The sequence below is a fragment of the Coregonus lavaretus genome (assembly GCF_964263955.1).
Source record: "Coregonus lavaretus genome assembly, contig: SUPER_35_unloc_4, whole genome shotgun sequence".
Classification (NCBI taxonomy): Eukaryota; Metazoa; Chordata; class Actinopteri; order Salmoniformes; family Salmonidae; genus Coregonus; species Coregonus lavaretus.
In genome coordinates, this window is record NW_028167178.1 from 4194 (window position 1) to 137102 (window position 132909).

General features: G+C 43.0%; 1 protein-coding gene across 1 annotated transcript; it reads left to right on the top strand.

Moving 5' to 3' along the window:
• Positions 1-5476: 5476 nt before the first annotated feature.
• Positions 5477-54244, top strand: LOC311110363 (NALCN channel auxiliary factor 1-like; the record flags this gene model as incomplete). The annotated part of the gene is made up of 3 exons (XM_084188909.1): positions 5477-5533; positions 52482-52653; positions 53916-54244. 3 exons carry the CDS (start codon positions 5477-5479, stop codon positions 54242-54244), a joined length of 558 nt encoding a protein of 185 aa, XP_084045035.1.
• Between the last annotated feature and the right edge of the window lie 78665 nt (positions 54245-132909).

The following is a 132909-nucleotide window of genomic DNA, read 5'->3' on the forward strand; positions in this document are numbered from 1 at the left end:
GCATATGCACTCGTTCTCTCACATTGTTTCTTCTTTCCATTCTCAGACTTTCTCCTTCCCACCTTCAACAACCTGTTTGCTCTCTGAACTGGCTTATATTGGTTGTGTCGCATCATTTGAAACAGGTTAAATCAATTTTGAGTGGTTGTGTTCAATCAATGACATGTGTTCTCTATTTGTATTTGACTGTTGCCACTTGTGTTTACCAGTATGGATGACATGTGCATTAGAGTGCAGAATGTGTTTTGAGAATGAGAATGTGTTTAGAGTTTTGCTGAAAAGTCTAAGTGAGATCTGCAAATTGTGTTTTACCATGTGAAATGGTTTAAGGTATTGACAACAGACTGCATAATTAGCTAAATGAGTCCAGGCAACTGAGAACTTTGTTCAGCCAATGGGTTTTAGTGTTTAAGCAATTGAGAAAAACTGTAATGGAATGGCATCAGCCATTACTATGAGCCGTCCTTCCCTCACCATAAGTGAGTGCGTGATCCCTCTGGGTCATTGACCCCCCCCCCCCCCATCACTTACAATCAATATAATGAGTCACTATTAACCCATCAAAGAATGTGAGTATGTGTGTGTGTGTGTGTTGATTGAGCGGGGCAGAACTGGTGCTGAGAGGTGAAGGGTGACGTGGAACTTCTCATTCAGTCAAACACACACACACAGATGTTGTTACACCGCATGTCAAACTGTGCTACCTTGACATTTTGAAAAGCACCACCATAGGTAGGTTGTTTAGCAACAAAAGCAATGCGTGCTCAACCGTGGAGCAAAACAGGTGGGCTTGGCTTAGAATCAAAGGATTGTTGACAACATTTCCTCTCAAAATCTTTATTGAAAACATAAATACATTTGCACAGTAGGCACTTGTTGTCTCTCAAATACATCGTTACAATTATTGGTTAGCTCGCTAGCTTAAGTTTCATCGCTATCGGGAAACCCGACCCTGGTCTTTAGTACCACTTTGTAGAAGGTGGTTTTTCTGAGATATTTTCTACTGCAAAGAAACTGTGGCAGAGGGTTTATGAGTGGCATTTATGTGTGTCAAATGTCTGTTTGTGTGTGTGTGTTTGTGTGTGTGTCTATGTACTGTTTGTTTATTAATAACACTTACACACTTACTTAGCATCTCAATCTGAAAGTCTATGCCTATGCCGTGGTTTATCATCTACAATAAATATTTCATAATATGAACTTGTTAGTGTCATGATTACAGTAACATACTAAGATCAAAACCTGTGCTGTGTTTTAGCATCTACACCAATTCTACTGTTGAGTTTTCTCATGTCTATTGCCCCATACACACTCAAGTTTTACAACTGATCTACAACTCATTCGACACAAAGGTTGTGATACAATGGATATTTCCGTGATACAAATCAAATCAAATCACATTTTATTGGTCACATACACATATTTAGCAGATGTTATTGCGGGTGTAGCGAAATGCTTGATACAATGGAGAGTTTGGCTGCACAAAAATATTTACAAAACCATTGGCGGTTTCTTCACAATGCTTGTGTAACTAGTTTTGTGCAGAGAAGATCTTTGTTCACAACCATTTTGTAAAATGTGTTGTACATCAGTTGTACAACTTGAGTGTGAACGGGGCCTATAAGAGGCAACTTGATCTCATAGTTTCACTTCGGGATTTGACGTAATTTGATGAACGTAGATTTTTGAACCATTAATTCCGCGTGATTACAGGGTTCATTCCGTGTGGTTACAGGGTTAAAACAGACACAACTCAAAGGGTTAAGTTTAGGTATTAATTCCAAGTGGTTAAGGTTAGGGCTATGGTTTGGGGAAAGCATAAAATTAAATAAAAAATAAATGTAGTATCATCAAGTGCTCTCCCTGCTTGCTAGACAATTGTGAACTGCCGTGGCGCAGTGGTTTATGCAGCGTGCTCTGGCTCTGTGAGTTTGAGCCCAGTGCTGTGCCTTCATCATTTTGTTTTTATGGTGAGCGCCGAGGACGGCATATATTGAAGTCCTCAGGACCTTTTCAAATGACCAGCCTGCAATAGGAGCCATATAGCTACAGTTCGGTTCCCAGGGCTGAGGGCTGGCTCGACTGGCCGCTGATTGAGTTAGCATGTCAGCACCGCCACCGGTCACCGGTCACCGTGAGTCTGGCCTTTCCGTACCGCCCCTCCCTCTCTCCCTCCTTCACTGCCGTGGGAGTTTGACCTTGTAACCTAGGAAATAACGATTTAAATAATTTACATCATTTACATTTACATCATTTAGCAGACGCTCTTATCCAGAGCGACTTACAAATTGGTGCATTCAACTTATGATAGCCAGTGGGACAACCACTTTTTCTTTTTTTTTATGGGGGGGTATGATTACTTTATACTATTCCAGGTATTCCTTATAGAGGTAGGGTTTCAAGTGTCTCCGGAAGGTGGTCAGTGACTCCGCTGTCCTGGCGTCGTGGGGGAGCTCGTTCCACCATTGGGGCGCCAGAGCAGCAAACAGCCTTGACTAGGCTGAGCGGGAACTGTGCTTCCATAGAGGTAGGGGAGCTAGCAGGCCAGAGGTGGATGAACGTAGTGGCCTCGTTTGGGTGTAGGATCAGAGCCTGAAGGTAAGGAGGTGCCGTTCCCCTCACAGCTCTGTAGGCAAGCACCATGGTCTTGTAGTAGATGCGAGCCTCAACTGGAAGCCAGTGGAGTGTGCGGAGGAGCGGGGTGACATGAGAGAACTTGGGAAGGTCGAACACCAGACGGGCTGCAGCGTTCTGGATAAGTTGTAGGGGTTTAATGGCACAGGCAGGGAGCCCAGCCAACAGCGAGTTGCAGTAATCCAGACGGGAGATGACAAGTGCCTGGATTAGGACCTGTGCCGCTTTCTGTGTAAGGTAGGGTCGTACTCTGCGAATGTTGTAGAGCATGAACCTGCAGGATCGGGTCTACAACGGCAGGTAGCTTAGTGGTTAAGAGCGTTGTGCCAGTAACCGAAAGGTCGCTGGTTCTAATCCCCGAGCCGACTAGGTGAAAAATCTGTCGATGTGCCCTTGAGCAAGGCACTTAACCCCAATTGCTCCTGTAAGTCGCTCTGGATAAGAGCGTCTGCTAAATGACTAAAATGTAAAAAAATGATGTTAGCGGAGAACGACAGGGTGTTGTCCAGGGTCACGCCAAGGTTCTTTGCACTCTGGGAGGGGGACAAATCCCCCAGGGTCTCTCTCTCCCCCCTCTCTCTCGCTCTGTTTCTTGACCTGACTGCTGAGAGGGAGGGCCGTTAGAGCAGCAGCGAGACAAAAGTTTGGCACCTACTGACTTGAGTTTCCTCTTGAATGATTGTTTGTCGTTGCTTCATGCTTTACGGCTCCAGTAAAGTTCTCTCCACTAGTGAGAGTGGGTGAGAGATTGAAACCTTCTGATACCTTTACAGAATTCACCTCACTATGTGTGTATGCCTCCCAGAATCTTCTCTCCAGTGTGTGCGCTCTGTTGTGTGTGACCCCAAACCCAACCCCATCCTTAGGAAATGTAATGGGTAGAACTCCTGAGTGGCGCAGTGGTCTAAGGCACTGCATCGCAGTGCTAACTGTGTCACTAGAGATCCTGGTTCGAATCCAGGCTCTGTCGCAGCCGGCCGCGACCGGGAGACTCATGGGCGGCGCACAATTGACCCAGCGTCGTCCAGGGTAGGGGAGGGAATGGCCGGCAGGGATGTAGCTCAGTTGATAGAGCATGGCGTTTGCAACGCCAGGGTTGTGGGTTCGATTCCCACAGGGGGCCAGTATAAAAATAAAAATAAAAATATTCACTAACTGTAAGTCGCTCTGGATAAGAGCGTCTGCTAAATGACTAAAATGTAAATGTATGTAATGTAAATGTAGAACTGACATAGTCTAACGTTCATTGTCTTGTTCTATATCCCTAAGCGTGGTAATCTCAATGAAGGGAGCTTGGCGATGGAACAGCATTGTGGCTGTGTGTGTCTCCTTGGAGGATAAGGCTCTCCTTTCTTCTCCTCTCCTGTGTGTCTGTCTGTGTGTGTGTGTGTTTGTGTGTGTGTATGTGTGTGTGTGTTGTGCTATACTACCTGCTGTGGGTACACCCTGCCAGACTCTCCTCTCATGTGTGTGTGCTCTGTTGTGTGTGTGTGCTGTGGGTACACCCTGCCAGACACCCTTGACAGTGGCCTGGCAGCTCCCCATTCATCACCCACCCGCACTGTGGTGGGCACCATCAGTCCCTCACTCCTTTCCTCCCACCATCCCTGAATAAGATACAACCCAATTCAATCACAGCTACAGCTACAGTTTGTTTTCCTGAACGAGGGAGGAAAGAGGGAGAGAGAGAGAGGGGGAGAGATTCTGTATGCGTTTCTGTGTATGTGTGAGTAAAGAGAGGGAGAGGCAGGGAGAGAGAGAAAGAGAATGAGGGAGCGAGGGAAAAAAATCGATTATGAATGTGTTTGTGTGTGAGATATATTATTATATTATAGAGAGGGAGAGATAAAAAATATTCTGTGTGTGTGGGGGAGAGAGAGAGAGAGAGAGAGAGAGAACAACAACAGCCACAGGAAACTGTGATGAGTGAGAGGGAAACTCAGGAGGATAAGGAGGAGGAGGAGGAGGAGGAGGAGGAGGACTTGACAGGTGTCTCCCACGAGGGGGGCGGATAAAGATACTGTGACTAAGTGAAAGGCAATGAATGATGTCTCAGGATATGTGTGTGTGTGCTTGTGTAGGATTACAACAGGAAATACATATGACTAAGGGAAGTTGTGTGTAGGGAAGTTGTCATCCGTGTCTTCACTGTCAGCGTGGTGTACTGTATAAGGTGTATATACAGTACATACATCACATACTGTATGTTGTGTAAGTAATTTGTGAGCTTTTGACATATTTTCCTCTTGAAAGATAATAAACATAATTAATCGATCAATTACCATTTATCAGTCAGCCCGTCCATCCAGCCACCCACCCATCCATCCATCAATCCTTTAAAATATCTTTGCTCTAAAGGTTTATTATAGATTTACTTTAAGCATGCTTAAAGTAAAGCTATAATAAGCTACAATAAGTAATGCCGAAATTCAAGTTACTCAGTGGACTTGAAAGGTGAATCATAAAGATGAAAGAACTGAGTGAATGTATTTCAGGGTTTCACTGTTAATATCGTCTTTCGATGGATCTGTGTGTCAATCTAAGTGACATAATAAAAACATCCCCATCAAAATATGTCAGTTTAAGATAGAGATCAGGTTTTTTGCAGGGGCTGCGTCTCAATCCACTGCATCCGCCTATGTCGGCCTTCCGCATCTGCAGTGGAAGGTGGCCGAGCTACAACGGTGTTTGTCAGACCATGAGACATCCCAAAAATCGGTATTCTCACCAAAACGACTGTAGCGTCCGAAAAAATGCATTATGTCATTAATGTAATTTTATTTGAACGATTTGGCCTACAAATATGACCACTCTATGTAAATATCAGAATCTCACGACCACAATGGTGTTCTCTGTTTTGCTCTACGGCCCCCACAATGGTCACGGGACTCGTCTGAAGGTAACCCGTACAAATGAATGGAAGTATGGAGGTAGTTTTGTGGCACCAAAAATAAGGGGTTAAATATGTGTCCAAAAAGACCTAAAGATTTCCTGAGCTTTCTTGTATCTCCTAGACATAGGACAGACACTTCAAAACCTTCATTATGATTTATTTTTTTTACTGTCTTTTTTGCCATATATAAATGTGTTATTCAATGCGTTTCTATGGGCTATAGTAGTAAAGGACAAATTCAATATTTTATAAAAAATACAAATAAAATACAAAATAAGATACCTAAAGAGGTCCTACAATTCTAAATCAAATAGCTAAATGATCCATGGTATGACCATCTTAAAACAATTCCGTACATTAGCTTAGTAGAACCCCTCCTTTTAGAGGTTTTTAACAGCCTTGCTTTCCAGGCTTGTAAGACATATGACGAGTAATTTACCTTTTTATGTTTAATGAAAACATGAACCACATTGGCATCATGAATGGACATAAATGGAACATTATGTCATATTACTATCAACCATTAGCTTACCTTGTAACAGTGAAGTGAATGTTACTACACCGGCTCTGACGCTTGTCGGATGTGGCAGGGCTTGAAAACTATTACAGACTACAAAGGGAAGCACAGCCGTGAGCTGCCCAGTGACACAAGCCTACCAGACGAGCTAAACCACTTCTATGCTCGCTTCGAGGCAAGCAATACTGAAGCATGCATGAGAGCACCAGCCGTTCTGGATGACTATGTGATCACGCTCGCCGTAGCCGATGTGAGTAAGACTTTTAAGCAGGTCAACATTCACAAGGCCGCAGGGCCAGACGGATTACCAGGACATGTACTCCGAGCATGTGCTGACCAACTGGCAAGTGTCTTCACTGACATTTTCAACATGTCCCTGACTGAGTCTGTAATACCAACATGTTTCAAGCAGACCACCATAGTCCCCATGCCCAAGGACACTAAGATAACCTGCCTATAGTCTCCCGAGTGGCGCAGTGGTCTAAGAGATCCTGGTTTGAATCCAGGCTCTGTCGTAGCCGGCTGCGACCGGGAGACCCATGGGGCAGCGCACAATTGGCCCAGCGTCGTCCAGGGTAGGGGAGGGAATGGCCGGCAGGGATGTAGCTCAGTTGGTAGAGCATGGCGTTTGCAATGCCAGGGTTGTGGGTTCGATTCCCACGGGGGGCCAGTATGAAAAATAAATAAAAATAATGCACTAACTGTAAGTTGCTCTGGATAAGAGCGTCTGCTAAATGACTAAAATGTAAATGACTACCGACCCGTAGCACTGACGTCTGGTCTGAAAGGCTGGTCATGGCTCACATCAACACCAGAAACCCTAGACCCACTCCAATTTGCATACCACAGATGATGCAATCTATATTGCACTCCACACTGCCCTTTCCCACCTGGACAAGAGGAACACCTACGTGAGAATGCTATTCATTGACAATAGCTCAGCGTTCAACACCATAGTGCCCTCAAAGTTCATCACTAAGCTAAGGATCCTGGGACTAAACACATCCCTTTGCAACTGGATCCTGGACTTCCTGACGGGCCGCCCCCAGGTGGTAAAGGTAGGTAACAACACATCTGCCACGCTGATCCTCAACACGGGGGCCCCTCAGGGGTGCATGCTCAGTCCCCTCCTGTACTCCCTGTTCACCCATGACTGCATGGCCAGGCACGACTCCAACACCATCATTAAGTTTGCCGACGACACAACAGTGGTAGCCTAATCACTGACAACGATGAGACAGCCTATAGGGCTGTGTGGTGCCAGGATAACAACCTCTCCCTCAACGTGACCAAGACAAAGGAGATGATTGTGGACTACAGGAAAAAAAAGAGGACTGAGCACGCCCCCATTCTCATCGACGGGGCTGTAGTGAAACAGGTTGAGAGCTTTAAGTTCCTTCGTGTCCACATCACCAACGAACTATCATGGTCCAAACACACCAAGACAGTCGTGAAGAGGGTACGACAAAGCCTATTAACCCTCAGGAGACTGAAAAGATTTGGCATAGATCCTCAGAAAGTTCTACAGCTGCACCATCGAGAGCATCCTGACTGGTTGCATCACCTCCTGGTATGGCAACTGCTCAGCCTCCGACTGCAAGGCACTACAGAGGGTAGTGCGTACGGCCCAGTACATCACTGGGGCCAAGCTTCCTGCCATCCAGGCCCTCTATACCAGGCGGTGTCTGAGGAAGGCCCTCAAAATTGTCAAAGACTCCAGCCACCCTAGTCATAGACTGTTCTCTCTGCTACCGCACGGCAAGCGGTACCGGAGGCTAGGTCCAAAAGGCTTCTCAACAGCTTCTACCCCCAAGCCATAAGACTCCTGAACAGCTAATCATGGCTACCCGGATTACTTGCACTGCCCCCCCCCCCCACCCCCACCCCATCTTTTTACGCTGCTGCTACTCTGTTAATTATTTATGCATAGTCACTTTAACTCTACCCACATGTACATATTACCTCAACTATCTCAACTAGCCGGTGTCCCCGCACATTGACTCTGCACCGGTACCCCCCTGTATATAGCCTCCCTACTGTTATTTTATTTTACTTCTGCTCTTTTTTTCCTCAACACTTTTTAGTTGTTGTTGTTTTATTTTACTTTTTTATAAAAAATAAATGAATGCATTGTTGGTTAAGGGTTGTAAGTTAGCATTTCACGGTAATGTCTACACCTGTTGTATTCGGCGCATTTGGCAAATAACATTTGATTTGATTTGATTTGTGTGGGCATGACTGTGTGTTCATGATTGTGTATGTGTGTGCATGTTCATGACTGTGTGTGTGCATGTTCATAATGACTGTGTGTGTGTGTGTGTGTGTGTGTGGGGGGGGGCTCTGCCCCCTCTTGAAATCGTATCTCCATGTTGGAGGGCCTGGACATTACAATTGAGTATTAGCAGTGAGAGGGGGAGCGAGAGACAGAGAGAGAGAAAATGCAAATGCTATTTAGCGTTGCGCGACATTTCTAATTATGTTCATGAATGGAGGGGTCTCTGTTTCAAAGGTGCGCACAGGGGCCTTTGTGTCTCTCATTAGCACCAATGCTATCGTCTTATAGGGCCTGGCAGGAGGAGCACGGGCACTGAGCTTTCTCTCTCAGTCTCTCTCTCTGGTTAACAAAAAAAAAATGCTGGGTTAAAAACAACCCAGTTTGGGTAAATATTGGACACAACACACGTTGGGTTATTTTGACCCAGCCAGTTGGGTCACTTAGTTGGGTTGTTGTTATTGAGCAATGACACACAAGAGGGGTATCCTACGAAACAGGTTTGAGGAGGTAGCGAGGTAAACCTTTTAGCCAGGTAACGAATCCTTCAGAACTAACCTGCTCCGGGGCAGGCTAACTGACAGCTAACTCCACTTACCCTGAATGAAATTTGACGTGTATTCATTGATGCCAAGGGAAGCCAGGCTTCCCCAAAAAAATTACCAAGAAAAAAAGAAACACAATGCTACATAATTTATCTTTTGTCTCTCTGTGTTTCATAACTTTCTTTCAATTCGCAAGAGGCTGAATGTATCTCGCCGGAGAAAGCATCTGAGCAAACGAAACAGTGCCCCTCTGTCTCAGTATATGTAGTGTAACTAGCTGATGCTGTCTGGTGGGAAAGAGTATGCCATTCTTGCCGCCCGTACCATTGAATGCAAGGGAAGCCAGCGAGCATTTGGCCTCCCTCAATAGAAAAAATATGAAATAATAGCCAATCAGCTTTTTGAAGCTAATCTGAGCAAGCTCAGCTGTGAATGGTCCTGGTGCACATAAACAAAGTGTCAAGGGAAGCCAGTTTGAATTTGGCTTCAGACCAATCACATCACAAGCCAAACGTCATTATTGACAGAAAAAAACTTGAATTGTTGCCTAGGACAACAAAACTAAAAGCGTTTAGGCAACATGAGAGAGGAGGAAGGCATTGGTGTTTCACTACAACTAGGGTGAGTCAACATGTTTTTTTTTTCTACTTGCACGCACACACACACACACACACACACACACACACACACACACACACACACACACACACACACACACACACACACACACACACACACACACACACACATTGCACACACAGCCACATCATATTTAGCTTACGTTTATTGGACTAAATCGTTTTTGGTATATTTTAGTTGTCACTGTATTAGACTAAGCATATGTGATCAGATGCTGTTGAAATGTTGAAGTTGAAATGGTACTGGAATAGTGGAGGCAGCTCCTGTTTTCTTTGCAACTTGCGGTAACTCTCCGTGGTTCTAAATCAATAGTTGTTTAGTAGTCCAAAAATGTCGGAAACATTACCTTGCTTAAACAATGTAACTGTTTATTACATGCAATATGTTTTGTGGACTTCTTCACCGGACAGATGTTGTTCTCCGGGATTGTAATGAAACAAATGTGTGGTTTAATTTATTCTGCCACTGTGTCTTCTTATTGTCTCGGCCTTAGGCCTATATAAGGCATATAAACTAAAAGGTAATAAAGCAAACAACGCAATTATCAAAACACACAGGTTGTAATATGGCTTTCTTTCTGGTTTGGCTCCCTCAGTGATTTTACCTACGCACTGCTACTGCTGAGCCTCGAGTTGAGGACTAATGAAATCAGATTCCCAAAGATTGCATCGTCATCCCCTTCATTTGAGGAAGACAACTGATTCAATATTTTATTAATCAAATGTTTATTTGTGTGTTAAATGTTTTTTATGTTAAAATATATCACATTACATATTTAGTAATGACATAATGAATTTTAAACTTCACACACAGTAAAACTTTTGTACGACTTAATACAATTATTTTATCGACAGGAGTGGGAAAAAAGGCGCTTGTGGTTGTCCATTGATACAGTGAGGGAAAAAAGTATTTGATCCCCTGCTGATTTTGTACGTTTGCCCACTGACAAAGACATGATGAGTCTATAATTTTAATGGTAGATTTATTTGAACAGTGATAGACAGAATAACAACAAAAAAATCCAGAAGAACGCATGTCAAAAATGTTGTAAATTGATTTGCATTTTAATGAGGGAAATAAGTATTTGACCCCTCTGCAAAACATGACTTAGTACTTGGTGGCAAAACCCTTGTTGGCAATCACAGAGGTCAGACGTTTCTTGGAGTTGGCCACCAGGTTTGCACACATCTCAGGAGGGATCTTATCCAAGTCATTAAGGTTTCGAGCCTCACGTTTGGCAACTCGAACCTTCAGCTCCCTCCACAGATTTTCTATGAGATTAAGGTCTGGAGACTGGTTAGGCCACTCCAGGACCTTAATGTGCTTCTTCTTGAGCCACTCCTTTGTTGACTTGGCCGTGTGTTTTGGGTCATTGTCATGCTGGAATACCCATCCACAACCCATTTTCAATGCCCTGGCTGAGGGAAGGAGGTTCTCACCCAAGATTTGACGGTACATGGCCCCGTCCATCGTCCCATTGATGCGGTGAAGTTGTCCTGTCCCCTTAGCAGAAAAACACCCCCAAAGCATAATGTTTCCACCTCCATGTTTGACGGTGGGGATCGTGTTCTTGGGATCATAGGCAGCATTCCTCCTCCTCCAAACACGGCGAGTTGAGTTGATGCCAAAGAGCTCGATTTTGGTCTCATCTGACCACATCACTTTCACCCATTCTCCTCTGAATCATTCAGATGTTCATTGGCAAACTTCAGACGGCCCTGTATATGTGCTTTCTTGAGCAGGGGGACCTTGCGGGCGCTGCAGGATTTCAGTCCTTCACGGCTTAGTGTGTTACCAATTGTTTTCTTGGTGACTATGGTCCCAGCTGCCTTGAGATCATTGACAAGATCCTTCCGTGTAGTTCTGGGCTGATTCCTCACCGTTCTCATGATCATTGCAACTCCACGAGGTGAGATCTTGCATGGAGCCCCAGGCCGAGGGAGATTGACAGTTCTTTAGTGTTTCTTCCATTTGCGAATAATCGCACCAACTGTTGTCACCTTCTCACCAAGCTGCTTGGCGATGGTCTTGTAGCCCATTCCAGCCTTGTGTAGGTCTACAATCTTGTCCCTGACATCCTTAGAGAGCTCTTTGGTCTTGGTCATGGTGGAGAGTTTGGAATAATAATAATAATAATAATAAAAATAATAATAATATGCCACTTAGCAGACGCTTTTATCCAAAGCGACTTACAGTCATGCGTGCATACATTTTTGTGTATGGGTGGTCCCGGGGATCGAACCCACTACCTTGGCGTTACAAGCGCCGTGCTCTACCAGCTGAGCTACAGAGGACACTCTTAAAGGGAGTGCTCCTAATCTCAGCTTGTTACCTGTATAAAAGACACCTGTCCACAGAAGCAATCTGATTGATTGATTGCTTCTGTGGACAGGTGTCTTTTATACAGGTAACAAGCTGAGATTAGGAGCACTCCCTTTAAGAGTGTGCTCCTAATCTCAGCTCGTTACCTGTATAGAAGACACCTGGGAGCCAGAAATCTTTCTGATTGAGAGGGGGTCAAATACAAATTTCCCTCATTACATTTTTTTGTTGTTATTCTGTCTCTCACAGTTAAAATAAACCTACCATTAAAATTATAGACTGATCATTTCTTTGTCAGTGGGCAAACGTACAAAATCAGCAGGGGATCAAATACTTTTTTCCGTCACTGTAGGCACACCAAAACACACTAAAGTCGGCATTAACGATAAGTAATACAATAAAGACAGCACTTCTAAAAGCCTATTTCACACCATAGCCTGCTTAATTTGCTAAATAACTTTTCTTTCATTTAGATTTCGGCACAAATGAAAAAGTGGCACTGACTTGCCTATAGATTGATGTTCGAAGCATTGTCTCAATGAACAGTGGCTTGCGAAAGTATTCACCCCCCTTGGCATTTTTCCTATTGTTGCCTTACAACCTGGAATTAAAATTGATTTTGTATCATTTGATTTACACAACATGCCTACCACTTTGAAGATGCACTTTTTTTGTGTGTGTGAAACAAACAAGAAATAAGACAAAAAAACTGAAAACTTGAGTGAGTATAACTATTCACCCCTCCAAAGTCAATACTTTGTAGAGCCACCTTTTGTAGCAATTACAGCTGCAAGTCTCTTGGCGTATGTCTCTATAAGCTTGGCACATCTAGCCACTGGGATTAATGCCCATTCTTCAAGGCAAAACTGCTCCAGCTCCTTCAAGTTGGATGGGTTCCGCTGGTGTACAGCTAGACTAGTTTAATATGTACCACATCTCTGGTGAGCACAAGAGACTAATGTAATGTTGTTTAGAAGAGAAATGCGTGTCAGCTAAGCTAACAGCAGCTAAATTCTTTATGATGGCAGCCATGTTCGTTTATGTTTGACTTGGCGAAAACTCCCTAATCCCAGAATACCATTCACTGTAAGACGCAAGTCAAAGATGGCTGCGCTCATTGCCTGAAAAACTTAGTTTAGCCTCTTTTCAGCATATTACATATCATTGATGTACTTGTTACAGTGTATACAAGAACCAGAGCACATGACTTGACAAATCGTTTATTGTTTTTGACAAATCACAAAGCAAATAAAATGTTTTCACCTCATAGATCATCACACCAAGTACAATCGTACTGCCTAGCCTAACCGTAGCGCGAAAGCTAAACAGGGATGAAACCATTTCGGGAGGTTTGTGAGGGGGTTCATTTCATTTTTGGGAGGTTTTCAAGTCCATGGGGGGTAGAAATGGGGGAAGGTATCGTGGGGGGATATGATGCAGGAAATATTACTATGATGGGATTTATCAATTAATGGGGGGCAAACACAAGAGAAGTTTATACGCAAAAAAACTACAAAGAAAACTTGGAAAGGGGGGTCTGAGCTGGCAACACTGAGGTACCAAAGTTACAATCTGATGGCGCGTTCAAAACAACTGGAAACTGGGAAATCTCCGACTTCCGACTTCAGTGCGTTCAAGACAACTGGGAACTGGGAAATCTCAGACTTCCGACTTCAGTGTGTTCAAGACAACTGGCAACTCGGGGAAAAAACTAGCTCCGACTGTGAAAAATCGTTTTGAATGGTCATCCCACTCGGAATTCCAACTCAGGAACTCTGGCTTCTTTCTAGAGCTCCGACATTCCGACCTGAAGATCATTGACGTCATGATTTTACCTAGTATTTTTCAGAGTTCACAGTAGTCTTGAAAATAACATAAGTCAGTCGAGTGAACTATCCCTTGTTATAACATCTTTGGTCTGACAGACGCTTACGTGACAACCAGAATGCATTGTATAATGTCAACAAACATGGCGCCACACATAGCCAACAAATAGCTTAGCATTAGCTAATCATAATATGTACAACATTTAAAAAAGTATTTTACACACATCATATGTGTCCATTACAATCTATGCAAGAATCAGAATGCATGATTTGTCACCAGTAATGATCCATACATTCATACGGTGTGCTACAGCAGAAACAACAACACGATATACAGAAAATAAGCAACTTACTTTGATAGGAACGCACACATGTCCAAAGTCCAATTTGTAAGGAAAATAACCATGAAGGCAATGCGTGAGCCAGCCAGAAAATGTGCTGTTAGAAAATAATTTGAAATTGACAAGTTGAAACATAGCCTATAGATAATTAGCAGGCAGCATGCCTTGGTTTGAGGGCAGCGCGGGTAACTGTCTTGTTGCGTAACAATCACATTTTGGAACAGTGAGAGCATTCTGACATCACGCGCATTAAAAAACTCACGCAGGGGCAACGGTTAGAGATATTTGGAACTCACGTGTGAAAAGGTTAAAACTACAATAGTGTCCGTGCTAATTCTTTTTTAAATTTTTTGGGGGGGTTCAACCTTAACATGTGATGACAATACAACAGAACAGATGAACCGGAATGACATTTAGTCTTACGGGTGGCCAAAAAGAACAATCTGAAAGCCACACTTCCAGTATTCAAAGAAAACAACCCAACTAAGTGACCCAACTTAGCCTGGGTATCAGTCGCTTTAGCTAAAATTCCACTCCTTGCATCGGACTCTTAGCTATAGAAACTGGTACTTAGGATCGACCCAAATGGCTGGGTAAAAAAACTACAACGTGTGTTCTGTCCACTATTTACAGAGCGCTGGTTTGGTTTTAACCCAGCATGTTTTTGTGTGTTCTCACTCTCCTCTCTTTCTATGTCAGTGTCTCCCTCTCACTTTTTTCATGAGGCACTGAGCTCTTTCTCTGTTTCTCTCTCCCTCATCCCTCTCTTCCCTCTCTGTCTCCCTGCCTCCCCCTCACCATTTCCTCTTTATTTTTTATTTTCTTTCTTTCTTTCTTTCTTTCTTTCTTTCTTTCTTTCTTTCTTTCTTTCTTTCTTTCTTTCTTTCTTTCTTTCTTTCTTTCTTTCTTTCTTTCTTTCTTTCTTTCTTTCTTTCTTTCTTTCTTTCTTTCTTTCTTTCTTTCTTTCTTTCTTTCTTTCACTCTCCCTCCCTCCCTCCCTTTTTCCCCAATTCAAATAGAATTAGGCAGACCAACAGGACGAGATCCCTATCAATGCCTGGCAAAGCTCCAAAGAGAGAGAGAGAGAGAGAGAGAGAGAGAGAGAGAGAGGGAGAGAGAGTGACGAAACACAAAATATTATAAAAAGTGCCCAAACACCCGTGCCAAGTCCTATTCAAGTACTAGTGCTTGTGCACTAAAGGACACCAATAAGAAGAAGAGACTTGCTTGGACAATGACCCAACACACCTCCAGGCTGTGTAAGGGCTATTTGACCAAGAAGAAGAGTGATGGAGTGCTGCCTCCACAATCACCCGACCTCAACCCAATTGAGATGGTTTGGGATGAGTTGGACCGCAGAGTGAAGGAAAAGCAGCCAACAAGTGCTCAGCATATGTGGGAACTCCTTCAATACTGTTGGAAAAGCATTCCAGGTGAAGCTGGTTGAGAGAATGCCAAGAGTGTGCAAAGCTGTCATGAAGGCAAATGGTGGCTACTTTGAAGAATCTAAAATCTAAAATATATTTAGATTTGTTTAACACTTTTTTGGTTACTACATGATTCCATATGTGTTATTTCATAGTGTTGATGTCTTCACTATTATTCTACAATGTAGAAAATAGTAAAAATAAAGAAAAACCCTTGAATGGGTAGGTGTGTCCAAACTTTTGACTGGTACTGTGTAAGTGTCTGTATGTGTGTGTATGTGTGTAAATGTACAGTAAGTGTACAGTAAGTGTACAGTAAGTCTGTATGTGTGTGTGTGTTGATGATGAAAGTCTCCCTTCCCTCCACTTGCATCTTGATATCCACTATGCCTCTATCTCTCTATCCACAGTCAAGTCCCTCACTCCACTGACATATTCAATTCATTTAGGAGGCTGGCTTGGCCATGTCATCATCCTGGCCATTTTAATCATCCTGATGGGATGCATGCAGCTTAGCCAAGAGTGCACTAAGGCTACGTCCCAAATAGCACCCTATTCCCTATATAGTGGACTATTAGGACTATTAAAGACCAAAAGTAGTGCACTATGTAAAGAATTGGGTGCCATTTGGGACGCAACCTAACTCATCCCTACCAGAGAGCAGATACTAACCTACACTGAGGTGTTCAATGCAATTCTGCATAATGGGTGCATACGCTACAGATTTCTATAGTTGGAGCTTAGCTTCCAAATAAATGGAATACAATTCTATTGGTTGAGTACAAATATCTATATATATATGTTATCACGGTTGTAGCAAAATGCATGTCATTGCTCGTCCATATATCTACAGTATATTTTCTTAATTCAATTCCTTACTTGGATTTGTGTGTATTGGGTATATGTTGTGAAATTGTTAGATATTACTTGTTAGATATTACTGCACTGTTGTAGCTAGAAGCACAAGCATTTCGCTACACCCGCAATAACATCTGCTAAACACGTGTATGTGACAAATACAATTTGATTTGATTTGATTTGCTTATGTTCCTAGCTCCAACAGTGCAGTTATATCTAACAATACAAAATAATATACGCAAATCCAAAAAATTAAAAGAAAGGAATTAAGAAATATAGAAATATTAGAAATAGCAATGTCAGAATCCGGAATATAAATATACACTGAGTATACCAAACATTAGGAACATCCTCCTATATTGAGTTGCACCCCCACTCCCCTTTTGCGCTAAGAACAGCCTCAATTCATCAGGGCATGGACTCTACAAGGTGTCAAAAGCATTCCACAGGGATTCTGGCCCATGTTGACTCCAATGCTACCCACAGTTATGTCAAGTTGACTGGATGTCCTTTTGGTGGTGGACCATTCTTGACACAAACCGTGTTGCAGTTCTTGACACAAACCGGTGTCCCTGGTACCTACTACCATACTCCGTTCAAAGGCACTTAAATATTTTGTCTTGCCCGTTCACCCTCTGAATGGCACACATACACAATCCATGTATCAATTGTCTTAAGGCATAAAAATCCTTCTTTGACCTTTCTCCTCCCCACTTACTCTACACTGATTAAAGTGGATTTAACAAGTGAAATCAATATAGGATCATAGCTTTCACCTGGATTCACCTGGTCAGTCTATGTAATTGAAAAATTGTTGTATAATAAGCCTTCCAAAAGTATTAATTCCCCTTGGCGTTTTTCCTATTTGTTGCATTACAACCTGTAATTTAATTAGATTTTTATTTGGATTTTATGTAATGGACCTACACAAAATAGTCCAAATTAGTGAAGTGAAATGAAAAAAATAGCTTGTTCCAAAAAATTCAAAAAAATAAATAACAGAAAAGTGGTGCGTGCATATGTATTCACCCCCTTTGCTATGAAGCCCTTAAATAAGATCTGGTGCAACCAATTACCTTCAGAAGTCAAATAATTAGTTAAATAAAGTTAACCTGTGTGCAATCTAAGTGTCACATTATCTGTCACATGATCTCAGTATAAATACACCTGTTCTGAAAGGCCCCAGAGTCTGCAACACCACTAAGCAAGGGGAACCACCAAAAATGGATGAAATTAAATTTTTTTCATCATCAATCTACACACAAAGCCCCATAATGACAAAGAGAAAACAGCTTTTTAGAAATGTTTGCTAATTTATAAAAAACAAAAACAGAAATGCCTTGTTTACATAAGTATTCAGACCCTTTGCTATGAGACTCGAAATTGAGCATCCTGTTTCCATTGATCATCCTTGAGATGTTTCTACAACTTAATTGGAGTCCCACTGTGGTCAATTCAATTGATTGGACATTTCTGCAGCATTGAAGGTCCCCAAGAACACAGTGGCATCCATTATTCTTAAATGGAAGAAGTTTGGAACCACCAAAACACCAAACTGAGCAATCGGGGGAGAAGGGCCTTGGTCAGGGAGGTGACCAAGAACCTGATGGTCACTCTGACAGAGCTCCAGACTTCCTCTGTGGAGATGGGAGAACCTTCCAGAAGGACAACCATTTCTGCAACACTCCACCAATCAGGCCAGACGGAAGCCACTCTTCAGTAAAAGGCACAAGTTTCTCTGGTCTGATGAAACCAAGATTGAACCAAGATTGAACTCTTTGGCTTGAATGCCAACCGCCACGTCTGGAGGAAACATGGCACCATCCCTACGGTGAAGCATGGTGGTGGCAGCATCATGCTGTGGGGATGTTTTTCAGTCGCATGGACTGGGAGACTAGTCAGGATCGAGGGAAAGATGAAGGGAGCAAAGTACAGAGAGATCCTTGATGAAAACCTGCTCCCCAGTGCTCAGGACCTCAGACTGGGGCGAAGGTTCACCTTCCAACAGGACAACGAACCTAAGCACACAGCCAAGACAACGCAGGAGTGGCTTCGGGAAAAGTCTCTGAATGTCTTTGAGTGGCCCAGCCAGAGCCCTATCGAACATCTCTGGAGAGACCTGAAAATAGCTGTGCAGTGACGCTCCCCATCCAATCTGACAGAGCTTGAGAGGATTTGCAGAGAAGAATGGGAGAAACTCCCCAAATACAGTTGTGCCAAGCTTGCAGTGGTGTAAAGTACTTAAGTAAAAATACTTTAAAGTACTACTTAAGTAGTTTTTTGGGGTATCTGTACTTTAATTTACTATTTATATTTTTGACAACTTTTACTTTTACTTCACTACTACATTCCTAAAGAAAGATTGTACTTTTTACTCCATACATTTCCCTTGACACCCAAAAGCACTATTTGGAATGCTTAGCATGACAGGAAAATGGTCAAACTCACGCACTTATCAAGAGAACTGTAAGGGATCGGGGGTTGGCTGGGTCTAGACAGAGTCTGACACTTCCCCGATCTACTGAGAGGGGGAGTCATCAGACTCGATCTGGTTCACCTGAGTTCTGAGCACACCTGTCAGTAATTAGTGTAGGATTTAAGGTGTGCTCAGAAGCTCAGTCGGCGCGAGGAATTGTTCCATTGTGACTTGCTAAGCGTTTTGTTCAGAGAGAGAGAGAGTTCGTTGTTTTGATTACCCGTGTACCCGACCTGTGCCTAGTTGTTTGACTCCCCGTATTGCTTAATCCTCTGCTTGTCTATCCCAGTGATTACCGTCCTCTGATTCTGTGTCTGTGCCCTCGACTACGACTAAGCCCGCTCCCTTGGTACCTCTGCCTGTCTCTGCCTGGCCCGGTTTTGACCACAGCCCGCCCGACCACGATTAAGCTATTCCTTTGTCTGTACTCTAATAAAGCATCGCTATTCTGCGATTGGATCTTACCACTCTGTCCGAGTATTCATTACAGAATACCTCGCCATTACCATGGATCCAGCGGAATTACAGAGGCGGTGGGAGATACAGGAGAAACGGATGGATGAACTCCTGCAGCTACTCAACGCTGGTGCGGCTGAAGGCACCACCCCGAGTACGGTCAGTCCTCGTCATGCACCTCCGATTTCTCTACCGACAAGGTACGACGGGGAACCTGGCAAATGTCAGGGGTTTCTACTCCAGACGTCCCTGTATATGTCGTATAATCGTACTATGTTTCCCGATGACCGTAGCAGGGTGGATTTCATGATTTCTCTGCTAACGGGTAGAGCACTGGACTGGGCTACTGCGCTTTGGGCAGCTGAGGTCCCCGAGTTGAATGCGGAAGTTCAGTTTAAAAGACTGTTCCAAGAGGTGTTCGACCACCCAGTATCTGGGCGTAGCGTGGGAGACCAACTATGCGAACTTCAGCAGGGCCGTCGCACAGTAGCCGACTACACTTCAGAGTTCCGTACTATAGCAGCCGGTAGCGGATGGAGCGAGACTGCTTTGCTCACCGTGTTCCGAAGAGGGCTGTGCAAAGAAGTACAGACTGAGTTGGCTTGTCGGGGAGATATCACTGCGCTACATGAGTTTATCAACATCGCCATCTCTATTGATAATCTGATAGTGCAACACAAGGTATCCACAGTCCGGGAGCCTTCGGTCACTGGTCCTAATCAATCGACAGAGCGGAGGAGAGAATCTGAGGAGGAACCCATGCAACTGGGACGGTCACCCCTACAGGGTTCGGTGAGACAACGACGTCGGCAAGACGGACTATGCCTGTATTGTGGTCAGTCGGGTCATTTCCTTCGTCAATGTCCGGTACGACCAAACCGTACCCCAGGATATCGCCTCGGAACTGCCAAACCGGCGAGTGAGACTCAAGTTTTGAACATTACATCTAAACAAATGTATGTGCCAGTTACCTTATCTGTTGGAGAGAAAGTGCGCAGGTTGGAAGGGCTTATTGATTCCGGAGCGGCTGCCAGTTTTCTGGATATGGGTCTCGCTGAGGAGTTGGGAGTTCAACTTATCCCAATTCAACCTCCCCTGCGAGTCAACGCACTAGACGGTGAGCCCATGGGCACTGGGTTCATTATGCACCGTACAGAGGTAATCAAATTACAAGTGGGCTCCATACACCATGAGAACATAATTTTTTTCGTCATCTCCGCTCCACGGGAGCCGCTAGTTCTCGGTCACCCCTGGCTCGTTACCCATGATCCGGTCATCTCCTGGAAATCTGGCGATATCACGGCTTGGAGTGAGGTATGTAGGGCAGAGTGCCTCAATTTACCTTGCAAGACGTCTACTGTGGAGGATGCGCAGGGTGCGGTGTCTACTGTTGTTCCAACAGAGTACCAGGATTACGCGCAGGTGTTCTCCAAGGAGAGGGCTACCGTGTTACCACCGCATCGGGCCTGGGACTGTGCAATTGATCTGCTATCCGGGGCTACACCTCCTCGCGGAAGAATCTACCCTTTGTCACAGCCGGAACGAGAATCTATGAGCAAGTATATTGATGAGGCACTACAGCAAGGGGCCATTCGCCCATCTACGTCTCCCGCCACATGCAGTTTTTTATTTGTTAAGAAGAAGGATGGCGGACTGCGTCCTTGTATAGACTATCGAGGTTTGAACGATATTACCATTAAAAATCGTTACCCTCTTCCTTTGATTCCAGCAGCCCTCGAGCAGGTGGGGCAGGCCTCCATCTACAGTAAACTGGACCTCAGGAGCGCGTACAATCTGGTGCGCATTAGAGAAGGGGATGAATGGAAGACCACCTTCATCACCCATCGAGGACATTATGAATATTGTGTCATGCCCTATGGACTTACTAACGCGCCCTCTGTGTTCCAGGCGTTCATGAATGACATTTTCAGGGACTTGATTGATCGCTTTGTTATAGTGTATATTGATGACATCCTAATCTACTCTAACTCTCTGAGTGAACATGTGTCCCATGTACGACAGGTTCTGGACCGACTCCGAAAACACTCTCTGTTCGTGAAGGCCGAAAAGAGTGAATTCCATGTCACTACGATTTCCTTCCTTGGGGCCACACTCACTCCCGACGGGGTAAAACTGGATGAATCCAAGGTGCAAGCTGTACGAGACTGGCCTCAACCCCAGACGGTGAAGGAGCTCCAGAGATTCTTAGGGTTTGCCAATTACTATAGACGGTTCGTGCGTAATTTCAGCACAACCGCAGCTCCCCTGTCAGCGATGACCAGCTACAAGGGTCGTGGTCTGAAATGGACGGAGGGGGCAGTGCGGGCTTTTGAGACGTTGAAACAACGCTTTACCACCGCTCCCATTTTATGTCAGCCGGATCCTACCTTGCCGTTTATCGTGGAGGTGGACGCCTCGGAGGTTGGAGTTGGAGCCGTGCTATCCCAGCGCCAAGGTGAGCCGCCTAAATCACGACCCTGTGCTTTTTTTTCTAAGAAGCTGAATCCGGCCGAGCAGAACTACGACGTGGGAAATCGTGAATTACTGGCGGTGAAGTTAGCACTGGAGGAGTGGAGACATTGGCTGGAGGGAGCAGATCATCCGTTCCAAGTGCTCACGGACCACCGCAATCTGGAGTATCTTCACAGTGCGAAACGACTGAACTCCCGACAGGCAAGGTGGTCTTTATTCTTCAACCGTTTCCAATTCACTGTCTCTTATATTCCCGGGTCCAAGAATTGTAAGGCGGACACGCTTTCCCGACGGTTCGAGCGCGTGGAAAGACCCGTGGAACCAGAACCTATCCTCCCCATGAGTTGCCGTGCAGGTCCTGTGAGGTGGGCTATCGATGACACTATTCAGGAGAGCCTACAAGCGGAACCAGCCCCTCCAGAAACCCCGGTGTCTAAGGTGTTTGTACCAGCTCCACTTCGACCTCAACTGATGGAATGGTGCCACACGTCGCTGGGATCTGGTCATCCCGGAATCACTCGAACTACCCGACTCATCAGCCGAAAATACTGGTGGGATTCCCTCACAGATGACGTCAGAGACTATGTATTATCCTGCCCAGTATGTGCTCAGTCCAAGGCGCCTCGTGCACTACCGGAGGGTAAGCTGATGCCATTGCCAACTCCTCAACGACCCTGGTCGCACATTGCTATGGACTTTGTTACCGATCTACCAGAATCAGAGGGCCATACTGTAATTCTCGTGGTCATCGATCGATTCTCCAAGATGTGCCGGTTAGTACCCATGACCCGTTTACCTAACGCCACTCAGACGGCTGATACTATGTTTAACCAGGTGTTCCGGCAGTTTGGTGTTCCGGAGGATATTGTTTCCGACCGGGGACCCCAGTTCGTATCCCGGGTATGGAAGGCCTTCTGCGAACGCTTGGGCATCTCGGTGAGCCTCACCTCCGGATATCATCCCCAGGCCAATGGGCAGACAGAACGGCTCAACCAGGAAATTGGGAAATATCTACGGCAACAATGTTCGCGGCAGCCGCAAGAGTGGAGCCGATTCCTTCCTTGGGTAGAGTATGCTCAGAACTCACTCATTCACACCTCCCTACGTCTAACGCCCTTCCAGTGTGTTCTAGGGTATCAACCACCCCTGTTCCCGTGGGATACCGCACCCGGGATGGTACCGGCTGTGGACGAGTGGTTCCGTCGGAGTGCGCAGGTCTGGGAGACGGCCCATCAACATCTCAGTCAGGCCTCACAACAGCAAAAGACCTACGCCGACCGACGCCGGAGACCTACTCCCACTTATCAACCCGGGCAACGAGTGTGGCTGTCTACCCGAGACCTGCGGTTCCGACGGAGCTGCAAGAAGCTCCAACCCAGGTACATCGGGCCTTTCAAGGTACTTAGACGTATTAACCCTGTCACCTACCGTCTGTTACTCCCTCGACACTACAGGATAAACCCTACGTTCCACGTCTCCCTGTTGAAACCTGTCCACTATAGCCCGATTTACCCCCCAATTGCTCAACAACCTACTACACCACCTTTGGAGGATGAACAGGACACCACCTATACAGTCCACGAGATACTGGAGTCAAGACGGAGACGAGGGGGCATCGAATATCTCGTGGACTGGGAGGGATATGGACCTGAGGAACGGTCCTGGATCCCTACTAAGGACATGCTGGACCCCGCTCTCAAGGCCACCTTCCACGCTGAACACCCAGATCATCCAGGACCCCGACCCAGAGGAAGACCACCCGGTAGAGGTAGAAGGCCGTCAGGAGCCGGCCCTGGGGAGGGGGATACTGTAAGGGATCGGGGGTTGGCTGGGTCTAGACAGAGTCTGACACTTCCCCGATCTACTGAGAGGGGGAGTCATCAGACTCGATCTGGTTCACCTGAGTTCTGAGCACACCTGTCAGTAATTAGTGTAGGATTTAAGGTGTGCTCAGAAGCTCAGTCGGCGCGAGGTATTGTTCCATTGTGACTTGCTAAGCGTTTTGTTCAGAGAGAGAGAGAGTTCGTTGTTTTGATTACCCGTGTACCCGACCTGTGCCTAGTTGTTTGACTCCCCGTATTGCTTAATCCTCTGCTTGTCTATCCCAGTGATTACCGTCCTCTGATCCTGTGTCTGTGCCCTTGACTACGACTAAGCCCGCTCCCTTGGTACCTCTGCCTGTCTCTGCCTGGCCCGGTTTTGACCACAGCCCGCCCGACCACGATTAAGCTATTCCTTTGTCTGTACTCTAATAAAGCATCGCTATTCTGCGATTGGATCTCACCACTCTGTCCGAGTATTCATTACAAGAACACGTGGTCATTTCTACTGCCTCTGGCCTGGCGGACTCACTAAACACCAATGCATCTTTCGTAAATCATCTCTGAGTGTTGGAGTGTGCCCCTGGCTATCCGTACATTTTAAAAACAAGAAAATGGTGCCGTCTACTTTGATTAATATAAGGAATTTTAAGTGATTTATACTTTTAAGTATATTTTAGCAATTACATTTACTTTTGATACTTAAGTATATTTAAAACCAAATACTTTTAGACTTTTACTCAAGTAGTATTTTACTGGCTGACTTTCACTTTTACTTGAGTAACTTTCTATTAAGGTATCTATGATTTTACCCAAGTACAGTGGGGAAAAAAAGTATTTAGTCAACCACCAATTGTGCAAGTTCTCCCACTTAAAAAGATGAGAGAGGCCTGTAATTTTCATCATAGGTACACGTCAACTATGACAGACAAATTGAGAAAAAAAAATCCAGAAAATCACATTGTAGGATTTTTTATGAATTTATTTGCAAATTATGGTGGAAAATAAGTATTTGGTCACCTACAAACAAGCAAGATTTCTGGCTCTCACAGACCTGTAACTTCTTCTTTAAGAGGCTCCTCTGTCCTCCACTCGTTACCTGTATTAATGGCACCTGTTTGAACTTGTTATCAGTATAAAAGACACCTGTCCACAACCTCAAACAGTCACACTCCAAACTCCACTATGGCCAAGACCAAAGAGCTGTCAAAGGACACCAGAAACAAAATTGTAGACCTGCACCAGGCTGGGAAGACTGAATCTGCAATAGGTAAGCAGCTTGGTTTGAAGAAATCAACTGTGGGAGCAATTATTAGGAAATGGAAGACATACAAGAACACTGATAATCTCCCTCGATCTGGGGCTCCACGCAAGATCTCACCCCGTGGGGTCAAAATGATCACAAGGACGGTGAGCAAAAATCCCAGAACCACACGGGGGGACCTAGTGAATGTCCTGCACTGAGCTGGGACCAAAGTAACAAAGCCTACCATCAGTAACACACTACGCCGCCAGGGACTCAAATCCTGCAGTGAAGACGTGTCCCCCTGCTTAAGCCAGTACATGTCCAGGCCCGTCTGAAGTTTGCTAGAGTGCATTTGGATGATCCAGAAGAGGATTGGGAGAATGTCATATGGTCAGATGAAACCAAAATAGAACTTTTTGGTAAAAACTCAACTCGTCGTGTTTGGAGGACAAAGAATGCTGAGTTGCATCCAAAGAACACCATACCTACTGTGAAGCATGGGGGTGGAAACATCATGCTTTGAGGCTGTTTTTCTGCAAAGGGACCAGGACGACTGATCCGTGTAAAGGAAAGAATGAATGGGGCCATGCATCGTGAGATTTTGAGTGAAAACCTCCTTCCATCAGCAAGGGCATTGAAGATGAAACGTGGCTGGGTCTTTCAGCATGACAATGATCCCAAACACACCGCCCGGGCAACGAAGGAGTGGCTTCGTAAGAAGCATTTCAAGGTCCTGGAGTGGCCTAGCCAGTCTCCAGATCTCAACCCCATAGAAAATCTTTGGAGGGAGTTGAAAGTCTGTGTTGCCCAGCGACAGCCCCAAAACATCACTGCTCTAGAGGAGATCTGCATGGAGGAATGGGCCAAAATACCAGCAACAGTGTGTGAAAACCTTGTGAAGACTTACAGAAAACGTTTGACCTGTGTCATTGCCAACAAAGGGTATATAACAAAGTATTGAGAAACTTTGGTTATTGACCAAATACTTATTTTGCACCATAATTTGCAAATAAATCCATTAAAAATCCTACAATGTGATTTTCTGGATATTTTTTTCTCATTTTGTCTGTCATAGTTGACGTGTACCTATGATGAAAATTACAGGCCTCTCTCATCTTTTTAAGTGGGAGAACGTGCACAATTGGTGGCTGACTAAATACTTTTTTTCCCCACTGTATGACAATTGGGTACTTTTTCCACCATTCCAAGCTTGTAGCGTCATACCCAAGAAGACTCACGGCTGTAATTGCTGCCAAAGGTGCTTCCACAAAATTTTATAAAAACCTGTTTTTGCTTTGTAAATTATGGGGTATTGTGTGTAGATTGATTATGGGGGAAAAAAAACAATTTAATCAATTTTAGAATAAGGCTGTAACTTAACATAATGTGGAAAAAGTCAAGGGGTCTGAATACTTTCCGAATGCACTTATCACGGCTAAGGGCTGTTCTTATGAACAAATTAACGCAGAGTGCCTGTATACAGCCCTTAGCTGTGGTATATTGGCCATAAACCACAAACCCCAGAGGTGCCTTATTGCTATTACAAACTGGTTACCAATGTAATTAGAACAAAAAATATATATTTTTGTCATACCTGTGGTATATGGTCTGATATACACTATATACAGTACCATGGCTTTCAGCCATTCAGCATTCAGTGCTTGAACCACCCAGTTTATAATACAGGATATACTGTATAATGAAGTGGGAAAAAAGGTATGTAAACATTATTAAAGTGACCAGTATTCAATGACTATATACAGTTGAAGGCAGAAGTTTACATACACCTTAGCCAAATTCATTTAAACTCAGTTTTTCACAATTCCTGACATTTAATCCTAGTAAAAATTCCCTGTCTTAGGACAGTTAGGATCACCACTTTATTTTAAGAATGTGAAATGTCAGAATAATAGTAGAGAGAATGATTTATTTCAGCTTTTATTTCTTTCATCACATTCCAAGTGGGCTAAGCTTTAACTTCCTGACTGATGTCTTGAGATGTTGCTTCAATATATCCACATAATTTTCTTCCACATGATGCCATCTATTTTGTGAAGTGCACCAGTCCCTCCTGCAGCAAAGCACACCCACAGCATGATGCTGTCATCCCCGTGCTTCACGGTTGGGATGGTGTTCTTCGGCTTGCAAGGCACCCCCTTTTTCCTCCAAACATAACTATGGTCATTATGGCCAAACAGTTCTATTTTTGTTTAATCAGACCAGAGGACATTTCTCCAAAAAGTACGATCTTTTCCCCATGTGTAGTTGCAAACCGTAGTCTGGATATTTTTGTCGGTTTTGGAGCAGTGGCTTCTTCCTTGCTGAGCGGCCTTTCAGGTTATGTTGATATAGGACTCGTTTTACTATGGATACAGATACTAATGTACCTGTTTCCTCCAGCATCTTCACAAGGTCCTTTGCTGTTGTTCTGGGATTGATTTAAACTTTTCGCACCAAAGTACGTTAATCTCTAGGAGACAGAACGCGTCTCCTTCCTGAGCGGTATGACAGCTGCGTGGTCCCATGGTGTTTATACTTGTGTACTATTGTTTGTACAGATGAACGTGGTACCTTCAGGTGTTTGGAAATTGCTCCCAAGGATGAACCAGACTTGTGGAGGTCTACAATTATTTTTCTGAGGTCTTGGCTGATTTCTTTTGATTTTCCCATGATGTCAAGCAAAAATGCACTGAGTTTGAAGGTAGGCCTTGAAATACATCCACAGGTACACCTCCAATTGACTCAAATGATGTCAATTAGCCTATCAGAAGCTTCTAAAGCCATGACATCATTTTCTGGAATTTTCCAAGCTGTTTAAAGGCACAGTCAACTTAGTATATGTAAACTTCTGACCCACTGGAATTGTGATACAGTGAATTATAAGTGAAATAATCTGTCCAGCACAACTATAGTTTGTTAAAAAGAAATGTGTGTAGTGGTTGAAAAATGAGTTTTAATGACTCCAACCTAAGTGTATGTATGCTTCCGACTTCAACTGTACATAGGGCAGAAGTCTCTAAGGTGCAGGGTTGAGTACCGGGTGGTAACTGGCTAGTAACAGTTACTAAAGTTGATGGCAGGGTACTGGGCGGAGGCTAGCTAGTGGTGACTATTTAACAGTCTGATTACCTGGAGATAGAAGCTGTTTTTCAGTCTCTCGGTCCCAGTTTTGATGCACCTGTACTGTCTCCACCTTCTAGATGGTAGCGGGGTGAACAGGCCATGGCTCGGGTGGCTGAGGTCCTTGATACTCATCTTGGCCTTCCTTTGAAACCAGGTGTAGATGTCCTGGAGTGCAGGCAGTGTGGCGTGCGTTGGACTGACCGCACCACCCTCTGGAGAGCCCTGCGGTTGCGACGGTGCATTTGCCGCACCAGGCTGTGATACAGCCCTACAGGATGCTCTCAATTCTGCATCTGTAGAAGATACACTATTGTACTGAGTACTGTGAAGCTGTGTGAAACCTGACTATCAGCTATATATATGAACAGTTTTTAACTGAACTGTAGTGAGTCCAGGAATGGATTTAAACTGAACAAAAATATAAATGCAACATGTAAAGTGTTGTTCCCATGTTTCATGAGCTGAAATAGAAAATCCCAGAGTTGAAATAAAAAATCCCAGAGTTGTTCCATAAGCAAAAAAAGCTTATTTTGTGCACACATTTGTTTAAATCCCTGTTAGTGAGCATTTCTCCTTTGCCAAGATAATCCATCCACCTGACAGGTGTGGCATATCAAGAAGCTGGTTAAACAGCATGATCATTACACAGGTGCACCTTGTGCTGGGGACAATAAAAAGCCACTCTAAAATCTTTTGAGGGAGCGTGCAATTGGCATGCTGACTGCAGGAATGTCCACCAGAGCTGTTGCCAGATAATTTAATGTTAATTTCTCTACCATAAGCTGCCTCCAATTACGTTTTAGAGTATTTGGCAGTACGTCCAACCGGGCTCACAACCGCAGACCACGTGTAACCACGCCAGCCCAGGACATCCACATACTGCTTCTTCACTTGCGGGATCATCTGAGGGGAGGTGCTGAGGAGTATTTCTGTCTGCAATAAGGCCCTTTTGTGGGGAAAAAAACATTCTAATTGGCTGGGCCTGGCTCCCCAGTGGGTGGGCCTGGCTGCCAAGTGGTTATGGCTTATGCCCTCCAAAGCCCACCCATGGCTGCACCCTTGCCCAGTCATGTGAAATCCATAGATTAGGGCCTAATGAATTTATTTCAATTTGCTTATTTCCTTATATGAACTGTAACTCAGTAAAAAATTGTAAAATTGTTGCATTTATATTTTTGTTCAGTATAGGTGAGTGGAAAGTCATTCTTTATTATTTCCGATGGTAGAATCCCAAATGGCACACTATTTCCCCTTTTCTTTCATAGTCTACATGGACCCTGGTCAAAAGTAGTGCACTATAAAGGGAGGTCATACTTTATTTGGAAAGTCTGGATTTTCATACTATCTGTTGATAAGCAACTGCTTGCTAAGGTTACGGTTAGGGTTAGGTTTAGAATAAGGGTTAAGGTAAGGGTTAAGGTTAGGGTTAGGACTAGGGTATGGGTTACATTTAGGGTTAGGATAAGGGTTAGGGCTAGGGCTAGGATTAGTGTTATTAGATAGTTAGTTGAAATGTTACTGATAGTCCGTAGATATTATGTAGCGCATCTACATATGGACTATCCAAATAAAGTGTTACCTAATGGAAAAAGGGTGCCATTTGGGACACAGCCTATCATGTGGAGTACAGTAAGTCTGTTTTTCCTCGGTGTTATGTTTCTATTGTCAACCATTTGGATGTTACTCTCTGTTATAGGCAACCTATCACATGAGGTGCCGGGACAGGAAATAAAGAAGGAAGTGATATCAGGAGGATTGATAGGATACTTCCTGTGAAGGCTATTGCAGCCTAAAGTCTTAGGGAGGACGCCTGTAAGGTCGCCACTGGTCCAAAGGAATATTCCCTTACATGTAAATGTTCTACTGTATGCGCTTGTAGTTAAGTCATGGGAATGTGTCTAAGTAACAGCACACAGTTCATTGTCATTGGACTAATTCAAGCGCACTGTTTGGTATTTATTGTACAGTATAGCCTTATGAGGTTGAATGTTAGTGTTAAACTGTAACATCAAGACCAGGATTCATCCTGTAAATCACCATAGACTGCCATGCAAATGTCACCCAACAACATTTAACGTTTGTTTGTATAGATGGGTTTGTCAGCTAATGGGGCCAAAATAACTCTTATTGAGAATAGTTGGTCATGGTCTTAAAACTGTTGTACTAAGACCTACTCTTAAAACTTACTTTTATTAAGGCCTACTTTGAGTCCATCTCTGAGATTGACATGAAGCACCTGCAGTACTTTTGATCATTGTGGCCTAACGCAGAGCATCAAACAGTGGAGAAGGACCATGTGATGAACCCCCAACGCTTTGAAATCGGACTTTCCAATGACTCCTCCGACCTCTGCTTCACAATCAAAGGTGTTTACAGAATCCCTCTCGACCTTTACATCTAACTTCTCTGTCTGCAGTGTGAAAACTGTGTGTATGTGTATATTACTCAGCTGTAGCTGGTGTCCTGTGTGTATTCTGTCAAATAGTTGTCTAGGGTCTTTTTTCCCTATAGCTCTTTGTATTTAATGTGAAGGATCAAGACCTGTATGCACAAAGCGTGTCAGAATAGGAGTGCTAATCTAGGATCAGTACTTGGGCATGTGTATGTTTACTGTATATGAGACCTCCACACCCGAGCCAGGAGTTCTTGCTAAGAGTAGTGCTAATAGTAGGTTTTCACCTCAAAGCGGAAAAGAAAAGAGGTGTGAGTCTTTCTTATCCATTGTTGGTCTTATCAGCCCAGCGGGACCTTTCGGCCGTAATCCCTGCGGTTTGGTTCAGCTGATCGACCGATCGGCCGGTAGGGAGGCGAAGATTACTGTCATTAAGGGCTCTTACCATTGTGCAATGGAAGGGTGAATTAGCCTAGCACAGAGGGACGCTACTCACGCTAGCCTCGCTCACAGCACCATTTCCTCTCCATCTCACAGTCTGTGGCAATAGAAGCCTGTGTGACACACACTGACTTTTGATAATGTATGATCATCTGCTTATGATATTTGTTTATGTTCATCTGTTTATGCTGCTACAGCATTAGAGGAGCTTTTACAACTGACATTCCCTCAATCGAGTGCATCCCTCCATGTGTTTGTGTGTGTATCTGTGTGTGTGTGCATGTGTCTCACACATCCCACTCATGCATTCATACATGTGTGTGCGTGTATGTGCATGCATGCTTGGGTGTGTGTGTGTGTGCGAGCGTTTCTCACACACCCCCACTCATGACCCCGCTGTGATGCCTCTCTGCAGTGCTTGAGGACATTGACCTTGGCAAGGCTTTGACCCACACAGCGAGCCTGGCAGCCTAGAACTCCATGGCAGGCTTTTATGAATGAACAACTGTGACCGGAATTTTTATGGAGCATCCGATGCTAAACCTAGTGCTGCAATGAACAACCTTGCACAACACAAACACAATTCAATCCTGCTTCTATATGGATCAATGGGAATGGAGGGAGTACAGGGAAGTCAAATTATACAGTCCAGCAGTTAACAAAATGGTTTTGTGTTCAGATGTTTACTGTAAGGTATTGTAAGGTAAGCAACCCATCTGTATTTTACAATCCCATTTTTCTTTACGCATTCCAGCACTTTTATATTTGGAGTCATAATCAGTGCTTAGTTACAATAAGAGGGTTGAATAATAAGAATCGCATAGATACGAATTGTGGCTATTACCATTTACGTCCTGTATTTGAAGTGTTTCATCGGTCAGTAGCTTGTACCCCTTTAGCATTTAGCATATCTGGTGACATTAGCCTCTCTACTCTGCAGAGTGCAGGGCTGGCTGTCTAGGCACATGGTGTGTGTGTGTGTGTGTGTAGGACCGGGGGGTTGCTGCTGTGTTTGCTTTGTGATGCTGGTCAGGTGCAGGCTCTCTACAGAGACCCAACGGGGAGGCCTCGACTGTCGCTCACTCACTGGGGCGCCCCCCATGCCCCGTTGAAAGCCGAACGCAACCCCACACAGACACACACATTCATATGTTACTGACTGGTTCAAACACAGCAAACCGTTTTAGCCCACTGAGCTAAAGCCTAGACATTAGCTCGGGGTGTTAACGCAAGTCTTCAGGTCTCAAGAAAGTTTACTCATCAAGTGAGCGTGGTTCAAACTCTCTTATACTTTAACTCCCTTTGACCTCCCTTTGACCTCCTTTGCAAAGACCCATAAGGGTCACGGCACCAAGGTGAGCGACTGGGTTTCAAACACGGGTCTCCTCTGCCTTCTGAGCCAGTATAGTAGTACAAACAGTCTGCTCTTGTGCTTGATGTCCCCTCTCATTAGCCTTGCTGACAGGCAGAGAGTGTTTGTGTTGGCCTGTCTAGAGCACCGTTTATACCTGGTTCGAACATGCGTCCGTTGTTCTGATCTTGTCCACATTCTGATTGTGCCCACATTTGTCGACAGGTGGAGGCAATCAAAAGACTCATTTTGATCTGATTGTGATGAGATCTTCCTGACCACCTCCGGTAGTTGAAGACGCATCTTGTACGAATATCGTTGAAGTGTAAACGAATCCGTACAACGAAAGCATATACATTTGACCAATATCACTGTTGTCCTGCCCTCAAAAGAAATAAACACACCGGCCAGTTGAATTAAGTGCCTACTGGCACTTTGGTCGGATGCCACAGTACAATACCTCGTCCAGCTCTAAAGTAGCCTAAAGTGTCCTTCGTATTGAAGCCTACATTATATTGGACAGTGGCCTCGCTCATGCTCACAGAAAGCTGTCTACCTTTATGCATCAGGTTGGACATCTTCTGAACTTCATTGATAGCTGTAAAATGCTCAGACACAGAATAGAATAGAAAATAAATAAAACATTGAAAAGGACTGCATTATAATACCAATGTATTATGTTCATATCTGATATAGCAACTGAATTAGACTATTCACCACTCACCCACCGTTCATAGGTGCCCAAAACCAGCTTCTCCCATTGATTCCCACTGCTGAGGTACTTTTTCTTCGTGGGAGGAATCTCTACTATCCTCCGAGTCATAGGCTGCATCTCAAATGGCACCCAATTCCCTATATAGTGCACTATTTTTGACCAGGGCCCATAGGGTGGTGCACCATAGGGAATATGGTGCCATTTGGGATGCAGCTATGCTATCATTATAGACTGGAGGTAATAAACGGCATGTTTGTTAGTCTAGACTGAGTTCAGGATGAGGAAAACGTTGCAGAAGTTTAAGAAATGGTGCTGTTTTGAATGACTAGTTGAGGAACATTGTATGGCAATAGACAAAGAATTGTAATTATGTAATTATGGCAAAAGACCAAGAATTTGGGGCTCTGGATTGAATGGCTGACCGATTAATTGCAGCGCTCCGGTGGATGAATAGCAAGCTCACTCAGGATGTCATCTCTCAAAGCAGACATGAGATGAATGACATGAGCGATGTCGGGGCTGTTTGAAAGCATTAAAGGGGCAATCTGTTTACCAAAAAAGTGGCGAGTGGTGCACTTTGTTGTTGTTTGATTCCCAGATTGCCCATTTACCGTAAGTGCTGGAGAGTCATTGTGCATGGTCGTGACATGTCTGTAGTCTGTGAGGAGCGAGTGGGAAACGGAGGTAAAAGGGAATGGCAGAGAAGGCTGCTAGTCTTAGCGTGGTGAATTCTGCCTCTTTGGAGAAATGCTGAGACACATTTTACTACTGCATATAGGGTGGCAACAGAGAAGTGTGCTAAGGGAAATTATTCATTGATCTTACCAATCAGCTACCTGTACTTGCAACTTGCTAGTCTTAGCGTGGTGAATTCATTAGCGTGGTGAATTCAGCCTCTTTGGAGAAATGCTGAGACACATTTTACTACTGCACATAGGGTGGCAACAGAGAAGTGTGCTAAGGGAAATTATTAATTGATCTTACCAGCCAGCTACCTGTACTTGCAACATTGAGTGTCATTGCCTACCTGAGAACATAGAATCTTGTTGACATAATCAAGCTGTTATTACTGTATTTGACATGGCACTGTTTGACTTTTCAACAGTTTCTATGGAGATAATAGCTCACACAGCTCAAAAATAGAAATTAAACACACACTCTCTCTCTCTCTGCTCTGCAATTGAGATGCTCTCTGGCTGGTGAATGGGTTTTATGAACAAATCTGAAAAGTCAACAGATGACTGGTGACATGACAGTCTTGTGATCTAAAGCAGGGGCTTGACCTCCTGGCTGTCTCCCTCAGCTCTGAGCACCACTCTGGGGTTGTTGTGATGTAACACTTTTGGCACTGCTGAAGTCAGATCTAGGATCAGTTCCCATTCCCCCAATCCTAATCGTAACCATTCATGTGAAAAATACAAAACTGACCCAAGATTAGCGTCTAAAGGCAACTTCACCCTATACCCCTTGCACTGGTCGTAGACAGGGTGGCCCTTCACCCCCACTTAGACGGGGTGGCCCTTCACCCACACTCCACCTTGTGAGAAGTCACTCGGTAGTTAGTTAGTGGTACAGTAACCAAAAAAGGTTGGGAACCACTGACTTACAGTAAGCATGTATCCAAAATGAAGTTGCTGCTTTACTAAAACTCCATTGGCCAATAGAGTGCTGTAATACATTCCATTTACATAGCAAATTATTTTATCCAAAGTGACAACAGTAAGTCCATACATTTTCACCCTAGTGGGAATTGAACCCACATCCATGGTGTTGGTAGTGCTATGTATTTAACAACTGAGCCACAAAGGACCATTACAATACATAAGTACAATACAATACTGTAAAAAACAATACATGATTGTGGAAGAGGTCTTCAATGATCACACCAATGACCACACAAAATATGAAAATTAGATTTTCTGTCAATTTTGATGGGTAGTGCAAGTGAATAGCCTAATGTGAAAACAGTGTAATGTACTGTAATTTATAGTACTGTAGCATACTTTCAGCACTTGCTATTGGTTTAACTGGTTGTTAAAACAACTAAATTGAGAAGATATCATTATGTTGTGTTTTGGTGATTAAATCAATGTTTTCATTATATTTCACAGTAAACTATATTTTGGATCAATGGTTGTGTGGCGAAAGATGTCACAGACAAAATGAATGCACAATGAAAGGTTTTGAATGTAAGACCGGCTGTGTTACCAGACTTTCTAAAATTCTCCACATACTTGTGAAAATAGCACCAAAGCAATAACAAAACAAAATGTAACCCATGGAGCAAAAGTGGTTGCAATGACATCTTGTTGATGTCTATTGTGACATGGTCAGGTTGTGTACTGGTTGCAGAAGGATGTTATTTTTTTGCGACAAAGAAAATTATGTTTTTACATGGTTGTAATCACACCTGATATACAGAATGTGCCTTTTGGTGTATTCAAACAACTGAATTTTACAGTGTTCCCTGCACTCGTTTTTCACTGACTGCTACAATTACTCTTCCTTTCATTTCTTCTCCATCAGTCAGGCAGACGACAGGTATGTTAAAGGAGCGGAGCCTGAATGAGTGTGTTAAACAGAATGGGGAACGAGAGGTTGCTTTTGAAGAGACGGTGGCAGTCAAGGCACCTCAGATCTAGGAGCTGTCACTCAAAGGCAGCGGGCTTCCTTTGAAGTGTGGTTCTCTGTAGGAAAAGGACCTAACTCTATTGGCCGTGTGCACTGATGGATACCTGTGTTTTGTTTGGAAGAGAGGGATTTTAAAAGGAGATAAAGGAAAAAATAGGGATTTCCCATTTCTTTTTGGAAGAGAGGAGGAGGAGGAATGTCAGGTTGTCTTTTCTGTCTCAGCTGATGATGCTCTGTTCAATGTACTGTTTTTCATTTTGATTTATTTATCATTTATACAGGTGGATCCCATTGAGATTAAACCTACATTTTATTACAAGAGAGACCTGTTCCGAAACGGCAGCAATCAAGAGACTAGAGTAAAATAACAATACGATTTGCTGGCATTATTACCTCAGTTTTCCTAGTAGATTCATCTCTCCACAGATGTGCATGGTTGCAGGGTGTACATTTTCTCTCAATTCAGGATGTAATGCTGAAATTAGTTATGAAGGCCAAGTTCCAGGCTGACTACATTGCAGACGCCTTCCAGATCTTACAATGCCTAGATGTGTTTAACATCATATGATATAGTGTCACTGGTGTAGAGAGGAGTAGGCAGGAGGCAGTCGCAGTGATAGAACTACTGAATTTATTTAAGCAACATAGATCAAAGAGGGACAAAACCCAAACGCTGTTGTGCTCAAAATATATCTTCATAAACAAAAAGGCACAGGGCGAACCCAAAGTGCAAAATATAAAGTACACAGGAAATAGTAGGAAAGATTCCTCTCAGGAAAACAAGTAACATTTACAATGACCGACAAAGACAAATGGCAGAGGGAGGATATATACAGTGATAGAGTGGGGATTGGAACCAGGTGTGTGTAATGATGACGAGACAAGTCTGGGGTTGATGAGTGAAGGGCGTTTGTCAGCAGTAGGTTTGGCAGCCGCTAGAAGGCTGGCGACGCCGAACGCCTGAGCTGGACAGGAGGGGGAGCCAAAGCGAAGGCTGGTGTGACATATAGCAATCTGATGCCCGACTGCGCAGACGTAGATGTGACACAACCAATGATTGATGCAATGTAATGTCTGCAATGTATTTGGCCTGGTATGTGTGTGTGTGTGTGTGTGTGTGTGTGTGTGTGTGTGTGTGTGTGTGTGTGCGCTCCCTGTAATGAGAGCGCAAGCCAGCACATTTACACTGACTGATCTAATCTGTCTGAGAGGCCTGCTTCCTGCAGTCATACACATAACTCAATTCCCCCTCGGACACGTTTCTCTTTCCGCGCACAGACACAAGACACACAGTCAGTCATACAGACACAGCTTGGATGCACAAACACACACACACACACACACACACACACACACACACACACACACACACACACACACACACACACACACACACACACACACACACACACACACACACACACACACACACACACACACACACACACACACACACATACACACACACACACACACACACACACACACACACACAGACACACACACACACACACACACATACACACACTGCTCACCTACAAAGACAAACATGTATTGTTGTTGTTTTCTCTATTGCATTGGCTTTTCAAGTGCCTTCAGAAAGTATTCAAACCTCTTGACTTTTTTTTCCACATTTTGTTGCGTTACTGCCTGAATTTAAAATGGATTAAATTGAGATTGTTTGACACTGGCCTACACACAATAGCCCATAATGTCAAAGTGGAATTATGTTTTTTGAAATGTTACAAATTAATTAAAAATGAAAAGCTCAAATGTCTTGAGTCAATAAGTATTCAACCCCTTTGTTATGGCAAGCCTACATAAGTTCAGGAGTAAAAATGTGCTTAACAAGTCACATAATAAGTTGCATGAACTCTGTGTGCAATAATAGTGTTTAACATGATTTTTGAATGACTACCTCATCTCTGTACCCCACACATACAATTATCTGTAAGGTCCCTCAATCGAGCAGTGCAAAGACCAGGGTGGTTTTCCAATGCCCCACAAAGAAGGGCACCTATTCGTAGATAATAAAAAAGCAGACATTGAATATCCCTTTGAGCATGGTGAAGTTATTAATTACACTTTGGATGGTGCATCAATACACCCAGTCACTACAAAGATACAGGTGTCCTTCCTAACTAAAATGCCGGAGAGGAAGGAAACCACTCAGGGATTTCACCATAAGGCCAATGGTGACTTTAAAACAGTTACAGAGTTTAATGGATGTGATAGGAGAAAACTGAGGATGGATCAACAACGTTGTAGTTACTCCACAATACTAACCTAATTGCCAGAGTGAAAAGAAGGAAGCCTGTACAGAATACAAATATTCTAAAACATGCCTCCTGTTTGCAACAAGGCACTAAAGTAATACTGCCAGAAATGTGGCCAAGCAATTAACTTTTTGTCCTGAATACAAAGTGTTATGTTTGGGGCAAATACAATACAACACATTACTGAGTACAACTCTCCATATTTTCAAGCATAGTGGTGGCTGCATCATGTTATGTGTATGCTTGTAATTGTGAAAGACTGGGGAGTTTTTTCAGGATAAAAAAGAAATGGAATGGAGCGAAGCACAGGCAAAATCCTAGAGGAAAACCTGTTTCAGTGTGCTTTCCACCAGACACTGGGAGATGAATTCACCTTTCAGCAAGACAATAACCTAAAACACAAGGCCACATCTACACTGAAATTGCTTACCATGAAGACAGTGAATGTTCCTGAGTGGCCGATTTACTGTTTTGACTTCAATCTAGCAATGATCAGCTTGAAGAATTTTTAAAATAATAATGGGCAAATGTTGCACAATCCAGGTGTGGAAAGCTCTTAGAGACTTATCCAGAAAGACTCACAGCTGTAATCGCTGCCCAAAGTGCTTATACAAAGTATTGACTCAAGAGTGTGAATACTTACAGTATGTAAATGAGAAATTCCTGTATTTCATTTTCAATACATTTGCAAAAAATTCTAAAAACACATTTTATTTCTGTCAATATGGGGTATTGTGTGTAGATGTGTGAGTAAAACAATTATTTAATCCATATTGAATTCAGGCTGTAACACAACAAAATGTGGAATAAGTCAAGGGGTATGAATACTTTCTGAAGGTACTCTAAGCCTATTCATCATGTAATTAATGTATACCTCATTCAGAGGACTTGGTTAGAGGAATTGGTTCACATGGTCAATTGACAGGGAGATGATATATTGTTCGAAAGCATGTATGATTTTCTGTAACTGGTCTGCGTCCCAAATTGCACTTATTCCCTATGTAGTACACTACTTTTGACCAGGGCCCTGTGCATTATATACAGATGTAGGATCTTAATTTGAACCAGTTTGCTACAGCAGGAAACAAATACTGCAGCAACAGGAAATGTGAATTATTATGTGGATGATAATTAATGGAAATGTTTTGTAGGGGTTGATATTATTTAGGTAGGGCAAATCAAGTCTGACATTTTAAAGTGGAAATTACAAACTTTAGAAGCCTTTTTAAACATTGAATGCACTACAAATTCTCAGCAACAAAAGAGTGATCACATTAAGATCCTACATCTGTAGAGAATAGTGTGTCATTTGTGATGCACCATATCTTTCCCCCAGTGAAAGCTCCAGCGGGCTTCCAGGATGTGTAGACTGAGGAGAGGGGGGAGGGGAGCATGAGCAGGGCAGGATGTGCACAAGGACAGGTCAAGCCAACAGAGAGGAGAGAGGCACTTCATGACTCTGCGCCTTAATGAAAATCATTCTGACAATCACAGACAATGTGATTTGTATTTTATGCTTTTTTTGTTAGTGGCGGGTGGCATTACCTCAAAGGAGCCAACAGATTTAAGGCTAGCAGCGGGTGGCAGGGAATTTTGGCTGGCTCCCCAAATCAGGGGGATACGCTTTGTTTTGCTACACAAATGGACTTGCCACCACGAAGTACATGCCTCAGCTTGATGGAGAGATAATTACAATAAAACGTGCTATGCTGCCAAGGCATGACCCTACCCACTACTCTTCTGCCCAATCCCAAATCAGCCCCTAGCTCCTAGGCAGTTGTGTACATTTGAGAGGATTGTGTGGGTATAGGCAATATGGAAGTAGCTCCACCTTGCGATCTAAAATGCCGGAGAGGAAGGAAACCACTCAGGGATTTCACCATAAGGCCAATGGTGACTTTAAAACAGTTACAGAGTTTAATGGATGTGATAGGAGAAAACTGAGGATGGATCAACAACGTTGTAGTTACTCCACAATACTAACCTAATTGCCAGAGTGAAAAGAAGGAAGCCTGTACAGAATACAAATATTCTAAAACATGCCTCCTGTTTGCAACAAGGCACTAAAGTAATACTGCCAGAAATGTGGCCAAGCAATTAACTTTTTGTCCTGAATACAAAGTGTTATGTTTGGGGCAAATACAATACAACACATTACTGAGTACAACTCTCCATATTTTCAAGCATAGTGGTGGCTGCATCATGTTATGTGTATGCTTGTAATTGTGAAAGACTGGGGAGTTTTTTCAGGATAAAAAAGAAATGGAATGGAGCGAAGCACAGGCAAAATCCTAGAGGAAAACCTGTTTCAGTGTGCTTTCCACCAGACACTGGGAGATGAATTCACCTTTCAGCAAGACAATAACCTAAAACACAAGGCCACATCTACACTGAAATTGCTTACCATGAAGACAGTGAATGTTCCTGAGTGGCCGATTTACTGTTTTGACTTCAATCTAGCAATGATCAGCTTGAAGAATTTTTAAAATAATAATGGGCAAATGTTGCACAATCCAGGTGTGGAAAGCTCTTAGAGACTTATCCAGAAAGACTCACAGCTGTAATCGCTGCCCAAAGTGCTTATACAAAGTATTGACTCAAGAGTGTGAATACTTACAGTATGTAAATGAGAAATTCCTGTATTTCATTTTCAATACATTTGCAAAAAATTCTAAAAACACATTTTATTTCTGTCAATATGGGGTATTGTGTGTAGATGTGTGAGTAAAACAATTATTTAATCCATATTGAATTCAGGCTGTAACACAACAAAATGTGGAATAAGTCAAGGGGTATGAATACTTTCTGAAGGTACTCTAAGCCTATTCATCATGTAATTAATGTATACCTCATTCAGAGGACTTGGTTAGAGGAATTGGTTCACATGGTCAATTGACAGGGAGATGATATATTGTTCGAAAGCATGTATGATTTTCTGTAACTGGTCTGCGTCCCAAATTGCACTTATTCCCTATGTAGTACACTACTTTTGACCAGGGCCCTGTGCATTATATACAGATGTAGGATCTTAATTTGAACCAGTTTGCTACAGCAGGAAACAAATACTGCAGCAACAGGAAATGTGAATTATTATGTGGATGATAATTAATGGAAATGTTTTGTAGGGGTTGATATTATTTAGGTAGGGCAAATCAAGTCTGACATTTTAAAGTGGAAATTACAAACTTTAGAAGCCTTTTTAAACATTGAATGCACTACAAATTCTCAGCAACAAAAGAGTGATCACATTAAGATCCTACATCTGTAGAGAATAGTGTGTCATTTGTGATGCACCATATCTTTCCCCCAGTGAAAGCTCCAGCGGGCTTCCAGGATGTGTAGACTGAGGAGAGGGGGGAGGGGAGCATGAGCAGGGCAGGATGTGCACAAGGACAGGTCAAGCCAACAGAGAGGAGAGAGGCACTTCATGACTCTGCGCCTTAATGAAAATCATTCTGACAATCACAGACAATGTGATTTGTATTTTATGCTTTTTTTGTTAGTGGCGGGTGGCATTACCTCAAAGGAGCCAACAGATTTAAGGCTAGCAGCGGGTGGCAGGGAATTTTGGCTGGCTCCCCAAATCAGGGGGATACGCTTTGTTTTGCTACACAAATGGACTTGCCACCACGAAGTACATGCCTCAGCTTGATGGAGAGATAATTACAATAAAACGTGCTATGCTGCCAAGGCATGACCCTACCCACTACTCTTCTGCCCAATCCCAAATCAGCCCCTAGCTCCTAGGCAGTTGTGTACATTTGAGAGGATTGTGTGGGTATAGGCAATATGGAAGTAGCTCCACCTTGCGATCTGATAGGTTATGTATATTTTCAAATCAAATTTTATTTGTCACATGTGGCGAATACAACAGGTGTAGACCTTCCACCATATTGCTCTTGTCTATCCAGTCCTCACAGATCTACATACAGTTGAAGTCGGAAGTTTACATACACCTTAGCCAAATACATTTAAACTCAGTTTTTCACAATTCCTGACATTTCATCCTAGTAAAAATTCCCTGTCTTAGGTCAGTTAGGATCACCACTTTATTTTAAGAATGTGAAATGTCAGAATAATAGTAGAGAGAATGATTTATTTCAGCTTTTATTTATTTCATCACATTCCCAGTGGGTCAGATGTTTACATACACACAATTAGTATTTGGTAGCATTGCCTTTAAATTGTTTAACTTGGGTCAAACGTTCCGGGTAGCCTTCCACAAGCTTCCCACAGTAAGTTGGGTGAATGTTGGCCCATTCCTCCTGACACAGCTGGTGTAACTGAGTCAGGTTTGTAGGCCTCCTTGCTCGCACACGCTTTTTCAGTTCTGCCAACAATTTTTCTATAGGATTGAGGTCAGGGCTTTGTGATGGCCACTCCAATACCTTGACTTTGATGTCCTTAAGCCATTTGCCACAACTTTGGAAGTATGCTTGGGGTCATTGTCCATTTGGAAGACCCATTTGCGACCAAGCTTTAACTTCCTGACTGATATCTTGAGATGTTGTTTCAATATATCCACATAATCTTCCTTCCTCATGGTGCCATCTATTTTGTGAAGTGCACCAGTCCCTCCTGCAGCAAAGCACCCCCACAGCATGATGCTGCCACCCCCGTGCTTCACGGTTGGGATGGTGTTCTTCAGCTTGCAAGGCACCCCCTTTTTCCTCCAAACATAACAATGGTCATTATGGCCAAACAGTTCTATATTTGTTTAATCAGACCAGAAGACATTTCTCCAAAAAGTACGATCTTTGTCCCCATGTGCAGTTGCAAACCGTAGTCTGGCTTTTTTATGGCGGTTTTGGAGCAGTGGCTTCTTCCTTGCCGAGCGGCCTTTCAGGTTATGTCCATATAGGACTCGTTTTACTGTGGATATAGATACTTTTGTACCTGTTTCCTCCAGCATCTTCACAAGGTCCTTTGCTGTTGTTCTGGGATTGATTTGCACTTTTCACACTACAGTACGTTCATCTCTAGGAGACAGAAGGCGTCTCCTTCCTGAGCGGTATGACGGCTGCGTGTTCCCATGGTGTTTATACTTGTGTACTATTGTTTGTACAGATGAACGTGGTAGCTTCAGGTGTTTGGAAATTGCTCCCAAGGATGAACCAGACTTGTGGAGGTCTACAATTTCTTTTCTGAGGTCTTAACTGATTTCTTTTGATTTTCCCATGATGTCAAGTGAAGAGGCACTGAGTTTGAAGGTAGGCCTTGAAATACATCCACAGGTACACCTCCAATTGACTCAAATTATGTCAATTAGCCTATCAGAAGCTTCTAAAGACATGATATCCTTTTCTGGAATTTTCCAAGCTGTTTAAAGGCACAGTCAACTTAGTGTATGTGAACTTCTGACCCACTGGATTTGTGATACAGTGAATTATAATTGAAATAATCTGTCTGTAAACAATTGTTGGAAAAATTACTTGTGTCATGCACAAAGTAGATGTGCTAAATGACTTGCCAAAACTATAGTTTGTTAACAAGAAATGTGTGGAATGGTTGAAAAACAAGTTTTAATGACTTCAACGTAAGTGTATGTAAACTTCCGACTTCAACTGTACGTGGTTAGGGAATATAGGGATATGGGGTCAGGGGTTAATTTGGGATTGCATGTTTCTGTGATGTTAGGATGGGGAATGGCGATGATATACAGTATAGCAGATCACAGCTTTTGACTCATTCTTTATTTATACCAGGCATCAGATTTGGGCCCAATTTCTACAAAACTAGCTCAATCCTTGCTGAACTGTGAGCACCAACTCAGCCAACCTACCCAGAGCTAAACTTCATTCCACAGTTAGCATAGCATTATCCAGTGCCTTGCAACAGTCACTTTGCATTAGTATTATTTAGGAAATGGCAGCGTTAGGTGCCACATCAAACTAATGCGATACCTCTGTGTTATTGGGTCATCTAATCTCCTTATTGGATTCTGCGTCGCTGCCTGTATTCTCTAGCTTGTTTTACCAATTTTTGTAGGATTTCACATCAACATGTTCTTACATATAGGTCTATAGTGCATAGCTCAGCCTTGCATAGCCTAGCCTAGCTAATCATAATTACCTAGGTTATAAAGTCAGACTCTGTTGTGTAGTAATTGTCCTCTGTTCAGACACTTTTTGTCAAAAGATGAGGACCAACATGTTACGTTGACATCTTGTATAGGGTATTCTAGTATTCATGGCATTCACACAATAGAAGGTGTCAGTGTGCAACTCTCAATTCCCTTCCCCTGATGTGGTGTGCACACTTCCTCTCTTTCCCTGGGCAGGGAAGAACAGAACAGAAGAGGAGAGGAGGGAAGGGAGAGCAACGCTACATGCTTTAGGATCTCAGGGGATACACGTTAGTTCCAGGCGAAAAGGAGAGAAAGGCATGCACGCGAGATGGAGAGGAGTGAGAGAAAGAGGGAGAGAGAGGCAGAGTGAGAGGCAGAGAGAGAGAGAGTCATCAGTTTTTCTTTATAATCTAAATGCATATGTGCTGAGTAGGAAAAAAATTGTCATATCCAAATACACTTGTGTCTACTATTGTGTATAGTGTTTGCATATGTGTGTGTTCTTCATTGATCAAACTGCTTTATCAACACAATGTGTTGCCTGTGTGAGAGAGTTTGAGTTAAACACGCCTTTACAACCACATGTCGTGTTGTGTGTCTATACACGGAGTATACAAAACATTAAGAAAACCTGCTCCTTCCATGACATACAGTGGCTTGCGAAAGTATTCACCCCACTTGGCATTTTTCCTATTTTGTTGCCTTACAGCCTGGAATTAAAATGGATTTTTTGGGTGTTTGTATCATTTGATTTACACAACATGCCTACCACTTTGAAGGTGCAAAATATTTTTTATTGTGAAACAAACAAGAAATAAGACAAAAAAACTGAAAACTTGAGCGTGCATAACTATTCACCCCCCCCAAAGTCAATACTTTGTAGAGCTACCTTTTGCAACAATTACAGCTGCAAGTCTCTTGGGGTATGTCTCTATAAGCTTGGCACATCTAGCCACTGGGATTGTTGCCCATTCTTCAAGGCAAAACTGCTCCAGCTCCTTTAAGTTGGATGGGTTCCGCTGGTGTACAGCAATCTTTAAGTCATACCACAGATTCTCAATTGGATTGAGGTCTGGGCTTTGACTAGGTCATTCCAAGACATTTAAATGTTTTCCCTTAAACCACTTGAGTGTTGCTTTAGCAGTATGCTTAGGGTCATTGTCCAGCTGGAAGGTGAACCTCCGTCCCAGTCTCAAATCTCTGGAAGACAGAAGCAGGTTTCCCTCAAGAATTTCCCTGTATTTAGCGCCATCCATCATTCCTTCAATTCTGACCAGTTTCCCAGTCCCTGCTGATGAAGAACATCCCCACAGCATGATGCTGCCACCACAATGCTTCACTGTGGGGATGGTGTTCTCGGAGTGATGAGAGGTGGGTTTGCACCAGACATAGCGTTTTCCTTAATGGCCAAAAAGCTAAATTTTAGTCTCATCTGACCAGAGTACCTTCTTCCATATGTTTTGGGAGTCTCCCACATGCCTTTTGGCGAACGCGAAACGTGTTTGCTTATTTTTTTCTTTAAGCAATGGCTTTTTTCTGGCCACTCTTCCATAAAGCCCAGCTCTGTGGAGTTTACGGCTTAAAGTGGTCCTATGGACAGATACTCCAATCTCCGCTGTGGAGCTTTGCAGCTCCTTCAGGGTTATCTTTCTTTGTTGCCTCTCTGATTAATGCCCTCCTTGCCTGGTCCGTGAGTTTCGGTGGGCGGCCCTCTCTTGGCAGGTTTGTTGTGGTGCCATATTCTTTCAATTTTTTAATAATGGATTTAATGGTGCTCTGTGGGATGTTCAAAGTTTTCGATATTTTTTATAACCCAACCCTGATCTATATTTCTCCACAACTTTGTCCCTGACCTGTTTGGAGAGCTCCATGGTCTTCATGGTGCCGCTTGCTTGGTGGTGCCCCTTGCTTAGTGGTGTTGCAGACTCTGGGGCCTTTCAGAACAGGCGTATATATACTGCGATCATGTGACACTTAGATTGTACACAGGTGGACTTTACTTAACTAATTATGTGACTTCTGAAGGTAATTGGTTGCACCAGATCTTATTTAGGGGCTTCATAGCAAAGGGGATGAATACGTATGCACGCACCACTTTTCCGTTATTTATTTTTTAGAATTTTTTGAAACAAGTTATTTTTTTCATTTCACTTCACCAATTTGGACAATTTTGTGTATGTCCATTACATGAAATCCAAATGACAATCCATTTAAATTAGAGGTTGTAATGCTACAAAATAGGAAAAACACCAAGGGGGATGAATACTTTTGCAAGGTGAATTCAGGTGAAAGCTATGATCCCTTATTGATGTCACTTGTTAAATCCACTTCAATCAGTGTATATGAATGGGAGGAGACAGGTTAAATAAGGATTTTTAACCTCTTTGATGTATAGTCCCCTTTTTAGGGGACCTGCGCGGTTCTGGTACCAGTTCCGACCTACATTTTTGTTTATTAATCTGGAGAGTGGTGGAGGCGGAGAGGAGCCCTTGAGTTAGTGGGTGTGTCCAGGCTTTTCACACAGCCATTAAAGAGTGGGACAACATTCCTCAGGCCACAATCAAGAGCCTGATCAACTCTATGCGAAGGAGATGTGTCGCGCTGCATGAGGCAAATTGTGGTCACTCCAGATAATTATTGGTTTTCTGACCACACCCCTACCATTTTTTTAAGGTATCTGTGACCAACAGATGCATATCTGTATTCCCAGTCATCAAAATCCATAGATTAGGGCCTAATGAATTCATTTCAATTGACTGATTTCCTTATGTGAACTGTAACTCAGTAAAACCTTTGAAATTGTTGCAGGTTGCATTTATATTTTTATTCATCTGATGGCATTGAGGAGTATACCACATCAGTCACCGGCTTCATTAATAAGTGCATCGACAACAACATCCCCACAGTGACCGTACATACATATCCCAACCAGAAGCTGCCGCTTTCAAGAACAGGACACTAATCCCAATGCTTATAAGAAATCCCGCTACAACCACTGACGAGTCATCAAACAGGCAAAGCGTCAATACAGGACTAAGATCGAATCCTACTCCACTGGCTCTGACGCTTGTTGGATGTGCCAGGTCTTGCAAACTGAGGAAGGGAAACCCAGCCTTTTAAGCTCGCTTCGATGCAAGCAACACTGAACCATGCATGAGAGCACCAGCTGTTCTGGACGACTGTGTGATCACGCTCTGTGTAGCCCATTTTAATGTAATGAGCTACGGTGTACAGTAAACCGATGGCATGGTTGCACCGTTCCTGGCCAGCTTTGTAGTTCCATTTAGTCTCCATGATGAATGGACTTTCAGGGGAGAACTCCACCTGGAAACAAAATAAAAATAGAATTGAGTTAGACAAGACAAGTCAACCTAATATTTATTTTAATATACCATAAGGGACACAAAAGAAGAACAGATAATGATATGGATTGTCCATATAATTCCATAATGCATTATCTTAAGCTATAACAAAGCAGAAACCAAAAGCAGAACAATGCAAAAAAGGCTACTTACCTGAAATTGAAAACAAAACTTAGAGGTTTGATTATTGCATAGATATCGGGGCTTTCAGTAGTGATAGGTTTAAAAAAAAATGTGTTTATTTATTTTCAATTTGGGTCTATTAAATCTAATTGAAGCTCCATAAACCATTTGCATTTCACCAGCATGTTTAGCAAGCAGATTTGAAATCATGTTGCGAACTGAAACAAGCTGAATATAAAGGTGGTGTCATGTCAGCTACATTTTGAGTATGGCAGAGTGGCTATTGATTATTTTAATATTGCATTATTCTAGATTCAAATAAAAATGGGAATTGGGTATGTTTTACACACATGCAGTACCTTCTATTTGTGGATTCCGCAGCTCATGGCATCCCAGCGCATGACTAGAATGCATACCACCACACTTGCCTAATTTGCACATAGAAATTGCCATACTCAATTGACACCCCCACTTACCTAACTGACCAGCAAACTATCTCAATTATGCACAATCTCATTCTTTCGCATTCAGCGAAATGACCTTGCCCTCACACTACACCTGCCTGCCTCACTCCTCCTGACTGTGAAACCATTGGACGAGTCAAGATGACAAGCACAGCCACAACAACAACAGGGAACTACTTAGCTACAAAGGTTGTATGTAGCAATAGCTGAAAGCATTCAGTAATATTGTCAATGAAGTTAATTTAGCTATAGATAGGTAGCTACCGCGCTAGCAACAAACTGGCTGCGAAAAGCACGTATATACATAATCTTACCTTGTACATCGCAAATGTAACCCCCGATCCAGTTACTGTAACCTTTTAGTTGGACTTCCTTGGGCAGTCTGACGTTTTCATCTGCCCATTTATCGATATAAGTCGATGTTATAGCCGGTAACAGTTTTAAACTAGGTGCACGTGACATTAAAACTTCAAACTTCAAATTTGAAAACCGAGAAGTCCACGCCATTGTTGTTTTGACTTCCAGGGTTCCCCCCTAGGATTTCCCACCTCAGCCTCGCTTTCGTTTCAAAATGGCGGCTGCGTGACTAAAGCGTATGGCTTTAAGCTATATTACCGTCATAATATAATAATATATGATATATGGCATTTAGCAGACACTTTTATCTAAAGCGACTTACAGTCAAATACATTTTACGTATTGGTGGTCCCAGGAATCAAACCCACTATCCTGGCATTGCAAGCGACATGCTCTACCTAATGGGCTACAGTGGACCACCATCAAATGGCCACAATAATTGAATGACACACAAGATTTGGTTCAGGACTCCATCACTGTAGGTGGCTGTGAATCACCAATATTAGCTTTACGCTTTTTTCAACCACAAAATAAGAAATAAATGGACTACCTTAAAATGAAGATGGCCTCAATGGCGCTGCCCATGATGTCACAGATGCCATAATGTCACAGATACTATCTCTATGAGCTCTACAACCAGTTTTGTGGGAGGCCTGGTCGAAGCTGTCCATGGTGCTGAAATGGACAGTGCCGATTTACAGTCAGTCTGGTGGGAGTCTAATGTAACCTGATAGATGCTGTCCATGGAACTGAAAAAGTGATGTCCTTTGCAAAGCTGATGTATATTTATTCAAAGTTAATACAGACATAGCTTTATCTAACCGTGGTCCTGAGGGTGTGTGTGAACTGATGAGGGTGTGTGAACAGAGTGAGTGAGTGTGTGTGTATGTATGTGTGTGTGTGTGTGTGCGCGTGTGTGTGCGCGTGCGTGGGTGGGTGGGTCCGTGCCTGCGTGCATGTGCGTCTCATTCAAATGCAGTTTTTGCTCAAACACACCTGTGTTTGGTCATGTAAAAGAATGCTGTGCGGTTTGCGTCACAGATGGAGAATGAGTGGTGATTATGTTTTCTTCTCTTGTAAAGGATTCTTTATCTCTTTTACGAGTTAGAGTTGTGTTCAGGTCACTCCAGGGCCGCATTCAGCACGGCACAATGTTGTGGAACGTTCAATTAGAAATACATTATGAGAACAGACATGCCTCTCATACAGTATATGTAGGGTAAGGAATAATGTCTGCTGTGTTCGTGACATTTCAATCTGCAACATTTAGTGTTTTTGCACACTCCTGAACATGACTAATATCATGTCACCAGTTGTTAATCACTTGCCTTTTTCACTCTTTATTGATTCTCCTCTGAATGGAACATGGCCATGCTGAAGCCATTGGAAATAGGGGCACTTAAATTCTGACCTTGGCTCTCAGCCAATGACACGGGCCGTTCGGGTCGATATCATTATTATCATCACTGTTTAGCATGCTCAAAGACTAATTTACACTACAACTCCTAGGAAGCTTTGCCAGCTTTGATCCCCTGACCTTCACTATTGTGTGGGCTTAGATAGACTGATCCACTGAACCACTAACTAAACAGTCTGATTACCAACAATGACGAGACAGCCTACAGGGAGGAGGTAAGGGCCCTGGCGGAGTGGTGCCAGGAAAATAACCTCTCCCTCAACATCAACTAAACGAAGGAGCTGATCGTGGACTTCAGGAGACAGCAGAGGGAACCCCTATCCACATCGACGGGACCGCAGTGGAGAAGGTGAAAAGCTTCAAGTTCCTCGGCGTACACATCACTGACAATCTGAAATGGTCCACCCATACAGACAGTGTGGTGAAGAAGGCGCAACAGCGCCTCTTCAACCTGAGAAGGCGGAAGAAATGTGTGTTGGCCCCTAAGACCCTCACAAACTTTTACAGATGCACAATTGTGAGCAACCTTTTGGGCTGTATCACCTCCTGGTACGGCAACTGCTCCCCCCGCAACCGCAGGGCTCTCCAGAGGGTGGTACGGTCTGCCCAACGCATCATCGGGGGCACACTGCCTGCCCTCCAGGACACCTACAGCACCCGATGTCACAGGAAGCCAAAAAGATAATCAAGGACATCAACCACCCGAGCCATGGCTTGTTCACCCTGCTATCATCCAGAAGGCGAGGTCAGTACAGGTGCATCAAAGCTGGGACTGGGAGACTGAAAAACAGCTTCTATCTCAAGGCCATCAGACTGTTAAATAGCCATCACTAGCTGGCTACCACCCGGTTACTCAACCTGAGAGGCTGCTGCCCTATGTACATAGACATGGAATCACTGGTCACTTTAATAATGGAACACTAGTCACTTTAATAATGTTTACATACTGCTTTACTCATTTCATGTATATACTTTATTCGACTGTATTTTAGTCAATGCCGTCCTTATATTTATATATTTAAGTCCATTCTTTTACTTTTAGATGTGTGTGTATTGTTGTGAATTGTTGGATACTACAGCAATGTTGGAGCTAGGAACACAAGCATTTCGCTACACCCGCAATAACATCCGCTAAATATGTGTATGTGATTTGATATTTTTTTTACCAGTCAATCCCTGTTAGGAACATTATGCGTTTTTGTGTAAAGGTTGTGTCGTCTACTGGGAGAAAGCGTGCACTTGGGGATGGGGGCCATTGATTTGTTTAAGGGAAGAGTCCATTGTCCTGTTTGGCTCAGTTGGTAGTGAATGATGCTTGTAACGCCAGGGTCATGGGTTTGATTCCCGCTGGGCCAACCAATATGAAAATGTATGCACGTACTATGGTAAATGTCATACGTTATGGGGCATGGCTGGTATCAGATAACCTTATCCTGATGATCAATTAGGAAGAGACAGCCCCCTCTACTGGTTGTATATAGGTCATAGCAGCAAGAGTAGGAGTGCTGAAGAACTGAAAGCTTTATGAATACAGGCCCAGGTGATTCCAAATACAATGTACTGAACAGTAATTAGTAGAATCATTGAATTCAAAAGAATTGTCTTCCTTAGGCTCTGATACTGTATAATTGGACATTTGAAAATAATATGGCAGCAACCCCATCTAGCCTACCTTCCTTGGGTTGCAAAATTCAAGTAACTTTCCAAAAATGTCCCAGTTTTTTCCAGAAGTCCCAGTTGGAGGATTGCCATAGGCTACTTCCTGCTTATTCCCTCCTAATACCAATCATCTTCCAACCAGGATTACGGGAAAACTGGGAAAATGTGGGAAAGTTACTGGAATCTTTACCTTCTGCTATTGTTTTCATGTTGTTTTCATAAACTCCTTTTAGGTACCAGGTAAGTATGGCAGTAGTATAAGAGGAAGGACATAAGGACAAGTAGTATGAGAGCAGTGGTGGAAAAAGTACTCAAATCTCATACTTGAGTAAAAGTAAAGATACCTTAATAGAAAATGACTCAAGTAAAAGTGAAAGTCACCCAGTAAAATACTAAAAGTATTTGGTTTTAAATATACTTAAGTATCAAAAGTAAATGTAGTTGCTAAAATATACTTAAGTATCAAAAGTAAAAGTAAAAATAATGTTAAATTCCTTATATATTTTTTACATTTATTTAGATAGCCAGGGTCACACTCCAACACACAGACATCATTTAAAAACAAAGCATTTGTGTTTAGTGAGTCCGCCAGATTAGAGGCAGTAGGGATAACCAGGGATGTTCTATTGATAAGTGTGTGAATTGGGAGTACTTTTGGGTGTCAGGGAAAATGTAAGGAGTAAAAAGTACATAATTTACTTTAGGAATGTAGTGAAGTTAAAGTAAAAGTTGTCAAAAATATAAATAGTAAAGTAAAGTACAGATACCCAAACAAACTACTTAAGTAGTACTTTAAAGTATTTTTACTTAAGTACTTTACACCACTGTTTGAGAGGAACATTGCCTCTGTATTTACCAAAATAGCTCACCTAGTTCTCCTCGAGATACTTTAATTAAATCAAAGCAATCCTAATTACAACAAATATGATTTAGTCACGTCATGGGTGGATTATGTTGACAAATGATGATTGGCATCTGGTTGTCTTTTATACAGTCATGTATCGCTCACACATATCAACGTAGAAGGCTGAATCACATCGAATGGGACTTTAGTCTGCAAGATCTGTGAGAAATGGTTGAATCTCTGTTTCTGAAAAATGCCTGTAGTTCTTTCTGGAAATATGTGTACTGAAAAATCTCTCGTTATGAAGACAGGATAGATGTTATTTACTAACATTCAGAGCCATACAGAAGACCACTGAGACCTTTGTTATTGAACAGACATAGCTTAGTCTTGATGTCAAAGTAATAGTTTGCTTATTTATGATGTGTTAAAACTGAACTTCCCCTTTAAATTGTTTGAATTTACATATGGGTTTCATTTGGTTTAACTAACATGCTCTATCTTCTACCTCTCAGGTTGCCTACAAACCGTGGCTGTGTGCACAGTATTTCCCCACCACACAGAGGCATTGTGGGAGGACTGTACCGTGTCTCCAGTTCTGCCTGGAGGTTCAGCAGAGGTGTCCATTCATACTGCCAGACAATGACGATCTCATCCACGGAGGAAGCCCCAGCTTCATATGTACAGGTGGGTGTGGTGGTATGGACTGATCAATCAGTCAGTCAATCAATCAATCAAGTGTGATTTGTAGCCACATCTTATACGGGTGGGCGTATATCCACTCTAGGGCTATGCTGTTTAGCTGAGAAGCACCATGGATCTAGGATAGATGGGCTTGGGTCAATTCATTTAGAAATGTACTCAATGTAGGAATTTATTTGCATTCCTATGTCCACTGACAGGAATTTAGATGGAATTGTATATTGCAGGATATATGTAATTGTGCTCTTGTGCCCCTGATGATGCCTTGTATAATAGCTCTTCAGTGGTATCGATAAAGTTGTTTGGTTTTGAACTCTGGTACCCTAGCCAATAATTAATTATAGAACTTGTCCCTGGCAACATCTAGTGGCCATATAAGGCAGTGTCAGTCAAATCAATGACACTTCCCTCTCAGTGTAAAGTGTATTTATGAGGCAGTGACTGTGATGGGGTACAACTCCATGGTAGTATTTTAATATTCCCGGGTTCACAGTGATCAAAACAGAACCAGCATAACATGACCTGCCCTGTCCTGATTTGATCTCAGTGGGGTGCTCTGAAAACATGTCATTTTCCTCCCCCAGCCCCCAAAGTTCGAAGGTTTTCAATACTGTAATTAGAACAGCCTTTGATATTTTTTAATTACTTGTGCGTCAGCGATTAAATGTTAGGCTTTGCCTTTTGAGATCCCTCATTTTCTCCTGCTCATTTGATGTCTTCCTTTAGTGTGCACTGGCAGTTGCTTTGAAGAGAGATTACACAAGGCGTGACATCAGTGGTGTAGATTATATTTACCGTGCTGCAGTATGGGGTCGTTACAAAATGTCACTTGCGTATTTTTTTTCATTTTGAGTTCAGTAAAGGGTCATTATTGTTAGGTTATGATATAACATATGACATAATGATACTGATAGTTGAATCATATGAAGACTGGTTTAAATGTGCATACTGACTGGTATTTATGTTCTTATGCACATGGTAATCTGTCTTTTGTGATAAACTTCAACAAAACACTGCATTACCACACTGCAAGTAAGGCTGGAACTAGGCTGGGTCATTTATTTAGCTTATTGTGGGTCATCTGAATGAATGAACACACTTTATTGGTATTGGGGAAATTGGGTTTGTCATCATCATCAGACACAGGATGATACAAACACAAATGGATACATGAGAGGGATGCACAGAGACATGAGCATCTATGGCTTATATCAGTGTTTACCCACTACTCTGTTCGTCCCTCACAGGGCTACTAGGGAGCCATGGGCAGCCTAACAGCCAGGCAGAGTGCTGCGACGTCCGTTGGGACTCTAAACCGGACAACCGTTCCCGTGGGACACTGAAAAGGACTCCAACTCCCTCCTGCCATCACCAAGAGGGGGTGTCGACATCAGTCACCTCGGCCGCCACACCCACCAGACTGTGCAGCAGCAGCGGCCGGCTGAAGCTATGCCTGCTGGTCTTCGTTCTCCTGCACACCGTAGTCACCATCACCACCACCTCCCACAATTCCACTGGGGTCGTCGGCATGGCGGCCATTTTCCCCCTGGAGGAAAGCTCCCCCAGCGAGGAATGATGGGACAAAATTTGCAAGAAAACTCTGGGTTTTATCTGGGAATGAGTGAGTTGCAAAACCGGTTCTGACCAGTTCTGACTGCTGTGTCTCCGTTCAGTGACAACCCTGGAAGGTCACTGGTATGTGCTGTCGAAGCCTCATTGGGTCACAGGAAGTGAGAGCGGTGATGACGTGGGAGGGGCTAACACACCTCAGACCAAAGGATCAACATCATATCACTGTGTCAATCTAAACCTGAGTTCACCGTTTCAGTCTCTTGTTTCATCAGAATGTACTATATCGTTTCCTCTCTCCTCCTTGTTCACTTTTTTGTGGAGTTTGTTGGAATGTAAATGGGTTGTCTTAGAACATATAAGAGGCAGAGAATTTTGAAAAAGTTATCACCAACCTGTGTGTTTCTATCCACCCCTCTCTTCACCAGTAACATTTAGCTGCTTTTGAGGTGCCAGACTGGATATGGTAACAACACTCTTGACTCAAACACTCACACACAGAGTGGTGGAGACATTGAAGAGATCAGTCATAACAGGGTTCTCTCATGGCAGTACATATGACTCTAATACAGAGCCAGTGAAGAGCAGGTGTAGAATACCTTTTCACACAATTTTGCCGACCTGAACCGTATTGTGCTCGCTTGGATTATTTTATTTACACGGTTGCATGGTTCCAGCAAATATGCTGAATGTGTAACCGGGCCAGTGCAGTACAGTACAGCTCAGCTCAGCTTGTCTTAGCTTGGCTCAGTAGTGTGAATAGGGTAGCAGTGGAGGTCTTGTCACTTGGATTCAAAACTATCCCACCAATGGGCTTCAGTGTACCTCAGAGTTCATGTTATTTGAGCCAATAAGTTTCTCTCTCATTATCCTGTGTCCGTGTGTTTGTATGTGATGGGCCCAAAGGGGACGTCGGATCAGCGAACCTCAATTTACCTCAAATCAAGTGACCTGTTGGCTGAGATAGACTCTGTTTTTCTAAAGCAGTACATACCAGAACTGTATGTTTGGCTTTTATATTTGACTCATATATTTATCAATATAAGGCTCTGGTACATCATACCAGTACATTACAGCCAATTCTCTTCACACAGTGGGAGAGGTGTCACAAGGTGAGACACAGGAACAAATTGAAACAAAATACATCTCCTACTGAGTCATTTTTCTATGTGAAAGTGCTAGTTGAGCAGCATTGAAAAGATCAACAAATAGTATTCGTTCTCTTTGAAATACTTTAGCTGCACTCGATTGAGCTTGCCTGGCGCAATGTAACCAATGTGATAGTCCCAAAAGTATAACTGAAAACCCTGCCCATCCGGCATCTCCAGACAGGCTCAATGAAATGCTCAACACATTTTACAGAAAACGGACACAATTTGAACCCAGGTCGGATCATACATACCCTCTCCTCTTTGTCTCTATTTGACCTTAATATCATCGTGACCAAGATAATCACCTTGTATCTTTACACAGAGCTAAGGCCTTAGCTAGTAGGTGTTTGTGTGAGGGGAAGGAGGTCTCAAGGGCTGTCTCTACATACTGTATTTCCTTCCGTTGGTGTGACTGCTGCTAACCGGTACTCATTGATACGGCACATAGGGGAAGAAATCTGATAGGCTCCTTACATCCCTGTCTTATCCTTCCTGTTCAACTGAGTAGTGCATATGATGGCACCTTTGTTCTTCTACGCGTACATATAATCAGTACTGCCGGAATTACTCTGAAGTCAACCATATTCGGGCATGCAGACATGAGGAGTATGGTGAAATTGCCCCAAGATGCTGATCTTGGGTCAGTTTAGCATTTTACCCACAAATGGTTAGGTGTTAGAATTGGGGGAAAAACTGATCCTAGATCTTTACCTAGGGAAAACTTCACCCCAGAGCTCACACTGAAAGACTATGTGCTTTAGTCTTCTCACATTATACTGTTTCCCCCTTAGGTTCTTGTTACAGTTGATATTCTCACAGACACTCATCGAGGTGAACTGTTCTTTGTAACCATCAATCAACAACATTACTTTATTGTTTCCCTCATATTTACTTTATTCCCCCAAAAGACAGCAGAGGATGTAACCCCCTCTATGTAGAAATAACCTCCCACAACCTTCCCCAAATATTCATGATCTGAACCTTGTGGATCTATGCAGATGTCCTACCCCTGTCTGGCCCAGTACATACTCAAGTTGCACAACTGATATACAACACATTTGGCACAGTGGTTGTGATACAACTGATGTTTTTGTGATTCAACAGAGAGTTTGTCTGCACAATGGTTGTGCAATAATTTTTGTGAGAAAATGACAAATGTTATGTCAAATGCATTGTACTTCAGTTGTACAACGGAGTGTTTACTGGGCCTATCTCTGTTGTAAATATGTCCTAGAGAAGTGAGATATTCAAGATGTCCGCCTCTTGGAGATTTTTCTTTTTTTCTTTTTAGGGTTAGCTTCTTGTGTTTGTTTTTCTTGTTTTTGGTTGCATTTTATGTTAATGGTCCCACTTCAAACAAACTACAAGCATCTACAGTATGTAGTGCTTATGAAGACTTTATGTATGCTTTATAAAGCCTTTTTAAGTTGACCTTTGTTTAAAGTGGGACAATGTTAAGAACTGTCTACAGCATTGTAAGTCAGATCAGTAGGAGAGGGAGGATTGGGAAAAGGTGTGATAGGTGTGTGCAAGGAAAATAATAAAGGAAAAGGTGGGAATTATGATGAAAATTGTAAAAAAAAATATACACAGATACCTTATTTATCTTACTATTGTCATATTGTCATACGATAGATGCTTTAGTTTGCAATTATCTTTTCTTTTTCTACAAAAGAGTTTGATTAAATAATTTATAATGCGTCTCGGAAGTCATCATCTTTTTTGAACGTAAGAGAACTACAGCTACATTTATTAAAATTTTGTTCAAAATAAAATACAAATTATGTTAAATATGATTGATGTCTGCTTTCTTTTGGATTGTATTTTAATTTGTACTACTGACCACGGTTACCTGACTGTAGGCCTATAACCAGACCAATTGAATTTGGCCAACATTCTGTGGTAAGTGGGCAATCTGGGATTCAAACAACAACAAAGCGTTCACCCGGCACTTTTCACCCGGCACTTTTTTGGTAAACAGCTAAACTTCCAGGGCCAGTTTTACTCTGCATTTGCACCAGGTGCAAAGTTTTGCAGCTTTTTTTCAGTAAGGGATAAAACATCCAAATTTAAGCTAAAACATAAAACTGTCTTAATTTATACTTCACCTTATGTTTTATTATTTCTCTTCTTTATTTTATCTCTTTGATTGGGTCTTCACTGTTTAATTCCGTTTGGATGTTTTATTTAAAAACTGCATCAATCTGGTGCAAACCTTTAGTAAATCTGGGCCCCAGATTGTGGACGTGTTTGAGTGGTATGGTTTAAGAAACCGACTAGACGAAAGTCGAGGAGTGAAGTCAGGGGAGGTGCATCTGCCACAGCCGAAAGTCAGACACTAATGTGGTTTTCCAACAGCAAGGCTCAGATCAACATGACAGTGTTGCCGTTGTTTATAAAAGGTTTTCTTTATAATGTCGAAAAAAAGTCACCCACTCACAAACTGAAATCATATGTGCGTACATTATGAAATCATTTAGTGAGAGAGAGCCTCAATCACATGCATTTATTCACTGTAGGCTACACAGTCTGCATCAGATTCCTATATCATATGATGTGATTAGCTGAAATGTTAAACACTTATCCAGCCGTTGTGAGATCTGGCAGGCATCTGCAATATAGTCAACGTAGAATGCAGCCAATATTTGTACATTTATCCTAGGAAAAACACAGTCACAATATCCTCACCGGCATTGCAGGTGTGAAGCCACTAGAGGAGTGTGACTCCTGAGTCATAACTTTGCAGCACACATACTGATACCCACATGTAGTAAGCAGTAATGCTCTCCTGCACCACAAGATGTCATTACATAGCCACTATACAGCCAGTGCTCCATCCAGTGTGGACATTGGTAGTCCTAAAAGTATAGCTAATAGGCTCATTTTCTGACAATGTATCCCCAGGAATTTGATATACCCCTGGTAGCATTTGCTAATCATAATGTACTGTTTATGCTTAATAGTTATATGTATAAACAGTTTAGAGGTTTAAGGGCTACGTGCCTTGCTCAAGGGCACGACAGCAGGAGATGGCATCAAGACAATGATGCCAGCAACCCTCCAGTTGCCAGCCCACTCCTGATCAGATTTGTCAGTGTCAGACATGGGATTTGCGTAACCTGTAGGCCAGTGGTTCCCAAGCAGGGGTACTAGGACCTATGGGGGTACTTCGTCTATCCACAGGGGGCACTTGAGAAGACTCATGAGACCATAGGCTTGCTGGTAAAATATACATGAGGGGGTACTTCAGGGGGACTCTGGGCAGAGCAAAATTTAGTTGGTGGTACAGTAACTGAAAAAGGATGGGAACCACTGCTCTAGGCTACCTGCCAACCCCAATGACTAATGTGTAATAATGTCATGTAATGTATAATATCATGTAAATTATAATATAATGCCTTCTGTATGGAGAGTCATCCCTATGAGTAAGTTATCTAATCGGTAACACTATAACACTAATTAGTCACATCAGTGTGAAACCAAAGGTGTTGGTTGGGAGAACAGGCTGTGTAAAAGTACTAGTCTGGTGTCAGTTGCTGCTCTCATCTATGGTGAAGTTACACTGCAAACATTGTGTTAAAATTCTGTCTGTGCTGTTTTTTGTCTGCCTTGATGCAATGACAAGCCAATGGGAGTGTAACAGTTCCGTATCATGTCCATGAATAATTGTGTGGCTGATGTACTGTAGCAGCTTTATTAGGTGAAGATGGCTAGCGATAGGCTGAAGTCCCGTTTATACCTAGTTCTAACATGCGTCCTTTGTCCTGATCTTATCCACATTCTGATTGTTCCCACATTTTTTGACAAATGTAGATGATTAAAAGACGCATTTTGATCCAATTGTGATCAGATCTTCCTTACCAGATGAACTTCTGGAGGTAGTCAGGAACGCATTGTGGCTGAATAACTTACAAGTGTAGACAGATCTGGACAGTGAAACCATTTAAATAATCATTATCCTGCCCAGTAAAATCATTGACAGGTGGTACCATTTAGCCTTGCGAGCCAGCCTGATTTTGCGAGCTTATCATTTATCTTTGCTAGCAAATCATTTATGTAAGCTCGCGAAATCAAGCTGGCTCGCGAGGCTAGGCAACATTGACTCATACCACCAATATGTGTCTTAAAATAAATAAATAAATAAATATTATTTAGAAAGAATAGCTGTGAAATAATTTGCATAGAGGGATGGACCAGGTAGTATGGTCACAATGCGGACACAGTGGACAGATAACCCTGCCTGGGTTGTGGGATCTTGTTTGTGTTCCTGTTTGGCTTGTTTCGTGTATAGCCCAAAGGACTTCACGGTTTCGTTGATTTTGTTATTTTGTCTAGTGTTTATCCTGTTTAATAAACATGTACACATACCACGCTGCACCTTGGTCAGACCCGTTCCTCAACGATCGTGACAGAAGATCCCACCACCAACGGACCAAGCAGCGTGCCCAGGAGCAGCAGACACCCTGGACACAGGTGGAGGAGCAGAGATCATGGACTTGGGGGAAGATAAGAGAGGATCTGGCCAAGCATATGGAGGCCCTGAAAGGGATGAGGATGGAGAAGGTGAGTGTAGCCGATAAAGGACTCTGGGCGAAGGAGGAGGCCCAGGTAGGAGAGAAACAGCGACTTAAAAGAACGCGGTCACGAAGAAAGCCGCTGGCTCCAAAGTTCCAAAGGCCGGGCCTAATATTGTGTATAAGAGGTCATACAATACGTTTTGTAGGGATTCCTATGTTGTTGATGTAAAGAATATTTGTTGGTCCGTAGTGTGTAATGAGGAGCAAACAGACAATGCTCTTGACACATTTATGAAATTGCTTATTTCAGTTACTAATAAGCATGCACCCATTAAGAAAATGACTGTAAAAATGGTTAAATCCCAGTGGATTGATGACGAATAAAAAAATGGAATGCAAAAGGAATGGCAAATAAGTCTGGTTGCGCAACCGATTGGCAAACGTATTGCAAATTGAGAAATCATGTGACTAAACTGAATAAAAAGAAGAAGAAAAACTGTGAAACAAAGATAAATGACATAAATAATGATAGTAAAAAGTATTGGAGCACCTTAAATGACATTTTAGGAAAAAAGGCAAACTCAGCTCCATCATTCATTGAATCAGATGGTTAATTCATCACTAAACCAACTGATATTGCCAACTACTTTAATTATTTTTTCATTGGCAAGATTAGCAAATTTAGGCATAACATGCCAGCAACAATTGCTGACACTACACATCCAAGTATATCTGACCAAATTATGAAAGACAAGCATTGTAATTTTGAATTCCGTAAAGTGAGTGTGGAAGAGGTGAAAAAATTATTGTTGTCTATCAACAATAACAAGCCACCAGGGTTTGACAACTTGGATGGAAAATTGCTGAGGATAATAGCGGACGATATTGCTACTCCTATTTGCCATATTTTCAATTTAAGCCTAGTAGAATGTGTGTGCCCCCCAGGCTTGGAGGGAAGCAAAAGTAATTCCGCTACCTAAGAAAAGTAAAGCCCCCTTTACTGGCTCGACCAATTAGCCTGTTACCAACCCTTAGTAAACTATTGGAAAAAATTGTGTTTGACCAGATACAATCCAATTTACAGTAAACAAATTGACAACAAACTTTCAGCACGCTTATAGAGAAGGACATTCAACAAGCACAGCACTTACACAAATGACTGATGATTGGCTGAGAGAAATTGTTAGACTTCAGTGCGGCTTTTGACATTTGATCATAGTCTGCTGCTGGAAAAACGTATGTGTTATGACTTTACTCCACCTGATATATTGTGGATGCAGAGTTACCTGTCTAACAGAACACAAGAGGGTGTTCTTTAATGGAAGCCTCTCCAACATATTCCAGGTAGAATCAGGAATTCCCCAATCTTTACTAATGAAATGCCACTGGCTTTGAGTAAAGCCAGTGTGTCTATGTATGTGGACGACTCAAAACTATACATGTCAGCTAGTACAGCGATTGAAACGACTGCAACACTTAACAAAGAGTTGCTGTTAGTTTCAGAGTGGGTGGCAAGGAATAAGTTAGTCATGAATATTTCTAAAACTAAAAGCATTGTATTTGGGACAAATCATTCACTAAACCCTAAATCTCAACTCAATCTTGTAATAAATAATGTGGAAATTTAGCAAGTTAAGGTGACTAAACTACTTGGAGTAACCCTTGATTGTAAACTGTAATGGTCAAAACATATTGATACAACAGTAGCTAAGATGGGGAGAAGTATGTCCATAATAAAGCGCTGCTCTACCTTCTTAACAGCACTATCAACAAGACAGGTCCTACAGGCCCTAGTTTTGTCACACCTGGGCTACTATTCAGTCGTGTGGTCAGGTGCCACAAAAAAGGACTTGGCTCAGAACAGGGCTGCACGGCTGGCCCTTGAATGTACACAGACAGCTAATATTAATAATATGTATGTCAAGCTCAAAGTGGAGGAGAGATTGACTTCATCACTGCTTGTGTTTATGAGAGGTATTGACATGTTGAATGCACCGAGCTGTCTGTTTGAGCTGCTGGTGCACAGCTCGGTCACCCATGCATACCCCACAAGACTTGCCACCAGAGGTCTCTTCACAGTCCCCAAGTCCAGAACAGACTATGGGAGTCGGAACAGTACTACATAGAGACATGACTACATTGAACTCTATTCCACATCAAGTAACTGATGCAAGTAGTAAAATTAGACTTAAAAAACAGATTAAAAAAACACCTTATGGAACAGTGGAGAATCACAAACATAGGCGCAGACACATACACGGATTTTGTACTGTAGATATGTGACAGTGGTGGAGTAGGGGCCTGAGGGCACACAGTGTGTTGTGAAATCTGTGAATGTATTGTAATGTTTTTAAATTTTATGAACTGCCTTAATTTTGCTGGATCCCAGGAAGAGTAGCTGCTGCCTTGGCAGAAGCTAATAATAATATGCCATTTCGCAGACGCTTTTATCCAAAGCGACTTACAGTCATGCGTGCATACATTTTTGTGTATTGGTGGTCCCGGGGATCGAACCCACTACCTTGGCGTTACAAGCGCCGTGCTCTACCAGCTGAGCTACAGAGGACCACAATAAATACACATACAAATACAAATGGGAAAAGATGAGTGTCACAGGGTTGATGTTTTTCTCAATACATTGCAGTCAACGGGAAAATATGAGTTTCACAGGGTTTACGTTTTTCTCAGTACGCAACATCATCCTGGCACATTTTTGCAAAAAGGTAAAATGTCACAGTAGCTGATGTTTTTCTCAATACATTGCAGTCAATGGGAAAAGATGAGTGCCACAGGGTTGACGTTTTTCTCAATACATTGACACAGTTTAACATACAGTTGCGGTCTAATATATTGGTATCCTTGCACTTTTCTTAAATCATTTCCTATTTCTTCTCAAATAAATAGATTTAGGATTTTCAACATTGTAGAACAATTTTTTTGGGTAAACTTAAGTTTACAATTTAAATTGAGAAAATAAAAAACTCATGGCATTGAAAAAAAAAGGCACCCCAGAGCTAGTATTTGGTTGCACAGCCTTTGGACAAGGTAACTGCAGACAAACACTTATTCTAGCCATCAATCAGCTTGCTGCATCTTTCTACTGGCAATTTGGCCCACTCTTCAGCTGCAAACTGCTCCAATTATTCAATGTTTGACTGGTGCCTTCCACAGACATCTGTTTTCAGATCTGCCATAGGTTTTTGATGGGATTCAGATCTGGACTCATCGCTGGCCAGTGGCGGTCAGTGCCGTTTAAGATTAGGGAGGACACATTTATTTTTCTAGGAGCATGGGCTTATTTTTATTACAGCATATTGGATGACTGTCATTCATATTCCATTCCCCTAGCTCAATGTCACATCGATAGATTTAGGCTACTATACTGAACCACAATATAAATGCAACATGTAAAGTGTTGGTCCCATTTTTCATGAGCTGAAATAAAAGATTCTAGAAATGTTTCATACGCACAAAAAGCTTATTTCTCTCAAATTCTGTGCTCAAATATGTTTACATCCCTGTCAGTGAGAATTTCTCATTTTCCCAGATAATCCATCCACCTGACAGGTGTGGCATATCAAGGATCTGATTAAACAGCATTGTCATTACACAGGTGCACCTTGTGCTGGGGACAATAAAAGGCCACTCTACAATGTGCAGTTTTGTCACGTAACACAATGCCACAGATGTCTCAAGCTTTGAGGGAGCGTGCAATTAAGAATTTGGAGGTATATCCAACCGGCCTCACAACCGCAGATCACGTGTAACCACGCCAGCCCAGGACCTCCACATCCGGCTTCTTCACCTGCAGGATCATCTGAGGAGGGGGACAGGGGTTCTGAGGAGTATTTCTGTATTTAATATAGCCCTTTTGTGGGGAAAAACACATTCTGATTGGGCCTGACTCCTCAGTGGGTGGACCTGGCTCCCAAGTGGGTGGGACTATGCTCTCCCAGGCCCATCCATGGATGCGCCCCTGCCCAGTAATGTCTCCCGAGTGGCGCAGTGGTCTAAGGCACTGCATCGCAGTGCAAGCTGTGCCACTAGAGATCCTTGTTCGAATCCATGCTCTGTTGTAGCTGGCCATGACCGGGAGACCCATGGGGAGGCGCACAAGTCGTCCAGGGTAGGGGAGGGAATGGCCGGCAGGGATGTAACTCAGTTGGTAGAGCATGGCGTGTGCAACGCCAGGGTTGTGGGTTCGATTCCCACGGGGGGCCAGTATAAAAAATTATGTATGCACTCTCTAACTGTAAGTCGCTCTGGATAAGAGCATCTGCTAAATGTAATGTGAAATCCATAGATTAGGGCCTAATTTATTTATTTCAATTGACTGATTTCCTTCGATGAACTGTAGCTCAGTAAAATCGTAAAGCATGTTGCATTTACATTTTGGTTCAGTATTTAGTTGCAAAAGCAACTAAAAAAATTGTTTCTAATGGACATCCCCATTTCGTTCCGTTTAAGAAACATTTTGTAACAGAATTGGCGGAATGATACACCCCTAATCACCGGCAGACACAGTTAACTTTCATAGCAGCCATACAAACAACATTATCTCCTCCTCTCACATTTTCCTTTCGCTTGTGGACTTCAGTGCACAACACAACAGCTCTCTGAGACCAGGGGATAAAACCTCTCCAAACCAAACCTTCATACCATAACCGCTACACACATTCTACATAGTTGTCCCCATATTAGCTAATGTCATAGTCAATATAGCTATTAGAACTAACACGTTAGTAAACCCACAATCCAATCCATGTGTACTGTCACACAGTAGTGTACAGCAAGCAGGTTAGCAGTTACACCGGTGGGCCCCGCTGGCAATAAATTAATAAAACCGAAAGCTTACCTTGAATTGGAAGCGTTGGAGTGTTGGATAGCCTTAGCCAGATAGCTAACATAAATGTAATTCCTCTCTGTTTGAGTCAGGTTGTTGAGTAGTCTAAATTAGCCGCATTAGCTAGCGTAAGTGAAAGTGAAACTGAAAAAATAAATACAAGAAATATCTCTTTCTCGCTCTGCCTCTGCTGGTTCTCCTTAATTTTTGAAGAAATGTATTTGTTCAAAACTGTTCAACTATTGTCTTTCTCTCTCTTTGTGTCAACGACTCACCACATTTTATGGACCGCAGTGCTAGCTAGCTGTAGCTTATGCTTTCAGTACTGGATTCATTCTCTGATCCTTTGATTGGAGGGACAACATGTCAGTTCATACTGCAAAAGCTTTGATAGGTTGGAGGACGTCCTCCGGAAATGACTGTGTAAGTCTATGGAAGGGGGTGAGAACCATGAACCTCCTAGGTTTTGTATTGAAGTCAATGCACCCAGAGGAGGACGGAAAATAGCTGTCCTCCGGCTACACCATGGTTCTACCCTACAGAGTGCTGTTTAGTCTACTGTAGACCTTCATTGCAAAACAGTATGTTTTAATGTTATTTGGTGACATATTAATATTTTTAGTATACGTTTATCTAAAAAAGATAACTTTTTTAATGATTCACTATTTTTTTTTAAATGAAATTCATTGAGTAGGATTGTCCTCCCCTTCCTCCTCTGAGACACCTCCACTGTCGCTGGTCACTCCAGAACAGTCCATTGTTTCTTGAACCATTCTTGAGTGCTTTTTGATGTGTGTTCGGGGTTGTTGTCCTGCTGGAAAACCAACAACCTTTAACGGAGACCCAGTTTTGGGACACTGGGTTGAACATTGCACTCCGAAACACCTTGATAAGCTACTGATTTCATGATGTCTTGCACATGATCAAGGCCCCGAGTACTAGAGGCAGAAAAGCTACCCCACAGCGTTATCGAAGCTCCCCCATGTTTGATTGTAAGGAGGGTTTTCTCTGAATGCTTGACCTACGACCAAATGTATTCAACGAAAAGAACACCGTCCCTACAATGCTGTAGGGTTGCTGTAGGGTTGCTTTGCTGCCTCTGGTAGAAGGGGCCTTGAACATGTACAAGGAATTATGAAATCAGCAGAAGTTGTGAATTATTTAAGAAAAGTGCATGGGTAGAGCTGGGTGATATGGACAAAAATCCATATCATGATAAATTACCTGAATTGATGCAATAACGATAAATAGAACAATACGTTTATAACATTAATATGCTCTACCGTTTGTTTTTATTATCCTTTAATTAAACTACTACTACTAGTTTGATGGTTGTAGCCATCAATTGTCCCATTAACGAACACCCATATTAGCAAACGTATTCCATTTCAAACTTCACATTTCTCTAGTATAGGCTACTTATCGTAATTAACAATATCAGCAAAATGTCTGCGATAAGTGATCCGTATGGTTGGTGGCGATAATTTTTGGTTTATCGTCCCAGCTCAATTCATGGGTGCCAATATATTAGACCGCAACTGCTGCCATGCTGTGCTGCCAATGCCAATACTGTATTCTAAGCACATCCCCTCTCCAGTCTCTATCACCATACACCCTGGGCCTGAGGGATGAGTCCTGTGTATTAGAGTAGAACACAGTGTCTCTCTCTCAAGGGCAGACTATTAGCTTCAGGGTATTGCCATGGTATTGCAAGGGACAATGATGCTCTCAACCCTGGTATGCAATGTTGGTTCCCAGAAGATTTGGGTTTCAAAGATGTGCTCCACGGGTACTGTATGAAAATCAATGAGAAATCCAAACATGCTGTTAGTGTGTGTGTGTGTGTGTGCGTGTGCATATGTGTGTGTGTGTGCGTGTGTGAGCGTGAGCGTATGTGTTTGTGTATGTGCGTTCATCCGTATGAGCTTGCGTTCTGTGTATATGAGCGTATGTTTGTCTGTGCATTTGTGCGTCAGTCGGTTTTTGAAAGAGTTTGTGTGAGAGATAAATAATTATTCATAGCACGTAGCAACAGAACTATGAATTTACCTCAGAGTCAGAGTGAACTGTTGGGCACTCTAGAATTCTGCATGCAAGAGGGATATACAGTATTTTATGCATTTAAAAACCATCTTCTCTTAATGTCTAACTACTCTACAGCAGTGGCAAGCTCTAACAAGATAATAGGAGTATTATCTGGATAATCTAATAACCTTTCTGATATACTGTATCTCAAATAAAATAAAATGTTATTTGTCACATGCTTCGTAAACAACAGGTGTACACTAACAGTGAAATGCTTACTTATGAGTCCTTTTCCAACAATGCAGAGTTAAAGATAAAAAATACAATAAAACATTTGAAATATTGACACGATGAATAAATACACAGTGAATAACGAATAACAATAATGAGTAAAAATAACATGGTGGTATTTCTTATATCAACAGCATTTCTGCTGGGTGGTTCAGAAAAGTACATGTTGAATGTGTTTTTCCATTCTGGAATCACAGCTTTATGAGATGGAGCTGCTTAACTAATTTACTCCATCCAATTATTTTTTTACTGCATTTGTTGTATCAATATTGTGTTACAGTGCAGTTTAACACATTTGTATTTCAGCAACACAAACAAAACTGGTAAAGGTGTTATGACTCATAAAGGTGCAGTGACGTGCGGTGAAGTGGGCACTATCTATTATCAAAGCCAGATTTACTCACAAATAAACCCTGATGCAGCCCAAGTTCACCATACAACATATAGCTCCAACAACCAGAGTGACATACACTTCCCTACATGCAGTATGTATTTGGACAGTGAAGCCAACATTTTGGATTTGAGATCAAATGTTTCATATGAGGCGACAGTACCTTTTATTTGAGGGTACACTTTTAGAAGTAAAGGAGCCTGTAATAACCTTTTGGGGCAAAAAAAAATTGCCACACAGGGAGAACCTTTCCAGTTCTGAAAAGGGCCTTCGAGGAACACCTGTGTAAAGATTCAAACTGAAACCTTTTTGAAGATTGGAGGCATGGCTTATTGGTCATTTATGTTCATCATGTTAAGTTTGTACACATACAGTAATACATTTATTACATATAGTAATTATAGTACTAAAGTGGTAACTATTCCAACTTCAGGATTTGCTCTTGAGGAACTTATACACCTCTGTAAGCTTCATTGAAGCTAAAAAAACTGTCAATGTTCAACCTTAACATGTGATGGTAATACAACAGAACAGATGAACAGGAATGACATTTACTCCCACGGGTGACCAAAAAATATATATCTCAAAGCCACGTCCCTATTAAGCAACGCTTCCAGTCCAGGGTTCCTCCAGGAACCCTTTGCAACATTGAAACATGAAAGGTTCCTCCAAACACAATGAAGATCTGTGAAGTTATTTGGATTTCTACTAATTATCTTTGAAAGACAGGGTCCTGAAAAAGGGACATTTCTTTTTTTTGCTGAGTTTATATACAAAGGGTTCTACCTAGCACCAAAAAGGGTTCCCCTATGGGGACAAACCAAATAATCCTACAGTATATGGTTCTACTTAGCAGCTTTTGTACAAGGTGCCGAAATCGCTCCACATGGATGCTGGCCCATGTTGACTCCAATGCTTCCCACAGTTGTGTCAAGTTGGCTGGATGTCCTTTGGGTGGGGGACCAGTCTTGATACACACGTGAAACTGTTCAGCGTGAAAAACCCAGCAGCGTTGCAGTTCTTGACACACTCAAGCTGGTGCGCCTGGCACCTTCTTCTTTAACCTGTCTCCTCCCCTTCATTTACACTGATTGAAGTAGATTTAACAAGTGACATCAATAGCTTTCACCTGGATTCACCTGGTCAGTCTATGTCATGGAAAGAGCAAGTGTTCTTAATGTTTTGTATACTCTGTGTATATAAACACACAACACAACAAGTGGTTGTAAAGGTGTGTTTAAACGCAAACTCTCTCACACAGGCAACACATTGTGTTGATAAAGCAGTTTGATCAATGAAGAACACACACACACACAGGATGCACTCACTCAGTGTATCTAGCTAATAAGACATAGTAAAAGCATTATAAGCTACTTATACATACTTATAAACTACAATTTAGTGGCTAATATGTGTACCTTAATATAAAGTTAATACTTAATATAAATAACTTAAAATAAACAAAAAAGAATGGAAAATGTACATTTGTATATAACAGCTATTTTGATGATAATCACTGCCTACACTGCCTACCCTGACCAAACTTCACTGTAAAGGTGTTATGCATACCCCCCTATAGTAAAGTATTACCATGTTTTCTTGATTGCACCCAGCCTCATTGTGGTGGTGGAACAAACTCACAGAAATTCCACACAACATTCAAATGGAGACAGATTGATTTCACTCCACCATCAACCCTAGAGGTTTTGCTGTACAGTATATTACTATTATATTCACGATCAACCAAAACTAAACTTCATAAAGGTTATAATTGTAGTGATTGCTGGTATTATAAGTTTGAGTTCATTGTTAAATCAATAGAAACCTTGGGAAATTGTTTTTTCAAGGCTTTCCAACTTTTTAGAACAAAACACAACAGTATCAAGTCGAGCTGAGAACTCTCTTTACCTCCATGACAAAGTGATACATTATCAACTTGTCTGCCTGTTGGTCAATACACAGCAAAATCAGAAGTGTTCAACTAACAAGCTTTAGTGTTAATTTTAACACTTCTGCAGTATGTATATGCATCCACTCTCAACAGAGTGAATTTCAGTGTTTAAACGTAAACATTTAGACAGTGTTTCTGTAAACCTATACAGAGTAGAAAATGAGCACTGGCTGTGTGAAATTTACAATACACTGGAGTGAAATATTAAGGATTTCACTGTACCCTGGAGTAAACTAATAGGCATTTCACTCTACACTGGAGTGAACTAATAGGCATTTCACTCTACAATGGAGTGAAATATAATGAAACGGTGAATGGTGTAAAGCCTAATTTGCATGTTTCCCAGTAAGCCATTATTATTTTTGAATTGTAGAGTTACCACCCATGACTGTATTTGTTAGTGACACAGACATGGGTATTGAATTCTTTCCTTTCAAAGGCCTGTGGCTTTCATCAAGTGAGTTCCTAGGTGAATGTTATCATTAAAATGAAACTATGACAATATACATTACATATATCATAATGCCTTACTTCGATGGCCTAGTTTTTCCCTAACGCTGGTATTAGGAAACTTCTGGTTTACAGGCCACATCAGACCTGCAAGTCACATTATGCTGACTTGCAAAGTGATGTGTAATTCCTGTTGGAATCCAGACAGAGTTAGGATATCCAATAGTTGACATTTATATTCACCCGCATTCAGAATGAGCCAACAGTTAAGTAATCTACTTTATGATATTTAAGCCTGATGCGCTAGCATCGGTGAATTTAACTTAAATTGCACTGCTTTCCTGTAGCCTGTTTACAGCACGCAGCGGACACATGCCACAGTCCTAGGTAGGCTACTAAAATGTTGCATTCTGGCTTCGGTTTTTAAAGCTTGACAATGAATAACCTTTTTCACCCCGGACGCTTTATCTGGACATGGTTCTACAGGACATCCACCAGCTTAAGCTAAGTAGTAACATTAACACTATGCCATCTAATTGCAGTCGCTGTACTCATAATATACAGGATAACTATCACCTTATGGTGAGGATAGCCGTGCTGCAAGCACAGCTTCAGACGCAATCGTTAGGCAAGGACAATGTCAGTGTAGGAAAGGATGAATAAGTACCTATTGTAGTATCAATCCCCACGCACAGTCCCCGCAGCCGGACAATTTTCTCAAGGCTTCTGGAAAGAAATGCAGTTGGCATGCTCAACCGGTGTCGCTCATTCAGCCGACAGAAACTTTCAACCAGTTCTCCCCATTAAGAAAGAGTCGGAGTCAGAGGCCGAGCCTTCTCAGGTCTCTCCTCCACCCGGTAAGGGGTCTGAGCCAACGAAGCCTCCCACCATTAGCTCTGTCAAATTGAAAACCCTAGTCATTGGCGACTCCATTACCCGCAATATTAGACTTAAAAAGAATCATCCAGCGATCATACACTGTTTACCAGGGGGCAGGGCTACCGACGTAAAGGCTAATCTGAAGATGGTGCTGGCCAAGGCAAAAACTGGCGAGTGTAGAGAGTATAGGGATATTGTTATCCACGTCGGCACCAGCGATGTTAGGATGAAACAGTCAGAGGTCACCAAGAGCAACATAGCTTCAGCGTGTAAATTAGCTAGAAAGATGTGTCGAGTAATTGTCTCTGGCCCCCTCCCAGTTAGGGCGAGTGATGAGCTCTACAGCAGAGTCTCACAACTCAATCGCTGGTTGAAAACTGTTTTCTGCCCCTCCCAAAAGATAGAATTTGTAGATAATTGGCCCTCTTTCTGGGACTCACCCTCAAACAGGACCAAGCCTGGCCTGCTGAGGAGTGACGGACTCCATCCTAGCTGGAGGGGTGCTCTCATCTCATCTACCAACATAGACAGGGCTCTAACTCCTCTAGCTCCACATTGAGATAGGGTGCAGGTCAGGCAGCAGGCTGTTAGCCAGCCTGACAGCTTAGTGGAGTCTGCCACGAGCACAGTGAGTGTAGTCAGCTCAGCTATCCCCAATGAGACCGTGTCTAAAGACCTCCTCCATTCCTGTCATTATTTAAAGATATTGTGATATCTCACATCTCAAAATAGGGCTACTTAATGTTAGATCCCTCACTTCCAAGGCAGTTATGGTCAATTAACTAATCACTGATCATAATCTTGATGTGATTGGCCTGACTGAATTATGGCTTAAGCCTGATGAATTTACTGTGTTAAATGAGGCCTCTCCTCCAGGTTACACTAGTGACCATATACCCAGCGCATCCCGCAAAGGCGGAGGTGTTGCTAACATTTACAATAGCAAATGTCAATTTACCCCCCCCAAAAATGACTGCATTTTCGTCTTTTGAGCTTCCAGTCATGAAATCTATGCAGCCTACTCAATCACTTTTTATAGCTACTGTTTACAGGCATCCTGTGCCGTATACAGAGTTCCTCACTGAGTTCCCTGAATTCCTATCGGACCTTGTAGTCCTGGCAGATAATATTCCACAGACCCACTCCAAAAGGCTTTCGGAGCCATCATCGACTCAGTGGGTTTTGTCCAACATGTCTCCGGACCTACTCATTGCCACAGTCATACCCTGGATCTAGCTTTGTCCCGTGGAATAAATATTGTGGATCAAAATGTTTTTGACTATCGGACCACCATCTTATTACGTTTGGAATCGCAACAAGTTATCTGCTCAGACCCCAACCAAGGACCATCAAAAGCCATGCTATAAATCCTCGGACAACCCAAAGATTCCTAGAGGCCCTTCCAGAGTCCCTCCACCTGCTCAAGGACGTCGGAGTACAAAAATCAGTTAACGACCTAACTGAGAATCTAAATGTTACCTTGCGTAATACCCTAGATGCACCCCTAAAAACAAAAGAAATGGTCACAAGAAACTAGCTTTCTGGTATACAGAAAATACCCGAGCCCTGAAGCAAGCCTCCAGAAAACTGGAACGGAAATGAAGTTCCACCAAACTGGAAGTCTTCCTACTAGCTTGTAAAGAAAGTACAGAGCAATATTGAAGAGCCCTGTTTTTCCAACCTAATTGAGGAGAATAAGAACAATCCAACATTTATATTTGATACTGTCGCAAAGCTAACTAAAAACCAGCATTCCCCAAGAGAGGATGCCTTTCACTTTAGCAGTGATGAATTCATGAACTTCTTCGACGAAAAGATAATGATCATTAGAAAGCAAATTACGGACTCCTCTTTGAATCTGCGTATTTCTCCAAAGCTCAGCTGTCCTGAATCTGCACAAAACTGCCAGGACCTAGGATCAATGGAGACATTCAAGTTTTTTAATCCTATATCTCTTGACACATTCATGAAAATAGTCATGGCCTCTAAACCTTCAAGCTGCATACTGGACCCTATTCCAACTAAACTACTGAAAGAGCTACTTCCTGTGCTTGGCCCCCCTATATTGAACATAATACATGGCTCCCTATCCACTGGATGTGTACCAAACTCACTAAAAGTGACAATAATAAAGCCTCTCTTGATAAAGCCAAACCTTGACCCAGAAAATGTAAAAAACTATCGGCCTATATCGAATCTCCCATTCCTCTCAACATTTTTAGAAAAAGCTGTTGTGCAGCAACTCACTGCATTCCTGAAGACAAAAAATGTACACGAAACGCTTCAGTCTGGTTTAAGACCCCATCACAGCACTGAGACCGCACTCGTGAAGGTGGTAAATTACCTTTTAATGGCGTCAGACCAAGGCTCTGCATCTGTCTTCGTGCTCCTAGACCTTAGTGCTGCTTTTGACACCATCGATCACCACATTCTTTTGGAGAGATTGGAAACCTTAATTGGTCTACACGGACAAGTTATTGCCTGGTTTAGATCTTATCTGTCGGAAAGATATCTGTTCATCTCTGCGGATGGTTTGTCCTTTGACAAATCAATTGTTTGTTTCGGTGTTCCTCAAGGTTCCGTTTTAGGACCACTATTGTTTTCACTATATATTTTACCTCTTGGTGATGTCATTCAAAAACTCAATGTTAACTTTCATTGCTATGCGGACGACACACAGCTCTACATTTCGATTAAACATGGTGAAGCCCCAAAATTGCATACCCTGGAAGCATGTGTTTCAGACATAAGGAAGTGGATGGCGGCAAATGTTTTACTTTTAAACTCGGACAGAACAGAGATGCTAGTTCTAGGTCCCAAGAAACAAATAGATCTTCTGTTGGATCTGACAAATAATATTGATGGTTGCACAGTACAGTCATCTAAAAGAAAACTGTGAAGGACCTCGGCGTTACTCTGGACCCTGATCTGTCTTTTGACGAACATATCAAGAATATTTCAAGGACAGTTTTTTTCCATCTTCGCAACATTGCAAAAAGCAGGAACTTTTTGTCCAAAAATTATGCAGAAAAGCTAATCCATGCTTTGTCACTTCTAGATTAGACTACTGCAATGCTCTACTCTCCGGCTACCTGGAAAAAACACTAAATAAACTTCAGTTAGCGCTACACACGGCTGCTAGAATCTTGCATAGAACCCAAAAATGTGATTATATTACTCCAGTGTTAGCCTCTCTACACTGGCTTCCTGTTAAGGCTAGGGCTAATTTCAAGGTTTTACTGCTAACCTACAAAGCATTACATGCGCTTGCTCCTACGTATCTCTCCGATTTGGTCCTGCCGTACATACCTACACGTACGCTACGGTCACAAGACGCAGGCCTCCTTATTGTCCCTAGAATTTCTAAGCAAACAGCTGGAGGCAGGGCTTTCTCCTATAGAGCTACATTTTTATTGAATGGTCTGCCTATCCATGTGAGAGACGCAGACTCGGTCTCAACCTTTAAGTCTTTACTGAAGACTCCTCTCTTCAGTAGGTCCTATGATTGTGTGTAGTCTGGCCCAGGGGTGTGAATGTGAACGGAAAGGCACTGGAGCGACAAACCACCCTTGTTGTCTCTGCCTGGCCGGTTCCTGTCTCTCCATTGGGATTTTCTGCCTCTGACCTTAATACGGGGGCTGAGTCACTGGCTTACTGGTGCTTTCCATGCCGTCCCTAGGAGGGGTGCATCACTTGAGTGGGTTGAGTGCTGACGTGATCTTCCTGTCCGGTTTGTCGCCCCCTCGGGCTCGTACAGTGGAGGAGATCTTTGTGGGCTATACTCAGCCTTGTCTCAGGGTAGTAAGTTGGTGGCCCTGTCTGGGGGTATCGGCGGACAGGGCCACAGTGTCTCCCAACCACCCCTGTCTCAGCCTCCAGTATCTATGCTGCAATAGTCTATGTGCCGGGGGGCTGGGGTCAGTCTGTTATATGTAATTATCTCTCTCTTCCTCTCTCCCTCCCATCCCAGAGTACCTGAGCCATAGGACCATGCCTCAGGACTACCTGGCCTGATGACTCCTTGCTGTCCCCAGTCCACCTGGTCGTGCTGCTGCTCCAGTTTCCACTCTTCTGCCTGCGGCTATGGAACCCTGACCTGTTCACCGGATGTGCTACCTTGTCCCAGACCTGCTGTTTTCAACTCTCTCTCTCTACCACACCTGCTATTTCAACCTGCCCAGCTATGAAAGGCCAAGTGGCATTTACTGCTGATGTACTGACCTGTTGCAACCTCTACAACCACTGTGATTATTATTTGACCCTGCAGGTCATCTATGAACGTTTGAACATCTTGGAGAAGTCTGGCTTTAATGGCCATGTACTGTTATAATCTTCACCCGGCACAGCTAGAAGGGGACTGGCCACCCCTCAGAGCCTGGTTCCTCTCTAGGTTTCTTCCTAGCTTTCTACCTTTCTAGGGAGTTTTTCCTAGCCACCGTGTTTCTACATCTGCATTGCTTGCTGTTTGGGGTTTTAGGCTGGGTTTCTGTATAGCACTTTGTGACATCGGCTGATGGACATTATAAAGGGCTAAACAAATAGGCTACGTCTGGTTAGCAAATTCATTATGTTTTTTCTGTATGTCCCATGCGCTGCTTTTTGTTGGCTACAGCTAGAGATGCTGCAAGTGTCATTTGATCAGCTAGCAAGAAATGTGTATCGCTTTGCTAGGTAGCTGAACAGTTAGCATATCTCTTAGTTGTCAATCAAATGTATTTGGCATCGATCAAATGGGCGGGCAGGCAGGCAAGTTCCCATTCAGTTGTCAAAATGTGGGTTGGGTAAAGCATGCAGTGACAGGCAAGCTGCAGAAGGACGAGCAGGCTACTATTCCTCATCGTTTATCAGTGCAATTTTGGCGGCCAACTAATTAACTCAGCAAAAAAAGAAACGTCCCTTAAACATGCACTTGTGGAACGGTCGTTGAGACACTTACAGCTTACAGACGGTAGGCAATTAAGGTCACAGTTAGGACACTAAAGAGGCCTTTCTACTGACTCTGAAAAACACCAAAAGAAAGATGCCCAGGGTCCCTGCTCATCTGCATGAATGTGCATTAGGCATGCTGCAAGGAGGCATGAGGACTGCAGATTTGGCCAGGGCAATAAATTGCAATGTCCGTACTGTGAGGCGCCTAAGACAGCACTACAGGGAGACAGGTTGGACAGCTGATCATCCTCGCAGTGGCAGACCACGTGTAACAACACCTGCACAGGATCGGTACATCCGAACATCACACATGCGGGACAGGTACAGGATGGCAACAACAACAGCCCGAGTTACACCAGGAACGCACAATCCCTCCATCAGTGCTCAGACTGTCCGCAATAGGCTGAGAGAGGCTGGACTGAGGGCTTGTAGGCCTGTTGTAAGGCAGGTCCTCACCAGACATTACCGGCAACAACGTTGCCTATGGGCACAAACCCACCAATGCTGGACCAGACAGACAAAAAGTGCTCTTCACTGACGAGTCGCGGTTTTGTCTCACCAGGGGTGATGGTCGGATTCGCGTTTATCGTTGAAGGAATGAGTGTTACACCGAGGCCTGTACTCTGGAGCGGGATCGATTTGGAGGTGGAGGGTCCGTCATGGTCTGGGGCAGTGTGTCACAGCATCATCGGACTGAGCTTGTTGTCATTGCAGGCAATGTCAACGCTGTGCGTTACAGGGAAGACATCCTCCTCCCTCATGTGGTACCCTTCCTGCAGGCTCATGCTGACATTACCCTCCAGCATGACAATGCCACCAGCCATACCGCTCATTCTGTGCGGGATTTCCTGCAAGACAGGAATGTCAGTGTTCTGCCATAGCCAGCGAAGAGCCCGGATCTCAATCCCATTGAGCACGTCTGGGACCTGTTGGATCGAAGGGTGAGGAAATGTCCGGAAACTTGCAGGTGCCTTGGTGGAAGAGTGGGGTAACATCTCACAGCAAGAACTGGCAGGCAAATCTGGTGCAGTCCATGAGGAGGAGATGCACTTCAGTACTTAATGCAGCTGGTGGCCACACCAGATACTGACTGTTACTTTTGATTTTGACCCCCCCTTTGTTCAGGGACACATTATTAAATTTATGTTAGTCACATGTCTGTTGAACTTGTTCAGTTTATGTCTCAGTGGTTGAATCTTGTTATGTTCAAACAAGTATTTACACATGTTAAGTTTGCTGAAAATAAACGCAGTTGACGGTGAGAGGACGTTTCTTTCTTTGCTGAGTTTAGTTGTTTGAGAGGGTTTATGTAATGTTTTCTCGTTAGATTTTTGCTCATCTCGCTCTGGCTAGCATTAGTTATTGATCTTGTTGTTGTTGATGTGCATTTGCAACTTAGGGTGAAAGAGCCTACCTTTTCATAGTTGTTTGATCAATAGGATTGTGAAGTTCCCAAATGTAAGAGGACTCCCGTGGTATTTACATATTTGCAGAAATCCATTCAGGAGAATTTTGTGGCTTTTGGCGAATGCGTTATAATGATCTAAAGTTGCGCTGTTGCTACTGCCTGTAAACACACAGTCCAGTTCAAAGTGAATGATGGCAGGCCCGTGTGGCAAATAGCTTATTTGCATATACAGTGGGGAAAAGAAAGTATTTAGTCAGCCACCAATTGTGCAAGTTCTCCCACTTGAAAATATGAGAGAGGCCTGTTATTTTCATCATAGGTACACGTCAACTATGACAGACAAATTGAGATTTTTTTTTTCAGAAAATCACATTGTAGGATTTTTTATGAATTTATTTGCAAATTATGGTGGAAAATAAGTATTTGGTCAATAACAAAAGTTTCTCAATACTTTGTTATATACCCTTTGTTGGCAATGACACAGGTCAAACGTTTTCTGTAAGTCTTCACAAGGTTTTCACACACTGTTGCTGGTATTTTGGCCCATTCCTCCATGCAGATCTCCTCTAGAGCAGTGATGTTTTGGGGCTGTCGCTGGGCAACACGGATTTTCAACTCCCTCCAAAGATTTTCTATGGGGTTGAGATCTGGAGACTGGCTAGGCCACTCCAGGACCTTGAAATGCTTCATACGAAGCCGCCCCTTCGTTGCCCGAGCGGTGTGTTTGGGATCATTGTCATGCTGAAAGACCCAGCCACGTTTCATCTTCAATGCCCTCGCTAATGGAACGAGGTTTTCACTCAAAATCTCACGATACATGGCCCCATTCATTCTTTCCTTTACACGGATCAGTCGTCCTGGTCCCTTTGCAGAAAAACAGCCCCAAAGCATGATTTTTCCACCCCCATGCTTCACAGTAGGTATGGTGTTCTTTGGATGCAACTCAGCATTCTTTGTCCTCCAAACACGACGAGTTGAGTTTTTACCAAAAAGTTATATTTTGGTTTCATCTGACCATATGACATTCTCCCAATCCTCTTCTGGATCATCCAAATGCACTCTAGCAAACTTCAGATGGGCCTGGACATGTACTGGCTTAAGCAGGGGGACACGTCTGGCACTGCAGGATTTGAGTCCCTGGCGGCGTAGTGTGTTACTAATGGTAGGCTTTGTTACTTTTTTTATTTGGTTTTAGTTACTGCAGTGTCTCTTAATTGTCCAGGCGCACGGCCACTTTCCCACTCTATATTGCTATAGAATTTTCACAAATGCCTTACATCATTCGCAAACGTTCTATGAATTTCTATGAATTTATGGAAACATGAAAATGACCACATCAATGTGCTCGCTTGCCACCCCCCCAAAAAAAGGGGGTGTATATGAACAGATTTTAACAAGATGTCATGTTCCTAAAATTCTGTCAGTTCCACTTTATGTTCTGAATCAACGATAGAAATGTAACACTGAAAAAAAAGCCAATTTGCTGCTGTGTAGGTCTCCCTCAGGAAAATAGCTCCTGTGAAAAAAATGGTGTAGCTACAGTGATGTATTGATGTTATCGCAGGGTTCTATATTATTCATGAATCCTTTGAAATGTGTACGCAGACCAGCCTCTGTGGCCTCTGTGGTGATTTGTCTTACTTGCAAGCAGTATAGGGCATTTATTTTATTACACAACAAAGAAACCCATTTTTGGGTCTCTTTCAAAAGATAGATACAAAAAAAGCTTAGAATTTTAGAATTGTGTGAAAAACACCATTTTAGTTCTTGAGGCCTTTTAGCTGTGACACGATTAGTGTATTGATAACTCGAATGTCATTAGTTGTGTGACAGTATGCCACCATGGCTTTGTGGCTGACTCAACCCACATCTGTCCAACAGACAGGCGTCATACATCTGTGGTTATGAAGATAGAGCCTGTGAAGGCTATGCTAGCCAGCCACCCACACCCTCTCTCAGAACACCCACATACAGACGCAAGAATACACCCACAAAAGACGAACGCAAGCACACGTACACTCTTAGAATTGGTGGTGACTCGAAGAACCCTGGAGATCCTCAAGGAGCCCATGGAGTTCGTCAAGGAACAATTGCTATACAATGGTTCATATTTGCACCAGCTGTTAGTTGAGGGGTTCTTGGAGGAACCTTTAATGGTTCAATATAGCAATGGGTTCCTGGAGGAACCCTGGAGTGGAGCCGTGGCTTAGAAGGGGTGTGGCTTTAAGTATGATCTTTTTTGGGCCACCCCATTAGAGTAAATATCATTCCTGTTAATCTGTTCTGTTGTAATGTCATGACATGTTAAGGTTGTAGTGTCAATGAGGCTAACAAAGGTCTAGGAGTTCCTGAAGAGCATATGCAAGTCCCAAAGTTGGAATGGTTGCCACTTTATTATTGTATGTAATCAGCACTGTTAATATTATATTAGAATATGTAATATGCATAAATATTCAATGAACATTTTAATTTGCAGTGTACACACTTAAAATGATGAAATGGAATGACATTTATGCTAACGAGTGACAAAAAATTACTATCTGAAAGCCCCGCCTCCAATAAGCCACACCTCCAATCTCCACAATACATTATTAAAAAGGTTCAAAATTGAACTCCTCCCATCACAAAAAGTTTATGGTTCGAACCTTTACACAGGGGTTGCTCGAATACCCTTTTCAGAGGGGTTCCTCAAGGAACCTTATTCAACTGGAAAGATTCCGATGGTGTGGTAACCCAAAAGGTTCTTCCAGGCACCAAAAGGGTTCTTCGGCTGTCCCCATAGGAGAACCATTTTTGGGTCCAGGTAGGACCCTTTATGGTTCCTGAAGGTTCTACATTGAAGCCAAAAGGGTTTACCTGGAACCAAAAAGGGTTCTTCAAAGGGTTCTCCTATGGGGACAGCCAAATAACCCTTTTAGGTTCTCGATAGCACCTTTTTTTCTAAGAGTGTACAGTGTCACAGACCCACACACACAAGCAAGCACACACACACACACACACACACACACACACACACACACACACACACACATGTCCACTGCCCCCTAGTAGGCTAGTAATGGTAATAGTAATAATCACCCTGTGAGATGGAAAGGGTACTCAGACAGAGGAGCCCATGGCTGATTACCTGAGAGGTGAAGAGACGAGGGGTGGCAGGCCAGCACTCTAAAACACCCAGGACTGTTCTTATCAGACACATTGTACATCATAATCAGCCAGAGGGAGTTACTGCATGGAGGATGTGGAGGTGTGTGTGTGTGTGTGTGTGTGTGTGTGTGTGTGTGTGTGTGTGTGTGTGTGTGTGTGTGTGTGTGTGTGTGTGTGTGTGTGTGTGTGTGTGTGTGTGTGTGTGTGTGTGTGTGTGTGTGTGTGTGTGTGTGTGTGTGTGTGTGTGTGTGTGTGTGTGTGTGTGTGTGCGCGCGTGCGTGCGTGCGCGCGTGTGTGTGTGCAAAATATATGTGTGGATGTGTACAACACCTTATCACCTCTTGTGTCTTCACCCCAACCTTTACAGCCAAAGCACAGCTGCGGCAACAAAAACGAGATGCTGTCACTCAAACGAGGGGATACCAAGGAGAATTCATGCCCTTTAATCAACCACGAATCCAAACATATGTTAATCTTCACGCTGAGTTAAAGGTTTTGCATTTTACTGTGACACTTTCTGTATTTTGAAAGTTCAATATCTTGAAAACTTGATTGCTTTCATGCAAAACATTTGGGACTCTATCAACAGTGGACTAATGAACTTTGAGTGGTATTTTCCTTCAAGTCTAATGCAGAATTTAACTAGACTCACATTTTTGGAGTCAGAAACGCAAAGCCTCAGTCTTGCGGGTTAACGGGTGTATTATAGTAAACCTACAGTCGGCTAACGTGTTGCCTAGGAACTATAATCTCTCATCCAAGTGGAATCATGGTTACATTCAGACACAGTGTTATTATGGTGAGAACTAAGGAGATAGACTTGCTTCATTCCACCGCCACGCTAATTTAGCATCTGAGGACATTAGGCCGTTCATTGCCTTAGACCAGTAGATCCTTCAATAATCAGGATTTTCCTGACTCAGTGATTTGAGTCATTTACAGTCCTTTAAAAGTCAGTTTATGTCAAAATTTACTTTTCATAGCAGGTTAGGAGAACATACGCAGCAGCGTTAATTTGACATAAGCTGTATCCCATCTAGACATTACCCTTTCTGTCAACCCCCTCCACTTTCCCTGAAATTCTGAAATGCCAAAGAAAATGTGTTACTCAAAGACATTTCCCTGGGACAGAACACTTTGAGAGGACGTTTACATCATGGTCTGTTTGGCCGACCTTTGGCTGAATGAAGATTTTCCATATTTTCCAAAACCAATAGTAGTGCATTTGAAGAGTGAACTTGGCATCTGTTTTCAGCTAAAAAGACATTGCTCCTAGGCATACAGTATGGGTATCAGGGTTGTGGTTAATTCTGTAAATTCAGATTTAATGGAAAATAGCCCATTGTTTCCAGTGAGGATTTTTCTAAATTAATGGTAAATGTATGCATTGCAATACCTTCCTCCTCACCTTACCTATACACACACCCCCTGAAAGGGGAACTGCACCCACTAATTTGGCCTAGTTTTTTGGCTTGCTCCTCAAGAAATGCTGGCAGGCCATGACAGAAGCCAAACGTGAGTTGACTTGGGGGTGTGGTTTGATGTGGGTGTTTCTTGGGTGTGTCCTTGCCTCCACCAAGACACATCCATCTGTCAGAACCTTGCCCCACAGCTCTTTCCCCCTGCTCAGTCACAACAAACAAACTTCTTTCAGGTTGAGTTCAATAACTACAGGCATATGTATGGCGAGATGCCAGAGTAAGATTTGAATAGGTCAGTAGCCTACAGAGTAATGTGAGAAGAATGCAATTGCTGAATTTATGTAGATGTTCTAAACTGTAGTAATGTAGTAACAGGTCCATGTAGAATAAACAACCCTTTACATAATACCATAGAAGCAGTGTTCTGCTAATATAACAATGTGCACCTTTCATCTCCCTCCCCATATTGACTGATCCCATTCAATTCAATAATAAAAAAAGACAATACAAGTTGAAGTTGTGTCTAGTAAAATGTTAATGCTGAGTGCCAGGTCTCTCTCCATTCCGAGACATTAGTATCAAAACCGTGTGTCATTCTGGACATCATCACATCATCTTACAGGTCTCCATGTGCTGGCTCCATACATGTTTCTGTGAACAAATACACTGTTCTATTACAAATGGCAGTTAGGATAGGTGATATCTGGCACACAAACACATACTATGTTGAAGTTTCAACAGGTCAGACTAAACCTACTTAATTCTATTCTCGCCATTGACGACCGTTGGTGAGCAGGCAAGAGGTGAGGCTGGAGGTGAGGTCTTTGCCAGAGCCCCATTGATGAGCAGCGTAGAGCAGCTCCTGGCCCCTCATCAAAGTTACTGGTCGGTCACACACACACACACACACACACACACACACACACACACACACACACACACACACACACACACACACACACACACACACACACACACACACACACACACACACACACACACAGCACTAATTACATGATCAATTGTGGTTATGAGAGTAGCCTGTTGGAACCAACCTCATTGCTGCATTCACCTTTCTATTTCGCTTCAGATATCATAAAATGTGAAGTGAAATAGAATGGTGAACACAGTGATCAGGCTGGTTGCACCAGGCTAGGTTATGCCCTGGACATTATATGCATCTAAGCAACAAATGTCTGTTTACACAACTAATGTTTCACAATTGGGATATCAAATATATCAAAGTAATGAAGTGGGTTACCTTCTGTATTTGTACAAATGATGAGCCTGTGAAAGCTGTTGCCGCTGACAGGTGAAGGTTGCTGGCTGGATACTTGCCAACATGTGGCTGATCGTTCCGTTCATAGGAATGCTCATAAAAAAGGCCATGTCTGCGTGATGCTGGTGAGGGCACCCTTGCTGGTCTTCTCTATGCTGCATGTTTGGCTGCAAACTGGACATCTCTCGAACAACTGCAGCAGGCATCTAATGAGGTGGTGTTGACTGGGAGGGCCTGTGACAGGGTGATATAATAGACAGCCAAGTGGTCAATTGGATTTTGTTCTAAAGAAAAGGACAAAGCTTTTCGCAAATGCACTTCACAACCAAAATTACTCTTGGCTGGAGAATTAGCCTACTAGTTTATCAAGCCGGGTATTTTTTTATACAACTTTTCACATAACACAACACTGTTGTTGTTGATGAAGCCGTCTGTGTCATCAGGGCAGTAACTCGGGTCACTACCAGAGGCCTCATAATGGCGTGTCCTTTTCATAGTAGTCGAGGGAGACTGGCAACAATGGAGGAGGTGTCATAAGGGTACTTGTGTCACATGACACACCTTTATTCTGAGGTCTTGCCTGACAAGCTGTGAACATTTCCTGTAGTCCAAGATCAGCTCCTTTGTCTTGCTGACGTTGAGGGAGAGCTTGTTGTCCTGGCACCACAATGCTAGGTCACTGACCTCCTCCCTATAGGCTGTCTCATCGTCATCGGTGATCAGGCATACCACCGTTGTGTCATCTACAAATGTATGATGGTGTTGGAGTCGTGCGTGGCCATGCAGCCATGGATGAACAGGGAGTACAGGAGCAGGTAAATCGATACAAATTGTGGAATCATACCATATTTGGACTAGATAATGCTAAACAAGGTTGGAAAGTTATTATATAAATTAAACAAAAGACAATAATTTGTTAATTGGACAAAAAGAAAGTATGTTTAAATCGCACTTTGGATGTATTAGACTTCAGAATTGCATTGGGGGCGTACTTATATTTCACTCAACAGCCTTACCTATAGATTGTGGATCAATGAAATAGAGTATCAGTCTACTCAGTGACACAGACGAACACAATTGTGAAGAGTTTACATAATTATTAGTGTCGCAGCACTTATTTAGGGAATTTGACAACCCCATTTCATTGAGCCACAATCCACAGGTAAGGCTGTACAGTGCAATATGAATGTCCAATAGGCTACACATAGTAGGTTGACTGGTAAGCTAAATGTGACTCATTTCACAGTGGTTTCAGAGTCCCGCAATATGAGATACAAATCTAATATTTGTATAACCTCTTCACAGTTGTGTTCTGTGGGTGTCACTAGGTAAACTGCACGTGAGCTTGGCAAAAGGGGGCATGATTTGTTGACATAATTGTAATCCAAACCCAACCTTAATTTACTCATTGTGACTGACTGAGGTTCCAAACTCCATTTTAGACGAAACTGACTGGTGTACCTTTATCCTATTTACACTTTGTATTTCATTTTGACACTAGAATAAATGTTTCTGTTTTCAAAGGGATTAGTTGGCTTTTAGGGGCAGTCACTCTTCAAAAGAGCATATTATTTTTTGGAAGACCCATAATGACACCTATTTTCAGCACAACATGAAGGCATGCACAGGAAATTGCTTAGTGATGCACCACTGAGAATGCAGGTAAAAACACATTTGCAGTTCTCATAGCAACCCAGACGTCACTGCGGAAGCACTGTTTGGTAGCAACAAGTCTTACAGGTTTTATTGTCTGCCCCTATTATAACAAAACCATGTCCAATTGTGATTTATTGACTGAGATGTAATGTCTTAGGCCATGAAGATCTTCTAATAGAAAGAATAGAAAGATGCAAGGGTGCAGGTACAGGCTTGCTGGAACTGGAGACAAATACTTGTATTAGAGAATTAAAGTATATAAAGCCTGCAAAAAATGCAACCAAAATGATGCAACTGTGAAATTGCCTGTGAATATGAGGTTTGGTTTGGGTATTGCAGGCTCATGCAAATGAAGTAAAAATAGCCTCTGATCCCTCAAACTGGTCATAGATTGACAATGTTCGGAGAGGTAAGAAGGTTCAGGCAAGTGTTAGTTAAAAGCATTTTCCCCACAAAATGTTTTAATTCATTCTACCTGCTTGGTTCACAGACCATAGGCTTTTACGCTCAGGTGCAGAAAGGAAAGAATTACTGAAAAATGCAGACTGTCGCTCCATGTGAAACTTATATTCGTTAGAAAAGTAGAGGATTGGAATAAAAACAGCAAAAACAAACTCACTATGTAGCTTTCTTTGGCTAAGTAATACGTTCACTTCTCTGACATCATAGGCTATGATGCTGCTACTGTGTGCTACACAGGAGCTGCTGAAGATGTGTGTATCCTTGGTTTATTATTGAGTGGGTGATCTGCTCGCAGCAATTTCATTTCATTGAAAAACGCACATGCTTTTATGCACAACTCTTTAGTGGTGCAATAACTTTTGAAACTATTTATGTGTACACATCTGAAGCAAACAGTAAGCCAATTTCTGAAATAAAAATTCCACAAGACGCTTCCCTGAGCAAAGAAACATAAGTTAATACAGTCTGTAAATATTTTATAGTGCCCTCTGGGAGACGAAAAAGCTAATGAAGATAGAATCGAAGTAAAAAGTGGAATTAAACAAAATGTTATCTTCTTCAAAATATTTGTTTTATGTCATAACCCTCCAGGCTGTTTCTCAAACTATTCTCAGGTGGTTAAACTAAATCGTTCAGAGCAGAGTTTAATAGAATCATCTGGAATCACTTACCCCACAGCTATCCTGCTGGGTATACCATGGAAGAGTTGGAGAAAAAGAGTCTAAATCTGTAGCTCAGTTTGTAGAGCATGGTGTTTGCAATGCCAGGGTTGTGGGTTCAATTCCCATGGGGGGTATGATAAAAAAAAAAAAAAAACTCTAAGTCGATCTGGATAAGAGCGTCTGCTAAATGACGTAAATGTAAATTGGGGACGAGCACGGGTGAGTCCATCATTCTGAAATACTGATTGAGCTTGATAAGGGGTGTATGTGCGTGCGTGCAGGCGTGCATGACTGTGTGTACAGGTATTTGTCTGTACTGTCCATCTACAATGTGATGAGACTGACAATGGTATCCCTGCTCAACCTCCTAACAAACAACATTTGAACATGACATTCAGGTATGTTTACTAAGATAATCTATTTCTTGGCTAAGGCAGAACAAGAAACACATATGCAAAGCCCGTGGCAGAGATTGTGCTGTTTGCTTGACGACAGACTCCAAGTCAAATTCGTCTAGAGTACACAAAAGGAGTCATTAGGAGACCGCGAAATGAACTGATGTGTGCATAGTTTCTGGAGGGAAGAATTAAGTTAGATCTTTAAAGAAAACAGCCAGCCTATAGGAACAGAACAAAATATCTATACTGCCTGAAAGCATTGTTTTTCTTCTGAATGAAGGAGTATTCGGCAACAGCAGGTGCATCGAAACACGATACAACATCAAAACATGACACAAAGACTACATATGGCTAAGTATACAATTTGACAGAGACATATACGAATTTGAAGAATGTCTTCACCACCATGTTGTTTCACAGGTAACTTGTGGTCAAATGCTCCCTGTATATCACATGCCTATAAAAGTCTTTGCAGGAACTGTGCATGTGATGTCGCAAAATTTGTAAAAGCCAATTTAGGGCCATCGTAAAAAACACCCTAGTAGACATCCACATGCAAGCGAGATATTTAAACAACGTTAGGTGTCAAACACCTTATATTACCATAAAGTACCACTTGTCTGTCTTTACCACTGAAGTTAGCTCTGAATCCACAAGTGTGTTTTGGCATTGACAACTCTCATTATAAGCTATACTGTAGCTATAGGCCATGGGGCGATGATTGAAACACAGTCAATTTCTAAGGCCTAGGGCTTGTGTCAACACTAATCGTTGTCATATGCAGGATGTCTCATCCTTGAGAAAGGTAAACATATTGTTATCTCCTCCCAGCATTACTGTTAAACTGAATAATCCTTTCGATGTAGGCAGAAGCACACTCTTCCTATTCTCTTCTATTACAATGCTACAGTATTTACTACAATGGATTTACTGCTGGGGTTTTCTGTTTGTTTTAATTTGACTGGGGATGTTGCGGACATGTTTTCACATGTTTAACACCAAGGTTATTATAGTTTTGTGTTTTTATGTTAGTTTTCATTCTATTCGTTTACAGATTTTTTTTTTGAGATTCAGTTTAGTTTCAGTTAGTTTTCAGATCCACTTTACTAGTTTTTATTTAGTTTAAGATTTATATAGACTGCATTCTGAAAGTATTCAGACCCCTTGATTTTTTCCATATTGTTACCTTACAGCGTTATTCTAATTAATTATTTTCCTCATCAATCTACACACAATACCCCATAATGACAAAGCGAAAACCGTTTTTTTTTTTTTTTTTTTTTTGTACAGAAATACCATATTTACATAAGTATTCAAACCCTTTTCTATGAGACTGGAAATTGAGCTCAGGAGCATCCTGTTTCCATTGATCATCCTTGAGATGTTTCTACAACTTGATTGGAGTCCACCTGTGGTAAATTCAATTGATTGGACATGATTTGGAAAGGCACACACCTGTCTATATAAGGTCCCACAGTTGACTGTGCATGTCAGAGCATAAAAAAAGCCATGAAGTCGAAGGAATTGTCCGTAGAGCTCCGAGACAGGATTGTGTCGAGGCACAGATCTGGGGAAGGGTACAAAAAAAATCTGCAACATTGAAGTTCCCCAAGAACATAGTGGCCTCCATCATTCTTAAATGGAAGAAGTTTGGAACCACCAAGACTCTTCCTAGAGCTGGCCGCCCAGCCAAACTGAGCAATCGGGGGAGAAGGGCCTTGGTCAGGGAGGTGACCAAGAACCCGATGGTCACTCTGACAGAGCTCCAGAGTTAATCTGTGGAGATGGGAGAACCTTCCAGAATGACAACCATCTCTGCAGCACTCCACCAATCAGGCCTTTATGGTAGAGTGGCCAGACGGAAGACACTCCTCAGTAAAAGGCACATGACAGCCCACTTGGAGTTTGCCAAAAGGCACCTAAAGGACTCTCAAACCATGCGAAACAAGATTCTCTGGTTTGATGAAACCAAGATTGAACTTTTTGGCCTGAATGCCAAGCGTTACGTCTGGAGGAAACCTTGCACCATGGGAAAACACGGTAGTGGCAGCATCATGCTGTTGGGATGTTTTTCAGTGGCAGGGACTGGGAGACTAGTCAGGATCGAGGGAAAGATGAATGGAGCAAAGTACAGAGAGATCCTTGATGAAAACATGCTCCAGAGCGCTCAGGATCTCAGACTGGGGTGAAGGTTCACCTTCCTACAGGACAACGACCCTAAGCACACAGCGAAGACAACGCAGCAGTGGCTTCTGGACAGGTCTCTGAATGTCCTTGAGTGGCCCAGTCAGAGCCCAGACTTGACCCGATCAAACATCTCTGGAGAGACCTGAAAATAGCTGTGTAGCGATCTTCCCCATCCGACCTGACAGAGCTTGAAAGGATCTGCAGAGAAGAATTGGAGAAACTCCCCAAATACAGGTGTGCCAAGCTTGTAGCGTCACACCCAAGAAGTCTCGAGGCTGTAATCGCTGCCAAAGGTGCTTCAACAAGTACTGAGTATAGGGTCTGAATACATATATTAACGTGATATTTCAGCTTTTACTTTATTTATAAATTTGCAAAAAAAGCAAATATATACTGTATATCTCAGTAGGTCAGGATATTTAAGCCTCCATATATCCACTAATTCTAATGTATCCATGACATTCATGATTTCCTTAAGGGTGATAGTTTGTAGTGTGATTTCCTTTATGGTCCATTGAGCTATTTAAAACAGTATTATAATCTCTCACCATAATAATAGAGTCTTGTATTGCTTGCAGGGTTGCTAATATATTATATATATTTTCAAAGAAGCGTGGATCATCATTATTTGGTACGTAAAGGTTAATGAGCCATATCTGTTTATGGTCCAATAACATATTTAAAATCATCCATTTACCTTGCGGATCTGTTTGGACAATTTGCACATTTGGATCAAAATTACTGTTAATTAATATCATCATCCGTTTTGAGTTTCTTTGCCCATGGGAGAAGTATATATTTCGCCCCCTCCACCCCCCAGTTCTTTTTCCACAAAAACAATAGATATTATATTCCTTCTCTTTGAGCCAGGTAAATATTGTTCTTCTTTTGTTATTATCTGCTAAGCCATTAAAATTATAACTGGCTATACTTATTTCACAATTTACCATAATGAGATACAAGTTTCAAATCTATTTATCATAATATATGTTTGCACTTTTACCATTAAAAAGTACCATAGTGATTGAGTGTCCATATACAGTAGCTGTACCATGATATTTGCATTGCTACTAAGTAACCCTCCAATTGTTCTCCACTATTCCCCCCACTAAAGCTCCTCCCCATCCCAAGTTGGGTTGTCAACCCAGTAATCGGCAGACCACCCCTGTCCCCCCGGATCCCTAGGCCCCCGAGAGGCCAGGACCATCCTTTGAAAACAGCATACAGTGCCCCCCACAAAACAGAAGCAGGTCAACCGCCAAAAGCATTTCCAATGCTCTCACTTCAATTTGCTTTATATATAGCTATTACAAATATTGATCTATTCAATTATCTTGCATATCTTAATTTCCATCATTATCAATTAATATGCGTAATAATGTCAGCAGTTCATGCAAAGGATTGTTACCTATAACCCGGATTGCCATTGCATTATATTACATTTTTGTCAAGCAAATATTATTTTAGCAAACAATTATGGTGGTTCATCCTATATTTCCCTAACATCCTTACCACCTTGCAACAGATGTGGGGTACATACACACCCATTTGATTAGCCTATGTCAAGTCCTAGGTGATGGAGATCAGATCCACCCCCTTCCCCTGAAACACACACACTCTGGTCCCCTGTTGTAACCATTTTCCCAAGCATCGCTATGCAGTCAGACCTTTGATTATTTTGTGTCACCAAGGCCACAAAAATATGCCCCCTCTCTGATTGTCCGAGTGTGACCCCCTCCCCATGGGTTACTGCAGCCAGTGTTGCCAGCACTGCCACTACCTGGGAATAATGTTGGAATAAAATATCCCACATTTTGTACATACATTTGTTTACATCCCTGTTAGTGAGCATTTCTCCTTTGCCAAGATAATCCATCCATCCACCTGACAGGTGTGGAATATCAAGAAGCTGATTAAACAGGATGATCATTAGACAGGTGCACCTTGTGCTGGGGACAATGAAAGGCCACTCTAAAATGGGCAGTTTTGTCACACAACACAATGCCACAGATGTCTCAAGTGTTGAGGGAGCGTGCAATTTGCATGCTGACTACAGGAATGTCCACCAAAGCTGTTGCCAGAGAATGTTCATTTGAATGTTCATTTCTCTACCATAAGCCGCCGCCAACGTCGCTTTAGAGAATTTAGCAGTACATCCAACCGGCCTCTCAACCGCACACCATGTGTATGGCATCGTGTGGCCGAGAGGTTTGCTTTTGTCAACGTTGTAAACGGAGTACCCCATGGTGGCGGTGGGGTTATGGTATGCGCAGGCATAAGCTATCGACAATGAACACAATTGCATTTTATCGATTGCAATTTGAATGCACAGAGATACCGTGACAAGATGCTGAGGCCCATTGTCAATGCACGGCCCCATGTTGCAAGGATCTGTACACTATTTCTGGAAGCTGAAAATGTCCCAGTTCTTCCATGGCCTGCATACTCAGACATATCACGTATTGACCATGTTTGGGATGCTCTGGATCAACGTGTATGACAGCGTGTTCCAGTTCCCACCAATATCCAGCACCTTCGCACAGCCATTGAAGAGGAGTGGGACAACATTCCACAGGCCACAATCAACAGCCTGATCAACTCTAAGCGAAGGAGATGTGTCGCGCTGCTTGATGGAAATGGTGGTCACACCAGATAGTGACTGCTTTTCTGATCCACGCCCATACTTTTTTTTTTTTAAGGTATCTGTGACCAACAGATGCACATCTGTATTCCCATTAATGTGAAATCCATAGATTAGGGCCTAATGAATTTATTTCAATTGACTTATTTCCTTCTATGAACTTTAACTCAGTAAAATCTCAGTATAGTTTCAGATTTAGTTTTAGCGTTAGGGGCAGAAAGTGGCCATTTATCTGTTTTATAGTTTTTGAGTTTTTGGGGATGTCACTTCTTGCCACTTTGGGGCAGAAATGCATGAGGTGAAGGGTCAGGTCACATAGGTTAGGATAGGTTTAAAGGTAGACTCAGCAAGATGACGAAGATGTAGTAAATTATAATAACTCCACGTAAGAAAGCATTTATAACGGATTAGTAAATAGTTCATTCATCATTTATTAATCATTGCTCCCACATTTGTAAACATTAGAAACCTAGTTATTCACACATTTATAAACAACTTTTAAAGTATTTAATAATGATTCATAAGATCTTTCCTAAGGTGTTTAATACAGGACCTTATAAACCATTTACTAATCATTGTTGTCTTTCTGCGTGGCCTCATCTAAAGTGTGGGCTTTTTATACCTTGTTTTGAGTGAACAGTGTAATTTCTTACATACAAAATATGGACATTCCAGTGGTAGACATTCCAGCAGTACCTGATGCTCCTTAAGGTCTCAAAATGGCCCTCTAGAACATATCAATGGTTAAATAATGAGGATGTTTAAGAAAATATATATACATTTTATTCCAAAACAGTCACACTGTTGTAATAGTGTGATGAGTAACTTTAGACACACTATATGCTGAGTAAAATAATATGTTTTTGTTAGAAAATAATAACATAAAGCGTTTCCTGGAAGTGACTTTTCTACAGAAGCTAAAGTGTGGATTGGAGTCACTCCTTAGAGCAGTCTAACCTCGGTTAACCCAGAACTAAAATATTACATCATTTGGTCAGCTGTGGGATTAAGTTCTGGTTCCATACATGTTAGAAATTGGGAGTTCCATTTTGCGAAGTCTCCACCCTCGCAAAAGGAAACTCTCAGCCGAAGTCTGTGGTTAAAAGACTGAAGCACTGGAAGCAATTAAAGGTTATACATGTAACATTTCTAACTGCAAACCATACATGGAACATTTCTACCTCAATCCAATATCAGTGGTAATGTAACTAGTTGTGTGTTTTATGATTAGTTCACTTTCGCGAGGTTGAGGATATGAGCAAAACATTTTATTCACAACAGTTTTTGTGAATAAAATGTTTGATATAATAATTTTAACATCCTGTGTTGTGTGCTCATTTTATTACCATTAATATGTTCTAGACTATTTTGAGATAATAATAATAATATGCCATTTAGCAGACGCTTTTATCCAAAGCAACTTACAGTCATGTGTGCATGCATTTTTACGTATGGGTGGTCCCGGGGATCGAACCCACCACCCTGGCGTTACAAGCGCCATGCTCTACCAATTGAGCTACAGAGGACCACAACAACCCAGATAGCAGTGTAACAGTAATACAAATGCAATCTATACGTATATACACCGATTAATTTCCACAAGATATACTAGGAATGATATGTACAGCAGTAGATATATTAGTGAGCTATGTCAAGAATTCAGCATATACAGTCTTAAGGAGCATCAGGTACTGCTGGAATGTCTACCAATGGCATGTTCATCTTTTTGTGAGAAATTACACTGGTCACTCAAAACATTTATTAAGTATTAATAAAGCATAAATAGCCCACACTTTAGATGAGTATGTTCAGTAGGTACGAAACAGAAGAAAACAGCCTTAAAATGATAATTTACACACTATAGACTTTGTTGTTATAGTTATAGTCCTTTTTACTAAACTATATTTTTGACAGCACTGCACGTGTTCATTTCACATCAGGAGCATAAACTTTCTTGTCATCTTATTTTCAATGATAAGTTCCATCGTAACTGACTTGTCATCCTAGAGTGACGAATAAAACAATGCATAATTATACACAGGGGCAAAAAGGACACAGACACAAATGGACACAGGAAACCGGTGGTATAATTATAATTGTACACCAGAATTTTGTGTTCAGAGCCATAGCAAGGTTCTCATTGTTTTTCTCAAAGCTAGCCTTGTTGCACCTGGCAATATGATAGTAATACGTTTTCAGGAAGAAAATTGAGATGATTATTTCAAAGAGCAATCATTCAATTAGCGAGTAACAACATAACAGCACTTTATCATATCGCCAAATATATCTGTCAACTTCGTCTTTATCACAACTTGCAGGCAAAACTAATGTTAGGACTAATGACAGTACTCTCGAAAAACAAAACATACTTTTTTTTTATAGGGGTGCGTTAACAAGGTTGAAATATAGCTGCTATGAAACCCACACTCAAAATTATCACAAGTATTTCCCCTTAGGTACCCTTTTATCATCTGTTGCTATAACACCTCCCACTATGAACATGATCCAATGATCCCAGTACTCTCCTTAAAACAAAACAAGAGAAAAGATGGAGGAAAATAATAGGTATATGTTAACAAGGTGATGTCTAGCAGATATCATACATACACACTGTAGCCAAACTCAATCTGTTTTAGATCACTAATAAGTATTTCCCCTATACAGGGTAACCTTGTACCATCTGTTCCTATGACGCCTGGCACTATAAACATGATCCAAGGATGACGCCAATGAAATGTATCTTAACACCCGTTGTTATTTTAAAGGCTTCAGTCTCTTCTGCTAGTCGGCTATTTCCATGTGGCACTCCTAAAGTAAAACACTCTCAAGCTGGCACGGAGTGGGAGTAAAGACAAATTGGTGTTAAATCAGAGTGGGAGAAGCTGGAGGGACACTTAACAGCACTAATGCTTCGGAACAGGAAATTAAACAGCAAAACTGTGGTACTGGCCAACGATGTGGCATGCTTTGCAAACTGCCGGTCTGTAACTTTGGGGACAGGAAAGGAACCCTGCAAAATATGTGATATCTTCTACAAGCTGTCACAGAAGATGAAGCCAACAATCTTGCATTCAGTTCCCACACTTAGCCGAGGCCAAGTAATTAGCATGTCGAGTCAAGATGAGTTGTTTACCCTAAAGATTGACAGATTACATTTTCCAGAGGTTAAATTAAATTCATTAAATACTTATTTCTTCTTCTAATAAAGGTCCATTTCATTTAGTTCCTTAGCATCTAAAGAAGACAAAGGCTGAAAATATATACCTTTGGGTTATTCTTGAATTGTGCTGTAATGCTGTTCATGGACTTTGGCACCATGTAAAAACACTTTAATAATAATAAAAATAATACATTGTTCATTTTATTAAACTGTTATTTAATAAGAAAACATATGTCAGTCCTTCATACTGTAAAACATATATGTGTATGCATTGCAGAAAAAACTGGGGGCAAGCAAATTGGCTTTTCCCAATGGTCATGTGTCGAGGTGTAGGGACATGTTTTGAGTAGATCAACAGAAATATACTGTATATATTATTTTGAATGCCAAAAGTTTTACAGTATAACCAAAAAACTAATATTATTACAAAATAGTTTAAATAATTTAAAAGGAATACCTGTCCCTCAATTTAATGTAATTCTTGTTATCGCTTAAAAGAAAATAAAACATTTTAAACATACAATATCCTTGAGTATGTAGTGCCAGTTCGAAAAAAGGCAATGCTTAAATGCTCAATTGAAATGTGAAAATAATGAATGCATTTCTATTTTCATATCAGTGCATATGATTCATGCCACACTGAAATTGCAATGTTAAAATTAAAATCGAAAATGGTTGATTAGAAATTGGAAACAGTAAACGGGTGATATAATATATACAATGTTGGTATCTCAGATTGATCTGGCAATTCTCACATAGAAACTTCATTGGGAGCAAGAATGTTTGACATGTTGTTTACATTTTGTATCACAAAACATTTTTGAGAAAATCATGATGAAAATGGCAATTTTAGGCCCGTTTTAGACCTATACATACCTCCTGTAAGACTCTATGATCCGTGTTTCTATGTGAGAATTGCCAGAACAAATTGAGATACCCCGGCAAAAAATGTTGGGCTACATGGGTTGGGTTGCATGGAATCGCCCAAACAGAAATTCTAAATGAAAATGGTAAATGGTAAACAGAAAATGTAAATGGTTAACAGAAAATGATAAACGTTATTTTCATTTTCAAAGTGCATGCAAATGTCTTCCTGGAGGAGTGAGCCAGGAGAGAAACACGACACCACCATGTACAGTGGGGAAAAAAAGTATTTAGTCAGCCACCAATTGTGCAAGTTCTCACATTTAAAAAGATGAGAGAGGCCTGTAATTTTCATCATAGGTACACGTCAACTATGACAGACAAAATGAGGAAAAAAATCCAGAAAATCACATTGTAGGATTTTTTATGAATTTATTTGCAAATTATGGTGGAAAATAAGTATTTGGTCAACAACAAAAGTTTCTCAATACTTTGTTATATACCCTTTGTTGGCAATGACACAGGTCAAACGTTTTCTGTAAGTCTTCACAAGGTTTTCACACACTGTTGCTGGTATTTTGGCCCATTCATGCAGATCTCCTCTAGAGCAGTGATGTTTTGGGGCTGTCGCTGGGCAACACGGACTTTCAACTCCCTCCAAAGATGTTCTATGGGGTTGAGATCTGGAGACTGGCTAGGCCACTCCAGGACCTTGAAATGCTTCTTACGAAGCCACCCCTTCATTGCCCGGGCGGTGTGTTTGGGATCATTGTCATGCTGAAAGACCCAGCCACGTTTCATCTTCAATGCCCTTGCTGATGGAAGGAGGTTTTCACTCAAAATCTCACGATACATGGCCCCATTCATTCTTTCCTTTACATGGATCAGTCGTCCTGGTCCCTTTGCAGAAAAACAGTCCCAAAGCATGATGTTTCCACCCCCATGCTTCACAGTAGGTATGGTGTTCTTTGGATGCAACTCAGCATTCTTTGTCCTCCAAACACGACGAGTTGAGTTTTTACCAAAAAGTTCTATTTTGGTTTCATCTGACCATATGACATTCTCGCAATCCTCTTCTGGATCATCCAAATCCACTCTAGCAAACTTCAGATGGGCCTGGACATGTACTGGCTTAAGCAGGGGGACACGTCTGGCACTGCAGGATTTGAGTCCCTGGCAGCGTCGTGTGTTACTGATGGTAGGCTTTGTTACTTTGGTCCCAGCTCTCTGCAGGTCATACACTAGGTCCTCCCGTGTGGTTCTGGGATTTTTGCTCACCGTTCTTGTGATCATTTTGACCCCACGGGGTGAGATCTTGCGTGGAGCCCCAGATGGAGGGAGATTATATGTGGTCTTGTATGTCTTCCATTTCCTAATAATTGCTCCCACAGTTGATTTCTTCAAACCAAGCTGCTTACCTATTGCAGATTCAGTCTTCCCAGCGTGGTGCAGGTCTACAATTTTGTTTCTGGTGTCCTTTGACAGCTCTTTGGTCTTGGCCATAGTGGAGTTTGGAGTGTGACTGTTTGAGGTTGTGGACAGGTGTCTTTTATACTGATAACAAGTTCAAACAGGTGCCATTAATACAGGTAACGAGTGGAGGCCAGAGGAGCCTGTCAAGGCGTGCTGAAGGTGGGTGTGGTGTATGAATAATGCGCACGACGCAGAGGCTCAGTCCAAAGGCTTTAGTGCAATATAAATAAAAGACAGAAGCACAATAAGCCCGAAGGCGAGTACACGGCGCACACAGGCGACAAAACAAACGGCGCACAAACATGTGCAAAATAACCTCTCCAAAACACTGGAGGGAAAATGTAGCTCCAACACGAAACAGAAGCGCAATCACACACAACGACAAGCACACACAACGAGAACTAAATAGGACACTAACGAGGACTAACAAGACACAGGTGTACAACATCCAGACAAAACCAAACGAACATGAAACATAGATCGGTGGCAGCTAGTACTCTGGGGACGACGACCGCCGAAGCCTGCCCGAACCAGGAGGAGGAGCAGCCTCGGCCGAAACCGTGACAGTACCCCCCCCCTTGACGCGCGGCTCCAGCCGTGCGCCGACCCCGGCCTCGGGGACGACCAGGAGGACGCGGAGCAGGGTGCGCGGAATGGTCCCGGTGGAACTCCGACAGGAGAGATGGGTCTAGGATGTCCCTACGCGGCACCCAGCACCGCTCCTCCGGGCCGTACCCCTCCCACTCCACGAGATACTGGAGACCCCCCATCCGGCGTCTAGAGTCCAAGATGGACCGAACGGTGTACGCCGGAGCCCCCTCGATGTCCAGTGGGGGCGGAGGATTCTCCCCTATCTCATTGTCCTGGAGCGGACCAGCTACCACCGGCCTGAGAAGAGACACATGGAACGAGGTGTTAATATTCTTATACTCAACAGGTAGATGTAACCTATAACACACCTCGTTCAATCTTCTCAGGACTTTAAAGGGCCACACAAACCGCCGACCCAGCTTCCGGCAGGGCAGGCGGAGGGGTAGGTTTCTGGTAGAGAGCCAGACTCGATCTCCGGGTGCGTACACCGGCCCCTCACTGCGGTGGAGATCGGCGCTCGCCTTGTGACGAAGGACGGCCCGCTGCAGGTGGACGTTGGCAGCGTTCCACGTCTCTTCCGAGTGCCTCATCCAATCATCCACCGCAGGGGCCTCGATCTGGCTCTGCTGCCAAGGTGCCAGAACCGGCTGGTAACCTAACACACATTGGAAGGAGGTTAGGTTAGTAGAGGAGTGGCGGAGAGAGTTCTGGGCCATCTCGGCCCAGGGAATGTACCGTGCCCACTCCTCCGGCCGGTCCTGGCAATACGACCTCAGAAACCTACCCACATCCTGGTTGACACGTTCTACCTGCCCGTTACTCTCCGGGTGGTACCCTGAGGTAAGGCTAACCGAGACCCCCAAACGCTCCATGAACGCTCTCCAAACACGAGAGGTAAACTGGGGGCCTCGATCAGACACTATATCCTCGGGTACCCCGTAATGCCGGAAGACGTGGGTAAATAGGGCCTCAGCGGTCTGTAGGGCAGTAGGAAGACCCGACATAGGGAGAAGACGACAGGCCTTAGAGAACCGGTCCACAACGACCAGGATGGTGGTATTCCCCTGAGAGAGGGGAAGGTCTGTCACAAAATCCACCGAGAGGTGGGACCATGGTCGTTGTGGAACGGGCAGGGGTTGTAACTTACCCCTGGGCAGATGTCGGGGCGCCTTACACTGGGCACACACCGAGCAGGAGGAGACATAAACCCTCACATCCCTAGCCAAAGTGGGCCACCAGTATTTAGTGCTAAGGCAATGCACCGTCCGGCCGATACCCGGATGTCCAGAGGAGGGTGACGTGTGAGCCCAGTAAATGAGTCGATCCCGAATCTCGAGCGGAACGTACTTCCGACCCTCAGGACACTGTGGAGGGCTGGGGTCGGTACGCAACGCTCGCTCGATTTCGGCATCGACCTCCCACACCACCGGTGCCACAAGGCAAGACTCAGGTAGTATGGGAGTGGGCTCAACGGACCTCTCCTCCGTGTCATACCGCCGGGACAGCGCATCCGCCTTACCATTCTGGGACCCAGGGATGTACGTGATTTTAAATACGAACCTGGTGAGAAACATACTCCATTGAGCCTGGCGAGGGTTCAGTCTCCTCGCTGCCCGGGTGTACTCCAGGTTCCGATGGTCAGTCAAAATGAGGAAAGGGTGTTGAGCCCCCTCAAGCCAATGCCTCCACACCTTAAGGGCTTGAACTACAGCTAACAGCTCCCTGTCCCCAACGTCATAGTTACGCTCCGCCGGGCTGAGCTTCTTTGAGTAAAAGGCACAGGGGCGGAGTTTAGGTGGCGTGCCGGACCGTTGAGAGAGAACGGCCCCTATACCAGCCTCAGACGCGTCTACCTCGACCTGAAAGGGTAATGCGGGATCCGGATGCGCCAGCACCGGAGCCGACGTAAACAGGTCCTTCAGTCTCCTAAAGGCCCTGTCCGCATCGGCTGACCACTGCAGGCGCACCGGACCCCCCTTCAGAAGGGACGTGATGGGAGCTGCCACCTGTCCAAAACCCCGGATAAACCTCCGGTAGTAATTCGCAAAGCCCAAAAACTGCTGCACCTCTTTTACAGTAGTTGGGGTTTGCCAATTACGCACAGCGGACACACGATCCACCTCCATTCTCACCCCTGACGCGGACAACCGATAACCCAAAAAGGAGACCGACTCCTGGAAAAACAGACATTTCTCTGCATTGACATATAGGTCGTGCTCCAACAGCCTCCTCAATACACGACGCACCAGGGTTATATGCTCGGCTCGGGTAGACGAGTACACCAGAATGTCATCAATGTACACGACCACCCCTTGTCCCTGCATATCCCGGAAAATGTCATCTACGAAGGATTGGAAGACTGATGGAGCATTCATCAACCCATATGGCATGACGAGATATTCGAAATGACCTGACGTGGTACTAAACGCTGTCTTCCATTCGTCACCCTCCCTAATGCGCACCAAGTTATACGCACTCCTGAGATCCAGTTTTGTGAAAAACCGCGCTCCATGCAATGACTCCGTCATGGTCGCAATCAGAGGGAGTGGATAACTGTATTTCACAGTAATCTGATTGAGACCACGGTAATCAATGCACGGGCGCAACCCTCCATCTTTCTTTTTCACAAAAAAGAAGCTTGAGGAGGCGGGAGAAGTGGAGGGCCGAATATATCCCTGTCTCAAAGATTCGGCTATGTAAGTCTCCATAGCTTTTCTCTCCTCTTGAGACAAAGGATACACATGGCTCCGTGGGAGCGCTGCTCCTGCCTGGAGATCAATCGCACAATCCCCCTGTCTATGAGGAGGCAACTGCGTCGCCCTAGTTTTGCTAAACACGAGAGCTAAATCCCCATATTCAGGCGGTATGTGCAGTGCGGGCACTTGGTTTGGAATTTCCACCGAAGTCGCCCCCACGGAAACACCCAGACATCGCCCCTCGCACTGAGCAGACCACCCATCGAGAGCCCTCTGTTGCCACGAAATAGCAGGGTTATGGGTGCTTAACCAGGGAATCCCCAGCACCACTGGGTACGCAGGAGAGTCGATCAGATACAGCTGTATAGTCTCCTCATGACCCCCCTGCGCACACATCCGAAGTGGCGCTGTGATCTCCCTGATTAACCCCGACCCCAACGGGCGGCTATCTAAGGCATGAACGGGAAAACGTTTGTCAACAGGTAGGAGAGGGATCCCTAACTCAAAACAAAACTTCCGATCAACAAAATTCCCAGCTGCGCCTGAATCTACTAGCGCCTTATGCTGGGAATGAGGTGCAACCTGTGGAAAACAAAACAGGTATACAAAAGTGTGCAACAGAAAGCTCTGGGTAAGTGGGACGTCTACTCACCTGGGAGGCCCCCCCAGTGCGTGGCCTGTTGTCTTCTCCCCCGGAGAACCCTCCCCAGCACCTGGCCGCAGTGTGCCCTCCACGACCGCACTTGGTGCAGGAGACAGGCCCCCTCTGGCTCCTCCTCCTCCGTTCTCTAGCGCCGGCACCCCCGAGCTCCATAGGGCTCGGCTCGGAGGTGCCGGAGGGCGGAATGGACGGACTCCCCTCGGGACGTCCACGGGTGGCCAGCAGGGTGTCCAGACGGATGGACATATCGACCAACTGGTCGAAGGTAAGATGGGTATCCCTGCAGGCCAACTCACGTTGAACGTCCTCTCGTAGGCTACATCGAAAATGGTCGATGAGAGCCCGTTCATTCCACCCTGCATCTGCCGCTAGAGTCCGGTACTCTAGAGCGAACACCTGAGCGCTCCTCTTCCCCTGTCTCAAATGGACTAGACGCTCCCCCGCCGCTTTGCCCTCAGGTGGATGGTCGAACACGGCCTTGAAGCGGCGGGAGAACTCGGCGTAGGTGATGGTGTTGGCGTCCATCCTCCTCCACTCGGCGTTAGCCCACTCCAACGCCTTGCCCGTGAGACAGGAGATGAGGGCGGAAACGCTCTCGTATCCCGAGGGCACCGGGTGTACAGTGGCCAGGTAGAGCTCCACCTGCAGGAGGAACCCCTGACACCCGGCAGCTGTTCCGTCATACGCCCTCGGGAGCGAGAGCCGAATCCCCCTGGGTTCCGAACCTGGGACTGGTGGACCGACCGATGGGGTGGGCAGGGTAGGTGGAGGTGTGGGTACCCTGCTGGCCTCCCATCGGTGCAAGGTGTTGATTACCTCCTGTAGAGCGGTCTCCAGTTGTCTTATCTGGCCCTCTTGCCCACGGAGATGCTCCTCGAGCGACACAGGCGTCACTGCCGATCCTGATGATTCCATTATGGTGTGTGATTCTGTCAAGGCGTGCTGAAGGTGGGTGTGGTGTATGAATCATGCGCAGGACGCAGAGGCTCAGTCCAAAGGCTTTAGTGCAATATAAATAAAAGACAGAAGCACAATAAGCCCGAAGGCGAGTACACGGCGCACACAGGCGACAAAACAAACGGCGCACAAACATGTGCAAAATAACCTCTCCAAAACACTGGAGGGAAAATGTAGCTCCAACATGAAACAGAAGCGCAATCACACACAATGACAAGCACACACAACGAGAACTAAATAGGACACTAACGAGGACTAACAAGACACAGGTGTACAACATCCAGACAAAACCAAACGAACATGAAACATAGATCGGTGGCAGCTAGTACTCCGGGGACGACGACCGCCGAAGCCTGCCCGAACCATGAGGAGGAGCAGCCTCGGCCGAAACCGTGACAGAGCCTCTTAAAGAAGAAGTTACAGGTCTGTGAGAGCCAGAAATCTTGCTTGTTTGTAGGTGACCAAATACATATTTTCCACCATAATTTGCAAATAAATTCATAAAAAATCCTACAATGTGATTTTCTGGGAAAAAAAATCTCAATTTGTCTGTCATAGTTGACGTGTACCTATGATGAAAATTACAGGCCTCTCTCATCTTTTTAAGTGGGAGAACTTGCACAATTGGTGGCTGACTAAATACTTTTTTTCCCCAATGTAGTTGCACATCCTAGCTACAGTGAGGGAAAAAAGCATTTGATCCCCTGCTGATTTTGTACGTTCACCCACTGACAAAGACATGATCAGTCTATAATTTTAATGGTTGGTTTATTTGAACGGTGAGCGACAGAATAACAACAAAAAAATCCAGAAAAACGCACGTCAAAAATGTTATAAATTAATTTGCATTTTAATGAGGGAAATAAGGCTGTGTGTTTTATGTCATTGTCATGCTGGAATACCCATCCACGACCCATTTTCAATGCCCTGGCTGAGGGAAGGATGTTCTCACCCAAGATTTGACGGTACATGGCCCCGTCCATCGTCCCTTTGATGAAGTGAAGTTGTCCTGTCCCCTTAGCAGAAAAACACCCCCAAAGCATAATGTTTCCACCTCCATGTTTGACGGTGGGGATGGTGTTCTTGGGGTCATAGGCAGCATTCCTCCTCCAAACACGGTGAGTCGAGTTGATGCCAAAGAGCTCGATTTTGGTCTCATCTGACCACAACACTTTCACCCAGTTCTCCTCTGAATCATTCAGATGTTCATTGGCAAACTTCAGACGGGCCTGTATATGTGCTTTCTTGAGCAGGGGGACCTTGCGGGGGACCTTGCGGGCGCTGCAGGATTTCAGTCTTTCACGGCGTAGTGTGTTACCAATTGTTTTCTTGGTGACTATGTTCCCAGCTGCCTTGAGATCATTGACAAGATCCTCCCGTGTAGTTCTGGGCTGATTCCTCATCATTCTCATGATCATTGCAACTCCACAAGGTGAGATCTTGCATGGAGCCCCAGGCCGAGGGAGATTGACAGTTACTTTGTGTTTCTTCCATTTGCGAATAATCGCACCAACTGTTGTCACCTTCTCACCAAGCTGCTTGGCGATGGACTTGTAGCCCATCCCAGCCTTGTGTAGGTCTACAATCTTGTCCCTGACATCCTTGGAGAGCTCTTTGGTCTTGGCCATGGTGGAGAGTTTGGAATCTGATTGATTGATTGCTTCTGTGGACAGGTGTCTTTTATACAGGTAACAAACTGAGATTAGGAGCACTCCCTTTATAAAAGACACCTGGGAGCCAGAAATCTTTCTGATTGAGAGGGGGTCAAATACTTATTTCCCTCATTAAAATGCAAATCAATTTATAAAATTTTTGACATGCGTTTTCTGGATTTTTGTTGTTGTTATTCTGTCTCTCTCTGTTCAAATAAACCTACCATTAAAATTATAGACTGATAATTTCTTTGTCAGTGGTCAAACATACAAAATCAGCAGGGGATCAAATACTTTTTTCCCTCACTGTAAGTTGCATGGTCTCATTTTGTGTTAAATAATAGTGGTTAACATGATTGTTTAATGACTCTGTCTCCCACACATACAATTTTCTGTAAGGTCCCTCAATCGAGTAGTGAAATTCATGCACAGATTCAACTACAAAGACCAGGGAGGTTTGTCAATGCCTCGCAAAAACAGGGCAGCATTTGGTAGATCTGTGTCAGAGCTGGCGTAGGGGTGGTGTGGAAATCAGATGCAGGATGCAGAAGTAGTCCAAAATGCGGAGTCCACAGAATGAACGGCTATAAACAGAGCCAGAGGCACAAGGAAAATAACGCACTAAGCGTAAATAACAAACACGCACAAATGTGCGGAACTTTCACTAGAAAAAATGAGCAGAAACTTGACATAGAATCACCTGCTGACAACGAACAACTACACACAACCACAAGACAGAAACAACGAGAACTTAAAGGACACATAATCAAGACAAAATGAGAAACAGGTGTACAAAACAGACCAAACCAAACGAACACAGAAACAACGAACGGTGGCAGCTAGTACTCCGGGGACGACGACCGCCGAGGCCTGCCCGAACAAGGAAAAGGAGCAGCCTCGGCAGAAACCATGACAATCTGTATATCCCCCCCCCCAAAAAAACAGACGCTGAATATCCCTTTGAGTATGGTGAAGTTATTAATTAGGCTTTGGATGGTGTATCAATACACACAGTCACTACACAGATATGGGCGTCCTTCCTAACTCATTTGCCGGATAGGAAAGAAACTGCTCAGGGATTTCACCATGATGCCAATGGTGATTTTAAAACAGTTACAGGGTGAGAAAACTGAGGATGGATCAACAACATTGTAGTTACTCCACAATATTAACCTAAATGACAGCGTGAGAAGAAGGAAGCCTGTACAGAAAAATTCTTAAACAAGCACTTAAGTAATACAGCAAAAGAAGTGTCAAAGAAATGAACTAGGGTTAAATCCAACACAAGACAAGTACTACTCTTCATATTTTCAAGCATGGTGGTGGCTGCATCATGTTATCGGTATGCTTGTCATCGTCAAGGACTAAGGAGTTTTTTTGTTTGTTGATAAAATGAAATGGAATAGAGCTTAGCACAGGCAAAATCTTAGAGGAAAACCTGGTTCAGTCTTCTTTCCAACAGACACTGGGAGACGACCAATAGACATTAGGACATGGCAGCTCTGCTCTAGCTCCTAAGCAACTTTGCAGTATTTTGTTTTTTTGTGTGTTATTTCTTACATTATTAGCCCAGTATGTTTTTTTGTGTTATTACATACAGCCGGAAATAACTTTTGGATATCAGAGTGGCGGTAACTCACCAGTATTATGACCAGAAATACGACTTTCCCGAATTGGATCCTTTGTTCGTAACCCCCAGGGAAATTGAACTTATCCCAGAGGCTGCTCCAAAGACGCCGCCGGCGGAGAAGAGGTATTCGGAGTGGGCTTCTAGTCCAAATCAGGAGGCGTGTACACCATCCACCGCTTCCGAGTATATTACTTGCTAATGTTCAGTCCCTGGACAATAAAGTTCACGAGCTTAGGGCGAGGATCTCCTTCCAGAGAGACATCAGGGATTGTAACATACTCTGTTTTACGGAATCATGGCTCTCTCCGGATATACTGTCCCCATCCATACAGCCAGATGGGTTCTCAGTACATTGCGCAGACAGGAATAAAGAACTCTCCGGGAAGAAGAAAGGCAGTGGTGTATGTTTCATGATTAACTACTCATGGTGTGATTGTGATAACGTACAGGAACTCAAGTCCTTTTGTTCATCCGCCCTAGAGTACCTCACAATCAAATGCAGATCGTATTACCTCCCAAGATAATTATCTTCGGTTACAGTCACAGCCGTGTATATTCCCCCTCAAGCCAATACCATGACGGCCCTCAAGGAACTACACTGGACTTTGTGCAAACTGGAAACCACATATCCTGAGGCCGCATTTATTGTAGCTGTGGATTTTAACTAAGCAAATTTGAGGAAAACGCTAAAGAAGTTCTATCAACACATTGCCTGTAGTACTCACGCTTCAAAAACTCTCGACCACTGTTACTCCCCCTTCCGGGATGGCTACAAAGCCCTCCCCCGCCCTCCCTTCGGCAAGTCAGATCACTACTCCATTCTGCTCCTCCCTTCCTATAGGCAGAAACTCAAACAGGAAGTACACGTGCTAAGGTCTATTCAACGCTGGTCTGACCATTCGGAATCCATGCTTCAAGACGGTTTTGATCATGCGGACTGGGATATGTTCCGGGTTGCCTCTGAGAATAACATTGACGTAGACATGGACACGGAGACTGAGTTCATCAGGAAGTGTATAGGGGATGTTGTTCCCACTGTGACTATTACAACCTACCCAAGCCGTGGATAGATGGCACCATTCACGCAAAACTGAAAGAGTGAACCACCACATTTAACCACGGCAAGGTGACTGGGAAAATGGTTGAATACAAACAGTGTAGTTATTGACTCCGTAAGGCAATCAAACAGGCAAAACATCAGTACAGAGACAAAGTGGAGTCGCAATTCAACGGCTCAGACGCGAGACGTATGTGGCAGGGTCTACAGACAATCACGGATTACAAAGGGAAAACCAGCCAAAAACGTCAGTACAGAGACAAAGTGGAGTCGCAATTCAACGGCTCAGACACGAGATGTTTGTGGCAGGGTCTACAGACAATCACGGATTACAAAGGGAAAACCAGCCAAAAACGTCGGTACAGAGACAAAGTGGAGTCGCAATTCAACGGCTCAGACACGAGACGTATGTGGCAGGGTCTACAGACAATCACAGATTACAAAGGGAAAACCAACCACATCGCAGACACCGACGTCTTGCTCCCGGACAAGCTAAACACCAACACGCCCACTCCTAAGGACTGTGGGCTCTCGTTGTCCGTGGCCGACATGAGTAAGACGTTTAAGACTGTTAACCCTCGCAAGGCTGCCGGCCCAGATGGCAACCCTAGCCGCGTCCTCAGAGCATGCACAGACCAGCTGGCTGGAGTGTTTACGGACAAATTCAATCTCTCCCTATCCCAGTCTGCTGTCCCCACTTGCTTCAAGACGTCCACCATTGTTCCTGTACCCAAGAAAGGTAACTGAACTCAATGACTATCGCCCCGTAGCACTCACTTCTGTCATCATGAAGTGCTTTGAGAGGCTAGTTAAGGATCATTTCACCTCCAGCTTACCTGATACCCTAGACCCACTTCAATTTGAATACAGCCCCAATAGATCCACAGACGATGCAATCGCCATCACAATGCACACTGCCCTTTCCCATTAGGACAAGAGGAATACCTATCTAAGAATGTTGTTCATTGACTATAGCTCAGCCTTCAACACTGTAGTACCCTCCAAGCTCATCATTAAGCTTGGGGCTCTGGGTCTGAACCCCGCCCTGTGCAACTGGATCCTGGACTTCCTGACGGGCCGCCCCCAGGTGGTGAAGGTAGGAAACAACACCTCCACTACACTGATCCTCAACACAGGGGGCCCACAAGGGTGCCTCCTCCTGTACTCCCTGTTCACCCATGACTGCGTGGTCACGCACGCCTCCAACTCAATCATCAAGTTTGCAGACGACACAACAGTAATAGGCCTGATTACCAACAATGACGAGACAGCCTACAGGGAGGAGGTGAGGGCCCTGGCGGAGTGGTGCCAGGAAAATAACCTCTCCCTCAACAGCAACAAAATGAAGGAGCTGATCATGGACTTCAGGAGACAGAAGAGGGAGCATGCCCCTATCCACATAGACGGACCGCAGTGGAGAAGGTGAAAAACGTCAAGTTCCTCGGCGTACACATCACTGACCATCTGAAATGAAGAAGGCAAAACAGCGCTTCTTCAACCTCAGGAGGCTGAAGAAATTTGGCTTGGCCCCTAAGACCCTCACAAACTTTTACAGATGCACAATTGAGAGCATCCTGTCGGGCTCTATCACCGCCTAGTACGGCAACTGCACCGCACGCAACTGCCTGCCCTCCAGGACACCTACAGCACCCGATGTCACAGGAAGGCCAAAAAGATCAAGGACATCAACCGCCCGAGCCACGGCCTGTTCACCCCACTATCATACAGAAAGCGAGGTCAGTACAGGTGCATCAAAGCTGGGACCGAGAGACTGAAAACCGCTTCTATCTCAAGGCCATCAGACTGTTAGATAATCATCACTAGCTGGCTACCACCAAGGTTACTCAACCCTGCACCTTAGAGGCTGCTGCCCTATGTACATAGACATTGAATCACTGGTCACTTTATTAATGGAACACTAGTCACTTTAATAATGTTAACATACTGCTTTTCTCATCTCATATGTATATACTGTATTCTATTCAACTGTATTTTAGTCAATGCCACTCTGACATTGCTCGTCCTAATATTTATATATTTCTTAATTCCATTATTTTACTTTTAGATTTGTGTGTATTGTTGTGAAATGTTAGTTATTACTGCACTGTTGAAGCTAGGAACACAAGCATTTCACTACACCCGCAATAACATCTGCTAAATATGTGTATGTGACCAATAAAATTTGATTTGATTTTAATTCAGCTTTCAGCAGGACAATAACCTAAAACACAAGGCCAAATCTACACTGGAGTTGCTTACCAAGGTGACATTGAATATTTCTGAATGGCCTAGTTACAGTTTTGGCAAGACTTGAAAATGGCTTTTTAGCAATGATTAACAACCAACTTGACAGAGTTTGAAGAATTCAAAAAAATTATAATGGACAAATATTGTACAATCCAGGTGTGCAAAGCTATTAGAGACTTACCCCAAAATACTCTGTAATCACTGCTAAAGGTATCTAATCAAGATATATTCATATATTTTATGTAGATCGTTGACCAAAAATGACAATTAAATCAATTTTAATCCCACTTTGTAACACAACAAAATGTGGAAAAAGTCATGGGCTGTTACTCTGCCAAATTCCATGCTGATGTCCCCAAGCACAACCAACCGCAGCCAAGACAAGCTCCATTATTGGCCAGTTAACAATCTATGGCCATTAACACGGGCCACTGGCGGCCAGATGTGTCACACAGGATAAGATCTCAGCGCTAAAGCCTCAACTCGCAGAGGAAATGCAGGGAGGGAGGTGAGATTAATAATCACATACAGTGGGGAGAACAAGTATTTGATACACTGCCAATTTTGCAGGTTTTCATACTTACAAAGCATGTAGAGGTCTGTCATTTTTATCATAGGTACACTTCAACTGTGAGAGACGGAATCTAAAACAAAAATCCAGAAAATCACATTGTATGATTTTACAAGTAATTAATGTGCATTTTATTGCATGACATAAGTATTTGATACATCAGAAAAGCAGAACTTAATATTTGGTACAGAAACCTTTACAGAGATCATACGTTTCCTGTAGGTCTTGACCAGGTTTGCACACACTGCAGCAGGGATTTTGGCCCACTCCTCCATACAGACCTTACAGACCTCTTACTGAGGGAAGGAGGCTGTTGGCCACGATCTCGCGATACATGGCCCCATCCATCCTCCCTTCAATACGGTGCAGTCGTCCTGTCCCCTTTGCAGAAAAGCATCCCCAAAGAATGATGTTTCCACCTCCATGCTTCACGGTTGGGATGGTGTTCTTGGGGTTGTACTCATCCTTCTTCTTCATCCAAAAACGGCGAGTGGAGTTTAGACCAAAAAGCTCTATTTTTGTCTCATTAGACCACATGACCTTCTCCCATTCCTCCTCTGGATCATCCAGATGGTCATTGGCAAACTTCAGACGGGCCTGGACATGCGCTGGCTTGAGCAGGGGGACCTTGCGTGCGCTGCAGGATTTTAATCCATGACGGCGTAGTGTGTTACTAATGGTTTTCTTTGAGACTGTGGTCCCAGCTCTCTTCAGGTCATTGACCAGGTCCTGCCGTGTAGTTCTGGGCTGATCCCTCACCTTCCTCATGATCATTGATGCCCCACGAGGTGAGATCTTGCATGGAGCCCCAGACCGAGGGTGATTGACCGTCATCTTGAACTTCTTCCATTTTCTAATAATTCCGCCAACAGTTGTTGCCTTCTCACCAAGCTGCTTGCCTATTGTCCTGTAGCCCATCCCAGCCTTGTGCAGGTCTACAATTATATCCCTGATGTCCTTACACAGCTCTCTGGTCTTGGCCATTGTGGAGAGGTTGGAGTCTGTTTGATTGAGTGTGTGGACAGGTGTCTTTTATACAGGTAACGAGTTCAAACAGGTGCAGTTAATACAGGTAATGAGTGGAGAACAGGAGGGCTTCTTAAAGAAAAACTAACAGGTCTGTGAGAGCCGGAATTCTTACTGGTTGGTAGGTGATCAAATGCTTATGTCATGCAATAAAATGAAAATTAATTACTTAAAACTCATACAATGTGATTTTCTGGATTTTTGTTTTAGATTCAGTCTCTCACAGTTGAAGTGTACCTATGATAAAAATTACAGACCTCTACATGCTTTATAAGTAGGAAAACCTGCAAAATCGGCAGTGTATCAAATACTTGTTCTCCCCACTGTATGTGGAACGTGTAAAGCCTATTAGTGAGCTACACTCCGTGTGTTTAGAATGGGGTGTAGAGTGTTGAAAATGTTATTTGGATTGGGGCATTGCTCCCCACTGGTTGCGGAGAGGTTCCCTTGGTGTGACTGGTTCTTCTAGTTCTATTTTTATTATATGTCATATTGATTTGTTGTCCTTTATGAAAGATGGAAAAGTTACATTGTATATAATATTCTAACATTTAACAAATCAATCATTTGATGGACCTTCGGGTCATGTATATGGCAATCTCTAGTTCATGGTTTAAAAAAACAGGTTTTTAGAAATTTGTGCAAATTTATTAAAATTAAAAAACTAAAATATTACATTTACATAAATATTCAGACCCTTTACTCAGTACTTTGTTGAAGCACCTTTGGCAGCGATTACAGCCTCGAGTCTTCTTGGGTATGACGCTACAAGCTTGGCACACCTGTATTTCAGGAGTTTCTCCCATTCTTCTCTACAAATCCTCTCAAGCTTTGTCAGGCTGAATGGGGAGCATCTCTGCACAGCTATTTTCAGGTCTCTCCAGAGATGTTCGATCGGGTTCAAGCCCTGGCCCTGGCTGGGCCACTCAAAGACATTCAGAGACTTGTCCCGAAGCCACTCCTGCATTGTCTTGGCTGTGTGCGTAGGGTTGTTGTCCTGTTGGAAGGTGAACCTTCACCCCAGTCTGAGGTCCTGAGCGCTCCGGAGCAGGTTTTCATCAAGAATCTCTCTGTACTTTGCTCCGTTAATCTTTTCCTCTATCCTGACCAGTCTCCCAGTCCCTGCTGCTGAAAAACACCCCCACAGCATGATGCTGCCACCACAATGCTTCACCGTGGGGGATGGTGCCAGGTTTCCTCCAGACGTGACGCTTGGCATTCAGGCCAAAGAGTTCAATCTTGGTTTCACCAGACCAGAGAATCTTGTTTCTCATGGTCTGAGAGTCTTTAGGTGCGTTTTGGCAAACTCCAGGTGGGCTGTCATGTGCCTTTTACTGAGGAGTGGCTTCCATCTGGCCACTCTACCATAAAGGCCTGATTGGTGGAGTGCTGCAGAGATCGTTGTCCTTCTGGAAGGTTCTTCCATTGCCACAGAGGAACTCAGGAGTTCTGTCAGAGTGATCATCAGGTTATTGGTCACCTCCCTGACCAAGGCCCTTCTCCCCCGATTGCTCAGTTTGGCGTGGCTGCCAGCTCCATGACGAGTCCTGGTGGTTCCAAACTTCTTCCATTGAAGAATGATGGAGGCCACTGTGTTCTTGGGGACCTTCAATGCTGCAGAATTGTTTTGTTACCCTTCCCTAGATCTGTGCCTTGACACAATCCTGTCTCGGAGCTCTACGGACAATTCCTTCGACCTTTTGCTCTGACATGCACCATAAACTGTGGGACCTTATATAGACAGGTGTGTGCCTTTCCAAATCATGTCCAATCAATTGAATTTACGACAGGTGGAATCCAATCAAGTTGTAGAAACATCTCAAGGATGATCAATGGAAACAGGATGCACCTGAGCTCAATTTCGAGTCTCATAGCAAATGGTCTGAATACTTATGTAAATAAGGTATTTCTGTTTTTTATTTTTATAAATGTGCAAACATTTCTAAAAACCTGTTTTTGCTTTGTCATTATGGGTTATTGTGTGTAGATTGATGAGGAAAATGTTTTATTTAATCCATTTTAGAATAAGGCTGTAAAGTAAAAAAATGTGGAAAAAGTCAAGGGTTCTGAATACTTTCCGAATGCACTGTATGTCTTTTTTACAGTTCACAAGAAAAGCCCTTCGGGAAAATACACATCTATTGAATCATTCGATCAAATATATTTTATAAAGCCCAGTGATGTGCGATGAGGTCTAAGGCCAGGTAGGCACTTTCTATTGACGGTCCCTGTCTCTCACTGACACACGCACGCACACACACATTCACAAAGCACATTTTTGCAGCACATTTTTGATAACCATCAAACAACCACAACCAAACATCAAACAGCAGCAGGTTGGTTGGCACAAACATTAGACACACATTCATACAGGCCCTAATAGCTTGTGCCCTACGCAATTGCCCTGCACAAACAGGCGACTTTCAGCACCACAGATAGCAACCCAAATGCCAGCGAGTAGACCTACTTGTAGACAGCACTACACACACAAAATGCCTAGTAGTCAGCGCTACTGATTTATACACTTACACAATAGACATGTAAGGTAATAATAGTAGACGGCTCTACTGTAAATAAACACTTGCATGCACTTACGTTTACTTCTGAACAAAGCCTATCCGTTTATCCTTTTGGGTAAAGACCAGTGACTGAACTGTAAAACTTTCCCCGTTGGCCATCAGTTTTAGACCTCTCAACGGATTCTGTTACAGCTGGTATAGTGAGGACCAACTGCAGTAACTTTGTCGCCTTGGGAACAGTGTGTGTGTCAGGTCATGCTGGAACAAAAAACTGAGGAGCTGTCCAGGTGATTGTCTCGTACCATTTGTGAACTGTACAATCTGACAAGATCAGCCTTAAGCCTAACAAAATCGAAGTACTTGGCATATTTAGACAGGCTCTTGTTTGCTGGAGTCAAACTTTTGTGACATTGTTTTGAATTCTTTGCAGTCCAATAAGCCAAGGAAATTAAGTTCACCAATGTGGTCAAACCTGACTCTCATCTGAACACTGATATTGTCCAGTATGTTGTAGTAGATTTGTGCCCTCTCTACTCTGATTGGCTGTTTACTACAAGTTTTGCTTTCTGCCAGGCCCAGTTTATTGCATTTCTGCTCAAATCACTCATAGAAACGATGAAAGTATTGTCGCTGCTGTTCCAGTGCTTTCATTGTGTCGCTGATACGGGTACAGCAGAAACCCATATCCATCAGTTTGTTTTGCAGAACACAGAAGAGATCATCAGTTTAATTGAACATTCCATCAAAGGCCAAACACGGTGGCGTTCTCTAAATGGGTTGTTAATTTATTTCAGCTAAGGCATATAATACTTCCACATACACTAAGTATTACAAAACATTAAGAACAATTTCCTAATACTGAGTTGCACCACCCCCCCCCCCCCCCCCCCCCCCCCCCACCCCCCCCTTTTGCCCTCAGAACAGCCTCAATTCGTCGGGCATGGATTCGAAAGCGTTCCACAGGGATGCTGGCCAATGTTGACTCCAATGCTTCCCACAGTTGTGTCAAGTTGGCTGGATCTCCTTTGGGTGGTGGACCATTCTTAATACACACAGGAAACTGTTGAGTGTGAAAAACCCAGCAGCGTTGCAGTTCTTGACACAAACCGGTGTACCTGGCACCTACTGCCATACCCTGTTCAATGGTACATAAATATTTGGTCTTGCCCATTCACCCTCTGAATGGCACACATACACAAGCCATGTCTCAATTGTATTAAGGCTTAAAAATCCTTATTTAACCTGTCTCCTCCCCTTAATCTACACTGATCAATAAGGGATCATAGCTTTCACCTGGATTCACCTGGTCAGTCTATGTCATGGAAAGAGCAGGTGTTCATCATGTTTTGTACACTCACTGTAGTTGCGCCTGGGCCTGTTTGAAGAGCTGGCACTCTCATCATTGCCACGAAATGCCAACTCGTGTTCACCCCGGTAGCATGTAGCATTAATTAACTAGTTATTTCAAAATCTCACGGTTCTCTTTTACCTTTGCATTGTGCATGCTGATGTTCAATCTATGTTGTTCATTCAATGCCAGATCTATCTGTGAGCTACCAAATGTCTTAAGAGCTATCTGCCTTTGGATGTGAGACATACAGTGGGGAGAACAAGTATTTGATACACTGCTGATTTTGCAGGTTTTCCTACTTACAAAGCATGTAGAGGTCTGTAATTTGTATCATAGGTACACTTCAACTGTGAGAGATGGAATCTAAAACAAAAATCCAGAAAATCACATTGTATGATTTTTAAGTAATTAATTTGCATTTTATTGCATGACAGAAGTATTTGATCACCTACCAACCAGTAAGAATTCCGGCTCTCACAGACCTGTTAGTTTTTCTTTAGAAAGCCCTCCTGTTCTCCACTCATTACCTGTATTAACTGCACCTGTTTGAACTCGTTACATGTATTAAAGAGACCTGTCCACACACTCAATCAAACAGACTCCAACCTCCCCACAATGGCCAAGACCAGAGAGCTGTGTAAGGACATCAGGGATAAAAGTGTAGACCTGCACAAGGCTGGGATGGGCTACAGGACAATAGGCAAGCAGCTTGGTGAGAAGGCAACAACTGTTGGCGCAATTATTAGAAAATGGAAGAAGTTCAAGATGACGGTCAATCACCCTCGGTCTGGTGCTCCATGCAAGATCTCACCTCGTGGGGCATCAATGATCATGAGGAAGGTGAGGGACACACTACACCGTCATGGATTAAAATCATGCAGCGCACGCAAGGTCCCCCTGCTCAAGCCAGCGCATGTCCAGGCCTGTCTGAAGTTTGCCAATGACCATCTGGATGATCCAGAGGAGGAATGGGAGAAGGTCATGTGGTCTGATGAGACAAAAATATAGCTTTTTGGTCTAAACTCCACTAGCCGTGTTTGGAGGAAGAAGAAGGATGAGTACAACCCCAAGAACACCATCCCAACCGTGAAGCATGGAGGTGGAAACATCATACTTTGGGGATGCTTTTCTGCAAAAGGGACAGGACGACTGCACCTTATTGAGGGGAGGATGGATTGGGCCATGTATCGCGAGATCTTGGCCAACAACCTCCTTCCCTCAGTAAGAGCATTGAAGATGGGTCGTGGCTGGGTCTTCCAGCATGACAACGACCAGAAACACAAAGCCAGGGCAACTAAGGAGTGGCTCCGTAAGAAGCATCTCAAGGTCCTGGAGTGGAATAGCCAGTCTCCAGACCTGAACCCAATATAACATCTTTGGAGGGAGCTGAAAGTCTGTATTGCCCAGCGACAGCCCCGAAACCTGAAGGATCTTGAGAAAGTCTGTATGGAGGAGTGGGCCAAAATCCCTGCTGCAGTGTGTGCAAACCTGGTCAAGACCTACAGGAAACGTATGATCTCTGTAATTGCAAACAAAGGTTTCTGTACCAAATATTAAGTTCTGCTTTTCTGATGTATCAAATACTTATGTCATGCAATAAAATGCAAATTATTACTTACAAGTCATACAATGTGATTTTCTGGATTTTTGTTTTAGATTCCGTCTCTCACAGTTGAAGTGTACCTATGATAAAAATTACAGACCTCTACATGCTTTGTAAGTAGGAAAATCTGCAAAATCGGCAGTGTATCAAATACTTGTTCTCCCCACTGTATATTTCTCATGCTTGTTGAGTGCTATAGGCAAGTTGTTCAAGTCTCAGTAACTGGTTCTTATCCAGACATTGTCGCTGGTGGGGAACAGCTGGTGGGGAACAGCAGTAGAGTCGGCTGCTAGCACCGCAGCCACAGAGCCAGTCTTTCCATTGATACCACTCAGATTGAAATAATTTTGTATTTTCTGTCCCTTCCTTTGATGTAGGTCCCTAAGCTCAGTTGTTGTTCTTCCCTCCCTTATCACCCCTGGCCCTGTTTCGCTAGAAAATCCAACTTTGAAAATGGTTTTAGATGCAATATGTTAGCCATCCTGACCGTCCTGATAGTAGTAAAACAAACGTAACTGCCAAAAGGCAGCAGATTACCTGTGCTGTCCATAGGCAGGAGCGTGCTCAGTCTATCCTCCTGCCTATCCCATTACTTTTTTCACACCAATATACCTGCATATTTGTTATTTGAGTGCAAGGAAAATGAATGGGACATGCTGACAAATGAAAGGCTGCGAAGCTCTCTGCCTGCCTTTCGCCGTCTGTTAGTTGGCAGTATAAGGTAGAAACAAGCATGCACAAGTCATGTCAATGCCATACATTGAGTTTGATGGGTGGGAGAAAAGTACACAGTGAGCCTGCCTTTCCCCTGGCCTCCTTAAGCATTTTGTACCAGATCACCGCAAATTTGGAAGTACTAGTACAGAAATTTATTTTTTCATGCAGAAAATGCATAAAGATGAAATAATGATTATTGATCAAATGTATATTTATTTAATTTTATTACAGTTATTTTTCATTCATTTTTCACAGGGGAGGCACATATCACTGATATAGCCCTCAAATACTATAACAAACCCTCTTAGCATCTAATGTACAGTACCTCTTGTTCTCCTGCTTTCTTTTCTCCAAACCACGTGACTCCACTGAGCTGACAGGTGTGTATATTGAGATATACTGTACAGAACTCTAGTGCTGTGTTCAAGCCATTAGCCAATAGCCTAGTGTAACATAATTTTATTCCCCTGAAACCTGAAAATAGCCAAGTGTTTCAGTCTCTCCAAATTGGAACATTGTTAAAGTATGTGTGTACTCGTCAGCCTTTTACGACTATTACACGGCATTACTGCCACAAAATCCAGCTTTTAAAAATTCAAGTGGGGAGAGAGAGAGGTGCGGGTGGATGACATTAAAGGCTCAATTCAATCCGTATTGCTGAAGTTCAGCTCTATATTTAAAGGTAATTTCCGACTGAGCCGACATATACAGCGTTTTTTTGTCAATGCAGCCTCTGCGAACTTGGGAACATTGCCTTTAAAATCATATCACGCTATAGCATTGATCTTGAGCGATACAGATTGAATCGAGACCCCTAGAAAGACGGAGAAGGAAGTAGAGAGAAGAACAAACATTTTCAGAAAGAGAGAGAGAGAGAGAGAGAGAGAGAGAGAGAGAGAGAGAGAGAGAGAGAGAGAGAGAGAGAGAGAGAGAGAGAAAGAGAACAATGCATATAGAAAAGGAGAGTGGGGTACACCTGAGAGTGCGTCAGGGCCAGGAGAGAGATGAATGAACCTGTCTGTCTGTCTAGGTAGGCTGATTGGGAGAGTGAGAGTCCATTTGGTTGGAGTGCTGGATCTGACGTTAGTAATGCACCCTGGAGCGGCCCACAGACATAACACATGGGGATGGAGGCAGGGGACTAATGGACACTATGCATCTATTCCAAACGTGTTTTGTTTGTGTAGCATTATAGAAAAATACATACTATTTACTGTTTGTAGAGGTAATGATAAGATGCCATGTGCTTTGACAAAACATATTTATTAGTCAAACTTTATGTTGCAGGCACAAATCAACACCACAACATACTCTGCTCAAATAACAAAACACCATTTCAAAAAGTTATGACTAGTTGCATCCCGATATCATCTCTGGCACTCTCTTGGAAATTGCTTTTATTGTGACGGGACCAGTGTCTTTGATAGATAACTTTTAGAAATGTATTGTTCCAGTTTTATGAGTAAACTTATGAGGAAAAAAGTATGTTACTATGGCAATCAATTCTAAAGAGGTTAGGTTTTTTTCTCCTTTATGTTTTGTTATACCTTCTTCTCCTATACTGTACCTCTTTGAAAGTCCTGTTCCATTCAACAATTAGCTTTTTCCCCAGTCAGGGTTGAGAAAAAAACTTCAGTAGAAAGAGTAAGAGAAAGTAGTAGAAAGAGAAAATCGACACACATTTCCAACATTGACCAAAATGGGGTCCATTGAGGATTGAGAAACATGTTTCTGAAGACTCCCATTGTCAATGTGTGGATGAACAAGTGGAATCTCATGCATTTATGCTCACACACACACACAAAAATTGCCAGAAAAAAACGTTCTCCCGCACACCCACACAAGCTGACAGAAATGTATCCAGCCACACTGGCCTCGTAAACACTCAGGTTGTACAACTGATGTAAAACACATTTGATACAATGGTTGTGATACAACTGATATTTTTGTGAAGCAACAGAGTTTGTCTTCACAATTTTTTACACAATCATTGTGTGTTGTCTGTTTCGTCAGATGAGCTGTACATCAGTTGTACAAACTGAGTGTGGACGGGGCCACTGCCTCACTGTAAATGCCCTTCGCCTGAGGGAATACCACATCAAAGGGGAGCTTTAAGACCTGGCCCTGATGTTAGCATGAAAGACTGGCCTCCATAGAGTGAACCTAGGAGCTTTATTTAGTGTTGACCACAAGCAAAAGCTTTCACAGGCCTGGCCTGACTTCACACAGTCCTATAAACAGACACAGCAGCATCCAGAGAAGTTACATCAAATGAGGAGATACTGTTCACTGCTGGTGGAATTCAAATTCTTATGAACACATACACACCCGTAGGTCTATGCATGCACACTATGGTACACACAGGCACAGACGTGTGTATGTATGCACACGCACACAGACAGAGACAGAGACACACACACAGATACACACAAACACCACAGTGTACATTTAATGACAGACCTCCTATCTGAGTTGCCCAAACATTCGTTTTTTATTTTAAATATAATTTCACATGAAACAAAGATAAACACAATAACCTGAAAACATTACAAAGTGGGGACACAAACCAGAAACCTGAAAACATTACAAAGTGAGGACACTAACGTTTTACAGATAATAATTTACACCAAAAGCTGGCCTGGCATGAACAAATCAGATTGACACAGAAAACAAATACAGTATAACGCTATCAAAAGTTAATTACAGAGTCAGTTTACCACACAGACACAAATTCTGCCTGAAAAAAACAATTGATAGACAAAGACAACAAAGCAGTTTAATCATGCATTGTAAATGAATAAAGTCCCCTAGGTAATTTAGTTGGTGCCACATGTGGTACCTCGAAACATACAAGCCAATTATTGAAAAATGAGGCGAGACCGAAATTGTTTGTCCGTGGCGCTTGCATTTTTCTTATTTTAACACCTATATAAGAAGAGAGACATGGAGTTTATCCTGAATAAATGCTCTCACAGGAACAAGTGACATGTTCACCTTGGCTAGGTCCATTTAAATTTTACAATTCCATTAAGTGTGCCATGTTGACTTTAGAATTTCTAGAATCAGCCGCAGACATTTTAACACCAGGGTCTTATTCTTGGTCACATTTTCGATTACCAGGAGCCATTTCCTCAATTACATTCAAGAATTGTGTTCGAGTTTTTATATCTTGGAGGATGAGAACCTATTATCATTAAAATGCTATTTGTAGTTATTGTTGGCTTTGCTGTCTTAGCTCCAACCATATCTAGCAATAAAAAATGGTTCTTAAAAAGAAAGGGGAAGGTTTGTAATTTGGGAAAAAATAAACAAAATAAAGAAATAAAAATGTTTTTAAAACAAAGACAGATTTGTAGACATAAAGTTGTTGTGAACGGTTGTTCCTCTTCTTTATGGTCCTCATATATACAGCATTCGTGAAGCTGACACCACAAGTGAGAGACATACCACACAATTATATGTTTGCTATTCATATTGTGAGTAGAGACGACGTTAAGATTAACACAAATTAAACAGAACTATTAAAACGGATATTGGCATTGTGTAACCGGGACAGAGGAGCATAACAAAATGAACAGATTGCCAAAAAGTGAGGTAAAATTGAGGCCAGGGAGAGCAGCAAACGATGCTAAATATGATGCATGCTACTGCACATTGATTAGAGAAGAGAGAGACAGCCAAGTGATTAATTCCCAGTAACACTTTACTTAAAGCCTGCAGTTTTAATGCATTATACTGCATTGTAGGGATCATAATACTAATAAAGCATTACACCTACAGGCTTTAGGTAGAGTGTTACTGAATTCCCTTCCAGGTGTTTGTCATGCCAAGATGAAGAGACACCTATGATTGAACAACGTCTTTTACAAGGTTTGTGCGAGTTAATGCGCACTGCCCATTGGTGTCAAGTAATTCCCTAAAGTCTCTGTGACATCCCATTAACGAACACGGACCATAAGCATATCACAGCAGTGTCTCTATTGCCATTCATATATTCAACGCCTCTCTGCTGAGAGAGAAAAAGTCTAGTGGTGGGGGGTAAGGTTAGGACACGGAAAGAGGCCTATTTATTTCCTAATGGGAGAAAAAGTAAAGGTGAAACAGCGTGGGCATGGCAATTATATAATCCTGAATATGATTTAGCTCTGATCCTTTGTGTGTGTTTGTGCCTCAGTCTCATCAGTCCTTTACTTAATTTGACTGTATTATGATTATTCTAAGCAGTTCTGCTGAGACTGAGGCTGTCCTAATATGGACACCATAAAGCAGCATAATCTAAATGGGGTCAGTTCTTTGCTACACTGTGGATTGTTGGATAGTATAGTGTATTACCACACTTTAAAAGTAGGATTTATTCCTTACCATGGCACAGTCAATAATACAGTTAGAGATAGATCAGTATAGAGCTATTTGTAAACGATTTTAAGATGAGGAAGCGATGAGATACACATTGCAGGAGCTCTCCAAAATACAGCTGTTTATCTATAACCATAAAATTGATGTTTTGAGCATGTCTAAAGCTGAGCACGATAAATTTGGCTCTGCTACAGCTGGTGAGTGCGGACATGAAGCAAAAGGCATGCAGAGAAACTCAAGAATGAAGGGTGACTTGGACTAAAACAGCTACTCTGTACCATTTGTAGCCAGAACACCGTTGAGCAAAGAACAAGTTCACCTGCGGCACACAGGCCAATCACATAATGCATGGATGGATCTGAAACATTGTAATGCCCAAAAAGGTACATTGCTACATATTTTTTAGCAGTATTCTACCTTCTGACCATGAAATAACAAAGCAAATACTTGCTACACCAGGTACAAAATGGTTTTTCATATGTTCAAGCTGTAGTGCGAGGATGGTAGTTATACTGTGGCTGTAGGCTGACTTCGGTTGTCAGTTGAACTGTGTTTTCTCCAACACTTTGGTGCAGCTGGCTTCCAGGTTGGGCGGGTGTTAAGGAGCGGGCTTTGGCGGGTCATGTTTCGGAGGATGTATGACTCAACCTTTACCTCTCCCGTTGGGGAGTTGCAGTGATGAGACAAGATCGTAATTTTAAGAAATTATAATAATACAATTCAATTTGTGTTATTGTATAATTATTGTATTTCTAGTCTTTAACATGTACTGTACATTTCCAGTAGGGATCTATAAGACACCAACCACCCAGCTACTGTATCTATAGTCTTTGGGTGATAGATCTTCTTTGTTTGCCTGGCTACCCATCCACATCACTCCGGCCAAATTCCACACCCACTAACGTTTCTTCTCAACAATGAGTCTGGATTTGCCTTTTCGAATGCGAACACATTCAAACCGTTCTGTTTGGCCCCAGAAACCGATGGGTTGGGCCTACGCATATTTTCACGTCAGCACAAACGACTTCTAGGGTAGTAGGTTCAGACTGATGTATGGAGCGATCGATAGAGCAGCAACATTAAATTCAGGATGAGTCGTCAGGCAACTTCTACACTGATTGTACAAAACATTAGGAAAACCTTCCTAATATTGAGTTGCACCCCGTTTTGCCCTCAGAACACCCTCAACTCTTCGCAGCATGGACTCCACAAGGTGTCGAAAGCATTCCATAGGGATGCTGGCCCATGTTGACTCCAATGCTTCCCACAGTTGTGTCAAGTTGGCTGGATGTCCTTTGGGTGGTGGACCATTCTTGATACACACAGGAAACTGTTGAGCATGAAACACCCAGCAGCATTGCAGTTCTTGACACACTCAAACCAGTGCGCCTGGCACCTACTACCATACGCCGTTCAAAGGCACTTAAATCTTTTGTCTTGCCCATTCACCCTCTGAATGGCACACATACACAATGTTTTGTACACTTAGTGTATGCGACCTTATGCTATCTTTTCCTAATTTTCCTCATACAGTTTGGCATTGATTTATAAAAAACTATAAAAAATACAAAACCATTTACATTACATATACAGCACACACACATTTAAGCACTACTTAAAATATCAACATTCCATTTTGTATTTGTAATACTTTATATGTTCAGGTAATCAGTCCTATAGATAAACCACACATACAGTGGGTATCATAAGTATTCACCCCCTGTTATGATGTCATTTCATAGTGTTGTGTGAACCAGGTTAGTAGATAAGTGGCTTGGTGCCACAGAGTCTGCATTTCATTATGTCAAGGTAGCTTATTGGTGGTTTATCTTATAATGATTGATGGACATGATATACTGACTTGGGTACAGGGTAAGAACATCTGAAAAGGGAGTGCCCACTGATGGTTAACAAATGTGTTGAAGAAACGTGTAATCGAAGCTATATAAGCGGAGATATGTTCTTTGTTCAGTAGTTGGGAAATGGCAAGAGGCAAAGCACTGTCTTTTGTTATGCGAACCATGGTACCTATTAAATATCTATATGAACTCCCCAGCTAAGTGTTAAATATCTTCTTGCATCATGAATTACTTGATACCCTAGAACCTCATCATAACAGATTGGCGTCTAAACGAACAGGATGCAGTTTACAGCCGAACTAACAGGTAAGCAGACTTTCATTGTAATTATTATGTTAAAATCTGCTTACCTGTGGTAAAGCTAAGCTGTAACAAACGTTTAAAAAATCTATATTTTTAAGGGGGACGATGAGTGGTGTTGAGTTGTGTAGAAGAGATGTAAGGAGAAATATCAAATTAGACAATGACATGGTGCTATGATTCAAAACAGGGTGTGTTAACAGTAATGAGTACAAAATACATAAGAGAATACAGCAGTGGCTGTAGAATAGAGAGATGAAATAACTTAGCTTTCCCACGGGGGGCCAGTATAAAAAAAATATGTATTCACTAACTGTAAGTCGCTCTGGATAAGAGCGTCTGCTAAAATGACTAAAATGTAAATGTAAATAAGTCATGAAATAGAAAGTTGAGTTGTATCAATTTTTTTGGTGAAAGACTCAGAGCAGATGCAATGTAACATATGGAATCATAGCACAAATTACAAAATAGGAAAAGGAAATGTTCATATGAAATGGGGATTTTATTTAAGTATTTAATTACTAATATTGAATGAACTAATAGCAGTAATGAATGGCCAGCTTAGTATCTGGAAAAACAGTCACCATTAAGAGTAAAGCAGAGCGTCATTTACCTCGAAGAGAGAGACAGGAAATGATGAATTTATTACAGATGGCGCGAAAATATATAATTGACAATATCGTCGTAAGCAACATGAAATGGGATTTACATTATATGAAAGAGGCGTATATAAAGCATGCAATTTAATGAGCGCATGATGTCAAGGAAATATAAGTAATATGGAGAAAAAGTCAGCTAACGAAGTTAAGTAATTGAATGGGACAACATGGGCATCTTATGAACATCTTATGAACAAAGAGAAGAAAGTAATTTGAATCCGAAGGGTGCATAATAAGTTATAGAAATGGATATGATCATTTGATATAAGTTTGGATAAGAAGTTACGATATATAACAGAATTAAGTCATAGAATATCAAGGAGTGGTATGGAGATTGTGAGGTTCTTTTAGAGAGTAGTGGACAAGTCTGTATTTTCTGGGACAGACAGGGCAGTGTCCTGGAAATTACAGTGTGTTTTTTTGGTTCCGCTGGGAGTATGTTTGAAGACGTGGATTGAGAATTGGTTAAAAAAACACAAAGGGATTATTGGATGTGAGCACTTAGAAGTTTCTAACGTTATATATGTATTAGCTTGCTCACCCAAACGTAGACGTACGTCATGGGTGGGGAAGTAATTAATATGGGTTTTCTAAGTTGTACCGTTGTTAGATCATGTGATTGAGATAAGGTTTAAGGAATAAACTTCCCATAAGTAATGTGGTTATAGACGTAATTTATAATATTGTACAAAGCCAATTTAGGGTTTCCATTAAACTAATTATCATTGCGGAGCTAAGGTGGTGAAGTGAAGGAACTTCATTTTGTATCAGATGGTAACACGACAAACCATTGTAATTGCGCTATTTTGTGGGATTTATTTGTCATTGCTATGGCATAGAGTAAACAAATCTGGGTTCCTGAGTGTAATTCAACTGTTGGTATGTGTTGCTTAGACAGATAATACAAAGTATTTGGTTTGGTGATGAAGAATGGAAGGTTTGTAGCGTGCTTGGGTTAAATGGAAGGACTCACTTATTTAACAGGAATAGTGAGACGATTTCATGGTAGTCATTATTTTTGTGTTGCCTAAGGGTTTGCTAAATTAAATGATTGAGAATGGTGGCATAATGTCAATCCATAAACTGGATATTGATACTATGGATATAAATTAAATATATGCTGATCAACTACAGCAAGTGTTTGGTATTACTTGTAGCCTACTTAGAAAGGACAGTTACCTAGATCTGCTGTATTCTAATAATGGCGGATTGGTGGTTTCAGAAGAGCTGTGGCTATGATATTAGAAACAAACACTAGGGATAATGAAGCAGTGTTGGAAGGAAGCAGAGTATGAAATATAACATTGACTGAGGAATATAGCACATTTTGGGTTGCGGTAACTACAGAAGTATTACTGACACAATATCGTAAAAGATCAACTGTACCAAACATGAAGCTACTACAGCAATTGATTGTTAATGTTGTTAAGTTAGTTTTTAAACCCTACGATAGAGGTAAATGCAGAGCTCTGTTTGTGAATGTGTTTTCTTTGGTCTACTAGTAAAACTTGATGAGTTTCAATGTTTTTGTCTGCGGGTGTTAGCCACTTGGGCTCACTGAAACATGAGAGAGCTGTTAGGGACATTATGGGTTACGTTTGGTGTACAAGGATCAATGGTTGCTGAGGAGAAGGAAGTCAAAGGGGGTTGAATGTTACCGTAGTGAAAGGGCTAGCTGGTTAGTGGTGCGAACTAGTGGCGTTTAGAGTGGTGACGTAACTTGCTCTGCGACGTGGAAGTAGTTGTTTGCCTTGCTTTGCAAGGACCACAGATTTTGTGGAGCGACGGGTAATGGTGTTTCGAGGATGAATGTTGTCGATGTGTGCAGAGGGTTCCTGGTTCAAGCCCAGGTAGGGACGAAAGCTAAACTTTTACATTGATGCTATTGACCTAGATCACTAGGTGAAGTGATACAATTATATGAAAGAGATTGTCTTACCAACCCATAGTGGATAGTATAACATAGTAATTAAAGTTGCATCTCTGTGAATAGATGTTTTGTTAGTTTTGACTATAACTTAAAAATAATTTGTCATCGGTTGAAGTACCGTTAGATGGAAAGTCAGCGGTAGAGAATGATAGATATTGTAGAGGGTTTTCTGTGTTACAAAGTAAGTTAGTTAAGTGGGTGATGATAAATGTTGAATTGGATTTTTTAATAGACTGGTATTAAAATAATTATTTCAAGTAAGGTCAATGAAATTATGTTATTAGGTAGTAGTGGTTTATGGATACAATTTACTAATGACATGATTTAGTAAGAGGGTGAAAAATTGTAGTGATCATTGTGCTATGTCGGGATATAAAGGACACAGGGGGTGATCTGAAGCACATGTCTAGATAGTTGAATATGGAACGTTCTTTGACAATTTGTAATTATTTTTTGTTTAGACACCAATGAGTTACGTAGAAAGTTCATTAATTCTAAAAACGATAATCTGTTTCTGGTACGTTAAACAATGGGAGGTTGATTTTACTATTAGGCTGATGAAGAAGTAAAACATTTTTTGTAGGTTCTGGATTTATTAAACAATAGGTTTATATTTGTCGCGATCGTTCATAGACAGGACGGACCAAGGCGCAGCGTGATATGCATACATGTTTATTATACCGAATAAACACAACGACAAACTAAACAAACGTGAAGTCCAAGATAGACACAAACAACATACAGTGGGGAAAAAAAGTATTTAGTCAGCCACCAATTGTGCAAGTTCTCCCACTTAAAAATATGAGAGAGGCCTGTAATTTTCATCATAGGTACACGTAAACTATGACAGACAAATTGAGGAAAAAAAATCCAGAAAATCACATTGTAGGATTTTTTATGAATTTATTTGCAAATGATGGTGGAAAATAAGTATTTGGTCACCTACAAACAAGCAAGATTTCTGGCTCTCACAGACCTGTAACTTCTTCTTTAAGAGGCTCCTCTGTCCTCCACTCGTTACCTGTATTAATGGCACCTGTTTGAACTTGTTATCAGTATAAAAGACACCTGTCCACAACCTCAAACAGTCACACTCCAAACTCCACTATGGCCAAGACCAAAGAGCTGTCAAAGGACACCAGAAACAAAATTGTAGACCTGCAGCAGGCTGGGAAGACTGAATCTGCAATAGGTAAGCAGCTTGGTTTGAAGAAATCAACTGTGGGAGCAATTATTAGGAAATGGAAGACATACAAGACCACTGATAATCTCCCTCGATCTGGGGCTCCACGCAAGATCTCACCCTGTGGGGTCAAAATGATCACAAGAACGGTGAGCAAAAATCCCAGAACCACACGGGGGGACCTAGTGAATGACCTGCAGAGAGCTGGGACCAAAGTAACAAAGCCTACCATCAGTAACACACTACGCCGCCAGGGACTCAAATCCTGCAGTGCAAGACGTGTCCCCCTGCTTAAGCCAGTACATGTCCAGGCCCGTCTGATGTTTGCTAGAGTGCATTTGGATGATCCAGAAGAGGATTGGGAGAATGTCATATGGTCAGATGAAACCAAAATATAACTTTTTGGTAAAAACTCAACTCGTTGTGTTTGGAGGACAAAGAATGCTGAGTTGCATCCAAATAACACCATACCTACTGTGAAGCATGGGGGTGGAAACATCATGCTTTGGGGCTGTTTTTCTGCAAAGGGACCAGGACGACTGATCCGTGTAAAGGAAAGAATGAATGGGGCCATGTATCGTGAGATTTTGAGTGAAAACCTCCTTCCATCAGCAAGGGCATTGAAGATGAAACGTGGCTGGGTCTTTCAGCATGACAATGATCCCAAACACACCGCCCGGGCAACGAAGGAGTGGCTTCGTAATAAGCATTTCAAGGTCCTGGAGTGGCCTAGCCAGTCTCCAGATCTCAACCCCATAGAAAATCTTTGGAGGGAGTTGAAAGTCTGTGTTGCCCAGCGACAGCCCCAAAACATCACTGCTCTAGAGGAGATCTGCATGGAGGAATGGGCCAAAATACCAGAAACAGTGTGCGAAAACCTTGTGAGGATTTACAGAAAACGTTTGACCTGTGTCATTGCCAACAAAGGGTATATTACAAAGTATTGAGAAACTTTTGTTATTGACCAAATACTTATTTTCCACCATAATTTGCAAATAAATTCATTAAAAATCCTACAATGTGATTTTCTGGATTTTTTTTCCTCATTTTGTCTGTCATAGTTGACGTGTACCTATGATGAAAATTACAGGCCTCTCTCATCTTTTTAAGTGGGAGAACTTGCACAATTGGTGGCTGACTAAATACTTTTTTTCCCCACTGTACCTTACACGGAACAAGATCCCACAACCCACGAGTGCCAATAGGCTGCCTAAGTATGGTCCCTAATCAGAGACAACGAGTGACAGCTGCCTCTGATTGGGAACCACACCGGCCAACATAGAACTACACATACTAGTGAGACAGTACCCCCCCCCCAAAGGTGCGGACTCCGACCGCACAACCTTTACTTAACAGGGTAGGGGCCGGGTGGGCATTCCACCTCGGAGGCGGATCCGGCTCTGGGCGTGACAACCACCTATTCTCCGCCTCCCTGTTGCGCCCCTGGTCTGGTCTGGACCTCGGCGCGCTGCTTCCCCTCTCCTTCCTCCCACTATACTCCAAGCCCTGTCTGGACCCTGGTGTGGGAGACCCCGAACCTGGAGAGGGGCTGACGTCTGGGTCTGGACTGGAGCCGCTGACCGGAGCTGGACCGGGCACCGGTGGAGCGGACAGCTCAGGCTCCGGACTGGAGCCGCTGACCGGAGCTGGACTGGGCACCAGTGGAGCGGACTGCTCTGGCTCCGGAGTGGAGCCGCTGACCGGATCTGGACTGGACCCCGGTGGAGCAGACTGCTCTGGCTCCGGAGTGGAGCCACTGACCGGAGCTGGATCAGGCACCGGTGGAGCGGACACGGGCCGTGCCGGACTGGACACACTCACCACTGGTCTGGTGCGAGGAGCAGGCACGGGCTGAACCGGACTTGGAACATGCACCACTGGCTTGGTGCGAGGAGCAGGATCAGGCCGGGCCGGACTGGCGACACGCACCACTGTCTTGGTGCGAGGAGCGGGAACAGACCGGGCCGGACTGGCGACGCGCACCACTGGCTTCATGCGAGGAGCAGGAACAGGCCAGGCCGGGCTAGGAACACGCACCACTGGTTTGGTGCGAGGAGCAGGAACAGGCCGGGGCCGGGCTGGCGACGCGCACCACTGGCTTGGTGTGAGGAGCAGGAACAGGCCGGGCCGGGCTGGCGACGCGCACCACTGGCTTGGTGCGAGGAGCAGGAACTGGCCAGGCCGGGCTGGCGACGCGCACCACTGGCTTGGTGCGAAGAGCAGGAACAGGCCGGGCCGGGCTGGCGACGTGCACCACTGTCTTGGTGCGAGGAGCAGGAACAGGCCGGGACGGGCTGGGAACACGCACCACTGGTTTGGTGCGAGGAGCAGGAATAGGCCGGACCGGGCTGGCGACGCGCACCACTGGCTTGGTGCGAGGAGCAGGAACGGGCCGTACCGGACTGTGGAGGCAGACTGGAGGTCTGAAGCGGAGAGCTGGCACAACCCGTCCTGGCTGGATGCGTACTTCCGCACAGTATGTGTGAGGCATTAGCACAGGACGCACAGGGCTGTGCACGCGCACTGGCGATACAGTACATAGAACAGGCGCAGGATTTGCGGGACCGAGGAGGCGTACTGGAGACCAGGAGCGTTGAGCCGGCACATCCCATCCTGGCTGGATGCCCATCTTCGCACGGCACGTGCGTGGTGCTAGCACAGGACGTACAGGACTGTGCCGGCACACTGGCGACACAGTACGTAGCTCCACATAACACGGAGCCTGCTCAGTCACACGCTTCCTCGCGTGAGTACGGGGAGTTGGCTCTGCTCTAACACTAGGCTCCGCCAACCACCCTTTTAGCCCCCCCAAAACATTTTCTTGGGGCTGTCTCTCGTGCTTCTTCCTCGACCGGCTTCCTCTGTGTTGCTGTTGCTCCTGTCCTGCCTGGGCATCTACCTTCGGCCATGGTCCTTTCCCCGCAAATATCTCTTCCCATGACCACAATTTGCCCACCTCTGACATGGATACTCGCTCCACCTGGGCACGCTGCTTGGGCCTTGCTTGGTGGGATCTTCTGTCACGTTAGTTCATTGACTGGACGGACCAAGGCGCAGCGTGATATGCATACATGTTTATTATACCGAATAAACACAACGACAAAACAACAACTAAACGAAACGTGAAGTCCAAGGTAGACACAAACAACATACCTTACACGGAACAAGATCCCACAACCCACTAGTGCCAATAGGCTGCCTAAGTATGGTCCCCAATCAGAGACAACGAGTGACAGCTGCCTCTGATTGGGAACCACACCGGCCAACATAGAACTACACATACTGGAAAATCACACCCTGACTCAACAAATAAGAGTCCCCAGAGTCAGGGCGTGACAGTACCCCCAAAGGTGCGGACTCCGACCGCACAACCTTTACTTAACAGGATAGTGGCCGGGTGGGCATTCCGCCTCGGAGGCGGATCCGGCTCCGGGCGTGACAACCACCTATTCTCCGCCTCCCTGTTGCGCCCCTGGTCTGGTCTGGACCTCGGAGCGCTGCTTCCCCTCTCCTTCCTCCCACTATACTCCAAGCCCTGTCTGGACCCTGATGTGGGAGACCCCGAACCTGGAGAGGGGCTGACGTCTGGGTCTGGACTGGAGCTGCTGACCGGAGCTGGACCGGGCACCTGTGGAGCGGACTGCTCAGGCTCCGGACTGGAGCAGCTGACCGGAGCTGGATCAGGCACCGGTGGAGCGGACACGGGCCGTGCCGGACTGGACACACTCACCACTGGTCTGGTGCGAGGAGCAGACACGGGCCGAACCGGACTAGGAACATGCACCACTGGCTTAGTGCGAGGAGCAGGAACAGGCCGGGTTGGCGACCCGCACCACTGGCTAGAAAAACTAGGAGACAACGTCTCAAACAACCTTTTTTAATAGATGCCTGGGATGAAATATCACGTCTTCATTACACGGAGTAATTGATTATACTGGCAACTGAATGAAATATGACATTTAGAGGGGTGACAGGAACAATGTAAGGGGTAACAGATATTTCCTATGCTGTTGATCAAGTAACGATACTAGGATAATTTGATATGGGATAGAATGGCTTTTGATAATCATTGTAAGAATTACAGAGGATGAAGTCTGAAGAGTACTCAATTAAAAATACTCATTATAAACTCAAAGACCTTTGAGTGGTTTTAATCTTTTGAGAGATTTTATATAATCTTCTTATGGAGTAATTATTAATTAGATTGATACAAATGATAATTGGTGAGATAGGACAGTGTATATATGCATCGTATTTTGTGTGTAATGACTATTTTTGGATTACTGATTGTAATTTAATGTTAACGAAATGTATACTTTCTCTTCCAGGAGAAAGGGTATTTCCTTATCTCATTGGAAGGTTGCCCAGGACTGGGGGGAGCAGTTTAGTAAAATTCGGCAGTATTTGGTCGTAAAAGGGAGATAACAAATTAAATAAGGCCTGGCTATTTTTGTTTGTTGTTTTCCAATTGGGTTTTTCAAATAAACACACACAACCCAGCTAGTATGATGTTTATATAGGTTTATTTTTTTTTAACAGGTCAAAGGTGATATGTCTTAAAGGAGCACACATATGGAGCTTAATTAAGTTTATATTTTATTTTATGAGTAAGTTTTGGGTAAATACGTGATTTATTTTGAGAAGAAATGTCATGAGGACTTAATGTATGAAATGTATGAAATGTTTTCACTGTTGGTAATGATTAGTCTACTATAGAATGGAATACTTTGTTGAAGGATTTCAATGACCTCTGAACTCTGTCCTGACTTTCTAGTGTGACTTGATCACCCACACTGGAAATCCTAGAGGCATGGGATGAGGAATTTAAGGTAGTTTATTTTACCGAGTTGAGGGTAATTTATAATTCTGATAATTCTGAAGAAGTTTATAATTTGGCAATACTCATATGTATGATTAAGACCATAATAATGTAAGAGTGAGATAGCTGAATGAGGGATACCCGTCGCTAGTCAATTTTACTAGTCTTGAATTACTTTAGGTGAAACAATTAAGTTAAGGTATTATCAAAAGTTATCATTTTAATGTCATTTTTATTTTGGTTTAACAAAGAATGTTGTTTTGTTTTGAACACATGAATCACGATGTGAGTCATGTGTACAAAGGGGGAAGTACTGATGGCATGAGGATTTATTGGTGAATTTGCATATTGTAGTAAGAATGTGAGCAGTATTAATTAATGTGTTATGGGTTAGATTACATGTTTTAGGTGAAAATGTATTTGTGGTATAAGGCAGGATGTAAGTCTATGGAAAGAGTGGACTATAACAAGCTGCAAGGCTGTGCACTTCCTAATCTCAAGGCTTATCCTGACTGATAAGTATACAAGGTAAAGTAGCATACTGTGTCTCAATTAACAATGTTCTGAAGACTTTCTTCAAAGGGTGAAGGCAACTCTGCCAACCTAACAGGAGAATCTGGACATTGTATGTGACTTGGAGGCTTTGTGGCAGTAGAGGATTACAGAAATAAGAGCTGGACAAAATCTAGGTCGAGAGGTCAGTAATAGGTGTTACTGGCTACCTCGATGGAGGGGAAAGTAGCAGAGACAGATTCCTAGATCTATGTGTCCCAATGTAAGACTATTCTAACTCAGAGGAGGAAGATGGAATCGCCACTGTGGAGCATTGTTTTTGTGTTTGTGTCTGTGTGTTTTTGCAGTGAATCTCAACTTCCCTAGTGGCAAGATGCAAGAAGGACACACTACACAGATCGATGTTAATAGACATTGGGGAGTATATTAGAAATTGGTATTAAGAATAACTGGTAAACATGATTATTTGTCATATAGTAAATACTTATATGGATTTCTTGGATTAGAAATGAAATCAATTAAACTGTTATGTTTTGTCTTCTAGTGAGGTAAATACAGATGGTGTCTTGATGCGTAGCAGGGATAATTTGGCCTAGAATGGTGTGAACCTAAATAAAAGAAAAAACCTATGATCCGGCTGAAAATGAATATCAGAGGCGTTGAAGACGTTTCTGTAAAGCACTGGTGCAACTGGTGTACAACAGTACCCTAGAAACTCATCATGTATACTTTTTTGTCATTGATCTACACAAAATACTCCATAATGTCAAAGTGAAAAGAGAATTCTACAAATGTGTACAAATTAATAAAAAGTAAATAACTAAAATATAGTCACTGCATAAGTATTCACCCCCTTTGTTTAGGCAAACCTAAATTAGTTCACCAATAAAATGTGGCTTAACAAATCACATAATAAGTTATTGATAGATTAATTTGTATTTTAAGAATAATGACTAAAGGATTTCACCCTAAATACAGTATAAATGTGTGAACGGTGTTATAGTTATAATGTAGTGTCAACCCACTAACAGAGGTGGAGGAGTTAGAAACTGCTGAGAAAGCATTCCAGGGTAGCATTCTGTGTATGTATTTTTTGGCACCAGAGCTCTCCATGAATAAAAATACAGATCATTCTTGCTGGTTACGGACCTTTGTTTAATTCATGATTAAACCAGAGAATTTACACCCTCTGGGAATTATTCAGAGCATTAAGTTTGATTAATTAGAGATAGAAATTCTCGTGACAGTTATATGGACTAACTCTTTGTGAAATAATAGGGGTTGACATTCCTCTGTCCCCCATACATACAATATATGTAAGGCCCCTCAGTCAATACTTATCAAATCAAGGTGTATTAGTCTTTTATTTTTCATTCATCTTTAAAAAAGTTTAGACATTTTCTTCCACTTTGACATTATAGAGTGTTTTGTGTAGATCGTTGACATTTTTTTTCCAATTAAATCCATTTTAATCCCACTATGTAACACAATAACATGTGAAGAAATCCAAGGGGGGTGAATATTTATGATGCCCACTGTAGACCACAGGCACTTGATAGTCAATAAAGTATTCCACAAAGAGCATAAACA